The following is a 117,089-nucleotide window of genomic DNA, read 5'->3' on the forward strand; positions in this document are numbered from 1 at the left end:
ATATTGAATTTCTTTGAGCTCATTGTCCGTCAACAGAATATCATCAACATAGATTAGAACTGCAGTGAAAGAAGTACCTCTACTCTTAGTAAATAAAGAGTAATCTGCTTTGGAATGAGTGTAGTCTGCATTTTGTATAGTGATAGAAAATATGGAGAACCAATTGCGAGAAGCCTGTTTTAATCCATAAAGAGATTTATGGAGCCGACATACTATATTCTCCCCCTGTCGGTGAAGACCTGGTGGTAAAGACATATAGACTTCCTCGTCTAGATTACCATGGGGAAAGACATTTTGAACATCCAACTGATGGGTGAACCATTTTCGAGCAGCAGCAATAGTGAGTAAGCAACGAAGTGTAGTAAGTGTCGCTGTAGGAGAAAATGTCTCTGTGTAATCAATACCTTCAACCTGAATGTATCCCTTTGCTACCAGTCGAGCTTTATAACGTTCAACAGAACCATCAGAGTTGTATTTAATTTTGTTTACCCAACGACAACTAATAGCTTTATGACCAGGTGGTAGAGGAATGAGAGACCAAGTATGATTACATTCCAAAGCTACAATTTCATCATTCATAGCCTCCTGGCATAACGGGTCACCAACTGCCTCGTCATAGGTTTTAGGTTCTGTCCGGGATGTAATAAGAGCTAGAAAATCACGTTGAGTAGGAGAAAAACGAGAGAATGAAAGGTAATGATGAAGCGGGTACCTGGTGCCAGTACTGGGACTTGAGCTAGAGGTTAAATGATTGGCTCCAGAGGACATCTCATAATCCTTATACCAAGCTGGAGGTTGTTTAATACGAGTAGAACGTCAGAGTGGCGCTGATATATCAAGTGGGATATGATTAGAATTAGTGGGTGAATCTGGAGAAGGAACAGAAGGTGGAGGAGACGACGAAGTAGTAGGTGAAGGAGGAATAGGATCATGAAGTGGTACAATAGGAGTCGAAGGAGCTAATGTCAAAGTTTGTGAAGCTGATGAAAAAGGAAAATCATCTTCACAAAATTTAACATCACGGCTGATAAAGAGTTTGTGAGATTGCATGTCATACAACTTGTAACATTTATGACCACAAGGATATCCTACGAAAACACAAGGAATTGCCCGAGGTTCAAATTTTTGCTTAGGATGTACTATAGTTGCATAACATTTACAACCAAAAACTTTAAGATGATGAAATGTAGGTGGTCATTTGTAGAGTGCTTCAAAGAGTGTCTTGTTAGATAACAATGGTCATGTCGTTCTATTTATAAGATAAATAGCAGTTAAAATGCACTCTCCCCAAAAATTAAGTGGAACTTGTGACTGAAAGAAAAGAGCCCTAGCTATATTTAGGATATGAAGATGCTTACGTTCTACGACTCTATTTTGTTGTAGAGTATAAACACAAGAGCGCTGAAATTCAATGCCACAAGAAGTAAAAAATGGTTGCAAAGATAGGAACTCAGTCCCATTGTCTGATCGAACTATTTTGATAGTAGTATGAAATTGAGTTTGAACAAATTTAACAAAGTTCATTAACAAATGATGTACTTCTGACTTATGTTGCATTAGAAATACCCAAGTACATCGAGTAAAATTATCAACAATAGTGAGAAAAACGCAAACCAGAATGGGTAGAAATTTTATGTGGTCCCCAAACATCACAATGTATCAGATCAAAGGCAGAATGGGTTGTTATTGAACTTCTTGGGAAAGACAACCTAGTTTGTTTTGCTAACGGGCAGATACTACAGTTATGAGAATAACTAGCATTATTAAGATGCAATTGATCAGCTAGAAATTTAAAACGAGAAAAAGAAGGATGACCTAGGCGTAAATGCCACAAATCAGATGATTGAGATAATGTAGATACTGGAAACAAACCTACAACATTGACGTGATTGTCAGAATTACCACAAGGGTGATGATTGATTGCAGATAAGGCTTGTGCTATCTGTTGTAATTGCTCAGAAGAAAATTTTGGAATGGAATTAGGTGACTGTTCTTCTGTATTCAACTGAAAAACATCGACCATATTTGCAGATGATCGATATCCACAATTGTGGAGTTGATTGACTTGTCTTGCCCTTCCATAATTATTTTTTTGTCGACACCGATCTTCTGTATGTTCCCTTCTATCACAAAATTTACAGTGAAACTTAAGGATTCGACACTCATTAATTGTATGACCACTTTTATTGCAGTGTTCACATGACTTGTCCTTGGCGAATTTTGAATATGTTGTTTTCTTCTGCACTGCTGATGCAATCGAGAAATTCTCAGTAGGTTCAGAAGTTACCTGACGCTGCATCTCTTCTTGTACAAGTAATGGAGTCAGAAGTTCACATTAGGTAATGGAGTCATCATCAATATGTTAGATCTCACTGTTTTATAAGACTCATTGAGCCCCATGAGCAATTGCATTAACTTGTCTTCTTCGCGTTGATCAACATGTATTTGACGTTGATTACAGGTAAATGGTATGCGGTATGCTTCCAGTTCATCCCAGAGTGCATTGAGCTTGGTGAAATATGCTGACATGGTTCCTTGTGACATCATTGCTATCGACTTTTGTATCTGAAAAATTGCTGGGGCATTCTTTTGTGAGAATTGATCGTGAAGATCAACCCACACTTGATGAGCTGTCTTTGTGTGAATAATGCCTTTAGAGATATCTGCTTCAACGGAATGAGTTAACCAAGATATTATCATACTGTTGCACTGATTCCAGAGTTCAAATTCGGTTGAATTTGCATCTTGAGACGGTTCTTCAATTGTGCCATCAATGAAGCCAATTTTCTTCTTGGCAATAAGAGCATGCATAACTGATTTACTCCAGGATTGGTAATTTGCTTCATTTAATTTGATTGGAACAAGTGAATATCCTGGCTGATCAGAGTGATAAATATAATAAGGATGTGTTAAATCAACATCTGAAATTTTGAAGCTGGATTTGGCTGATTCCGCCATAAAGAAAATTTTGATATTTAAGAACACCAAGATCGGTGCTCTGATACCATGTTAAGAATAAGAAATAGAAATAGAATTGGAATCGAAAGTATGATCTTCATTAATGTTTACCACGTTTAAATAGGATAAAAACTATCAACTAATACCTAAAAATCAGGAAAAATATATAATTAACTAAATCTTGTAAATAAGATAAAATATATTGTTAATCTAAGATAAAATATACTACTAACAACTTCCAAAGTACCTCAGATATAGTCTCTAACTAATTATTAAAATATATCTCCAAATATCATATCTTAATAGAGCAGCAGAGAGCAAATTCAATTTTTGTACCGTGTGTAATAGAGAAAGGCATTTGAGAATTCTCTATCTTCTTGTCTTTCCCCTCTCGACGCCCCCTTTAAATTTTTGTGAGAGTTATCTAAACGAGTTAGATTCAGAGCGAGCATTTTTTTTCTCTCACAAGTTGGTATCGGAGCCGCTTTCAATTTCTACAAATTGGTATCAGAGCAATTTATTTTCTACAAATTGGTATCAGAGCCGATGACGAACATGATGGGACAAATGCCGCTACCACACTGATGAAGACGAACTACGAGAATTGGAGCATCCAAATGAAAGCTCTTCTCAGTTCGCAAGACGCATGGGAGGTGGTCGAAGACGATTTTGAAGAACCGATTGATACCACGGGTTATACAGTGGCGCAAAACAAGGCGCTAAAGGAATTACGGCCAAAGGATAAAGCAGCATTATACATGCTCTTCCAGGCTGTTGACAAGTCGGGCTTTGAGAAGATTGCAAGGGCAACTACTTCAAAAGAAGCGTGGGACACTCTAGAAAATGTGTTCAAAGGAACCGACCGAGTCAAGCAGGTGCATCTCGAGACTCTACGTGGCAAGTTTGAGAGCATGAAGATGAAGGAGTCAGAAAATGTATCTGACTACATTACACGTGTACAGATCGTGGTGAATCAGCTAAATCGGAATGGAGAAATGTTACCCGAGACGCGGGTTGTGGAGAAAATCCTAAGGTCGTTAACAGACAACTTTGAGAATGTCGTGTGTGCCAGAGAAGAGTCGAAGGACCTAGCGAAGTTCACAGCCGATGAGCTTGCCGATTCTCTCGAGGCACACGAGCAACGCAAGAAAAAGAAGGAGTCACTCGATCAAGCGCTTCAGACGAAGGCAACAATAAAGGATGGAAAAGTACTCTACTCTCAAAATTTTCGAGGTAGAGATCGTGGAAGCCGCGGGAATGGTCGAGGTGGTCAAGGCAACAGTTACAAAGAAAACTACATGAGAAGAGACTATCGAGCCAAACAAATTGGCGTGGAAGAGGATGCAATCAAGAGCGCGGTCAAGGATACAATTCCAACATCCAGTGCTTTAAATGTCAGAAATATGGCCATCATGCAGGACGCAATCAAGAGCACAGTCAAGGATACAATTCCAACATCCAGTGCTTTAAATGTCAGAAATATGGCCATTATGCAAATAATTGCAACTTCGACAGATGTTACAATTGTGGCAGAATTTGTCACTATGCGAGAGACTGTTGAGCCAAAGAGAAGGTGGAAGAAACCATCAACCTAGCCTTGGATGACGCAACAAGTGGAGGCATCCTCTTGATGGCCCAAAATGAAGAGCCGAACACAAAAGGAGACGACAGTGTCAAAGACGATGGCGATAGTCGTGAGGTAGTAGAAGTTGTTGGAAATGAGATGATACGCAGCGGATTTGGCGAAATCGCGGTATCGGAGACGAGAAAATCGAAGAAGGATGAACAACCAAAGAACAGAGAGCCCGAACTCGAAGAGAGAGAGCTCAAATGGCCGGAAAAGCAATTCGAGGAAGAAAGAAGAAAGATGATAAAAATTGAAGAAGAAAAGAAAGAACTGGAAACAAAAGTTCAACGGTTAGAGAAGGAAGTGACTGAGCTGAGTAAGAGTTCCTTTTATCTAAAACAGGAGAAGGAAAAGAATGAGAAGACAATGTCCGATCTTACGAAGAAAGTTGAAGAAGGTGCGGAGAAAGAGAAAAGCTTATTCATGGAGATTGAGGGTTTAGTGGACGAGCTAGTAAGGGAGAAAAAAGATATAGAGATACTGACTCAACAGAGAAACTCACTCGATATGAACTTGAATCAAGTCCAACAGGAGGCAGTGAATTTACGACACACGATTAAGACACTCACTCGTGATAAAACCAAGATGGAGGAAACAAGAATGCTAGCGATAAAGGTCGCTGTGGACTTATGAAGGGAATTGAATAAACTGAACGAAGCCATGAAGTCTGAGTCAAGCATAGCTGAGAACTGGAAAAATGAAGAGGTGATATCACAGATGGGATGTTCTCGAGAAGATCCAAATGAAGTCTCATCAGAGAAGGATAATCTCATTTTTTCGCTCGAGGAAAAGAAGAGAAAATTGAAGAAACCACGACTGAGATCGAAAAAATGAAAACGACCCAGGAAGAATCATTGAGTAGGAGCATCTAAGTTTATGGGGGAGTTTTGTTGGAAAATAAACTTAGATGAATTTTATTTTTTTAATTGAGTCAAAAGGGCATAATTATATCAGGAAAGGAGAGCTAATGGGTGAGAAAATTAGAAAGAGAGCAAATGGATGAGAAAATTATGGCTAGTTAAAGGCCAATTTTTGCGTTAGGAAAGCTTATAAAAGGGCTTCACTTACGATGTAATAGCTGAGGAAAAAAGGGGAAAAGGGGGAAAGAGAGAAATTAGAGAGAGCAGGAGAGAGCAAATTCAATTTTTGTACCGTGTGTAATAGAGAAAGGCATTTGAGAATTCTCTGTCTTCTTGTCTCTCCCGACACCCTATTTAAAGTTTCATGAGAGTTATCTAAACAAGTTAGATTTAAAGTGAGCGTTTTCTTCTCTCACAAGTTGGTATTAGAGTGGCTTGCAATTTCTTAGTATCAGAGCAATTTATTTTCTACAAATTGGTATCAGAGCAATTATTTTCTACAAAATGTAGGCTGCCTAGACAGGACAAGTCAACTACATGTTGTGATCAACTTACGACAGAGAGTAGAGCCGCCATAATCTCTGTCGAAGAAAATGATAGTGAGATATAATATAATGATACCAAGGATGACGACGAGATTGAAGCATTAGTTTGCTTGGAGGAGAAGGCAATAGAGGCGTTTCAGCAAAACCAAGAGTTTTTCTCATTTTGTGAACTCAAAAACTAGCAGCTGAAGGCAATGTCTTTAGCAATGGTGTATTTGTTAAGTCATAATAATAATTCTCATCGTCATTGTAAACCCACGTGGTTGGTTTTAAGAAAAGGAAGTGGATCGCTAATGTTCTTAACATAGTGATGTGAGTATCGGGTATCACATTTAAGATTGAACACCAACCTAGAATTTTATTTGGAATATATGAACTTTAAGTCAAGAACATCTCTGGAACTCAATTATAAAACCAATCACGTCGGTTCATGTGTAACATTAATATTGTTATGTCTGTATAAAAGTTTGTATAAGAGGAACTTTGTAAGAGAGAATTTATAGTGTGAGAGTGTGGGAGATACACTTTTAAACATTTTAACCATTGTTTTCCAGTGTTCATGAATAGGAAAGGATGGTAATTTGCAAAACGTAAGCATTCATATAAGTTAAGCTCAGGAACACAGATCCAACACGAGCATAAGCTACAACACGTCACTTCCAGAAAAAGCAAAATACATAGAAGTGTTGGTATAAGCAAGACATCACATTGTGCAACATTTATTTCATTCTTTCATAGCATGCAATTGAACATGAACTCACCTGCTACTTGGATACCCAAAAGTGTCATCAACTGAGAGATGAATTGAGGGTGGCTAGGCCAAGCTGCCCCAGTAATGGAGTTTTCGTCTGTGAAGAAGAAAATACTTGGAATGGAGATAGAGCGAGATCGAAAAAAAGGTACAGTTTGGCTGACTCAGTCTCAATATCTACGCAAGGTGTTGACAAGATTTGGTTTGATAATTCAACCAAACCTGTTGGTACCCTACTTGCTCCTCATTTCAAGTTTAGTGCTTCCATGTGTCCAAGTTCTGACGATGATAAAAGGTATATGAAGAATACTCCTTATACAAATGCGGTTGGTGCTTTGATGTATGCTATGGTGTGTACTTGACCTGATCTTTCACACGTGGTAAGCATAGTGAGGCGTTATATGCATAATCCTAACAAAGAGCATTGACAGACTGTCAAATGGATTCTTAGGTACATTCTTGGTACTATTGATATTGGTATTAAGTTTAAAAAAACAACAAGAGATGTTTAATCTGGGCAATCTTGTACTTGATTATGTGGATTCTGATTATACTGGTGATTTGGATAAGCGACGATCTATTACGGGTTATTTGTTCACTATGGCTGGTGGACCTGTTTGTTGGCGTTCAACATTGTAGTCTACTGTTGCAGTGTCTACCACTGAAGCAGAGTATATGACAGTAACGGAAGCTTTTAAAGAAGCTATGTGGATGCATGGTTTGATTAATGACTTTGGTATTTTGCAGGAACATATAGATGTGTTTTGTGATAGCCAAAGTGCTATTTGTTTGTCAAAGAACCAAGTCCATCATGCTCGTAATAAACATATTGATGTCCGATTTCACTTTATTCGAGAAATTATTCGTGAAGGGGACATTCATTTATTAAAAATTGGAACTACTGATAACCTAGCTGATATGTTGACGAAGGTGATCGCTCGTGAAAAGTTCTGGCATTGTTTGAATTTCATCAGCATCAAAAGGAATGAGTAGTTTGTTGATGTGGATTAAACCATATTAGTTATCAACTTGGAGATCTTATGACAAGGTGGAGAATGTTGTAAATTGTTATAAGTTTTTTATTTAATTTAGTTATTAACTCCATCAATTTATAATCGTGGATTAAATAAGAATATTATTAATTTGGTTATTAATTTTGTAACTATTTTAATATTAATCTTATTTAATTCCATAACTTTTGATGATTCAAACAATTGTCCCGATATAATGGAGGTTGTTGATATCAGAATTTGATATCAAAGTTTGATTGAGTCTTCTGTGTCACATTGTATTCTTGAGTGACATTTTGGTGAGAGTGTTTGTAGTGTGACAGTGAAGTATTCACTTGTAACACTTTGATTATTAGTGATTGGTTGCTACCCGTGGATGTAGGGGAACTTTTTCTCTCCGAATCACGTAAATATCTTGGTGTCTCTTTGTGTAATTTCGTTCATTGGTATTGTGAGTACATTCGTTCCACTTCCGGTGCACAACATGAGCACTTTCTTCCCCGAACAAACAGCATCCACCGATTTGGAGTTCGATTCAGCCATATCTTCATCAAAACTCCAAACTCGCTTTTAGCGTTCTTCTTCCCAAACAAAAGAGGAGACCGATACTGGTGCTCACTACCCAACTTTTTTTTTCCTTTATTTTAATCTAATTTTTAAATTAAATGGGAGCTAATTCGATATTAAAAAATTATGATGATCCACAAAAAAAACTTAATCTAATTATGGGTTTGTTATAAATTTATTTCGATAGAGTTCAAATAATTGGATTGGATTTAAAAATGTCTCATCCCACTCCACGAACACCCCTGTTAGAGCCAACACATTCGGCTTTTAGTAACATTATTTTCAAGAAATGTCAATAATTATCAAACACTCTTTCAATAATAATTAACGAAATAATAATCAGAACTCAAAAAACTGTTAGGATCGATACCAGTTGTTAGCTCTGATACCAATGGTTAAGATTGCTCAACAACGCACACACTCGATCAAGATGAATACAAAGAACAGGAGAGAGAAAATACACTCGATCAAGATGAACACAAAGAATAAGAGAGAGAAAATACAAGGAGGAATATTGACTACAAGTTTTATTATTGATGACTTTAGATATATACAACGAGATAGAATATAGAGAATGAAAGAAAAGTACATTGTCTAATGGGTATATATATGGTTTCAATTTACTATATATAGCTTTCAAAGATTTAGAGCTACCCCATATAATCTAACAAATATATCTCTATCAAATCTTTACCAAATATCTATCATATATATCTCTATCACATCTTTACGACATATCTTCAAAATATATCTCTACCAGATCATATCTCAACAATCTCCCACTTGGAGACTAATCCAGTCAACCCCCGACAATCTCCCAATTAGAGACTGATCCAATCAACCTCAACAATCTCCCGCTTGGAGACTAATCCAATCAACCAAGAATTTCATTCTCGATCTGTACGATACCACTTCAGGCTTTGCACAACCTCAATGTTCCAACATCAACACAAAATGTTTGCTGGATTCCTTGCCCCTTTATCTTCTCCAAACACATCACCATCTTCCACTAATCTCTCTATTGGAGACTGATCCAGTCAACCCCAACAATCTCCCAATTAGAGACTGGTCCAGTCAACCCCAACAATCTCCCACTTGGAAACTAATCCAGTCAACCAAGAATTTCATTCTCAATCTGTACGATACCACTTCAGGCTTTGCACAACCTCAATGTTCCAACATCAACACAAAATGTTTGCTCGATTCCTTGCCCCCTCTATCTTCTCCAAACACATCATCATCTTCCACTAACCTCCGAGTGAAATTGTATCGCCTTCTGTGTTTTGTCTTTAAATGATAGACCGGGTTCCTCGCCAACTGCATGACACTCTAACTATCTACCTGAAGAATCTTCTCGCGCTGCTTCTTGCCTAATTCTTCTAGATAGTCTGTCATCCATATCATCTTCTTTCCAACTTCATTCATTGCCACGTACTCAGCCTCAGCAGATGAAAGAGCAACGCATTTCTGAAGCCTAGACATCCCATCATTCGTAGCTTGCTCCAACTTAGTTGTATCTTCCAACTATAGGGCCTCTTCAAGCGGCTCTAGATAATCTTTTCAACACCTGCTCACGTGTCACTTGCTCTGCTTCTAGTTCCTCAGCAACAGTCTCAGGAGTTTCTTGAGTATCTGCTACAACATCACTATATGAATCTTTCAGCAACTCAACCTCAACTCCCACTTGCTTCACCTCTGGTTCCTCAGCAACAGTCTCAGGAGTTTCTTGAGTATCCGCTACAACATCACTAGGTGAATCTTTCAGCAACTCAACCTCAACTCCCACTTGCTTCACCTCTAGTTCCTCAACAATAGTCTCAGGAGTTTTTTGTGAGTATTTGTTACAACATCACTCTGTGAATTGTTCTGCAACTCAACCTCAACTCCCACTTGCTTCGTTGTCCCGATACTTTTCTTCTTCTCTAACAGTCTTTGTGAAGCTAACTCGTTTCTGTTTGCTCACAACGCAGTTCTCACAAGGACTCATATCAACAGATTTCAAACGTTCCAAAACTCCTTCCAGCATCTTCATTCCTTTAACGCTCATATGCCCAAGTCAATTATGCCATAGGCTTGAATTTGAAGCACTCTCAGCAACATCAACCATGTCCATACACCCTGCAGTGGTGTACAAAGTTCCGATTTTGTGCCACGTGCTACCACCATAGCACCCTTCACAATCTTCTACGAACTCTTACCAAATTTTGTTGCATAACCTGTGACTAACCAATAGAGATCAGGTTCTTCTTGAGACTATGAATATATCTGACATCCTTTAATGTTCACTGATTTCTTGCCAAAGTTTTTATGCAGACATCCCCTTTTCTTTCGATCCCCAAATCTTTGTTGTCGGCAAGATACACCTTCTTGAAATTTCTAAACAACTCTTTATTTGGAGACGAATGAAAAGATGCACCTGAATCCAAAATCCAAGATTCAATCGGACTATCCACGCTGAGGATTAGAGCATCCCCAATATCTTCTGTCGAATGTATCGAATCATCGTCATTCTCTGATTTGTGATTCTGCTTCCTCTTTGTACAATCTGCCCGAAAGTGACCTTTTTCTCCACAACTCCAACACTTCACGTTTGGTTTGTTTGGAGATTTTCCTCGGTTCCTTGATTTTTGATCACCCATTGCTTGGACCCTTTGATTTACTTCTTCCCCTTCGATCAACACTGAGAGCATTGCCTGATGAATCTCCAATTTCCCGTTTGCGATTACTTTCGCTAAGAACTACATCTCGAATTTCATCAAACTTCAGTTTATCAGATCCTCGTGAACTGCTGAACGCGGCAACAATAGTATCCCACGACTCGGGTAAAGATGACATCAAAATCAATGCCTTAATTTCATCTTTGAAATTAATATCCACCGAACTCAGTTGACTTATAATCATATTCAATTCATTTATATGACCAGCAACAGATCCACCTTCAGACATTTGTAGATTAAACAACCTTCACATCAAATACACCTTGTTCATAGCCGACAGTTTCTCGTACATATTCGACAACGCCTTCAACAAATCTGACGTTGTCTTTTCCTTGATAATATTGAACATCACGTTTTTGGACAGTGTCAACCGATCAACCTTAAGGCCTGACGATCCTTTAGCTTCCATTGCTCTGTGGTCATAGTATCCGGCTTCACCCCCAACAGGGGTTCGTGAAGACTTTTCTGGTACAGACAGTCTTCAATCTGCATCTTCGAGAAACTAAAATCGGATCCATCAAACTTTTCAATTCCAATCTTTGAAATTTCGATCTTCACAGATTGTGGTGAATTTCGTCTCGCTCTGATACCAACTTTTATGATCGATACTAGTTGTTAGCTCTGATACCAATTGTTAGGATAACTCAACAACGCACACACTCGATCAAGATGAACACAAAGAATAAGAGAGAGAACATTCAAGGAGAAATATTGGCTAAAGGTTTTATTATTGATAACTTCAGGTATGTACAACAAAATAGAATACAGAGAAGAGAATGAAGAGAAGTACATTTTAAGAGGATTGCCTGAACGAAGAGAAGTACATTTTGAGAGGAATGACTAATGAGGTATATATATAGTTTCAATTTACTATAGCCTTCAAACATATCTCTGTCAAATCTTTACTAAATATCTTCCAAATATATCTCTATCCCAACAACAGTATCATTCAACCTAACACAACTCTCTACTGGCAAAACTTTGGGTTCAAAACTCATCAAAGCTCATCAAAGCTCGAACATACTCAAGTAAACTTTTCTAGAATCACTTTGTTCATTGTGAGTCTCAATCTATCAACTACTTATGAGCAATCATAATGACTAGCACGAACCTGAGGTTTTATTGATAATTCAATTTTTATCATTTTGTCTATGATCTTTGTACCTATGCCTGAGGATTTAAATTTCGATGTCTACAAAAATATTGAAAGCATCCATTTTTAGGAAGGAAGAATCATTGTATTAGACCATCAATCAACCAAAAAATAAGCCCTCGAAAATGAAAACCAATATTAATTGGAGAGAAAATGACATTATAGAAGTTCGAACACAAGAATTCAAACTCTAAGTCGTCAAATACTATAAAGCGTGATATCGTCTTTATTGCTAGTTGTCACAGTCATTGATAAGATAAGGAATCACTACAAGGGGAATAAGATTCGGATTACCTTGTTGATCGAATATCTCAAGGCAAGAACATTGTTTGAGATTCGAATCACTCCATAAGCAAGATCGATCATGTCTAGCTTCAATGATTCTTGTTGATCAAATATCTCAAGACAAGAACACTTGATTGAGATTCGAATCACTCCACAAGCAAGATTGATCATGTCGAGCTTGAATGATTCTACATGCAACCTAAACTACATAGAATTGCAAAGAAACTAAGTCATTGGCTAAAAAAGAGCACAAATGCTTCTTTAATAATATTTTCCAAGTCTACTTACAAATACAACATACATGGCTTTATATAGCCTCAAAATGAAACTACTAAAGACATTCCAAAAGTGGTAACATTCATACTTATAATGGCCATAATTAACCTTTATGTAATTGTAACCTAAAGTAAATTAAAAGTCTTAAAATACAATAATGAAATACAATAACTCTAAATTGTAACCCACCCAAGATTTATAACAACATGAATTGCTTGATAATTTTGACAACATTTTCTTCACATCTTCATTGAAGCATATTGTATGATTGATGTCTCTTGGTTCATATCAGTCATGCTTGTCAAAGACATGTTACTTGTGGTCGTGTGTCGGATGACTCAATCATACTTTATTAAGGATTGATATGTTGATTAGAGGTGTCCAAGGCAAACTCGTCAAATGCTATAAAGTTGATGCCTATTTGATATGTTGATTAAGGATAACAAATCTACAAAAGCTTATAAAAGTTGTATTGAAATTGGGAAGGTGGAAGAAGACGATTTCTTTACATAAATAGTTTACAAACTTTTTTGAGTAACTACAAAACTTATAAAAGTTGTATTGAAATATAATTAAAATATTAAATTAGTTTAGTTTATTTCAAAATTAATAATAAATTTTTAAAAGTTTCAATAGTATTTTTAAACTTTAAAAATATATATATATATAAAATATTCTTTTAACTTTTAAGATATATATATATATATAAACGTTAATATTTGTTTCATAAATATTCTCGAATTATCAAAAATACTCTTTTAATTTTCAAAAGTTTTCAAAAGTGTAATTAATATTCTTAAATTATTTAAAAATAAAAATAAAAATACATTTACCGCTAATACTATATTTTAAAAATATTTATGAATTTTTCAAGAATAATATTAAAAAATTTAGAGATAATTACGTAGCGTGTTAATACAGCTTTTAAAATTTAAGAGTATTCTTTAATACACAAACCATGAATCGAACCAGTAAAAGTTGAATTGAAAAGCTCTAATACACAATCAGAATGCAAAAAGTAAAGCTACAGAAATAGCATAGTGCAGCTAAGTGCTTAACTTTTTAAGTTTACATATATATAATCAGTTGTTTTTGAAGCTCAAAACAACAATGATAATAGCATTATGCAGCTTACTTACTCAATGGCAACATCCAGCTCCTTAAGAATGTCTACAATAACTCACTTTTCTTCATTAATAATCACCCCTGTTTGCCTGCCAAATAAAATGTCCCCAAATATAAATCTATCTGAATTTTCAATAAATTATCATCGGAGTCCGCTCATATTTATCAGAAATTTAGTCGATCAACTTCAAAACTTTTTGAAATTCACAAATCTATTATACACAAAATTAAAAATTCGAACTTCAATCTTAGAACAATGAACTTCAATCTTAGAACGATGAACTTCAATCTTAAAAATTCGAACTTCAATCTTCGATTATATATTCTTTCTTTTTTTTTTCTCTGCGCAGAAAAAATTTGTGTAAAATGCATTTGATTTTAAAATTAGTTCTGAATTTTTATTGGTTCTAAAAGACCATTTGGCATTTGGTTTTAAACTTGTTTTTGAATTTTTGAGATCTCACATGAGTAAGATGAAGCATATTTTATAAGAGTGGAAACCTCTCCTTAGTAAACTCGTTTTAAAATTTTTGAGAGAAAGTCTGAAATAGAAAGTCCAAAGAGAACAATATTCACTAGCGGTGGGCTTAGGTCGTAATAATAAATGGTATCAAGGCCAGATAACGGGCAATGTGCCAGTGAAGAGGCTGAGCTCCGAAGGGGGTGGATACGAGGCGGTGTGCCAACAAGGATGTTGGACAACGAAGGGAGTGGATTGGAGGGTCCCACATCGATGGGAGAAGGGAACGAGTGCCAACAAGGATGCTGGGCTTCAAAGGAGGATGGATTGTGAGATCTCACGTCGATTAGGGAGGAGATAGAAAAAAAAAATTTTAGGGTGTGTGAGCTTGGGTATCAGTTTGTGGGTTTAAGACTGAAAACTCATGTTGTAATTTTGGAGTGAGGATAGAAATTTTGAGGAGAAATTTTTGGTATCAATTTCCTAGCAATAGAACTAGAATGATCGTTCAACCTAAAAAATTACTAACAAATGAGTAAAATTTGTGAAGAATAACACGTTGCTCATTGAAAAAAGATCTTCAGTCATATGAATTTATCCAAGCAAACACAATGAGTTGAAGTGGATTACGGTGATTTTACCAGATCATTAGTGGCCGGAATCCAGTCGTTGGTCGCCGGATTACCCCTGCAAGAGCCATGGCAGCAGGCAGCAGAATCTACTTCGAGTCTGAAACTTTTGCAATCTCCATTCTCCGTTCTTATGAATCCTGTTCCTGTCTGAAAGCAAAATTCATCTTCTTCGTTAACACACACACACACATACAGACAAAGATCGTAATCGATGATCGATGGACTAGAGAATACCGTGTGGTGCTGTTTGTCTACGCAATTGAGATCATCATAATACTTCGTCTCCACAAATTCATCAGGGATGTTGCCGTTACGGCCATCATAAGCAAGTCTCTGCTCAAATTTCAAAACAATGGAGGATTCGACAGAATCAAAACGTTCATGTTAGTCACAGTTAATTCAATTTCTCCACAAATTAACGCAATATACGCATCAACATTCGATTCCATTCCTTTTCCTAATTGTAACTACAACGTAGAACCGCCGATTCAGCTTCAAATTCGAAAAACACAAACAGTATACTGCATTTCATCGAGTTGGAGGATCGAATACATGATCCACTAACGGAAAGCTTAATCAAGAAAATCGATCCGAAAACTAACCTCGAGAGGATCGGATTCGAGGCGCTGAAACTCAGCGAGTTCAGGAATGTAATCGTCCCTGCCATTTACTTTGTCGACGTAATGAGCAGAGAACTCGCTGCGCTGAGGCTTGGTGTGGCGCTTCGGTGCGACGCCATTGAAGTAGTCTCGAGTTTTGGCCTCCATCTCTCTTTCCTCCTCCATTGATAGACGACCGTCGCTCCTTCCAGGCTTTCTGCCGTTCTCCATTGCCGTTGATTCTCCGAATCTGCTTTTTCGATCGTATTTCAACGAAGGACGAATCGGTTTTTATCTGGATGGAATCAATCGGAGAAAGGAAATGGCAGATATTTTTGGCTCCGCCATTATTAGTTTGGTGAAATGGTACAGAGATTTTGATGCAACCAGAAAAAATATCTTCAGATCCTTATCCGTCTACCCTATGGATGATTTGGACTTCCCAGCCTTTTACTTGGTCCACCACCTCGTCGCTTACACCAACGCTTTTTCATGCTCGTGAATTGCTTTCTTCAATTCAAAATTCCAATGGTTTGTCACGGTCATGCTTGTCTAAAGCTGCCTCTTGTCAACCTCTTTAGTATCAACCTCCTAATGGGTACGTCCCTCTTTAGAATCTACCTCTAAAAACGTAGTAGATCGATAGAAAGAGGTTTTGGGGTCGGGATGGAGGCTGCTTATTATCACGGTCATGCTTGTCTAAGGCGTATTGTCTACGGCTGCATGTCAAATGTCCCGATCATGCTTATCCAGGACGTCTTGTTTATGGGCGCATGCCCATTCCAAATCCATTTTATATGCTTTCATATTAGATAGATTTAACATTGCTTTCTTCAATTCTTTCAAATCGTTTTTGAATGTATTTCCTTCCTCATGTTTTTTAAAACATTTCTTGCAAACGTGACTCGAGGCTCGATCATATGCCGATATTGTCGTTCGAATTTCTCACGACTGACTTGTTCGTTGGAGTTAGAACAAGTGCCGCACAATTCTTGTCCCGCTACCACAAGAGTGCGATTGTGATACTTGCGACCTAGATCGCACATGATAGCAGCCAAAGGTGTTGTCTTCTTGACCTTATGCAATTGCATCATCAACCTCTTGACGAGGGTAAGATCAACGGTGTTCCTTGAGAAGGTTGTCTTCCATTTATGTCATAGGAAAGTTAGTGATGTGGTCCATTTTTGGCATGAAGGCTCATAGCCTTGTGAAACCAAAATATCTCAAACTAATGAAGATATTTGTTTTCCTCAAATATTATAGTAGACGCCCGAGTAACTGTAAAAGCCCAAGTCGAAGAGGAGTGGAAAGTGAGATCTCACGTTAGTTGGAGAGAGTAACGAAACATTCTTTACAAAGGTGTGAATCTCTTCCCAGTAAACGTGTTTTAAAATCGTGAGGCTAACAATACATAACGGGCTAAAGTAGATAATATTTGTTAGCAGTCGGCTTGGACCATTACAAATGGTATCAAAGCTAAATAACGAGCGGTGTGTCAGCGAGGACGCTGGAACCCCACGGGAGATGGAAACCTCTCCCTAGTAAATGCATTTTAAAATCATGAAGATGACGGTGATACGTAACGGGCTAAAGCAAACAATATCTACTAATCTACACGATTCCAACAGAAAAATGAGCCAAATTTATTGAACTAAAAACAAGGCATACAAACTCCCCCACGGGAAAGTCTGATGGCATGCTTTATAACTATCAGCACAATTTCCTGTGGAATATATTCAGTTCATGACTGAACTCATATGATCACTCATGAGATTTCTCCTTACCATGTGTTAACCCAAAGCCAAAAGGGAATAATGAATCTTGCAAATTATTCTCAGCATGGACTGGGAGTTGCTCGATCGTTCTAAACCACGTAACTGGTAATCGACCCGTGAAATCGTAATCGCCAAAGATAACGTCGGTGATACCGCTTCCTTCACTTCCAGGAAGCCAAGCAGCAATGAGAGCTTCAACATTCTCCATGATTGTTGGCTCTAAAACAAGAGGTCTACCAGATATTAGAATTACCAGTGTGGGGATTTTGCTAGCAACTGCTTTTACAATGTCATTTCCGTCGAACGGTATAATGAGCTTCGAGTCGTCGCCGGTGAATTCGGCGTATGGACTTTCACCAATAACCACAATAGCAAAAGATATGTCTCGATCATTCAAGGTGTCTGTTGATGGATATTCCTCATATATTACCTCTGTTTCGTCTCCAACCGTTTCTTTGATTGCATCTAAGACGGTGGTACCTAAGAACGATAAGTTCAATAACTTGAACATAGCTCAACTAGTGTAACAATCCAAGCCCACCATTAGCAGATATTGTTCTCTTTGGATTTTCCCTTTCGAGCTTCCTCTCAAGGTTTTTAAAACGTGCTTGTTAGGGTGAGGTTTCCACACTCTTATAAAGAATGCTTCGTTCTTCTCTCCAACAACGTGGGATCTCACAATTCACCCCATTTCGAAGCCCAGTGTCTAGGGAGAGGTTTCCACACCCTTATAAAGAATGTTTTGTTCCCCTCTCCAATCGAGGTGCGATCTCACAATCCACCCTCTTCGGGGCCTAGGTCTAAGGAGAGGTTTCCACTCCCTTATAAAAAAATGGTATGCTCCTCTCTCCAACCGATGTGGGATCTCACAATCCACCCCCTTTAAGGTCCACGTCTAGAGAGAGGTTTCCACCCCCTTATAAAGAATGCTCCGTTCCCCATCCAACTGACGTGGGATCTCACAATCCACCCCCTTCGGGGACCAGCGTATAGGGAGAGGTCTCCACACCCTTATAAAGAATGATTCGTTCCCCTCCCCAACCAATGTGGGATTGCACAATCCACCCCCTTCGAAGCCCAACGTCCTCACTGGCACTCGTTTCCCTCTTCAATCGATGTGGGATCTCACAATCCACCCCCTTCGAGCGGTCAAGGATGCTAAACTCGAGGGGGGGGGGGTGGATTGTGAGATCCCACGTTGGTTGGAGAGAGGAACAAAGCATTCTTTATTAGGGAGGGAAAATCTCTCCCTAAAAAACGCGTTTTAAAAACCTTGAGGAGAAACCCGAAAGGAAAAGCCCAAAGAGGACAATATCTGCTAGCAGTGGGCTTTGAGCTAGCTATTACAACTAGTTTATACATACACCTTCGACCGGTTAGAGGATCGAGCCCACATAATGCTACATATTATTAAACAAAACTAGAAAATAACTCTAGATTGAGAATAGATGCAGCAAGGTATATACCAATCGTGATTCTGCCACACATCCCATCCCATGACATTGTCCACCCTCCACACTGATATCCAAGATCATCACCATGTGAACCAGCCACAAGAATCTTCTTGGCTTTCCTGTCTAAGGGAAGAAAGGGTTTCATTGGGTCTTTACCATTTCTCAACAGAACCAATGACTTGCGAACAGCTTCTCTAGCTAGATCTCGGTGAAGCTGAAACGAAGCATCATGAATGTTAAAAATGGTTTGAGAAGAACAAACTTTTAAAGCTCAGAAACTTGCCTTGCAGCCAACAACGTCTAGCAATGATCTATCACTGAAAGGATGTTCAAAAACACCAGCAACGAACTTCACTCTCAATATCCGTTCAACAGCATCATCAATTCTAGCCATTGGAATCTCCCCAGATTCTACCAGAAACAGCAATTCCTTGATGAACAGATCATATTGAAGCGGCACCATTACCTGCATATCGATTTCGTTCTTTAAACTTGAAACTTAAAACTCAAGTAACCAATAAATGATGAATTTGTAGTTTAGGCCTTAAATCTACCATGTCTATTCCAGCATTAACTGCGGCTGAGATGCAAAATCGATAGTTCGAGCCTCTTGGTCGGGTAAGACGATCAATTCCTTCCCAGTCGGATATAACAAAACCCTGCATCGAGTAATACCAAAACAATGTAGCAGTCATTTAGAAAGCTATGTTAGGAACCACAAATCTCTACAATGGTATGATATTGCCCATTTTGAGTATAAGCTCTCGTGGCTTTGCTTTTGGTTTTCCCAAAAGGCCTCGTACCAATGGAGATGTACTACTTACTTATAAACTCACGATCAACCCCTTAATTAGTAGATGTGGGACTCCTCTCCCAACAATCTTCAACAATCTTCGACAATCCTCCCCTCGAACCAAGTACACTATAGAGCCTCCCCTGAGGTCTATGGAGCCTTCGAACAGCCTCTCCCCTTAATCGAGGCTTGACTCCTTCTCTGGAGCCCTCGAACAAAGTACACCCTTTGTTCGACACTTGAGTCACTTTTGAGGATTGTTTGTTCGACATTAGAGGATTCTATTGACATGGCTAAGTTAAGGACATGCCTCTGGTACCATGTCAGAAATCACGACTCTCCACAATGGTATGATATTGTCCACTTTGAGTATAAGCTCTCATGGCTTTGGTTTTAGTTTCCCCGAAAGGCCTCATACCAATGAAGATATGTTCCTTACTTATAAACTTATGATCAACCCCTTAATTAGATGATGTGGGACTCATCTCCCAACAATCCCCCTCTCGAACGAAATACACCATAGAGCCTCTCCTGAAGCCTATGGAGCCCTCAAATAGCCTTTCTTTAATCGAGGGTCGACTCCTTTGGAGCTCTTGAACAAAGTACACCCTTTGTTCAATACTTAAGTCACTTTTGAGGATTCTTTGTTCGATACTTGAACATTCTATTGACATGGCTAAGTTAAGGGCATGACTCTAGTACCATGTTAGAAATCACAACTCTCCACAATGGTATATGATATTGTCCACTTTGAGCTTGAGCTCTCATAGCTTTACTTTTGGTTTTCTCAAAAGGCCTCATACCAATGGAGATGTATTTCTACTTATAAACTGATGATCAACCCCTTAATTAACTAACACTCTAAGCAGAAAATATGACCGCGTGACGGACGATAAGAAGCAAATTTGGGTCTAACAAATACAAACACAATAAATAAGTAGCAGAAAAGATCAATGTCCAATGTACCTTAAACCCAAGCTTGTTTTTTAAAACTTCTGTCAGCAGAAAACGGTCGGCATGAAGCGGGCGTCCGTTCCAGCTCGAATAAGATGCCATAACAGTTGAAACTCCTTGAGCTATACAGTCCAGGTAAGGAGCCATATGGATCCTTTCCAAGTCATCATAAGATGTAATGGTATTTCCTTCATTCAAACCTTTATCAGTTCCCCCATCTCCAACAAAATGTTTAGCACATGCTATAACATTATTTCTGGGGTAAGTAGAAATAAACAATTAGAACATGAAGAGCAAACAGGAAATATGGACAAATTTTTCTGTATACCTTCCGGCTACAAATGGATAGCTCTTTGGGTACCCTTCAGGCGGCTTCCCCTGCAACCCTTCAACTAAGGAAGTCATTTTTCTAACAACTTCAGTATCTTCACTGTAACTCTCATAGCACCTTCCCCATCTTGGATCTCTGGTTACCTGACATAATCATTTAAAGTGAATACACTTTTCACTCTGATAGAACATACAAGGGGAAGAATACAGCACATTATAATAAATGAAAACTTCTTAGCAGACCATTCGTGAAACGGATGCTTCCAGTAGAGACGGAAAACGGTTGGGAATCACGGATCTCCACAATGGTATGATATTGTCCACTTTGAACATAAACTCTCGTGATTTTGTATTTTGTTTTCGCAGAAGGCCTTATACCAATGGAAATGTATTTATTACTTATTGTAATAGTCCAAACTCATCACTAGTAAATATTGTCTGCTTTGGCCCGCTGTCAGTCTCACGGTTTGGTAGGGAGAGGTTTCCACACCCTTATAAGGAATGCTTTGTTACCCTCTCCAACCGATGTGGGATCTCACACTTATAAACCCATGATCATCCCCTTAATTAATTAGCTGATGCGGGACTCCCTCCCAACAATCCTCTCCTCGAACAAAATACACTATAGAGCCTCCTCTGAGGTCTATGAAGCCGTCGAACATCCTCTCCTTAATCGAGACTTGACTCCTTCTCTGGAGCCCTCGAACAAAGTACACCATTTATTCGACACTTGAGTCGCTTTTGACTACACCTTCGAGGCTCACAACTTTTATATTTGATATTTGAGGATTCTATTGACTGAGCTAAGTTAAGAGCATGACTCTGGTACCATGTTAGAAATTACGAACCTCTACAATGGTATGCTATTGTCCACTTTGAGCATAAGCTCTCATGGCTTTGCTTTTAGTTTCCCCAAGAGGCCTCGTACCTAGCCCAAAAGGTCTCACACCAATGGAGTTAGTATTCCTCACTTATAAACCCATGATCATTCCCTAAATTAGCCGATGCAATAGGAATGTATTGCTTACTTATAAACTTATGATCATCCCAACAATCTCAGCTCGACAAAAGCTAGGTTAATAGAGGACATACCCTATGAAAGGGGAAAAACTATATATAACACACAGACATAATATACAGTTATACATGACTACTTACAGCAACACAAGGTGCAAATGCATAGTGAACACCACTCGCCCTAACTTCAAGAGCTGTTGCCGTCCCGATTCTTCTAACCAAATCAGCATCTCTATCATCCATTTAAATCATACTGAGATTCTTTTATATTTCTTTAGAAAATAAAATTGATAAAAATAAAATTGAAACGGATGGGCATTTTTTTTTATAGAAAAAGTACGAAGTTGAAGAATAATTTATTATAATAATTAAGTAATTATTGTCGGTTAATTTATTTTTTTAAATCAAATTATTAAAATAATTATAACCAACCAAATTTTAATTAATTTTCATTAGTTAATAAACAATTATAAAGCATCAAAATTAATCAAATAAACTTCCAACAGTTAATTAACGTCACTTAATTTTATTTAATTAATAAATATCAGCTAATTTAATTTTCTTAAGTCAAATTATTAAATAATTAGATTTTAATTTAATTTTCATTCGTTAATAAATTTATTATAAATAACCAGCCAAATTAATAAAAATACACCTGAACTTACCTTAAACTTTAAAAAAAAAAAAACACATTAAAAAACCATGAAATTTTAAAATAAACTTAACCCTCTTTTACCTTTATAAAAATCAGTTACAAAAGTTTTTACCGCGATTATCTTCAAACTTTTTAATATTACTTTTAAAAAATAATTAGTATTTTAAAACGTGTTACCAACGATAAAGATATTTTTTAATTTTTCTAAAAAGATATAAAAATATTAATGAAATTTTTGAAAACTTAAATATTTCTAAAGAGCTTTTCGAAAAAACTTTTCGAAAGTTTGATATTTTTGAAACCTTTTTAAAAGTTTAAGGGTATATTCTTAAACAAAGTATTAATTGTTACACAAAACAACTAACCGTAATATATATATTTTTTTTTTGTATTAATGAAACTTTAGCATAAATAAAATATCTTATATTTCAGATTATTTATTAAAATTATATAATTTTTTATTCCCAATTACTTAGTACGATAATAAATATGCTATATTGCTAAAATCGGAGACAGAATAATTATGAAAAATAGAGATAAATAACCAAAAAAAAATACCAAAAAAAGAAGAAGAAAAAGAAGAGAGAGAGAGAGAGAGAGAGAGAGAGAGAGAGAAAACGAACAGAATCAGCTGTTAGCCGATTCACCAGTTCATCCCCCACACAGTTCATCGTGAATTTCAAAGTTCAACAGAAAATTCAAGAATTCGATGAATATGAACGGTAAAGAGAGTACAAATTCCAGTTCATCCCCAAACACATCATCGTGATTTTCAAAGTTCAACACAAAAATCAATAATAAAGAAGAATTTACTAACCTGGTGGCTCCAAGGCCAACATTGTGAGGAAAGATAGTCGCACCATAAACATTGTTATTCCCATGGACAGCATCGCTCCCATATATGATCGGAATTCCAAGCCGCGACTGAAGCGCCGAATGTTGAAACCGGTCAATCATCTCCGCCCAATCCAACGACACCGCTTGATGAAAAGGCGCGCTACCGCCGGCACTGAGAACGCTCCCTACAAATCAAACAGCCACAGTACAAATCAGAGCAATCAGGCAATGGAATTGAAGAACACAAGCAACGAATTACCGAAATGGATCGGCAATCGAGGGAATTACCGATCGCGAAATCCCTAAGGGCAGAGGGAGTGGCCACAGTGCGCTCGATTTGAGTCATCTGACCAATTTTTTCCGCCAAAGTCATCCGCGAGAGAAGATCTTTGATCCGATCTTCTACGGATGCGTTAGGATTCCTGTAGATGTAATTGGTAGGCTCCATTTCTTGTTTCCTCCTCTGAGCTCGAGCTATGCGGAATGAAGAAGTAGAGTGTATGTAGATTGCAGAGAGAAGATTACAGACGCAGCTTGACTAATATAGCCATTAATTTAGTATCTAAACAAGGCATCTTGTTTTGGTTGCTTTTTCAACTTTTAACAAAGACTCAAAATTTTCAATTCAATTTTCAACTCAAAATTTTTTGGTATATTTTGAATTTTTCCCATATTCAAAATGTGAATATCACAAAAAAAAAAAAAAAATTATCAATTAAATGTTAAAAGTTATTTAATTTAAATTTAAATTGTCAAAAGTTATATATATACTCTTAAAAGTTATCAATTAAATGTTAAAACTCATTTTTCCCATATATATACTCTTAAAATATCACAAAAAAATTGTTAAAAGTTATTTAAATGAATGGATAAACATTTTACCATTTCCAACTCAATTTAAATTTAAATTTTATTTTTTTACCTGTTTAAGAAATTTTATGACAATGAATCTATAAATTCTTCATTTTTGACCTAATTACATTTTTTTTTTTTTTTTGAAATCCATTTTAACATATATCAATTATCAATTAATTTTTTTTATGTGAACACATAATTAAAAATTTAAAAATCTATTAGCCACATAATTTAGATACCTATTAAAAGTAAAATTGAAAGAGGAGAGGTTATAAATTTTCCTAAACTTATGATCAGACGCTTTAATTGTATTGTTTATTAGAGTCTACCCTTTTAAATAAATAACATCAGTTCCGTAATTGACTAAAAACATTATTTGTCGTAGAGATTAGAGATTTGAGCTCGCACACAAGTTGTTTGAGTTAACATTTCAATTAGGTTGTTGTATCTTGAAAAGAATAGATAAGATAAGACTGTTTGCACCCGTGGTAAATAAACACACCCTAGACGACATGAATCCTCTTAAGAAGAGCGAGATATCACCACCCAACCTAGTCGTTTCGAAATCATCATCAATTGGAGATTTAATAATAATTATCGGACTATTAATTACACTTGATTTTAGTTACAACTAATCAATAACTTCAGTCATAAATGACAACATCAAAATAACAAGCCACCATTCAGGGACCCTGAATCTGCAGACAATGAAGAATCTACTGGGCTTTCATGGGCCTATCATGTGGGCTTTTGCAGGCCCATTACATTTGCTCTTAGATTGCAGGGGTTGCCATTCAAATCTTTGGAGCAACTTTCCATGTCATCATCCTCAACATCAGATTCTTGTTTTTTTTTTTTTTTTTTTTTTTTCCTTTTTTTTATTTATTTATGAAATTTACAATATATTACCTCCAACAGCTTCCATGTTTTTGTTGGTAATGGGTGTTGGTTCAGTTTCAACTTCAACTTCTTTGGCTGTGGTTTCTGCTAGAGGGTTAGCTGCTGCTGCTACCTATCGACATATATTGTGACATTTACAAATATTTATGATATATCAAGAAAATAATAATCGTTATCTTCTACATGATATATACTAATACATATATCAAATATTTATGATATACCAAGAAATAATTATCATTAGATGAACAATTTATCGAATATAAATACTAATAAGCTTATAGATATCACTTCTATCCACTGATTTTTTTTATCTACCTTTTATGAACGTTTTTGAAATTCAAGTTTCGAAAAATAAAAAAAAAATAGCTTTGGGCTAAGAATTCAAATGATTTTTTTAAAGAAAAATAAAAATCATTGTAAAAAGATTGTCAAATAGCATATCTAATTTTCGAAAACCAAATGGTTATCAATCCAGACATATATTCTATTTTAGTTTATATCTTTTAAAACGGGTTTGTTTTAGTATTCATGAAAATTTCTTCACAGAATTGAGGTCTCGGTTTTATTTTCTGCATTGATATTTAGATTTGAAATTTGAAAGATAATAATATCTGGAGACAAAAGGAAGAATTACCTCTTCTTGTACAGTGATTTCTGCGATTTTCATATCAACATTGAGCTCTGAGTATGGTGTGCTCAAATTCTGATTTGTTTTTTCAAGTTCATGCTTGGCATCCAAGTTGGATTTTTCACCCTTTTGTTCTGAAAGGTCTTTGATGAACTCGTTTTCGACTTCGATGGAATCAGCAGGCTTATTATCATCCTTCGCCATGGTTTTTGGGTTATTCTCGTGGAACACGATGGGATCCTGTTAAAATGCATTTAAAGTCAAAGAAATTGGAGTCAAAATAGCAATTGCATTCCCATTTTACCTTGAATGTGCACTTGAAAAAGAAACATACAAAGAACAATGCAAGTGATTTGTGTTATGTCAAGTCATGGGTGAGTTTGGAGTGGTTAACAGTAATTTGGAAATGACTTTTACGAGAGACTCATTAAAAATATATTAAGAAATTTTCATATTGGAATAATTCAAGCTCGTCACTAGCAATTTGGAATAATTCAAGCTCGTCACTAGCAGGTATTGTCATTTTTGGGCTTTCCTTTCCATGCTTCCCACCAAAGTTTTAAAACGCGTCCACTAGAGAGAGGTTTCCGGACCCTTATAAGAAATGCTTCATTCACCTCTCCAACCGACGTGGGATCTCACAATCCACCTCCCTTGGGGGGCCAGCGTCTTCGCTGAAACACCGCCCGATGCCTGGCTCTGATGCCATTTGTAACAGCTCAAGTCCACCGCTAGTAGATATTGTCCTCTTTAGGTTTTTCCTTCTGGGCTTCCCCTCAAAGTTTTAAAACGCATCCACTGGAGAGAGGTTTCCAAACCCTTATAAGAAATGCTTTATTCCTCCTTAAAGCTTTAAAATGCATCCACTAGGGAGAGGTTTCCACGCGCTTATAAGGAATGCTTCTTTCCCCTCTCCAACTGACGTGGGATCTCACACATATTGTTTAGATGTCACAAGTGACTTTGCAAATTTTAAGCACCTGTTCGATGAACATTTCAAGTGCTTACAAAATGTTTTTTATTTACAAAAATAAGGTTCTTAAGCACTTACAAAGCTAATCCTTGGGATTACCTCTAGGACTTTTAGGAGAAGTATGTCACTGATGCTTCCTCTAAAAGTGCTTATTTCACTGAGAAACTCTAGTTTCAAAGCCCAACTTAAATTCATCTCGAGCATGCCATTATGCATACCAACACGAGCATAGCAACCTACCCTTTAGGTTAAAGGTTCAAATCCAGGCCCCACCTTTTCTATTTCTAGAACCACATTTATTTAGTTTGGTATTTCTTTGTTCTCCCGTCAACTTTCAGATATACTTTTAAAATTTTGGGAAACATTTCAAAAAGTATTTCTAAAAATGAAAAGTAATTTTATAAGCAGAAGAGTAGTAATCATAAAACTAAAATCTAGAAATTCAGAGCAACAAAGAAATTTATTATGTTCGAAACCGAACCTGCGATAAGGAGACCTTGTCCATATGGCCTTGTTTTTCCATTGAAGACTCTGGAGATAATCCTGCTGTGGTATCAAGAAGTTCTCTTTCAGTGACCGAGTCTTGCTCCACTGTTGATTTCATGACATCGTTAGGCTTCTGAAATTCACTTTGCACAGCATTTACTTGATTCTGTGACGCATCAGAGACTATTTCAAGAGGCACTCCTCCATCATTAACCAAGTCGTCCTCCATAGTTGATTTCAAGGTATCTTTAGAACTCTGGAATTCAACTTCCACAACATTTAGTTGATTCTTATTGTCTTGTTTCAACTCCAATGGTATTTCAATCTTTCTTGGATCTACAAAAGCTTCATTAGACTTCTGAAATTCACTTTGTACATCACTTACTTGATTTTCTGAAGCGCTAGAACAAATTATGTCGTTGAAAGCAAGAGGCACTCCTCCATAAGTGACCGAGTCGTCCTCTACAGGCAATTTCAAGGAATTTTTAGAACTCTTTAATTCAGCTTCCACGGCATTTGGTTGATTCTTGTTGTCTTGAATGAATTCCAATTGTTCTTCAACCTTTCTTGGCTCTACAAGATCTTCAATAGACTTCTGAAATTCACTTTGTTGATTTTCGGAAGTGTTTATGTCATTGAAAGCAAGAGGCAGTCCTCCATAAGTGACCGATTCGTTCTCGACAGGCAATTTCAAGGAATTTTTAGAACTCTGTAATTCAGCTTCCACGACATTCGGTTGATTCTTATTGTCGTGAATAAACTCAAATTGTTCTTCAACCTTTCTTGGCTCTACAACATCTCCAATGCCAGTAATTTGATCTGTGTTTTTACTTCCTTCTTCTGAATGTTTATGAGCCCGGCCAAGATCTCCACTGCCAGTAATTTGATCCTTGCTTTTGATTTCTTCTTCTAGATGTTTATGAGCACAGCCTAGATCTCCATTCCCAGTAATTTGGTCCATATTTTTGTTTCCTTCTTCTGAATGTACATGGTGCAAGTGGGCTTGACATCCAGAAGAATCCTCCGAACCAACATTAAAAGAGTTGCTAGAATTTCGGTCAGTCTCCTCCAAAGATCCTGTTCTATTTCCATCGTCCTCTTGTTTGACCAATATCTCCAATCCATCGTCTACATCTTCACTGGTTTTTGCCACGTTTTCCAAGTTCACTAAAGCTTCTGGATTTATTTGGTCAACAACGCAACTTATCGCTTCTTCATCATCATCTGTGGGAAAAGACAACTCCTGCAACAAAGTGAATCAGCAGTATGTTGTAATCATGAACGGAGACCAAGGAGCATATGCTTTATAAGTTTGTAATTTCTTTCAGAACGTATGTAAAGTAAACACACATTGCAGTTACAATTCAAACAATTTCAATGAAATATCTGCATAAAATCCATTTGTTCCTTTTGGTTACTTTTGTTGGGTATGTCAAATTCATGGTTAGCAGACCTCAAATCAATCAAAATTGCATGAAGATAGAGACTGACCTCAGGCATTTGAGGGACAACTTGAGAAGGATGATCCACCAGCTCCTCGGCCATTGGACTTTTAATAGTTTTAGGGGACGATGCTTCTTTGACACTCAATGCCTTTACTTTTTCCTCCTGTACACCCGAAACAATCTCATTAAACCGCACCTCCATCAACTGACCCAAGTCATCTTGTTCACCTCCAAAACTTGCCTCCTTTTCAATCTCCCAGTCAGGGTTCAACGATTCTCCATCAGTATTGTTCCCATCCACAGTCGGAGGGGAGCCAATTTCAGAGACCTCTACTTGCATGTCAGAAGCAATGGAGTAAGTTGGAGTGTGACACACCACTTTATCTGGATAGGGAAAACGCTCCTCCATTTTGTTCTTATCAAATGCCATGGGGCTAAACTCAGAGAGCGTCTCCTTTATTAATTTGCTCTTTAATACTCTGCAGTTCAAGTTTTTGTTCACTGCACTGCTCAATGTTGACTCAGTGCTTTTTGAAACTACTCTGACATCATCGCAGATCAAATCCTCGGGTTTGTCCAATGAAGATGAATGACTTGATTGGCTATTACCGTCTTGCATCAGCTCTGGTTCCATTTCAAGTTCACTCTCGGAATCTGGCGGAATCTCCTTCTCTTGATCGCTTTCAAGCTCCATTGAATTAGCATCTCTGGTTTGTGTTGAATCTTCAGTTTGAATGCTTCTGGTTTCTATATCAATAGGCTCTTTTTCACGGCGGGGGACTTGATCGCTTTTAAATAATAGCTGTTCAATTAGCCAATCGTGCTCGCCTTTATCTGCAATCGAAACTAAAACAAAGACACCATAGTTTTTAAAGTCAGTTCAGTGATGCCTTCATCCTTTTCTTGTCAGCTTGAAATTGAAAGGGTGGGGGCTTCTAAAAACTTGAACAATATTCGAAAGAAACTATTCATAAGTTTATACCCAACAGGAAATGTACAAAAACCAAAATAGAACAATTCAGAGACCAAAATGAAATAACAAAAAAAAAAAAAAAAAATCATAGAACCAAATTGAAATGAGGCCCATGTCACAGGAATCAGAATACAATTTAACTTATATTTTCTTTTCGTACAATACAACAAAACATTAAAAAAAAAAAAAAAAATCATTCGTTAATACTTATAGTTCGTAAACAGTTAGTAAAGAAATAAGAAGATGCAGAAAAAACAAAAAGTGAAAGGAGAATTAATTATATTACTTGAAGGTCTTCGATATCGGGGGTGGTATCCCAGTCCCCCAATTTCTTCTGGGTAAGCGAGTCCAAAGCAAAAGCTCTCGTGTCTGCAGAATGCTAATTCCTTTTGGTGGGCTGCTGTGAATTCCTGTTGAAAACTATCCGCCATAAGATTTGGCTTCTCTTCATGTGGATCATATGGAAGATCGAAAGGATTTCTGGTTGGCAACAAAATAGAAGGAGCAGAACCAGGCCATGACACGCCTTCCATCTCTCTACAACCATCTACCAAATTGAGCAGACCATTCCTTGTAGCGATAATTTTGGGAATTTGACCTGGAGGAAAAATGTCGACTGTTAGAGCAGTTTCTTCATTTTTTCGTCTGTACAACTTTCTGGCTCTTCTCCTCGCAATAAGGCTCTCCAATCTTCTGTTCCTTTCAATCTCTGAAAGCCCAAGATCCATCAAATTCTTCTGATCATCTTCTGTCCACTCCACAGCTTTATTCCTATCCTCTCGTGCCTCCTCTTCATCCTCATCCTCTGGATCTTCCGAGCTTTCATTCTTCGTCTCATCGCCACCGCTATCAGATTTATTAGCCTGGGAGCTTAAGCCATCACAAGCTACGACATCAGGTTTTACTGCTAACTCCGAGCCTAAAATCGGTTCTTCTTTATTGGAAACTTCAATATCTTCCTCAACTGACGTACAATGACCAGATTTATTATTTACAGAGTCAATAGATTGTGTTTCTTTCACCTCGATCAATGATTTCGAGTTATCGGATTCAACCGACAGATCCGTGCTTCCTCCGGAAGCATTGATTGTAGCTTCTGGTCTCCGTGCTTCACTCTTTTCTTTGAATCGTTGTCGCCGACTGGTTGCATTTCGTAAGTAGGCGCTACGATTTCTAGTAATTGTGGTCGTCGACAGTTTGGAGATCTCTATTTTTTTATCTTCTACTTTCTCAACTCGAATTGTGGACTTTCTAGAAGTCCGAAAGGCCAGGAGAATTCCAATTAAGCCAATAAATGGCAAACTGTAAAACATCAAACTAAGAACAGACGGCAGAAAAATGTACAAGATGAAGAGACACAACAATGAACCGGCCATATAAGGACGCTTCTGTACAAATCTATGACTAACCCTAAGGGACAGATGAACAATTCTACAAACGCATAATTTGATATCTTCTGCATCGATTCCCATTTCTCTTCAATACGATAAGATCTGATCTAAGCTAAATCACAAGAGAGACCAAAGAATCTGAATAATTGATCAGAAAAGATAAGAGTCCTCGAGACAACGGAGGTCAATGACGATGCAGAAAAATGGGCGAAACTGAAAATTGGAATGATCTTCTTCGTCAAGAGAACTTACGATAAAATTACGAGTTGGAAGATTGATAGAAGCATTTCCGAATCGCTGCATCTTCATTCTTCGTTCTTCATTTTTAGAAAATGTTTCGATTGGCGATGAGCAGAGAAGAGAGATCCTCAATTTCAGGGCCCTATCTTTTGAATGTTGTAAGACAAAATAGCAAACAGGTAGCCGAAGGAAGGAAGGAAGGCGCGCATTTTGATATCCTGTTTTTTCTCTTTATCCACCTTCCAATGATTAGTTTAAAATTCAGTTAAATTGTAAATTTATTCCCATAATTTATATAAATATTTTTTTTATTTAATTTTATAATTTTATGTTCAATTCTTTTTTTTTTTTTTTATCTATTTTATCTTTAAATTAAAAAAAAAAAAACTTTATTATGTCTTTAAATCTTAAAAAATATTAACATATCTTCTAATAAAAAGTAATTAGGCATAAATTTTAAATTTAAAGTCTTTTTAGACATAAATTTTAAATTTAAATTTAATATAATACTTTGTTTTTTAATATATGATATATTTTTAAAGTTCGAAATCTGAAGTTTAAAAATATATTTCTAAGGTCTATTTTACTTTATATTTTGGTTAAATCTTATAAATAATTTTATTAACTGAAGTTATGAATGGAGTGTATTAAGAATTTACTATACTGTAAAAATTGAAGAATTAATTATCGATCTTTGAAACGGTGATTGACGTCTTGTTTTGATATTCAATTTTGACTAAAATTTTACATTATAGTCAATTCTTAACACGCTCGTTAATATAATGTGATTAAACCTCTTTAATGATGTATTTTTTTTACTTATACTTGGAGAAATACACGTATTTTCTCCTAGTTTTTCACCCATTATACTGTAACACAACATATCTTTCAAAATAATAATAATAATAATAAATTCATAAATTTAGGGATTGGTCTCTAAACTTTTTTTCATTAAATTTAATTTATAATTTTTTATATTTTAAATTTTATAATAATTAAGAATATAAATTTTAATAAGTAACAATTTAATCCTATAATTTAAAATTTATGATGAATTATTTTTTATCGTGTTAAATCAATAATTGTTTGAGACACGTGTATTTATAAAATCACAACAATTGACACAATATATAATTTGATAATTTTGATAGATTTTTTCGGATAAGAATTAATAATTAAATTACTAATATTAAATTTATAGGCAAAATTATTATATATTAATTGTCACAAAAAAAAAAAAAAAAACTTTTCATAGGTTAATTTATTACGACCATAAAAGAACTTTTATTACTTGAATAAAAGAAGTGCTCACTATTTGACGAGGGAGAAACGACATAATTTGACAATAATATCTTCTCCCTTGATATACACGTGTCGTGCTACCATAAGTCAGAATACAATACTTCCCATGAAACGCATAGCAGAGGATAGAAACAAAACTTTATTTTTAATATATATATATTTTTTTTGTTTTTATATATTTACAAGAAGCCCCATAAAGGCGGGGCCACGGATAAGGCTACCAAGTTGAAGGCGTAAAAATGAAGCCAACGGCCTATTATCCCTACCCAACTTCATCCGACAGTCCAGATTGTAAGTTGAATTTTTCCTTCACATTTCCCCGCCTTTTCCCTCTCTTCTCTCTCTCTCTAGAGCAGCAATTTTCATACTCGAAATTTTTGTTCCAGGTGCACTGCTCACATCCATAGATTTTTTTTTTGGATTTTTGGTTTTTGTTTGTGTAGATGATAATGGGAAAGATACTTAGTTCGATTTGGAGATTTTGATTTTGATTTCGGTTTCTGGAGCTTCGAAATGACATCGGTAGAGTCTTTAAGTCCGGTAATTCGAACCAGGTTTCATCTCGATTCGAATTGTAATCTTCGTTGTTGGAATGGATTGGGGGTTCTTCATTATAAATCTAGGGTGTATCACCAGAATTCAAACCGTTTTGTTCCGAATGCGGTGCCCTTGCCCTATGTAAAGTTATATAGATTAGGGCCTTCAAAAAATTCGGATAGATTTAACATTTGGGGAGGTTTCGCGGGAAAATTCGGATCTAGGAATATCAAGATATGTGCAAATGATAGGGATAGTGATTCCACAGGTGGTTCAGGGGAGAAAAGTGAAGCTAAACCAAGCGAAACTCAGGGGGTGAGTAAGAACACAACGGATTCTGGTTCTTCGTCAAACCGGAGGAAGGAGAAGCACAGAAAAGGAGGAGGTTGGTGGTGGTCTAAAGGTGGAAAATGGCGGTGGCAGCCTATAGTCCAGGCCCAAGAGATTGGAGTTTTGCTTCTACAGCTTGGAATTTTAGTTTTCGTTATGCGGTTGGTTCGCCCCGGGATTCCATTACCAGGCTCTGAGCCTAGGACAACGACGACATTCGTAAGCGTTCCATACAGTGACTTCTTAAGCAAGATCAACAGTAATAATGTGCAGAAGGTGGAAGTGGATGGTGTGAACATCATGTTTAAGTTGAAGTCTGAACCAGGGACTCAGGAAAGTGAAATCATTAGTGGAAGCAAGCTGCAGGAATCAGACTCATTGATAAGAAGTGTTAATCCGACTAAAAGAATCGTTTATACGACTACCAGGCCAAGTGATATTAAAACTCCTTATGATAAGATGTTTGAAAATGCAGTGGAATTTGGGTCACCGGATAAGCGGTCGAATGGATTCTTGAACTCTGCTCTGGTGAGCTTCAATTATTGTGTTACTATATCTTTCTATTACTATTTGGGCATTTATTATTGAGGATTGTTGGGAGGGAATCCCACATTGGCTAATTTAAAGGATGATCATGAGTTTATAAGCAAGGAATACATCTCCATTGGTATGAGGTCTTTTGGGGAATCCCAAAGCAAAGCCATGAGAGCTTATGCTCAAAGTGGACAATATCATACCATTGCAGAGAGTCATGATTCCTAACATGGTATCAGAGCCATGCCCTTAATTTAGCCATGTCAATAGAATCCTCAAGTGTCGAACAAAGAAATTGATAGCCTCGAAGGTTTAGTCAAGAGTGACTTGTGTGTCGAACAAAGGGTGTACTTTGTTCGAGAGCTCCAGAGAAAGGAGTCAAACCTCGATTAAGGGGAGGCTGTTCGAGGGCTACATAGACCTCAGGGTAGGCTCTATGGTGTACTTTGTTCGAAGGGAGGATTGTTGTGGATTGTTGGGAGGGACTCCCACATTAGCTAATTTAGAGGATGCTCATGGGTTTATAAGCAAGGAATACATCTCCATTGGTATGAAGCCTTTTGGGGAAGCCCAAAGCAAAGCCATAAGAGCTTATGCTCAAAGTGGACAATATCATACAATTGTGAAAAGTCATGATTCCTAACATTTATTTCATGTTCAATGCATATGATATTGTTTAAAAAAACAATGTCCAAATTCTAGTTCTAGCTTGATGAGAGCGGAGTGATTATTATTTCGCTAGGAGGACGAACAAATGGATTCAATGGCTTTTAAATGTCTGTTGGAGCTCTTGTTGTGTTTGTTTTAAACTTACATGTAACTAATAACTTTCATGAACGATCTATATATCTTCATAATTATACAAAAGCATGTTCTTACCATGTCATAATTAAAGAAAGGAATAGGAACATTGAAGAGCGAGAATTCGATTTTAACTTTATTCTTTTACTTCTGCTATGTTCTTGAACTATACCATTTATTTCAAAGTTTTAAAGTTGCAAAACATATACTTGTTTTGTGATTTCCAGATAGCTTTGTTCTATGTTGTAGTGCTTGCTGGGCTTCTCCATCGGTTTCCAGTAAACTTTTCACAGGTATGAGATGGCAAGCTTCTTTTTGTTGCATCTTCAGAAACGTACTCTCTTTTTTCTGATCAGGTGCCTGCTTGTATTTAGCATACAGCTGGTCAAATTAGGAACCGTAAGTCTCGGGGTTCTGGTGGGTCAAAAGTCTCTGAACAAGTTGAATCAATAACTTTTGCTGATGTAGCTGGTGTTGATGAGGCTAAAGAGGAGCTTGAAGAAATCGTGGTATGTTAGACATAGATTTAGTTCTTTTCGTGTCGCAATTATGTCATTAGTACCATTGATAGTCTTTTGAAGATTTCTCATTTATTTCACTTTTGAAGATTTCTCATTTATTTGGGAAATAGTGTTTATATGGTAATAATGTAATATAAATATGCTTCACAGGAATTTTTAAGGAGTCCAGATAGGTATATTCGACTTGGTGCTCGGCCTCCTAGAGGTGTCCTTCTGGTGAGTTTTAATGGAAGAATAATCAGGACTATCAAGGGTCCAACTGGAAGAACTGTGTGTATGCGTAATCCATTTTTACATTAAAATTTCAGAGTTTTTACCTTTTCTTTTCAATGAAAGTTATTATATTATAAGTTATACCCATTGTTGGTTGGTCCAATGGTCTAAAATGCAACTATAAATCCATTTCTTTTAGGTATGGGTTCAAACTATGGAAGCAGCCTAAATTTCTTACAAGTTGTTTATTTGGGAGTTGTATATTTAGGTGGTTATCTCTTGAGATTGTTCAATATGCATGTAAGCTAGGTTAGCTAGTATAGGCCTTTAAAATTATAAAATAAAAGAATAAATCAAGTTGTTTGGTTAATGTGCAAATTGAATATTGCAGTTTCTCTTGCAAGTTTGATAATAAAACTCGTAACGTAGAAGTTTTCGTGGAGTTTTTTTGTCGACATTTGAAGTGATTTTTGAGTTGCCCATAGGTCGTGCGATTCATATTTCTACTCTAGAATTTTATGAAGGTTTGACTTTGACATTTATACTCATTTTTTCTTTTACAAATTGGACCAAAGAAGTCAACTTATAGTTAGCACTCTATACACTTCTATAACATTATGCATTGTTGATGTTTCATATGCCCTCATTGTTGATGTTTGTTACCCAAATTAAACAGAAATTCTTCTTCTGTTTGAAAAAGGTTGACGCTTTTTAGAAGTTCATATATGTTTTATCTAAATATCCATTTCATGGTTGGGGTCCAAGTCCATGTATTTGTAACACTATCTACACACTTGCATGTACTTATTTATGGCATTCATAATATCCCTTAGCTTTTAAACCCAATAAGGTGAAATTTGGTGGGAAGTATTTGACTAATCAAAATCCCTGTTGAGCTCTTCTACACAGAACTATCGACCTGTTCAATTTTCATTCCCCTACTGGGCTTCTTCTCCTATCGATATGTCAGTCGTATTAGAGTAGAATGATTTGCTAGTTGGGCTAGGTGTCTATTCGTCTGTATATGAGTATATTACAGCTTAATTCATGTTTATTGGTATATTTGGAAACGATTATATGGGCTAGATGTTGCATACTGGTAAACACCATCCCTGCTGGTGGATTGCTTCCCTACATTCCGCTGCGAATTTAAAGGGGTTCTGGTATATGAAATTTAATTTTTTTTTTATTGTACAGGTGGGTCTTCCGGGGACAGGTAAGACTCTTTTAGCGAAGGCAGTCGCTGGGGAAGCTGAAGTACCCTTTATAAGTTGTTCTGCTAGTGAATTTGTAGAACTATATGTTGGCATGGGTGCCTCTCGTGTGAGAGATCTCTTTGCACGAGCGAAGAAAGAGGCACCATCAATCATCTTTATTGATGAGGTTAGAACACATTGATAATAACTATTGAAAAGCTAGTACAATCTTTAAAATTCTTAATGTCGAACCCCCACCTTGTAGATCGATGCTGTAGCAAAAAGTCGTGATGGTAAATTCCGTATTGTCAGTAATGACGAGAGGGAGCAGACCTTGAATCAGTTGCTTACTGTAGGTTTCCATGCGTGAGTCTTCAGCTTCTAAAATATATTATGTTAGCTAATTAGCAATAAGTCCAATGATTTTTAAATTGCTTCGCAGGAGATGGATGGGTTTGACAGCAACGCTGCTGTAATTGTTCTTGGTGCTACCAATCGATCAGATATTTTAGACCCTGCTCTTCGCCGACCTGGAAGATTTGATCGTGTTGTCATGGTTTGTGACCTGTATTACGGTTCTGCTACTTGCCCAAGTTGAATGATGATAAAGTTAATCTCAGCTTTGTCTTTTTTTTTTTTTTTTTTTTTTTTGTCCTCTCTATTTGTTTATTATTCTAGGTGGAAACACCCGACAGAACTGGAAGGGAAGCAATTTTGAAAGTACATGTTACCAAGAAAGATCTCCCCCTTGCGGATGATGTCAACCTCATTGATATTGCTTCTATGACCACAGGCTTTACAGGGTATTTTGTATTCTGTTTCCATCATTTTATGAGACGTTTTTCTAGTTCTTGAATCTTAGTTCTTTGTGGTCTGATGGGATGATTTAAATTGGACTGGGATTTATACTTATTGCAGGGCAGATCTTGCAAACCTGGTTAATGAAGCTGCTCTTTTGGCTGGAAGACAAAGCAAAAATGTTGTGGAAAAAGAAGATTTTATTCAAGCAGTGGAGAGATCGATAGCTGTAAATCTCTCTTCCTCTCACATACACGCCATACAAACACACACTCACAGGCACCTGCCCCAAAAGAAAAACAAGGAAAGGAATCTCTTAAAGAAGGGCAATGGTAGCAATCTCGGAGATAATCAACTTTTTTAAGACAATAATTGTAGAGCTAGTTAGCTGATTTTTTTGCAAATTTGCCATTCTGCGCAGCATCTTTTCTGAAGGGACTGAGTCGCTGACTAAAAAGGGACTGAGCCTTTGGATCCTACCTTTTATTGGTCTCACTCTATTTTCATTACGAAGACATATCACGTCATGTTCCATACATCTAACCAAAAAATCCTTTCTTCTTCCAACTTTTTGATCTTCCCATTCATTACCTGCGGGTCTCCTTCCTTTTCCTTTTAGGGCCTACCCGAAAGAGAATTTCAGTGTTTCTTGGTATCCAGTTTATTCCGAACATCTCATTTTTTCAGTAAATTCTCTATTTTATAGATGGATGGAGTAATAATATCAGTCTGATGAGTTGATATGATTGACTAAAAGAGAATTCGGGGAAGGATCCTCTTGATTGAAGGACGCAGTGCCTTGTTTGCATTTGGATGGAATTTTTAATTTGGATATTTTAAAAGAAACTGAAGGAAATTGTTTGTTGCAGGGCATAGAGAAGAAGACTGCCAAATTGCAAGGAAGTGAGAAGACTGTAGTTGCACGACATGAGGCTGGTCATGCAGTTGTAGGCACAGCTGTTGCAAATCTTATACCTGGTCAGCCACGTGTGGAGGTAAAAATAGAAATATTCTGGTGCAGATTAACCTTGAATTTGTCTATCTTACTACTGAAGATTCTTTTAAGATGTTGTCTTTCCTGAGTGTTTTTTTGCCATCAAATTCAAGATATATTTGATCATTAGTGCTAATTTCGGATTGTCTTGCTAGTAGGAAAACTTGGCTCTAGACCAAGCAATTCCTGCTATTTTGACTAATTGATTTGACTTGTTCCTTATGTGGAAGTGGTGTTATTGATTTGTTTGGTACTAACGCTCTACTCTCACTTTAGTAGTTTATGAGGTTGATTATATTGTGAATGTTGTGCGAGCATGAAAGATTAAATCATTTCGTGGATTTTTTAAATCAGAAATTGAGCATACTACCAAGGTCAGGCGGGGCACTCGGGTTTACCTATATTCCTCCAACAAATGAAGATAGATATTTGCTCTTCATTGATGAGTTGCGTGGCCGTTTGGTTACGCTTTTGGGAGGACGTGCAGCAGAAGAAGTAGCCTTTTCTGGTCGTATTTCAACGGGCGCACTCGACGATATCAAACGAGCAACTGACATGGCATACAAAGCAGTGGCTGAGTATGGTCTGAACCAAACAATAGGCCCTGTGTCCATGGCAACGCTTGCTGGTGGTGGGATAGATGAGTCTGGAGGAGCTGCTCCTTGGGGAAGGGACCAGGTTCTTATTTTTATACAATTTCTTTCTTTTATTTAATTCATTGTATATGTTTCTATGTTGTCCATATTAATTATAATACATGTAGCAGGGACATCTTGTTGATCTTGTTCAAAGAGAGGTTAAAGCATTGCTACAATCTGCTCTCGAGATCGCGCTTTCAGTCGTGCGTGCAAACCCAGCTGTCTTGGAAGGGCTTGGTGCCCATTTAGAAGGTTATCTATCCTCTATCCTTGGAATGAGAATATTGCCCAAGTGTCCTGATTTCTTTTTTTGTTTCGGTTTTTCGTGAATTTTGATAGAGCTAGAAACAAAAGGATGGTCTAGGTAGCAACATGAACTAGAAGCAAAGATGATCATTTGTCGTCCCTGGTTCGATATAAAAAGATAGTCAAAGAAATCCTTATCTATCTCGAAACTAGAGATGAAGATTTCTTATTCGTTTCTGATTCATGTTTTGTCTTCTAGAAAAAGAAAAAGTAGAAGGTGAAGAACTGCAAGAGTGGTTGAGAATGGTTGTTGCACCAAAGGAACTGACAATCTTCGTAAGAGGCAATCAAGAATCTCTTCTCCCAGTACAGTCGGTGAACTCAGCCCCAGCTTCGTAGCCCCACCAAAGGAATTGACAATTTTGGCGCATTCTTTATAAGAAAGATAGCTGCTGGTTGGATACACAACGACGGCTGCTACTGCCAAAGGCACCTCATTTTGATATCAACTTTGAATGTTCTCAATCAGGTATGCATTGGCCACAGTTTTAAGAGTATCCAGCTTCATATTTGTAATTTATTACCCAGCTGAACACACACACTATTAGTGTACTGTAAATATATAGCGTTTCCAGAAGTTAACAAGTGTATGAAGTCATCTGGGTCATTTTACTTCCACACTGAAAGGCTATCAGCCATTCATCGTTCAATAAGCGTTTCTGCATGTTCTATATTCATAGCTTAGCGAAGGTAGAACTGCATGAAGTCTTGTAGTCATGTTACTTCAACTCCCATACTACTAGCCATTGATATTTGTGCATTTTCAAAATTGACTTCTTTTGATCATAAACTGTCTTTAGTTCTCTTTTTTCTGCTCTGTTTCAATAATACTCTTAAATTTTTAAAAGGTTTCATTAGTATCCTTAAAACGACTGTAAATAATCTATAAGAGGTTGATAGACGATTTTCATCCGTATATTGATGGTAATAGAGTACTAACGTAAATTTATTTTTGAATTTAAAAAAACTGTTTAGAGTTGAATAGTATTTTTAAAATACTATTAAAAGTTTTATGGGTATTTTTTAAATAAGATAAGAACCGCTTTCATCTATCTGTAAAGATATTTAAAAAAATTTTTGTTGTAAAAATCAAGGGTATTATTGAAACTGTTAGAAGTTTATGGGTATTTTTTCGGAGCCAATTAAAGTTAGGAATGCATGAAATATATGGGTCATTATAATGGCATCATTCAACAGGTATTTTCTAGACTTCTGTTGATCATGACCTGCAGCTATCTCTTCTCCATCTGAGCCTTTTCTTCTGTGTGAATTTCATCCACATAAATGTGAGGGTGGTGATATTATGGAAGCTTAGCTAATATCAATGCTGCTGTCTCGGAAAAGGTAAACAGCTTTTGAGGGACCATAATGCAAAAATTCACCATCAATTGATTCAAAATTTCAAGGGAGATTCAAACGTTGGTTCTTTATACGACTAATCAATTGTTTCGTTCCATTTGCATGGCTGGAAGAAATGTCTACTACGTTAGGTTTCTTAAGCCTCATTTAACAATGTGAGATCCAACATCAGTTGTAGAAGAGAATGAAGAATTCCTTATAAGTGTGTGAAAACCTCTCCTTGACGAACACATTTTAAAATCGTGAGGCTAACGACGATACATAACGAGCTAAGCAAACAATATCTACTAGCAGTGGACTTGAACTGTTACAAATGATATTAGAGCCAGACACCGAGATGAATGTTAGCGAGGACGCTGATCCCCAAAGAAAATCAAATATTAAATTATCGTAGTCTAAAGAAAAAAATATAAAAAATTAATTTTATCAATATTCAAATAGTGAAATTAATATAATCTCGAAATTAAGTTAAAAAAAAGTTGTTCATTAACTAAGAAATATAAAATTCCAAATTCCAAATTCCAAATAAAATAATAATATAAAATATTAGTTTTATTTATTTATTTAAATTTATGTCTAATAAATTTCAAATATATTAAACGTTTTTAATAATTAATGAATTTGGTAGATACAAATTAAATTAAATTTATTTTTACTTAGAATAGGACCAAAAATTGTTATTATGTATATATTATAATTTTTTTAAAAAAAAAATTAACAGAGAATACAAAATTATAATTTCAAAGATTTATTAGTCAATCTATTTATGATTTTAGTGAATTTATTAAACAATAAGAGTTATAAAAAAAAAAAAAAAAAAAAAAAAAAAAAAAAAAAAAAAAAAGATATTTGTGGCATTATTATTATTATTATTTTAGATTTTTTCTGATAGAGGTGTTTGGGATATTAAAGTAAAAAAAGAATGAGATATTTCGATTGTCAGAGTGTCAGAAATATCTAAACCCGGAGCTTATGCCACGTCGGCATCACTTTCATTACCTTTTCTGGAGTACGAATTGAACGCTCATCCTTCCCTCTGCTCCCGTATATATAATCCCAACTCTCTCCCAGTCTCTGTATTATCTTCAGTCTCTGCTTAAAGCCGCGTGTTTAACAGATAAGACTCAACTCTCAAGCTTTCCTCGGTAGGTTCATCCAAAAACCCTACATCTTTTCCATTTCGCCTTCTTAATTTTCATATTTCTGTGGCTTAATTCATTGAAAGTACTTTGTATGCACCGCCTTGTGTTTCGAATCGATTTTCTGTTATCATTCTTGAGTTTTCTTCGATCAGATTGCTTTGTTATTGTCTTTGAACTGCTGTTTTCGTTTGATGATTTTATTTCCGCTCGAGTTTTCGTTGTTCCGTCTTAATGATGGAGTTGCGTTTTTGATCGGCGATTGAACTGAATGTTCTGTATCATTTAAAGATTTTGTTATTTTCTGAGCCTTTCGTGTAGTAGTATCTGCTTTGATCGGCGGTGCCTTTTCTTCCACCTGTTACTTGAATGTTAGATTGACCTGTTCATTGAACTGGATTCTCGTGATGCTTTTTGTTTTTCTCATTTCGTTGCTTCTTGTAGCTTAAGATTTTCTATGATTGATCAGCTGGATTCTACTGGAAATCTTAGATTGAAACGTTCATTGAGCTGTATGTAGATGATGCTTTTTATACTTTCGTAGCTCGTTCTGCTTCATGGAGTCTGATTTTGAACGATATATTAAGATATTTAAGATGTTTTGTTTTTTCTTTCTTGTTTTGGTCTGATGGAGCCTGATTTTGAACAACATATTATGATATTTATGAAGCTCTTTGTGTCAAATTCTGACAATCATTTTTAAAGATCAAGAAACTTTTTTCTTTTCCTTCAACCTAGATCAAAGATGGCGTCAGTTCATGCTACCATAACACCAGCTGTTGGTAAGAGTGGGAACCATTCTTACCCTACGAAATCACTAAATACTGCCTTCTTGCCTGGGTTTGACGTGGTTGGACGTGTTTCTGGTGCATGCAAGGACTCATACCCTTCATCTATTACCTTAACTCCTAGAGCCACTTTAACCTCTGAACCCATGGAAACCAGTACAGTGAAAGCCAAAAACAATAAACATACAGTTGATCCTTCATCTCCTGACTTTCTGCCGCTTCCTTCATTTGAACAATGTTTCCCAAAAAGCGCAAAAGAACACAAGTGAGTGAATTCATAGGAGTATCATAGTTTTTGTAATTGTTGCAAAACTAAATAGATGATGATCTTACATTTGCAATTATTGATGCATAATTTGTTATGCAGGGAAGTTGTTCACGAAGAAACTGGGCATGTGCTCAAAGTACCCTTTCGTCGGGTTCATCTATCTGGTGATGAACCAAACTTTGACAATTATGACACTAGTGGTCCTCAAAACATCAGCCCCCGTACTGGTAAGATGATCAGCATTTGACAGTTCCTTGAAAAGACTCATTTTTGCTATTTTGTGTTGTAGCACATGTTGGGTTTGTTTGTCATTTCTTAATTCTTCTTGAGCGTATATTTTTTACTCGAAATATAAATTTTGTGTAAACTTTTTGGAGTCGGACTTTGTAGTGAACGGAGTTCTTCTATTTGGATAGACATGTCTGTTATTTTAAGTCTGTTGCATAAGAGTTCTATTTTTTCCCTAAACATCAGATGCCAACTAGTGCTATCTGGCTCCATAGAGACATAAATGGTGGCAAGTACTATTGCCTTCTATGAGGGAAACTAAGTCCTTCGATATTTCGTTACTTTTTTTTGTAATCCAATTTCTATACATGTTGCTTTCTGATTTTTTTTTTTTTTTTTTTTTTTTTTTTTTTTTTTTTTTTTTTTTTTTTGGCTATGCTGGTGTACTTGTTACCTATGTCTTCCAATTTACATTGTTTCTGACAATCAGTAATGTTATATAGGATTGCCTAAACTTCGGAAGGACTGGGTTGATAGGAGGGACAAATTAGGTGCACCAAGATACACACAGATGTATTATGCCAAGCAAGGAATCATTACTGAGGAAATGCTGTTTTGTGCCACTCGTGAGAAGCTGGATCCGGAGTTTGTGAGGTCAGAGGTTGCTCGCGGGCGGGCAATCATCCCTTCCAACAAGAAACATTTGGAGTTGGAGCCCATGATTGTGGGTAGAAAATTCTTGGTGAAAGTAAATGCAAATATTGGAAACTCTGCTGTTGCAAGTTCTATTGAAGAAGAAGTTTATAAAGTCCAATGGGCGACCATGTGGGGAGCTGATACTGTCATGGACCTCTCTACCGGTCGTCACATACATGAAACTCGTGAGTGGATATTGCGTAACTCAGCCGTACCAGTAGGAACCGTTCCCATATATCAGGCACTTGAAAAAGTGAATGGAATAGCTGAAAACCTCACGTGGGAGATTTTCAGGGAAACACTGATTGAACAAGCTGAGCAGGGTGTAGACTATTTTACTATTCATGCCGGGGTCTTACTTCGATACATCCCTCTAACAGCAAAAAGAATGACAGGAATTGTTTCACGTGGTGGATCTATTCATGCAAAGTGGTGTTTGGCCCATCATAAAGAAAACTTTGCTTACGAACACTGGGACGACATACTTGACATCTGTAATCAGTACGATATATCTCTATCGATTGGTGACGGGCTGAGACCTGGTTCAATTTATGATGCCAACGACACTGCTCAATTTGCAGAGCTCTTAACTCAGGGCGAACTGACTCGTAGAGCATGGGAAAAAGATGTGCAGGTTGTGAATAATCTTCTCTCTTGCTTACATACATACATATGCTCACAATCACACCTATGTTATTCTTATGCATTAAAGAGGAAACCTATTTACTCCTAGTTATATGCATTTGAAAGAACATCTCGTAGTTATAACTTTTGTTTAGAACCACGCAAGGCTGCATGTTCAAACATTTGGTGCTAATTGTCATGAATTTAGGAAACTCTGAAAAGCAATTATTTTGTTGAGGATTATTGAAAGGAGGAGTCCCACGCCGGATGCAAAGCCATGAGAGCTTATGCTCAAAGTGGACAATATTATACCTTTGTAGAGGGTCGTGATTCTTAACATGGTGTCAGAGCTAGCCCTTAACTTAGTCATATCAATAAAATCCTCAAATGTCGAACAAAGAAGTTGGGACCCTCGAAAGTGTGGTCAAAAGTGACTCAAGTGTCGAATAAAGGGTGTACCTTGTTCGAGGGCTTCATAGAAAGGAGTTGAGCCTCAATTAAGGGGAAGCTGTTCGAGGGCTACATAGGCCTCAAAGGAGGCTCTATGGTGTACTTTGTTCGAGGGGGGTTGTTGAGGATTATGGAAAGGAGGAGTCCCACATCGACTAATTAAGAGGTTGATCATGGGTTTATAATTAAATAATACATCTCCATTGGTATGAGGCCTTTTAGTGAAGCCAAAAGAAAAGCAATGAGAGGTTATGCTCAAAGTGGACAATATCATACCACTGTGGAGGGTCGTGATTCCTGACATTATTATCTGCTATTTTCATTTTAGGTACTAGGAAATGTTATATCTTCCGTGTTACTAACTAGTGGTTGCATATTTGAGTTTCAGGTAATGAATGAAGGACCTGGACACGTTCCGATGCATAAGATCCCTGAAAACATGCAAAAACAGCTCGAGTGGTGTAATGAAGCTCCGTTCTACACTCTTGGTCCTTTAACTACGGATGTAGCTCCTGGCTATGACCATATTACCTCTGCCATTGGTGCTGCCAATATTGGGGCTCTTGGCACGGCTCTTCTCTGTTATGTTACACCGAAAGAGCACCTAGGATTGCCAAATCGTGATGACGTGAAGGCTGGAGTAATAGCATATAAGATAGCTGCTCATGCAGCTGATCTAGCCAAAGGTCACCCACATGCTCAATCATGGGATGATGCACTGAGCAAGGCGAGATTCGAGTTCCGATGGATGGATCAATTTGCTTTGTCATTGGACCCTATGACTGCTATGTCCTTCCATGATGAAACCTTGCCATCAGAAGGTGCCAAGGTGGCTCACTTCTGTTCCATGTGTGGACCTAAGTTCTGCTCCATGAAGATAACCGAGGATGTGCGGAAGTATGCTGAAGAACATGGGTACGGGAGCGCAGAGGAAGCTCTGAAGCAAGGGATGGATGCTATGAGTGCTGAGTTCTTGGCTGCAAAGAAAACCGTTAGTGGTGAACAACATGGTGAAACTGGTGGAGAAATCTACTTGCCTGCAAGCTACATGGACTCCCTGAAGAGGTGAAGGTTAGTAATCACTAAACTTTTGGCCTTTTGATTTTTCTCCTTGGTTTTCTTAAGCATAGAACGACAATTTTAATAACTGAATTTCAGTTATAGTCTTCAAATTCTAAACTTGAAAGGATTTGGTACGACGCGTTTCATATTGGTTCTCTAAGAGTGAGCTTTCACATCGGTTGAAGAGGGGAACGAAACATTCCTTATAAGGGTGTGGAAACCTATTCGTATCCAACATGTTTTAAAACCATGAGGCTTACAGCAATACACAATAGGCCATAGCAGACAATATATTCTAGCAGTGGGTTTGGACGGTTATAAATGGTATCAAAGCCAATCACTAGGCGATGTGCCAGCGAGGACGCTGGCTCCCAAGGGGGGTGGATTGTGAGATCTTACATTAGTTGGAGTGGGGGATGAATTGTGAGATCTTACATTAGTTGGAGTGGGGGATGAAGCATTCCTTATAAGGGTGTGGAAGCCTCTTCCCAGCAGACACGTTTCAAATCCGTGAGGCTGACGATGATACGTAACGGGTCAAAGCAGACTAGCGGTGGGTGGGGTTGAGCTGTTACAAAGAGACTCATATATACGAATATGAGTTAATTCCTTTTGTTGGTTCTTACAGTATACCAATATGCAGGACCGCTCACGAAGAAGAGGGTTGGAAGTGCAGGAGACTCGTCGTCGATGATTGGATGACCAAAACCGAAATTAAACACTCGCTCGAGTCTCCAGCTTCAGGCCATGGAAGAGTACAAAGTTTAGCTTGTCCATTCCCTTTCACTGGCTGTATTTAAGTTCGTCTGCTTTGTTTCTCTATCTATTGGAACTAAGAAAAAGTTGTTACTTTGCTTGATGTTTTGACCTTGTCCTTCTCATCATATTAACTTAAGAAACGCACCGGGGGTGCCTCGACCAAGTGTAGCTCCTCGTCCGGGGCTAACTGGTCAGGCTGAGATAGTCCCTTTGAACCTGAACAGGATAATGCCTGCGTAGGGAGCGTGCTTTTCTGTTTTTTGTTTGTGTTTGCATACAGGAACAACGCCTCTACGCTGCTCGTGACTATTGTTTTGGTCGACGATCCATCGAGCATACATTCATATTGGCCTTCACTTAACCTGATCAAAACCGTAATTAATTTTTATATACCAATGATAGAAAATTATTGTTACTATTTATTTTGTCTCAAAGTATATCATTAAAACCGTAATTAATTTTTATACACCAATTATATGATCACTTAAATAATATCATGTCACATTTGTATTTCGGTTTTTACATATTAGTTGTCGTATGATTTCCATCTCTAAGAAATGAAACATCTAAGATTAATATTTAACATTTCATTATTTTAAAAAATGGTTCCATTTAAAAATTCATCCAATATTTTAACAAGGTTTCTAAATTGAACCAATAAAGACAGAAATGATGTCTTTTTTAAGAAGTTTCCCAATTTAGCTAGAACTTTTGTTGAGTCAAATCAATTGGTAGAGTCCATTTTTGTCTTCTTTATGTAATTTCTATTTTATAGTTTTATCTCTTTTTTTTTTTTTTTTTTTTTTTTTTTTTTTTTTTTACAGTTTACTGTTTTTATTATGTTGTTTTTGGGCAAATGCATTGGAAGAGGAAACCCTAATTTCCCATGGCAGTTAGACCAAATCTAACCACCAAAAACCCTCTTTCTTTGTAATTAACCTTAAGCTTTTCTAGGTGTATCCATTGCCTTTTTTAGTAGGTGGAAGAAAATTTTGTTCACTTCTTCTGAAGAAAACCTTACATCATTGCCCTACTTCATAAATTACTCGTGCTTATTTATAAATTTAACGGGCCCATGTCGTTGCTCCATGTTCTACTAGCGGTAAGGGCAATTTCGAATGTGTACATATATATATACACATAGTTTCGTACAAAACACTAAAATAGCCTATAATAAGACTTTCTCATAGGAATATACATACTTTCTAATAATTATAGGATATAAATTCAAGATACTTTTACAGTTTCTCTTTCATACATCTAACAGTATAAAAATATTTGTCACATTATAAACCGTTTTTTTAAATAATTTCTAATATGTCATATACTTATTTATGTTTGAACCGTGTAAACGCTAAACCCGACCCCAAATATTCTTGAACTAAAAGGAAATTTAAAAAAAAAAAAAAAAAAAAAAAAAATTCTTGAACTAAAAGGAAATTAAAAAAAAAAAAGAAAAAAGAAAAAAAAAGAACGCTTATGAATACTAATGGAAAAAATAATAATGGAAGAGTTTTCGTGTGCATGTCAATATTATTACCAATTCCAAAACCTTTCCTTTTTCAATTTTCTCAACAACTCTTCCTAAACTTTTTTCCCCAATTTTTTTTTTTCACTTTATAAATCCACTATTTTTCCCTCTTCCCTCACTAATTCCTTGCTCCTTCGCATCAATGGCCAACGACGTCGTTTTTCCCTTCCCCACTTTTTTTCTCACTCTCTCTCTCACCTATTTGATTTGGTTTTATTTCCTCGCCCGTAAGCTCACCGGTCCAAGAGTATGGCCGGTCATCGGCAGTCTACCGGCTCTTTTCTCGAACCGGCAGAGACTCCATGACTGGATGGCCGGAAACCTCCGCGACACAGGCGCCGCTGCCACGTACCAAACCTGCACGGTGGCGGTTCCATTCATAGCTAAAAAGCAAGGATTTTACACTGTCACGTGCCACCCGAGAAACATCGAGCACGTGCTTCGAACCCGGTTCGAAAATTACCCTAAAGGACCGGACTGGCAGGCGGCTTTTCACGATTTACTGGGACAGGGGATTTTCAACAGCGACGGCGAAATTTGGCTGATTCAGCGGAAGACGGCGGCGCTGGAGTTCACGACGAGGACGCTCCGGCAGGCGATGGATCGGTGGGTTAATCGGACGATAAGAACGCGACTGTGGTGCATTTTGGACAAGGCGGCGGAGTATAAGACGGCGGTGGATTTGCAGGATTTGCTGCTCCGGTTGACTTTTGATAATATTTGTGGGCTGACTTTTGGTAAAGATCCTGAAACTCTGTCGCCGGAATTGCCTACAAACTCCTTCGCTTTGGCCTTTGACACCGCCACTGAGGCCACTCTCCAGCGCCTTCTTTACCCTGGTCTTATATGGAGGTTCGAGAAGCTTCTAGGGATTGGAATGGAAAGAAGGTTGAAGACGTGTCTGAAAGTGGTAGAAGAATACATAAACGACGCCGTTGCAGCCCGTAAAGAATCTCCCTCAGACGACTTATTATCACGCTTCATGAAGAAGCGCGACGACGACCGCTTCTCCGCCACCGTGCTCCACCGCATCGCATTAAACTTCGTCCTCGCCGGTCGGGACACCTCCTCCGTCGCCCTCACCTGGTTCTTTTGGCTCGTAATGAACCACCCACACGTAGAGGAAAAAATCCTCACCGAAATCTCAACGGTCCTCCGTCAAACACGTGGCGATGATACCCGCCGTTGGATCGAAGAGCCGTTGGTGTTCGACGAGGCCGACAAATTGGTGTACTTAAAAGCCGCGTTGGCTGAAACGCTTCGTTTATACCCGTCCGTACCACAGGATTTCAAATATGTCGTGGCTGATGACGTGTTGCCAGATGGCACTTTTGTGCCCGCCGGTTCGACTGTGACGTATTCAATTTATTCGGTCGGGAGAATGAAGAGCATTTGGGGGGAGGATTGTGAGGAATTTAAACCGGACCGGTGGTTATCGCCGGCCGGAGACCGGTTCGAGGGGCAGAAGGATGTGTATAAGTTTGTGGCGTTTAATGCTGGACCGAGGACTTGTTTGGGGAAGGATTTGGCTTATTTGCAGATGAAGTCCGTCGCCTCTGCCGTACTCCTCCGGTACCGGCTGGCGCCAGTTCCCGGTCACCGGGTGGAACAAAAGATGTCTCTCACTCTATTTATGAAGAATGGGCTTCGTGTTTATTTGCATCCCCGCCGGCTCGGCTAGGAGAGGGGTGTTTTCGTCATTTCGTTATTTGAATTTGTCTGTTTTTCTGAATTATATTTGCTTTTGACAGTGCACGGTAAAAAAAAATCGGTTCAGTTTTTTTAATACTGCACAGGGTAAATTCGTCATTTCCTTCGTCATCATGAGGATATAATTGTCCATGTGTACGTCTTTCTTTCTTTTTCTTTTTTTATATACGTGAATTGTTGGTGGTTAAATTGGGGAGTGGAAGTGTTTGAAATTGTTGGATCTCTCATACATAAATTATATTATGTGGACGAAAATCTAATGTATTTTTATTTTATGTACTTCTAAATTAATTATTTGTGTAGTATATTATGCTTTGAATTTTATGTACTGTAATTTTAAATTAATTGGTTAAAGAAATGAATGAAAAATTTAAGGCTAAATTGATAAAAATATCCTCAAATTTTACCTATCTCAAAAACGTTTCAAAGTTTTAATAATACCCTTAACTTAAAAAAATATCAATATCATTATAATACAGTTAGAACTATTTTAAAAAATACTTTTGTTGGTAGTATCATGTTTCAAAAATACTCATAAACTTTCAAAAATAATATTATGAAGTTTAAATATAATATTTGAAAGGTGTCAATAGACAATTTTCGTCTATATATTGATGGTAAAAAAATTAATTTTTTTTACAATTATAAATTATAATAAGTGTTAATGCTATTTTTTAAATATAGGGGTATTTTTGAACTTTTTAACAAAGTAAAAGGGTATTAATGAATTTTTTTTAAGTTCAAGAATGTTTGAGCAAATTATCATTAAATCTCATTCAAAACTAAGTTTTTTTTTTTTTTAGACTTTTTAACAAAATATTATTGAAACTTTTCAAAATTTAGGGTATAAAGGTGTCTCAAAGTCTTTTTTTTTTATTAATTCAGTAAGAAAAAAATAATTATTTAAATTACCAGTTTATTTATTTTAATTTAATTTGACCATCCAATAATAGTAAGTCGACTACTCAAAGAAACTAACACCCTAGCACTTGCTACAATAATAAACTCTTTTCGATAATTCTTGTTACATTAATAATCTACCATATTAGGACATCAAATTGATCCAAACAATATTTAAGTCTAAAAGAACATTAAGCTCAAAATAGTTCCTCGCAATCAAATATGAAATAGAAATATCACTTCCAAAAATAAAATAAAATAAAATATGGACTGCACAAATGATTCATTTATAAATATCTACTCAAATCACCTAACACATTGAAAGCTCTGTTTTCCAAGAACCAAAAGCTAAACACTGCCCAAGGGAATCTACTATACAGTGGGCTGTGCTTTCTTGCAAGATGTTTTCAAAGAATTGGTTTGGAAATGAGGGGTTTGTGTAGAGAAAAAGGGTGAAGGGGTTTCGTGTACACTAGAAGGTTTGTCAGTCCAATATTTTCTCACCGGTTGAGAAGAGATTCCAAACCACTGTCCCAACCAAGTATAGCCCAACTGATACCTTGAATACATCATCCCATGAACCTGACAAGTTTTTCACATCATTTTCCTACCAGGGTTTCTCATACAATGGTGTGATTTAATAATTTGCATATCAATATAATTTCTTGTATATTCTTGATAAACTAGCATATCAATATAATTTCTTGTATATTCTTGATAAACTAAGTTAAATTTGGATGACGTTCAAACTTCAAAGTTAAACAAATGTTAAGTGCAAGAGTAGAAATGATAAAGCTCTTAAGAGTTTATTAGTATTGAAAGACGTAGAACTAACCGTGTTGCAAGATGTAACCTGTAGCCGCTGTCCCAAAAACACCTGCTAGAACTCCAGCTGTGTTTGATAGACCAAGTAACACTCCCTAAACAGATCATTGCATCAATTACAGCCTTTTTCCAACCAAAAATCAATGCCAAGTAATCAAACTAAACGAACTTTCGAATGACTCTAAGTCGAAAACTCACAGAATATCGGGGTGCAATATCTTGATGGTTCGAATATAGACCAGATTGAGAGAATGCATCAGTTCCCTATTCAAGTCAGCATATCAAATTAAATGTATGTTTTTCAATAAGAACAGGAAGCTATGGAAATGACATTTTAAAATGCAAACCAACCTGGCTGCAGGCCATGCACAAAACTGCCATCGCCGGAGAATCAACATGACTCAACTGGGTCAAGAAGAATGCAGGACCAAGAAATCCAATACTTTGCATAATCTGAAAAGTAAGAGTTTAAGAAACTGTTCTACCAACGAGCCATAAGAGATTCTATGAATGTACATAGTTATGGGTTAGGAATCACACATCTCCGTAATGATATGATATTGTCCACTTTGACATAAGCTCACGTGGTTTTACTTTTAGTTTTCCCAAAAGGCCTCATACCAATAGAGATGTGTTCCTTGCTTATAAACCCACAATCATTCCAATTAGCCAATATGGACTCCCTCCCAACAATTCTCAACAATCCTTCCGTCGAACAAAGTATACCATAGAGCCTCCCCTGAGGCTTATGGAGCCCTCGAACAGTCTCCCCTTAATTTAGGCTCGACTCTTTTCTCTAGAGCCTTCGAACAAAATACACCATTTATTCGACACTTGAGTCACTTTTGACTACACTTTTGAGGGTCACTTTTGAGGGTCCCAACTTCTTTGTTCGACATTTGAGGATTCCATTGACATGATTAAGTTAAGGGTATGGCTCAGATACCATGTTAGGAATCACAGATCTCCACAATGGCATGATATTGTCCACTTTGAGCCTAGGCTCTCATGGTTTTACTTTTGATTTCTCCAAAAGACCTCGTACCAATAGAGGTGTGTTCCTTACTTATAAACCCATGATCATTCCTTTATTTAGCCAATATGGGACTCGCTCCCAACAATTCTCAACCTTATTGCACAATGGTATATAAGAGTTGAATGCCTTATAGCAAGTGAAGGTGGAAGGTAGAAGGTAGAAAGTTGTCATGAAACAATTCGGCCAGTAGATTGGGTTAAGACTATTTACAAAAGATTAAGTACCCTGAAATTGTGGAAGTGTCATTTTCTTCTTAGCAAATATGGATAGTCATTAGTTTGATGTCAAGCTAATTTCGAACCCACAAGTGAGACGAGTGTTACGAATATGCATTGAAAATTAAAAGTACCGTACGACATAAGTTTTTCGGTTTAGAACATAAAGAAATATGGATGGTAGAAATATTCCTTGTTACCTTTCGAACTGTAGTCACGGAGTGGCCTCTGCTCACAAGTGTGTCGGCGATCCAGCCTCCAAGGTTTGCAGAAATTGCCATTGTTAGCCAGGGAAGAACACAAAGAAGACCAGATTCTGTGAGATTGAACTTCAGCACCTAAGTGATATTTAAAGATTCCAAATCAAGATTTACATATTGCCGAAAGAGCTGACATCGAATGACCAAACCAAATTTTTTTCCTACATTGTACTTTTTTCAAGATTTTATGTGTTATGCTCTATAACCCATCAATCATTCTGTCCCTATCCTATTTACCTGAGCATGAAGATGCGTAGAACTTAAAAAGTTATCAATATTTTTATATTCTGTAATTGCAAAAAACTTGAATATTGATTCAATTAGCTAAAGATTGCACTAACAAAGAGAGTAAATATGACAGGCTAGTGAAAGATCTGTCCAAATAAATTTTTACCGTGAAGTAACAAAAAGACTTACCTGGTGATAGTATGTTGGCATCCATGTCAAAAGAATAAATGTCCCCCAATTGTGACAAAAATGAGAAACTATAAGAGCCCATACTGGTGCTTTGGACAAGATCAGTCCCCAGGGTATACTTTTAACAGGCTCCTTCGAAACACTATTTGCAAAGATCAACTTCTTTTCTTGTGGTCTCAGTTGAGGATCCTCAAGTGGCGAACTGTGTGCCTATAGCCATGACTCAAAATCAATCACGTGTCGACAAGTTCCAAGAGAATTTTATGAATCAAGACGGAGCTTATACAGCTTACACAAGAATCAACACAAGGATTTAGACCGAATATTTTGTTGGTAGCAGAGTTAGTTACCTTGTTAAGCCAGACAGCAAACCAAACTGCACCAAGTGAGCCAAAGGAGAAAAAAACTGATGGCCATCCATATTGATGTATTAAAAATGGTGAGAAGGCAAGGCCTGTTACAGAACCAAGGTACATCCCACTGTAAACAAGTGCTAGTGATCTGCTTCTTTCAGCTACCGGAACCCATTTGGAGAGTATATTGTTCATGGCAGGCATTGCAACCCCCTGAAAACAATTGAACAATCTGAGCTAATGTCTATGGAGGATAATAAGAGAAGGAAATCAAATTTCTTTCCAGAACCCTCATACTATAGATCTTTCTATGTAATAAGCATGGAGAAAAACTGGTTTTCCATAAGGATTAAAATTTATATGAAAGAATAATACACTTTGATCTTTAACTTATGCTTTTAGGTCTAGGTCTAGTGGTAGTTTAACAAGGTATCAGACTAGATGTTAGATCCCACGTCGGTTAGAGAGTGGAACAAAACATTTCTTATAAGGGTGTGGAAATCTCTCTTTACTAGACATGTTTTAAAACCGTGAGGCTGACAGCGATGTAACGGGCCAAAACAAACAATATCTACTACCAGTAGATTTTAACTATTACAAATGGTATCAGAGCCAGTCACCGGACGGTGCGAGATACTGGTCGGAGTAGGATTAAACCCTCTCCATAGTAGACGCATTTTAAACTGTGTGGTCGACGGCAATACGTAACGGGTCAAAGCGTTGATAAGTAACCTTTTCAGTATCATTTCCTTCCCAATTGATATTAATAGTTCATGTATTGGATTTCGAGTGTCAGAATGTTAGGTATATATTTAGAAGATTGAACATACCCTGGCTTATTGATTTAAATTTTTGGGTCTAGTGATGTATGTAATGAGACAAACCTCACCGATCCCCATGAAAGCACGAACAACAAGCAAGAAGGGCAGACCAATTTTAGCTGCTACAGGTGTGAGAACTGTGGCAACTGACCACCATATCACACCAAATCCCAAAACCAGCTTTCCCCCAACTGTATCTGCCCATATCCCACCAGCAATCTGTCATAAGCCATAGCTACAAGTTAGAAATGGAGGAAGAAATAAAACAATGGTTTCTCCTTTTCTGAATGATAACAAATAGACGTGGCCTCTTATGTTGTGTTTGGATCAATTGATTTTTCTTATTCATATTATCAAGGCAAAAGGTTGTTTCAATCCATATCATTGGTTAGCTAGAAGAGGCTCTTGGCCAGTAATTCAAAGCATTAGAGCAATATAAAGCTGTGAAGTTTGTGTTTACCTGAGTGAGGAGATATCCCCAGAAAAATGATGATTGTATCAAACCAACAGTTTGTGGATTCCAGTTATACTCCGCTGACATTGGAAGTATAGCGATACTCATATTTACCTATATAGATCAAACAAACAGATTATTTTTAAAAAAAGCAATAATGCCCCATACGGTAACGCTTCTATATGAGTTAAAACTTAATAATTTTTCACCTTCCAGTTTCCGCTCTAAAAACGATTGAATTACAAGTCAAAGTTCTAAAACAACAGCAAATTGGTAGATTGCAAAACAAAGAAATAAACAAGTTTTTTTTAAGAACATAATGATAACGACTCTCTTAAAATGCTAAAAGCTCTGAAAATTAGAAGAAAATACATTATTTTCCTCGAATCATGAAAACACAGTCAAAATATGAAATTAGACTAAGTTTTGTTAATGAATAGGTTAACTTTTTCCTTTTTTCTTCTTCTCTTGCAAAATGTTTAAATCTTATTTTGTTTCCTAATCCGTCTCACTTATTTCATTTTAATATTCTCTTTTAGATCCCAAACTTTCATCAATACCCATTTGGTCTTTGTTAATTAGTTCATAAAGGTAAGACTACATGATAAAATATGAAATTCATATATTGCAATAAGAAAACTAAGTAGGCAAGTATCAAATCAGTAGCAATTAGGCACAAATTATAATCTCAAAGGAGGATAGTTCCATACTCCACCCTGCAATTATTGAATGAATTTACATGTGTGTGTGTGCCCTCGCGCAACTCTTTAGACCATTTGACTTAAACCTAAGGAACAGTGCACAAAACTCATTGAAACTAAAACGTAAGCTATGTGCATTAATTAACAACAATCAATTCAACTCTACAATACAAACCTAACCTAACATTTTATAGAAACGGTCAATTATGTTCAATTCGCGCCATTAAAAAATTCGACTAATTCAGAGCTCACTCACTCTGTCCATATTGCAGAGAAGGAAGGCGGAGAAACACAAGGTGACGATGAGCCATCGTTTGGGGAACTGTTTCCACCATGGAAGTTCATCACTGAGCTCCTCTTCATCGTCGAGCACCGTTTTGTCGATCGAGCTCTTAAACTTCACCGAATTCGCATCTTTGTTCGACACGTCGTAGGGCTTCGACTTGACATCGGTCCAAAGCCTCCAGTTCCCTCTTCCGCCGGAATGTCGTCGGGCGGAAATCTGGAAAACGAAGCATCGATCCTCTGGAAGAACTGTCAGATGAAAACGTGAGGGAAATTTGGGCCTCCGTTCCGAAAGGGAGAAGTTCTTGAAGCAATCGGATGGATTTGGAGGCGTTGGCGAGAAAGAGTAGAGAAGAGCTCCGGCGCTCATGGCGAACCGGATTTTCAACTGTTCACCACTTTGCAAGCAGTAACAGAACGAACTTAAGAAATGGTTTTAGAGAGCGATAGAGAGATATTAATGGTCACTGGTACACGGCCTGACACGTGGCATTTTACAGAGAACAGATTGGGTTGTGTCCCTAAATATCATGGAATTAACGGAAAAGTTTCTTTTTTTAAATAATATTTTATTAAAAAATTTCTTTTTTGTTCATTTTATAATATTTTATTAAAAACTTTTAATTACGGTATCTGTATTTCAAGTGGGGACGGCCACGTGGCGAAATCTTTTCCCATTTAATTTTGGAGGCATATTCTCCCTCCGTCCTCTAATCCTTAATATTTTTTTAAGCAAAATTACCGTCAAAACTCACTACTAGTAAATATTTCTGTTTTAACACATTATGTCTCCAACCAACATGTGACCTCATAATTCACTTCCTTTGAGAGTCACCATTCTTATTGACACACTGCTCGGTAATTGGCTCTGATACTATTTGTTACAGCTTAAGTTCACTACTAACTGATATTGTTTGTTCTAGCTCATTACATGTCACCGTCTGCCTCACGGTTTTAAAATACGTTTTTTAGGGAGAGACTTCCACACCTTTGAAATGAATGTTTCGTTTCTCTATCAAACTAACGTGAGGTCTAGTAATTTCTAAATTAATTTTTTTTAATTTAATACAAAAAAAATGTATATTCTCCCTCCGTCCCCCGATCTTTAATATTTTTAAGGAAAAATTAATTATTATTATTGGTTCATAATTTTTAGTGACAATCTAGGTTTTAAAATGACATTTTTATGTCGAAAATTTCAAAAAATAAATTATAAATAGTCTCGTAACCATTTAAACTCACTGCTAGCAGATATTTCTGTTTTAGGCCATTATCTATCGAACCTTTTCTAATCGATGTGCGATCTCATAATTCATCTCATTTGAAAGTCAGCATCCTTATTGGCACACCGCTCGGTAACTAGCTCTGACACCATTTGTAACAGCTCAATTCCACTGCTAGCTAATATTGTTCGTTCTAGCTCATTACATGTCGCCGTCAGCCTCACAATTTTAAAATGCATTTGTTAGGGAGAGGCTTCCACACCCTAAAAAATGTTTCGTTTTTTCTCTCCAAACAATGTAAGATCTCACCATCTAAATGAAATTTTATTTAAATTTAATAAAAAAGATGTATTTTATCCATTATTAAATATTTTAACGGGGATAAGTGCAGTTAATTTTTTTTCATGGAGAATGCCAAACGCTATCTCGAGATGCATGAAAAAAACGAGAACGATAGTGAAAAACATCCCTAATATCACCATGACAGTTGTTATTCCGTATGAGATTAAATACTATAAAAATATTTAAATTTATTAGAGTTACAATATATATATATATTTATTTATATTTATATTTATATTTATTTATTTATTTATATATATTATACTTATTCTACTATTAAAAAACTCGTTGCCAACCCGATCCGATAAGGCCCAACTTAACGGCCCATCTCCCTCAAGTTCCGCGCTAAAGCGAGGGAATTCAAAAATAATTCCGTCACGAAGAAGCAAGATCTTTGCTGCTAGTTGCGGCAATCCTCTCATCCATCAATGGCCGTCTCTCAATTTGCTTGGTTTCTTCGCCTCTTCTTCAGAGATTCGCGCTCGCCGCTCATGGATGACGATGGAGCAATTTGACTTTCGAAGAAGAAAGAAAGAAGGTGAAGCCTCTTTCCAAATCCCCAAGTATCCTTCTCTCATGCCACAGACGGCCCTTTTCCCTTTTCTTCCCTGGAATCCCGCTTCTTCTTTGATCCACCATGTTCTCCCCTTTTTCGTGCTCTTCACGAATTTTGCTTTCACATCACTTTCCAGAACTTTTCAGTTTCTGTTCGTATATTGGACGTATATCGTATGTTCGTCATTCACGCGTTTGATTTCTTTTCTGCTTTTAAATTCGATTTTCTTTCTTCTGCGATAATTATCATTTTTTGTGGTTTCGATTTACTAAGGATTGACAATTTATTCAAATTGGAGGATACTAAAACATTATTATTTCTCCGAAGACTGTGATTCTTGACTCGGTAGGACTCAGAATCATTACTCATTCTTTTAGTTTTTTGTGGTTATTTCTGGTTCTTGCTTGAATCTCTGTATGCATACTGACTATGCTTTTGAATTTGAGCCGTTTTTTTCAATTGATGATGGATTTGTTAGCGAATTCAGACGGCTCTCAATTGTTCAAAACCTGCTTCTCAGAGATTATGTAGGAGATGCATTTTTTTGTTCTTCGTATAAAGTTGTTTTTATTATTTTTTGATGTAGATGTCATCAGATTTCAAGTTGGAAATAGGCGGCGAGGAACCACTAGTGAGCACTAGAAACGGAAACGTTGAGCAGAATGAAAGAGCTGGTACAGTACACAAAATTCTCAGCGGTATTCGAAATCAAGGAAGCAAGTCGATTAGCAATTTTTTAACGAATGCACAGCGCAGGACCTTGGGGGATAGGTACTCATGGATAGCTTGTCCTATAAATTATTTGAGCTGTTTATGAAATAGATTTTAAAATTTTGTATTTCAAATATGTAGCCTACTTCAATTAACAAGTAGAAAGATTTTGAAATGCCACATTGTGGAAAACTTATTGGATGAGGCTGCTACAATCTGGTTGCGGCTATTAACAGTTGATATATATCTGAAAACTTGCATACTTCTTAATAACAATCGAATATAGATTAGAAATATTATATCTTAATTTCTCTCTTACACATCAAGGGCCTCTCTCTCTCTGATTCTTTTGAAATTTTTGTTAATGATCCATTATTCTGTGGTTAACCCACCATCAATTCTTCTACCTTAGGTTTTTCAGAGGGAATCGAATTGTCAAGAACGGCAGTTTCAGTGGTTTGTTTGATGGTGATGAGACACGTGAACATGGATTAGGAAGGAAAACGGGTCCTCTTTTATCCGGGACTGCGTATTGCATTTCTTCTTGCAGCATGATTATTCTGAATAAAGTTGTTCTCTCCGGTTACAATTTTAATGCAGGAATATCGTTGATGTTTTATCAAGTACGCCACTCGTTTCTTTCTCATTTCCGTTAAAAATGAAAAATACCAGACTTCGTGACATTGCTTAATAGTGAGTCAAGGCAGTCACTTGAACCAAAGAAAATTTTTGCTCAATCTTGTCAGTTTTTACTTTATCAGTTTGTTTCTCTTTTAAATTTATACTTTTATCACATTTTCTAGCATATCCAATTTTGATTTATTCCGGTAATTTTCTGCAGAATTTGATTAGTTCTATAGTTATTGTTCTATTGGGCCTCTGCAGAACAGTTTCAATCGAAAAGCTTAATTGGAAGCTGATTAGGCTGTGGATTCCAGTCAACTTAATCTTTATCGGTATGCTGGTGTCTGGCATGTACAGGTGCGTTCAGTTTCTAAGATTCTTAGTAGCCTCTCTTGTTTTGCTCTTTGGCACCCATGACAGAAATTTGAGGTTCTTCTTGGTTTCAGTTTGAAATACATAAATATAGCAATGGTGACCATTTTGAAGAATGTGACGAACATAATGACTGCAATTGGAGAACTCTATATTTTCCGGAAACGACAGAACCAAAAAGTCTGGACTGCTATGTTCTTAATGGTAAACATTTGTATTTACTTCCCAATTTACATGCAAATATCATACCGAAGATTCATCGCTAGATTTTATTGTGATTAATAATTAATAGATTCTTAAAATTTAGAATTTCTCCAATAAATCTTTAAATTTTCCAATCTAATTTTATCTCATAGTCCTTATATTTAAAGTGTCGAAAATCTATCGACTTTGTGTCTAGTTTACCATTTATCAATCTCTGAGAAATATGGGACAATCATAGAGAAAGAACTGCTCTCTGATGACAGTTGATAAAAATGAAATGCTGCTCTTTATCAAGCACTTTGCTGGTTATGTTGATTATGTCCTTTAAGGAATCATAGTTTTGTTAGTTTCTTTCATCAAAATCACTCTTCTTTTGTCCACGCAGATCATCTCCGCCATCAGCGGTGGTATAACCGATCTTACATTTGATACATTAGGCTATGGATGGCAGGTCACGAACTGTGTTCTTACAGCAAGCTATTCAGTAAGTAGTTTTAGCTTTAAAACCCCATTTTGTGGGGGGTTTTTTTGTCCCCTTCAACAGCTTAAGTAGCTAAATGTTTACTCGGGACTCTTCTGAATGACCCGTGAATAACATGTATTCGTAATAATTCAATATGAATTTTGCTGTGTCACAGCTTACCCTGAGACGTATCATGGACGAAGCAAAGAAGCTAACAAGATCTGGATCACTTAATGAAGCTTCCATGGTGTTGCTAAATAACTTATTGTCTTTACCATTTGGTGCCGTTTTGATATTCCTATTTGGTGAATGGGCTTATGTAGTGAATGCGTAAGTAGACTCTTTTTCCTTCTTCATTCTATGTTCTCTTAGTTTCGTCAGCTAAACAGTTTTCTCCCACCACCTCCCATTTCAACTTACAGGGATGTCATAAAATTGCCAATGTTTTGGGTTGTCGCAACTGCTAGCGGATTACTTGGACTCGCTATTAGTTTCACCTCTATGTGGTTCTTACATCAAACGGGCCCCACCACCTACAGGTATTTCCATTTTATTACCAACCACCTTGTACCCGTGTTGAGAATGGTTGAGAATTGTTGGGAGACGAATCATACATCGACTAATTAAGGGGTTGATCATAGATTTATAAGTAGGAAACACATCTCGATACGAAGTTTTTTTGGAGAAACCAAAAACAAACTATGAGAGCTTATACTCAAAATCAACATTATCATACCATTGTGGAGAGCCGTGATTTCTAACCGAGTGCAAACAATTCCACTCCACTTATCTCTTAGAATTTTCTAAGTCAAAATTTTGACAACAAAATAATTATTTTAAAATAATTATTTATTTAGTTTTTAAAACTTAGCTCTATTTCATTTTTAAAAAATATATATATGCAATAGTTGTGAACTTCAATTAGGTGCAAAATATAGATTCGTCAACTTACAATGGTTTTCTTTTTCTACAGCCTGGTAGGTTCCTTGAACAAGATTCCCTTATCAATTGCTGGCATCTTTTTGTTTAAAGTTCCTCTGAGTCCACCAAACCTCTTCAGCATATTATTTGGTAATGAACACAATTTTTACTCTGAAAAGATATAAACATGGCCACTTTTTCATTGTTATTGGCTCATTTGGCTTATGAAGTGGTTGCATTTTGCAGGCTTATTTGCTGGGGTGTTCTTCGCCAGGGCCAAAATGTCATGACTTTTCTTCAAATTATATATACAGACAGACATAAAGATATGTTTTTCCTTCAAGTCTTGGAAAATTTTGGAAAAAGGGAGCATTATAGATAATACCAGGCTCGTAATTTCCTGTTAATTAAAGTTTGTTAGAGTCGTTGAAACTAAGCATGCAAAAGAGTAAGAGTTTTCCGTTTGGAAGTAATTATTATTATTGCTAAAAAGGACATAAATTTCAGTGAATTGTTTGTTTGTATTATTTATTCATTTTTTAAAATTATAAAGTATTTTTAAAATGAGATACTAATTTGTGTCCATATATTAACATATAAAGGTATTGAAAAAATAAAAGGTGCTAATGATTGTTATACAAAACTAACCATAAATATTTTTTGCTTTTTATTTATTTATTTATTTATGTCACTATTCAAAAGCATTGATGACTAAAATCGGTTACCTTTGACCTTTAATTTTTGTAACTCCTTTTTTTATCCACGAAACTGCTAAATTAATAGCTTCATCCACAAAGCAATAATATGCTTTAAGAGGTCCTTTGTCTTCCAATTTCTACTGACAGACTGGCTGGACTAACAAAATTATGTGCTGAATAAGAGATTTTTAGGTTTCTTGTATTAAGATTTTATCAAAATTATCGATTAATTTAGGAAAATTGTTGCCATTTGGCCATGGATATTTGTTTTTTTTTTTTTTTGTTTCCTGCCCATGAGTTTGTTATGCCCCGAAAGAGGTGGATTGTGAGGTACTATATCAGTTGGAGAGGAGAACGAAGAATCCCTCATAAAGATATGAAAACCTCTGCCTAGCGTTTTAAAATTTTTAGAGAAAGTCAAAAGAGAACAATATCTGTTAGTAATGTACTTAAGTTATTACAAATAGTATCAGAGCCAAACATGAAACCGTGCACTAGAGAGGACGTTGGCCCCAAGAGGGGTGAGATGTGTGAGATCTTCATCGGTTAGGGAGGAGAACAAAACATTTTTTATACGGATGTAGAAAACTCTCCACTAGTAGACGCGTTTTAAAACCTTGAGGGGAAGCCCGGAAGGTTGAGTCTCCAAGGATGGTGGATTGTGTGAGATTCCACGTCGAGTGGAGAAAGATATAGAAAACTATCCCTAGTATAAAGCTCAAAGAGGATAAATCTATTGGTGAACTTGGACTCGACACTTGTTCTTAATCCAAATCAGGTAGAATACATGTTAAGAGCTTTTCATATCAATCAATAAATCAAAACATTTGCTCGATCGGGTTAGACTTGGCTCAACCAATCACATTTGGTCGATCGGGTTAGAATTGACTAGCTAAATTACTCCCTAAAACTAAATTGCCTTTCTTTTATTATATCCTTTTTATTCCCTTAAATTTCGTTTATTTTAATGAATTATCAAATAATAGTAATTAATAATAATAATAAGTAAAATTTTAAAACACAAATCTTGAAGAACGAGGAGAGTTCAAACGAAAAGCTTTATTTTCTCTCAATTCAACTCAAGAATAACAATGGAAAGACATCATTTCCATCAAATCCATTTCTCTCTTCCCTTCTTCTGAATTCTCCCATTGCCCTTCTCCGGCCGCCACTTGCACCTCCGCCATCTCCACCGTCTTCTGAATCTCCCCATCGCCGCTGCCGGAGTTCATCGTCCCATTCAAAAGATACGACATATACATATCGGAATACAAGTGACTACTCTTCACCATGTTGCTCCCATTGACCATCTTCCCCTTCTCCGCTTTCGGTTCCGAGTCGACACACCCGAACTCCGCCACAGATTGATTACGTACGACCATAGATGCACCATCATCAACAGACGGCAACAAGCCACCGGAGTTCGAGAAGAAGTTTTGCATGAAGAGAAGCTCATCGTCATACATCGGCGACGAGATGATTGCCGAAGAGAGGTTAGAGGTGGAATCCGACGACTCGGAGAAAAAATGGTTGAAATGAGACGAAGGGTCGTTCGAGACAGCCGACGTGACGGTGGAGGTGGCCGGGACAGCGGTGGGGTTGTATTTGGTTTTAATGTAATCTTGAAGAATAGAAGAGTGAGGCTTGCCATTTTGGGAGTTAGGGCGTTTGTTCTTTCTCCTTGAATTCTGCCTTCTTTTTGTAGCATTCCAATGGTTTTTTATGGCGTTTTCTGTTCTTCCGGGAATGCTTTTTGCTATCTCAGCCCAACGATTACCAACCCTTGCATGAGTTTCCACGAGTATCATCTCCTCCTCTTCACTCCAACTCTCTTTCTAAAAAAACGAGTAAATTATTCAACGTAACTGTCACCATTATAGTTCAAAACACTTTAAAACGATCACAAAAAACACAACCCTGACCGATTAACTCTATACTCTTAGAAAATATCTCGACCCAAAAAATATATATATATATATTATCGAGAAAATTACATAAGAAAAAATTAGGTCTAAATTAAAATTTTAATTTTAAATATTTCATTAAAAAAAAATTGCATGAATAAGTGGTGCAATATATAAATGGTAAATTGTTAGAAGAAAAACTTTGAAAATGTTGAAACCACAAAAAGATATTTAATTTTGTGAAGATTTTCTTGACTAAATTAATTATGGATCTCACAAAATATTACGAACAAATATATATACATATATATATATATATATATATATATATAATATTTAAATACAAAAAATAATAAATAAATTTAAAAAAAAAAAAAAAAAAAAAAAAAGGGAAAAAACCTTAATATCAGGACGCAAATGATTGTGCCATCTCTCACGGCATTGTTTTCCAGCTCTGCCCTCCAATTTCTCAGCTATCTGTGCCCATTTCCTCACTCCATATTGCTTCACCAGCCTTATCAATTTCCTTCATTTTCTCAAACCCATTACCAAAAAAAAAAAAAAAAAACTATTATTATTTCCTCTATATATATATATATATATAAATTAATAAAAATAATCCAATCTATTTGAAAATACCATATAAACTTATATATATATATATATAAACATTATCGAAATTTTAATGAAAATATTAATATGATCAAAGCTTGTTTGTTCGATCTCTATCTATAATATATAAACTAAAAAAAATAAAAATAAAAAACATTACGAACTTTCAAAAACATTAAAATTTCGAGAACATTATTGAAATTTTAATGAAAATACTAATATGACCAAAGCTGGTTGGTTCCATTCCTACCTCTAATACATATAAATTACAATATATGTATATATAATATTTTTATTATTATTAATATGTAGGTAATACTAGAAAGAAATGGTAAGGAAGATCACCTGTCTTCTTCTTCAGTCCATTGTCCTTTAATGAGAATTGCAGAAGAAGGGTTCTTTGATTTCTTGAGTTTGGAACAAATTTTGCCTTCATGATTTGGTGTAATCATCGCCTTTCCTTCGTTTCTTCTTCCCCATCCGTACATTTCTGAATCTTCCAATTCTTCTTCTTCTTCTAATTCTTCTATTTCTTCTAATTCTAATTCTAATTCTAATCGCAATGCTTCCTCCACGGGCAGCCTCCCGTCCATTTCAAACCACTCGCCGCCGCAACTTTCCGGCGACAACCCTCCTCCCATCAACCCATTCTCAAAGCAATTTCCGTTCACATTGTGGCTGTAGAGAAATCGATCTATGGCGGCTAGTGGCGGACCCGACGGCGGCGCGTTGCTCTGCATGTTTCTCTGTCCTCTGATTTTGTGTTTCGCCTGAAATATGTTTATGGGGAGAGAGAGAGAGAGAGAGAGAGAGAGAGAGAGAGAGAAAGGAATGAAGATGGCGAGACAATGGAGAAGAGAGTGGAGGGGTTTTTGTCATGAGACATGCAGCTTTACAGCCGTTGATCTTGTGGATGATCCAACGGCTGAGATTGATAGTTAGTGTAACTCCTGAGCTTCCTCTTTTTTGGCCAACAAAAAATTAAGAGTTAAGGGAGAGGGATTAGTGGGCTGGTTATAATCATAACCCATTAATTATTATTACTTAATTTTACTATTATTTGTCCTAATTTTGCTTTATAAAAATGACCATTTTTTTCTTCCCGCTATGAATGGGAGACGAATTTGGCGCCAAATTATAGTGAATTGACTGTTTTGTCCTTGTGTGGATTTACTTTTTGCAGCGAACTGGCAGGGGTAATCTTGGGTTTTCCTTCTATCAATATGAAATTTGAGGAAATTACTCAGAGAAAATTAAAGTAGGGAAAATAAAAGAGGAAATGATGGGGGGTTTTAAGTTATTGAAAATATTAATTATATATTTAATATAGGGAGAAAATTTTGGAGAACATGAAGGAAATTAATTATATATGCCCCCTAAATGCCCCTCCCACTAATATACTCTTCTTTAGCTTAGTGAATGTATATAATTTTTTAACAAACAAATTAAAAATTAAATGAAATATGTCTTTATTTTACCCACGGTCCGAATAATTAGGTATAGTCTAAACTATCACGATACTCGATTTAATAAAATCTAGCCTATGAATGCCATTGGTCGTACCAAGGACGAGATTGAAAATCTTTTTTTTTTTTTTTATATATTAGATGTAAGAGTTCTTCGTAATGATTTTTTAGGTATTATTTATAAGATAATTAAATTAATTTTTTAAAAAAATATATTTTAATAAAATTAGAAAGAAGCATATATAATTATAATGGTTGGAAATTAAATGAATTCCGTTGTTTGTCACTACAAGAAAGTTTATACGTAAAAAAAATCAAACTAAAATTGCTAGATTTTGTATGTTTCTAGAATTTAGAGGTAAAATACTTAATTTATCATTTTAATTTTCAATTAACACATCATAATTAAAGGCCAAATTTGAGTTAAAGCCCAGCCCATAATGTACGGTTGCGTCCCATATCAAAGGTGCTGATAGGGCAGAATTTCAGCTACATGAAACTGGATACGGCCCAGAATAGAGTTGAAGCCCATGTAGGCCCACGGTGGAAACCCAGGTGGGCCCACAGTGGAAGCCCAGGTCCATCCACAGTCAGCCCAGGTCGGCCCACAGTGGAAGCCCATGTCGCCCACAGTGAGCCCAAGTCGGCCCACATGGGAAGACCATGTAGGCCCACAGTGGAAGCCCAGGTCGGCCCAGAGTGGAAGCCCATGTCGCCCACACTAGAAGCCCATGTCGGCCCACACTAGAAGCCCATGTAGGCCCACAGTGGAAACCCATGTGGGCCCACAGTCAGCCCATGTCGGCCCAGAGTGGAAGCCCATGTCGCCCACAATGAGCCTTCACGTCCGGTTCGGAGGGCGGGGCCGACCCTACTATTTATTATCATTATGCCTTTTCTCAATCTGACTTGGTTTCACTCTATTTGTGACCTTACCTTTTCTTCCCCCTTTTTCATTTCGCCGTTGAAGCTATCCCCTTGTCTTTTCCGTGATGTCAGGAGCTACACTTCTTGCGATCTTTCTTTTCTCATTTTCTGTTTGCATTCGTCTGTAATTGGGGTTCCCGGGCTGTTGAGAGTTCCAATTTGAGCATTATTATCTGGAATCTTCCGATATTCTAAATTAGCATGAGTTTCATCCAAATTCACCTGGAAAGATGGGCGGGAAAGCTGCCTACCTGCGAAAGCCGAATAGATCCGATTGTCAGGCTCCCTATTCAAATCAGCATTCTCCATCCTCCAAGGTTGAACACAACTCCGTATGGGCTTGAGGCTGGTGCTCACGCAGAGCTTCTAGAACAGTCTCTACGTCAGATACTCCTCCCAGGTCTTGCTATAAACCAAGACCCCTACCAACGTGTGCTTTTTTTCTTCTCCTATTTTTGGACTATAGTCACATCCTCGGTAAAGAATTCTATGATCTCGGCTAATTTCCAGTCAGTAGTGAAAGATTCAGTATTCAATCTATCCCCTTCTGGAGTTCAGGACTGATTAAGCTCTTCCTTAATTAAACTTCAGCCCTCTTTAAGCTCTATTCTAGGGAGGGAATGCTTGGTCTAGTAACAAGTCGCGATAAGCTGTCGCAATCAGGCAATTCGTTAAAAGAGATATCTGATCGATGATCCGTCTTTTAATCCTGACTCTTTTCCTCTTTCTGATCTGTATTGCCTTTCAGTCTGTCTTTTAATACTGAATCTTTCTTTTCCTCTTTTCTTCTTTCTGATCTGTATTGCCTTGAAGAAAGACAAAGAGATATTTGACTGATCACCCCCTATTAAGAACTTTGTGTCCTATCAAGCTTCCTGACTTTCAAGCTCAGCGATAAGATACCCTCCTGAAAGAAGCCCTCAATCATCCTCAGTGGAAGCAAGCTATGATAGAGGAAATGGAGGCTCTAAAGAAAGAAGAACGACACTTGGGAACTGATCACCTTACCAAGAGGCAAACAAACGTACGGTTGGCTGTGGGCATATACCCTGAAACACAAAGTTGATGGCTCTATCGAGAGGGCTCGTCTTGTGGCGAAAGGTTTCACACAAACCTATGGCATCGATTATCTCGAGACGTTTTCTCCTGCAAACTCACAAAAATTCCATACGAGGCATTCTGTCAGTTGCAGCTAACGGATCTTGCTTGGTCACTACCACTAACTCGGCGGAAATAGCACACAGTGGATTGTGGCCGACTTGCAGTGATCCATTTTTGTCTCGGGTGAGATGGACCAAAGTCTCAGAGGTCGGGAGTTGTAATAAGGGTGCCCAGACATAGTATCCTTTCTGGTTATGTATAATGATGAGGTATCTTTTTGAGTGTGTTCTAGTGGGTTTTTGTGTGTGTTTTTATGTGTTTTGACCTAAGGAGAGTGTTTTTGTATATGAGTGTGTTTATTGGTGTTTGTGAGTGTAGTGTGTTTTGAGTGTGTAAGTGGTTGTTTGTGTAAGTGTGTACATGTGTGTTATTTAGTGTTTGTGAATATCAATGTGTATGGGCTTATTTATCAGTGTATATCTTTAGAAGTGGGTCTTGTTGATTTTTTGGGCTCGTGAGGGTTGTTTGAGGAGGTTCCTTTCCCTAAAGGGGCACATTTGGCATGGAGTACTTTTTACCCCATGTCCGCCCACAGTGGAAGCCCAGGTCGGCCCACAGTCAGCCCATTTCGGCTCACAGTGGAAGCCCAATTCGGCCCACAGTGGAAGCCCAGGTCCGCCCACAGTCAGCCCAGGTCGGCCTTAGTGGAAGCCCATGTCGCCCAAAGTGAGCCTATTTAGGCCCACAGTAGAAGCTTAAGTCGGCCTACTGTGGAAGCCCATGTCGGCCCACTGTGGAACCCCAGGTCGGCCCACAGTGGAACCCCAGGTCGGCCCACAGTCAACCCTATTTCGGTCCACAGTGGAAGCCCAGGTTGGCCCACAGTGGAAGCCCATGTCGGCCCCATTTTTGAGTTAAATAAAACTCTTTGTTTTTTCTTTTCCATCTGGACGGTAGATTTTTATAATTAGACTAATATATATAAATTGAAATTCACCGCCTATAATCAATAATCAACATGGTGCAGGGCTTTTAGTGGCTAAATTATAGGAACACAGTGATGTTTTAGTTGGATTAATTTGGACACAAAATACGCTGAAAAGACTCTTGTTGATTTGTAGGATAGTTTTCACTCTTTAGAATGTTTGGGCCATGGGACGTTACAAAATCCTATCATAATAGTACCTCTCTCGGTAGGATGAGATTCGGAGACTAACCAAGACAGAAACGGGTAGGCATGTGACACTGGAGCAAAGTAACCATGTCTTAAACCGGAAATGAGACAAAAGGCATTGAATTCATATGTCGAGGCATACCCATTTAAAGCAATTTGTTAAAAGCCACATCTGGTGGGGTGCCATGCTCTTAAAACCAAGCTTCAGCTTCACTTAAATGGAAGGACCAATGAGGCAAAAAATGGCAGAAGTTTGCAGTACATCGGATTTGGCCGCCAACCGAAATAAGATCGCCACCGTTGGATTGGGGTCCGAACAGCGTTGTTTAATTATCGGTGTTATTAACTCAGAAGAGAAGACAAAGTGAAGCTGCAACAGTTCTTCGGACAACCACTTTGTTTGAACTTTAAAGAATATGTGAAAAAAAATGTAGTTAAAATTTTGTTACGGGACATCGGAATTCACGTCACATTACAAAAAAATCTAAGTTTCATTTATCTTTGGATGGTTACAAATTCTAAAAATCTAAGTTTCATTTATCTTTGGATGGTTACAAATTCTAAATGGATAATAATATAGAGTTATGTGTTTATATTTCTAAGACTTTTATTTATTTTAATATTACAACTATTGAAATGACTGCTGTTTTCATTTTGAACCTTATTAGCTGTGAAGTTGATTTTTTGTCGAATAAAATGGTTAATGTTTTTTTTAAAATAAAAATATTGTAATCTCTTAAACACAAAATTGAAAGATTAATGACCGCGCCGAACCGAGTACTCATAGCCGAACCGATTTTAGAATCTAATCGAACCGAGTATTCATATGTTCTCCAAGGTTCTTTGTACCAAAGTAATGAACAAATGAAATGTTTGGATATTGACAAATAAAGTGAGAAGAGAGAAACCATAGCACTTGGCTCAAATTCATATATAAATGACAAGTAGTTTTAAAGAATATGAACCAAGTGTTCCATGAATTGTGCATTCATTACCTAAGCTTGGCCTCATCTCTACCACTAATAAAGAGATTGTTCTAGAAAATATCACTAATTACTTTATCATTTAATTGTCCCTATAAATATATATTACCTTAGTTATTAAAAGAAAATATCATTTCATATAGTTTATTATCCATAATTTGTAAATATTTTGTCACATACCGTATCTAATAAGCTTTAATCAAAAGCAAAAAGAATAATAGTTTAGATTCAAATTTTTTTATTTCATGCATGTTATAAGATTTTTGGGGCATTCTTTTTCATTTTTTAATACATGTCCAGATCTTATTAAATTTACAAAAGTTATTTTGGTTCTTATTTAAATAACACAAATTTATTATTGTACTAAAAATATCACTAAAAAATTGTAAATATTTAACATTTTCTCAATTCAATCACTTTTGAATCTTTGAAAGGATAATCGATTTCATATAGACTATCAAATTTCAAATCTCCTCTACAATTTTATTTCATTTTTTTTATTACCATCAGCAAAAAAAAAAAAAAAGAAAAAAAAAAAGGTTATGTATTAACAAAGACCAAGAACGAAAAATTAAATATACATTGTAACATACCATAGCCACGTGAAGATGCATGCTACCAGCCAATAAAGAACTCAAGATTTCTACTCTTTCAATGCCGACCGCCCAAATCCACCGCCCATCCCACTAATTCCTTCCATAACAACGTGGCCGTTGTCCACCACCGCCGCCGCCGTTGCCGTCGGAGACTGATAGGCGAAGGAATTCTCATCAGGCTTCTGGGGAGTCGAGGGGGAAACACGTGTCGTCACCGCCGGTGTTCCATAGAAAATGGGCGTAGTTGGCAGCGTAGTAAGAGTTGCCTGGATCGGCGGACATGGCCTCCAAGAAAGTCTCCTCGGCTGCCCACAAGTCGTTCCTCACCTGCCACAAGAAAGCGGCGTATTTGTCGAACGCTTCCGCCTCCGGTGGCTCCACCGCCACCGCCCGCTTGAAGTACTCCTCGGCTCTGCAAATTAAAAACATCATTCAATAAGCGACAATGTATTGCATTGAATCTTTATTGTTTTATGTAATTTCAATTCCCACAAAATTGAATCCTAAATATATTTCGTAAAGTGGACCCCCAGAGAATCTCTGATTTTTCTTTTGTTTCTTATTTCGTAAAGGGAAGCGCGTGCAGTCGGGAGAAAAAGATCGTGGCAAGAGCGAGCGATTTTTGTTATCTAGAACTTGAACCACCGCCACATATGTTGCAATCGGGAAGTTTTTTTTTTTTTTTTTTTTTTTTTTTTTTTTTTTCATGAAAACGATGATTCGGAATTTCGTTTTGAAGATTCTTATTCAGATTAAACTCTCGCGATTCTAAACTATCTTGAAATTAATTTTTATTTTTTAAAATTTGATCAAGAAATCAAATACTTTCATAATCAACATGAAAACTGTAGTTGAAAGGCAAATACAATTCTTTAAATCCAAAAATAGAAAAGAAGCTTGAACAAATTTAACCAGATTTGTTTCGACCGGAGAAGCAATTAGATTGAAGGAAAATAGAACGCAAAGGGAAGGGGGAAGAGAAATTGGACCTGTCATAATCATGGGCGACGAGGTTCAGAAACTGGGCGTAGTTCGTAAGGAGGAGAGGATTGTTAGGATCTTGAAGAAGACTGGTTTGATAAAGAAGCTCTGTTCTTAAATACTCTGTGTAATCATCCGTTTCTGTATTCGCCTTCACCGGCGACATCAGATTCCGCATCGCATCTCGATCCAGAACTTCGTCTCGCCATTGGCGCATCTTCGAAGCTTCTTCAACTACCGAATTCCACAAACTAGCCTCCTCCTCATCTTCAATGTTCGAGACCGACTCTGCCTCCTTCGCCGTTCCAAATGAAGAAACCTGAGAGGCGTTGTCCGGGAGGATTGTTCGGTATTGATCGGACTGATCGAACTGTCCGTCATCGTCGACTCCGCCGGCGGTCGGCCGTACTTTCCCTCCTCCGCCATTGTTTCCGCCGATCGATGTTGTTTTTCCACTGGATGAGGACACAGAGAATGTACTGATGGTGGATGAATCGAACTTGGAGTGGTGTTGGTCGTGTGATTCAACGACGGAAACCATGGCGGTTGGAGGCGGCGAAGTATACGCAAAAGCTTCGTTGTTCCCTATGGAGTAGACGGTGAAATTGGCCAAAAGGATCATAATGGAGACCATTAATGCTGGAGTTTGAGAGAAAACTTGCTGAAATAGCCAAACGAACGAAGCGTGAGTCTCTTTCTGGACACGAACGAGAATGCTCTGTAGATCTTCAAAGTATAGAATCTCCCGCAGGCGCAGAGTGTAGCAATGAAGTTCGCGAATCATGAATACAACGGAGGAGAAGGCCTTTTTGACGGAGCATTGAGAAGATCCCGCCGATTCTCTGATTTCCTCTCGCCATTGTAACTTCTTCTTTAACATTCTGAGCGAAACCGGAAGATCGAAGTTATTCGCCCTTCGTTCAATCATCGCCGGGAAAAGCTCGTCGTGCCCCGGCCAATCCGGCCGTTCGTGACCGGTTTCCGGCCACGACGGCTCCACAAATTCCAATACTGAATCTGACTCCGCACAGGAGGCGCTATTGCTACCGCCAGTTTCATTCTCGTCAGCTGAACATTGGAATCTGAGCGTTAGTTCCTGAATCTTCTTGGAAAATTCCTCGTCCGAGAACGCATCCAAACTCGCGCTGCAAGTTCTCTTCATACTGCGGCTCTTCGGCTTCGAAATCTCGCAAGACCGCGACCGATGGAGCTTCGTCGATGAAGAACCGAACAGATTCGATTGCTCCAACCTTTGAACACACCGCCCGACGAGAGATCCTCCGTCGACATAGTTCCGGCGTTTGGAGGACGACGGAGATAGTACAGTGGAGGCTAGCGTCTGCGGAGAAGAAGGACAATGAGGAATAAACGGCTGCGACCAATGGAAACAAGTCGTAGCCTCCATAATCTTCCAGAAAAGGCAGCGAGATAAACAAGCCAAACAGAGGATTCAGAAACAGATAGAAGACGAAATTTGAAGCTTAACCGCAAAGACTTGAAGAATCGTAAGAGAATCAAAGCTTGAAATATCTGCGAATTTTCACCTCCACGAATCGGCAAAATTTCTACTCAGATCCAGATTAAAAAGATAATCCAAAAGGCCTCCTCCCTTTCGATTCATTCAAACCTGCAAAAAGGAAAGAAAATTCAAATCAAACGAACAAAAAGCAGTAAACACCAGTAAGTCAAAACGAATCCAAAACGAAACTTCATTGGAAGACAGAAAAACAATCATTTCAACAAATTTCCAGGAAAATCGAATCACTAAAAGCACACAAAAGTCGATGGAAAAATTGGATCCAACGCAAGAACTCGGAAAACTCATCCATTCTCATCAAATTCCTCTGAGAAATACAAAACTTACTTGAATTTGTCGGTTCATCGGAAAACGTTCCGATTAAACAAAAACAAAATCTCTCCAAATTAAGAGAGAAACAAGAAATGAAGAAAAAAAAAGAAAAAGAAAAAGAAAAAAAGAATCTGGACGCGATTTAGAGAACCAGAAGCTCCGTGCTTCACTTTATCAGCAAAGAAACGCGGGATCGGAGTCGTCGTTATATATGCCAGTAATTATTTAGACGGTTGAAAATTAAAAAATAATAATAATAACAATTAATTAAAATCTCAGAACGTCAAATTCTAAAATATCAAGGCCGTACATAAAGTGGGAACTGGAATAGGCGGTAAACGGTCACTTTACAATGAGTAATAAAACGAGTTGGGTTAATTAATAATGAACTACTAATACTTTAATTGTGGGTCCAGTCCCAATGACGTCGTTAACCGTTATCAGTAGCAGAAAGAAATGGACTCCTTTTGTAGACTAACTAACGCCGCCTAATTAACGGCAACCCTTAATAAACATTTTGAAAGAGTTTAAACTAAAAAATTATAAAATTATAAAATTATAAATTAAATTATAACAGCTAAGATAACCATAAATAATAATAATAATAATATATTTTTATACTAATTACATGATTTGGAATTTTATAAAATTAAGAGAAAAATCTAATTTTCACTCTTATTTTAATATATATCATTAATAAGAGAGTTACCATACAACTAATTTCCTTTTTTTATTCTTTGCTTAAATTATATTTAATTCTATTTTACATAACTGGGTGAATAACGATTAATGACGTGGCGTGTAATTATTATTTTTAAGGAAGAAAAACCAAAATTTTCAAATATATTATTTACTCTTAATATAAACTTCAATTAATTTCCCCTGTTTGTATTTTTCTGATGAATTTAAATGTCCATAATAAATATGAATCTACCATTCATGTCACCATTATTTGTTTTGTTAATTAAAAAAAAAAATATATATATATATATATATATATATATATATATATATATATATATATATTTAATAATACCAAAAATACCAAAAATATTTTAAGAATGTACCATCATATTTTCATGATCATTGTCTATGGTCTCGGTTCATGCATATGATTCTCATTTATTCGGGTGTCACATTCCTGTAAAGAAATGTGAGATTTATTAGTAGTGGGCTTGTGGGCTATTACAAATAGTATCAGAGTCAGAAAACGTTGGGCTCTAGGAGAGTGAGATTCCACATCGTTTGAAAAAGGGAACAAAACATTCGTTACGAGGGTGTGAAAACCTCTCTCTAACATATGAGTTATAAAACTTTAGGCTAACGGCTATCCGTAATGGGTCAAAGCAAACAAAAATTTGGTAGCGGTGGACTAACAGACGGTTATAAAATTGTGAGTCCAACAACGATACGTAACATGCCAAAACAGATAACCATTTGTTAACGGTGATATGTAACAGACTAAAGTGGACACGTTATTTTAATTTTTTATACGAAAAAGTTATAATATATGGAGAGATTATGCATTGTCTACAGGTAGGGAATGAAGTTGAGAATAAAATCTTTTTAAAAAATAATAATAATAATAATACGAAAAGTGGGTCCCCTTGCAATAAATAAAGCGCGAAATACAACATGTGCGACACATTTAAATGTAAAATGTAGTCTATATTTAAAAAAAGGGGTATATTTTCTTGGGCGTGTTGGCCATGTCCAATAACTCTAAGTTCTATTGTTAAATTATTTTTTTATAAATAAAAAAAATTGACTTTTATTTATTTTATTTTTCCACTAGATATTAATTATAAAATCAAATAGTGGGATTTATTTATTTTAGAGAACTATAAATCTAATCCTAACAAATATATATATATATATATATATATATATAATATATATAGATAGATTGATTCTATATAATGTTATCTTTCATTAAAAATTATAGAAAAATATGTTTAAAATAGCCTTCAATTTATTTTCGGGAAAAATTCATCATTAATATGACCCGTGTTGACGAACACAACAAGAAATTCTGACACGCTTCCTCTTTGCAATCCTCTCGAGCTATGTATATTCAACTTACCAGCTCAATACCACTTGGTGCAACGACCCAACTTACCGTATAAGTAGCGGTCAGGGTACCCCTTTAAAATTAAAAAAAAAAAAAAAAACAAAATGTCACCAAAAGCCATTTAAAATAAGGAGAAATTTAAAATCAAAAGGAAGTCTTGATGCGACCACCTAGTTCCCACAAACTAGGCATCCACAATATAGTTTAAATTAATAACAAAAATGCAGAAACGTCTCTCCCACAAAAAAAAATTCCTTGAATGGCCCCGCGACTGACTTTGGCATCCTACTCGTCACCTCCGTGGCGACTGACTTTGGCATCCTACTCGTCACCTCCGTGACACAGCTTCGCCTGAAAAATTATTTAAAAAAAAAAAAAAACACAGGGTGAGTATAAAAATACTCAGTAAGGAACTCGATCCTACTCGTCACCTCCGTGCCACAGCTTCGCCTGAAAAATTATTTAAAAAAAAAAAAAAAAAAACACAGGATGAGTATTTTCAGGGGTCAACATATGAATCGTCATAAGGCAATCAACCAAACACAGGTTGCAGGTGATTATTGCCACCACAACCTCAACGCCACTTTCAATCCTAAGTGGTTATTCCTAGTTGGTTACCCGAAACACATGTAACGACCCAGGCCCACCTCTAGTAGATATTGTCCTTTTTGAGCTTTCCCTTTCGGGCTCCCCTCAAGGCTTTAAAACGCGTCTTATAGTAGATATTGTCCTTTTTGAGCTTTCCCTTTCGGGCTCCCCTCAAGGCTTTAAAACGCGTCTTATAGGGGAAGGTTTTCACACCCTTATGAATGGTAATTTGTTCTCCTTCCCACCCAAGGTGGGACATCACAATAATAGCACTTGGAATCTAACACTAACACGAGCCTCAAAGTGTAGGTAACCAAGTATTACACTGGTTCGAGATTTTGTGGTAAGTCAAGCTCCATTCACATCTCGATTTAATCCTGATTCACGTCATAAATAAAGATTATAATAGTTAATTATGTTTATGAATAATAATCTCAAAATCAACCCCAACAAAATCAAAATCAAAATCGAAGTATTAGATTTGGTTTGTTTAGATGTATTTAATTAACGTAAAATATATTTTTAAAAAATAAAATTAAAAAAAGAGGGAAAAAAGAAACTAACGGTGCAAAATTAAAGAGGGGAAGAAGTCAAGAAGAAGCAAGTTGGGCAAGGCGGTTCCTGTCAGCGTAGCAGTCTCTGTGACACTGACAACTGATTTGAAATATAAGCAAATCAACGGCTCATATTCTCTTGCTTAATTTTCGCCTTGTCTGCGTTTTTTATTTTAACAGGTGGCAAAAATAGTATGTAAATAAATATTTGGTTTCTTTTTCTGACATTTTTGCATGTCCAAACTATATGCTAAATTAATAATATATATATATATATAACAAGAAAAATACGTTAATACCTTATTTTTTAAAAAATACACTTTAATTTTTAAAATGATTTTAAAATATAGTTTTTAAATTTGAAATTTTTTATTAATACTTTCCTATTCTTAAAAAAAAAAAAAACTTCAAAAATATATTTAATTTGTTTAAAAATCTAGAAAATGTCATTTTTTTAATTAAAAAAAATACTCAATGTAATATTAAATTTTTTTGAGAAATTTAAATATTTGGAAAGGTTTATCAAATATATATTTTTATAAATTAATACGAGAAATTATATATTTATCAATTGACGTAATTCTACCTAACTTATTAAATATATTATATTTTTCGGTGTTTTATGATCGTTAATTTTTTGTTGTTAGGTAAGGAAACTACGATATAACTTTAGATAAGATCGTACTTATTTTAATATAAAATATGTTATATTTTAAATCAAGTAGTTTATGTAAAGTGACAAATAAATGGTAAAGAATATTTGGTAAGAAGAAAGAAGAAATTAAAGAAATGGGTTTTGATTTAATGCTTCGTTATATCTCAATAACTACGACAAAGTACACTAAGAATGTGACATTTTAGGTGGCCAAATGTCCAGATTGTCCCTAAAAAAAAAAAGATCCGTTTATTATTATTTTTTTAAATATTTGATCTCACATCGGTTAAAGAGGAGAACGAAGCATTATTTACAATATTTTACCATTAAAAAAATTTCAAACATAGTTTTTAATTTAAATATTATAGTTAAAATTTAAAAATAAATAAATAAGATGTGGGCGGGGAAAATGAAGATCCCAGCTCGGGAGGTATGAGGGGTAAAATGGACATATCTAATTATTATGATTATAGCTAAATATTGAGGTTGACTTTTTACATGCTTTTTCACCGAACCCACTTTTTTTATGGTAAGAGCCGACAAATGTAGAACCTAGGAAGATAATTTAATAAATGATTTTAATATTATTTATTAATTTTAAAATAATGGAATTATGAGAAATTAAATTATGAAAACTAAGCATATAAATTTATAATTAAAAAAATAAATCAATAACTTTGAATTAAATTTGTATTTAATCAATAAATAAATAAACTAAAAAAATAATAATCTAGATTTAGAGATATAATATGGGAAATGAGTTGAAATTAGAAATATTGTAATTAAGAAAATTATTATTATTGAGTCGAAATTATGTTGTATTTAAATTGATGTGTCGGTGATTTCCTAATAAAAGGAAACAAGAATGTGGTAAAAGGAAAATGTGATTTATATGAAGAAATGGTGAAGGTAGAGAGGAGGAGGAAGAAGTGGGGAACAAAAAGGAAAAATAGACAATATCAATTATTCATCACATGCTTCAATAAATCCTCTTTTCTTTTTATCTTTTATTATTATTATTATTATTATTATTATTATTATGTTTTTCTTTTTAAAATGAAAAACAATATTTACTCACTTTCTTAAAAAGGAATTTCCTTTCCTTCATCTTGTACCAACACCTACTACATCTTTCCTTTTTCCTTTTTCCGCTTCAAATATTTTTTATTTATTTTATTATCATTATTATTATTATTATTATTTTTTTTTTTGTAGGGATTAGAGAAGAATTTCATTAGAAAATCATATTCCCTATAAAACAAATTAATTCAAAAATTCATAAAATCAATTATAAAACAAATTAATTCAAAAATTCATAAAATCAATTATATAACAAATTTGAAAGGCGAGAGTTTAGAAAATTAATGAGATCTGATTCTCTGTAAGAAATTTTTAAGGCGAGGAATTCACTATAAAATTTTATGGGATTAGATTCTCGTAAAAAAAAGAAATTTAAGGCAAAAATTTCACAAGAAAATTTAAGATGAATTTTCTAAGACACTAGAAAATAGAATTTCACTAAGAATTTTTTAACAGTATCACGGTAAGAAATTTTTTAATGTTTTATATAATAAATTCACATGATCAAATTCTCGGCAAATGAATTTTTTCCTAGTATATGTATGTGTGTGTATATATATTTTTATATATATATATAAGAGCTTGCATAAACTATTTTTGTGGTCGTAAAGACTTGGACAGGGTTGAGCACAACACGTTTTAAAAATGGACAAGTTGAGTAGAGCAAATAAAGTAAAGTACTAACGTTAAAAAGGAGCAACCACTCAACAACCAATCATGACAAAATGTGTGGTTCAAGCTCAAGATGAACAAATAAAAACCACCAAATCCTCACCACAAATTTCACAAACCAACTGAAAATGTCTCCGAGCATATAAAATCAAAAAACATAAAACTAGATGGGTTAAAACAATTTTCTTAACTGTTCATGGGTCCGTCGATTGTGAATGCACTCAATCAAACAGGCCCATGATCATATCCCCGTCGGACTCCTCCTCTGGTTCTGCCGCCTTTTCTTCCTCAGCGGGGGCAGCAGCTGCTGAAGCGCCTCCAGACTCGTCGCCTGCAGCAGGAGCTGCTGCAGCTGCAAACTTGCTTGGATCCTACCATTTTTCCACCACCATACCAAATAAGTCATATACCATTTTATTTCTAGTTCATTTCTACTGCATCTAATGAATAAAGGAATCCTGCTAAAATGCCTAAGGTAAGTGGATCCCACTAAAAAAAATATGCCATTTGAAAAGGTTAGTAGGAACGTATAATGTCTAATATAGAAGGTAATTAAAAGATCAAAATAAAACTTTATCAAACCAAAACTGATCTAAATAGAACTATATCTAAGCATTTAGGTATTTGATATATTGAGGAGTTTAAGAAAGCTGAAGGCTTACGAACCTTCAAGAATTCTTTGACTTCATCAGCCTGGGGGAATGAATATTCAGTGGCGACAGCAACAGCGAGAAGATTCTTATATGCATTGATGAGCATGTGGGGAGCAGCTGCAAGAGTTGGGAAAGACACAGCGAGAGACAAAGAGGCAACCATGGAAACCCCAGAAAGGAATTTCTCAAGAAGATCTTCCTCTGTAAGATCAAGCACCTCTGGGTCGAAAACAGAGCCATTGTCATAGACAGAGACAACAATTAGACCGTAAGAGAAGGGTCTAATCCCAAGCTTAGAGAGGAGCGCAGCCTCGGATGAACCGACTTTGTCCCCTTTTTTTATTAGCTCCACAGGAGTGATAATTTCCACTGTGCCTTTGTTAATCTTTGTTGGGATGTTCAGCACCTGAGATCATTCAACTTTTATGTTTAGACCCTTTTCCAAATTGAACGGTTTAAAATTGGAGGTACTAGTTCATAAGAAACCTGAAAGAAAGATGTCTGGGAAGGATCGAGTCCAGTGTTTCCTGGAGGAACAATCACGTCAATCGGTGCAATAAGGCCAACACGGGCTGGGGCTCCCACCTGTTTCCATAAATGCATACCATATATAAAACTTGTACAAATATGGCAATTACGCGGAGAAATAATTGAAGGTTGCCGCCACATTGGGGCTCTAAAGAACAAATTTGATAGAACAAACTGCTTGCAAACATTCCAACACAACCAAACTTAGCAGAACCGTGGACTGAAGGCATATTACATTTGATATGCAATTTCATTAGACCTTCAGAACGGATGGGCTATGCAATTTCATTAGACTATTATACAGTTTCATCCTAGTCTTCTGCATTTCTCAATGATCAATTCAGTTCTATAAAAAGAACCATTATAAAGTTACCATCGCGAACTAATTACCAATACATTCTATTTATATCGATAACTCTCTATGAGAACAATAAAAGCTCAGAATAGGGCACATAACTTTTAAGGAAACTACAAATCTAGCATTAGGCAATGTATGGTTAAAAGCCGGCATGGAAATCACAGCACAGAGCAGAAAGTGGAAATGAAATAAAATAAAATCCAAACACAATACCTTGTACTTGGCGACCTCTTCCTTCACTTCCTTCAAATCGCCTTTAGTGAAGATCAAACCCACGTTTCCCTAAACATCGATCGAAGAAAGCTCGTTCAAATCAACAAGAGACAAAATCAAAATCAAAATCAAAATCGAGTTAGGGAGATTGGAATCCGTACCACAAGTTGGGGGAGGAGGTTCATGACGGCGGAATTACCAGTCTTTTCAGAATGGATTCTGATGGAGCGTTTCATCATAGTGTTCTTACCCATGAGAATAATGGAATCGCCTCGAAGACCCTTGCGAATACTCTGAAGCTGATTGGAGCCAACATTGTCGGCGCCGACGATGAGGACATGTGAGTACTCTTCCAGGAGGCGGCAGAGTTTCTTGTCGTACTGCGTCTTCTTTTGAGCTCTGGTGGGCTTGACAACCATGGCGGCAGACGGGGGAGAGATTCTCAGAGAGGATTCTTACGATTTCGCCGGAAAAGGAAACCCTAATGGGAGATGCAATGACGGAGAAGGGATCGTTGCATGAATATATATGGGACTGTGGTTTCGCGGGCTTAGTTAAGGGCCCACTTATTTATTATTTATTATATATATATATTTTTTTTTTATTTGTTTGGATCCCGAGAATACCATGATGCCTAGAGAATCGTTCTTTCTCCATTTAACGTGAGATTAAATGCCAATTTTCTGTTTATTATATCTTTAATATAACATTTAAATTTAATTTTTTTAATATGTCAAATAATTATTGATATAAAATTTAAATTTTAATAATTTATTAAATACTAAAAAATATTATAATACAAATCTATAAATTTCCGAACTAAACTTATAAAATAAATGTGAGTGAATATATATATATATATATATATATATATATATATATATATATATAATATTAAATAATAATTAATACAACTAAGTAATTCCATTAAAAAACCATATAAAATTATGAAAAACTTATAACATGCATTCCAAAATTAAATAGAAAAGAATTAGAAGACATAACAATGTAGTTTTACAGTGGTTCAATTAAAGATATATTTCACTCAACAAACGTCATTTGATAATTTGAATAAAAAAATTTATTGACACTTTTCTTAGATCAGAGTACAACCGCTACACCGTTCTTTTTATGAGTTAAAGAGTAAATTCAATCATTTACACGATACAAGATTAAATCGTTATAAGTATTGAAATTTTCAAATAACACACTACAACTCTATAAAAGAGTAGATTTACAAGTTGAGTACTCACAAATATTTTCTCACAATATAATAAAAATAATAAGATGAAGAAAAAATAAAATTAGAAGCTTACAGAGAGCAATAAGATGAACATAAATAAACTTGGAAGCTTGGAAAGAGCAGAGTAAAAGTTGAACACTCACAACTATTTAATAATAATAAAATAAAATAAAAATAAAAGTAGAGATAAAAGTAGTAATAAGTATATAGTTTTTTAATATAACAATATAATAAAAAAAAATAGGTATGTTATTGTTAATAATTAAAAGTAGTGTTATTAATTAAAATTAATTAATTTGAGCATTAAAAAAAAAAAAAAAAAAACCTAATATGTCTTGCTACACTTTATTATTAAAATTAAATAATACATTATCGGGTTGTTTATTAATGTTCTATGTTTCTGGAGAATTATAAACGACTAGAGAGAAAAAGCGGCTCATTGGTTTCGTTAATGGGCTATGGAAGCTCTAAGCGCTCCACTGGTTTCTCTCCCGAATCGCTCAATCGCAAACAACAATCTTCATTTCAGAAGCCACCAAATTCTCTCGACAATCGATCAATGTTCAAGTGGCAAGCAATTGAAGCAAGTTCATGCTCAGATGCTTCGTACCGGCCTCTTCTTCGACCCCTTCTCCGCCAGCAAGCTCATCGCAGCCTCTGCTCTTAAGTCCTCCTCCACTCTTGAGTATGCCCGTGATGTGTTCGACCAAATTCCCCATCCAAATCTCTACACTTGGAACACCCTCATTCGAGCTTACGCTTCCAGCCCCGACCCTTTTCAAAGTTTCGTGATATTTCTGGCTTTGCTCGATGAATGTGACGATTTGCCCAACAATTTCACTTTCCCATTTGTCATCAAGGCCGCTTCGGAGCTAAAAGCGTCGCGGGTCGGCAGAGCTGCTCATGGAATGGCGATTAAGTTGTCGCTTGGTATGGATCAGTATATTCTTAATTCGCTTGTGCGATTCTATGGGGCGTGTGGGGATTTGAATATGGCTGAGCGATTGTTTGAGGGTATTTCTTGCAAAGACGTGGTGTCTTGGAATTCGATGATCTCGGCTTTTGCTCAGGGGAATTGTCCAGAAGATGCATTGGAGTTGTTCTTGAAAATGGAGGGGGCGAATGTGATGCCCAACTCTGTAACAATGGTGGGTGTTTTATCTGCTTGTGCGAAGAAGTTGGATTTGGAGTTTGGGAGGTGGGTTTGTTCGTACATTGAAAGGAAAGAAATTAGTGTGGATTTAACTCTGTGTAACGCCATGCTCGACATGTATACTAAATGTGGAAGCATTGGCGATGCAGAGAAGCTGTTCGACGAAATGCCTGAAAGAGATGTCTTCTCTTGGACTACCATGCTTGATGGGTATGCGAAAATGGGCGATTTCAATGCTGCTAGGAAGGTGTTTGATGAAATGCCTGTGAAAGAAATTGCTGCTTGGAATGCTCTCATATCTGCTTATGAACGAAATGGTAAGCCTAAGGAGGCTTTGGCCACTTTTAATGAGCTGCAGCTTAGTAAGATTGCCAAGCCCGATGAAGTCACTTTGGTCAGTTCTCTGTCAGCCTGTGCTCAACTGGGGGCAATTGATTTGGGTGGGTGGATTCATGTGTACATAAAGAGGGAGGGGATAAATCTAAACGGTCATTTAATTACTTCTCTTATAGACATGTATGCTAAATGTGGTGCTTTGGAGAAAGCTCTTGAGGTGTTCTATGCAGTGGAGGAGAAAGATGTGTATGTTTGGAGTGCCATGATTGCTGGCTTGGGAATGCACGGCCGTGGGAAGGCGGCGACCGAACTGTTCTTCAAAATGCAGGAAGCTAAGGTGAAGCCAAACGATGTGACATTTACGAATCTACTGTGTGCCTGCAGCCATGCTGGATTAGTCGACGAGGGACGAGCACTTTTCCATGAAATGGAGCCAGTTTATGGGGTTGTGCCGGGAACGAAACACTACGCTTGTATGGTTGATATTCTCGGTCGTGCTGGGTTTCTTGAAGAAGCTATGGAGTTGATCAATGAAATGCCTACAACTCCAAGCGCCTCGGTTTGGGGTGCTTTGCTTGGTGCCTGCAGCCTCCATATGAATGTTGAGCTTGCAGAGTTAGCTAGTGACCAATTGCTCAAGTTGGAGCCTAGGAATCATGGTGCTATTGTACTTTTATCAAACGTATATGCCAAAACAGGTAGATGGGATAAGGTTTCTGAGTTGAGGAAACTAATGAGAGATTCTGAACTGAAAAAGGAACCAGGTTGTAGCTCGGTAGAAGTCAACGGCATTGTCCACGAGTTTCTAGTTGGCGATAATTCCCACCCGTTATCCCGGGACATCTACTCGAAGCTGGACGAGATTGCAGCGAAACTAAAATCAGTTGGGTACGAACCAAACAAATCCCATCTTCTCCAGCTGATCGAAGAGGACGATGTCAAGGAACATGCCTTGAGCCTTCACAGCGAGAAGTTAGCCATTGCGTTCGGGCTTATTAGTTTGGCTCCATCTCAACCAATTCGAGTTGTGAAAAATCTTCGGATTTGTGGAGACTGTCATGAAGTCGCCAAGCTCATATCTAGAGTTTACAACCGAGATATATTAGTGCAAGATCGATATCGATTCCATCATTTTCGAGACGGTCATTGCTCGTGTATGGATTATTGGTAAAAGCAGCAAAAGAATGGATTTGTTGTAAACTGAGTATTCACAACTAACTAGGAAGGTATGATCTCTTAAATGAGTAGTAATTTGGAAACCTTTCTTATTCAATTATATTGTAGGTTCACTGTCCCGACTCCTCTTTTCATTCTCTTTGCATAGAATTTCCTTGAGCACGCTTTATGTGAGATCTCACATAGATTGGAAAAGAGAACAAAACATTCTTTATAAAGGTGTAGAAATCGTGAGGTTAACGGTGATACGTAACGAGCCAAAACGGACAATATCTATTAGCGGTTTCCTTGGGTAAATAGTATCAAAGCCCGACACCGAGCGGTAAGCTAGAGAGGGTGTTGCCTCCAAGGGGGTGATTTGTAAGATCCCACACCAGATGAAAAGAGGAACAAAACATTAGCATTCGTTACAAGGGTTTGAAAACTTGTGTGTACATGCGTTTTAAAATCGTGAGATTCTAATATAATTAAAATGTTTTAACTATATTTTGTAAAAAATAAAAATTAAATTTTAATATTACAACACATATTTTTCAATTTTAAATATTACAAAATCATAATTTCAAATACACACTTACTCAAGGTAAGTAAACAATAAAGAAGCCAATAAAAAGCCCTAGTCCTGTCCAGTGACCTTTCCCCCACCTCTTCACTGTCCTCCATTTTTCTCCCTTCCAGGCCACCGTAGCGAACCATAAGCATCTTCACCGGCCCACCCGACTCATCTTCTCCATCTCTGCTGCAAGTATTCTTTCGTCGAGGTCCACACTTAAATCACTCGTTGTTTGTTGAGTTTTCTCCTAACAATTTTATCCGGTAAGATCTTAGGGTTTAATGACCTTAGGGTTAGGGTTTTGTTGTCTTTGTTTAAATCTGTTTCTCATTGTTCATTGGCTCTGCATATATTCCATTTCGATTTCGTTTAATTGACTGAGTAGTGTACTTCATTCTACAGCTAGGTCTCAGTTTTCATCATTTCCATGGCGGTAAGTTATTTCCTAGAGACTACATTTTGATCTTACTTTTCATTTCTCATTGAGTATGTTATCGTTTTTTTTCTGGTTACATGAATTTTGAAATTTTTAGGTCGATAAACTTCTGAAAGATGAAGCGAGCGAAGAGAAGGGAGAGCGTGCTAGAATGGTAAGTTTTTCAAATTTTGTTTTATAAACCCTTTTCCCGTTCTGATGTTTAATTTCTTTTGATCATTTTTTATAGGCATCATTCATTGGCGCTATGGCGATTGCTGATTTGGTTAAGACAACATTAGGACCAAAGGGGATGGTAAGTTCCACTCCTTTACTTTGAGTAGAGATTGAGAAACCACAAAATAAATCCACCCCTAATCGTTCAGTCCTACAGGTGAAGAAATATAAACTGACATCAACGTGACAATTTGTGGTCTTTATTTCTTATCTTTAGACTATTCCATGACTGTGCATATAATACCTTCCAGGATAAAATTCTCCAATCTACTGGCAGAGGACGGCAAGTCACTGTCACCAATGATGGTGCCACCATTTTAAAATCCCTCCATATCGATAACCCGGCTGCCAAAGTTCTTGTCGGTATCCTTTTTTTAGTGTTTAACGTGTTTATACTCGAAGAAATTTCTTCACTACTATAGTTGCACAAGGTCGTATAATTCTATTATGGATGCTTCATTTATTTTACTCGAAGTTGTGCCCTTTTTATGGCTTTAAATGGAGAATCTTTAACTACAAGGTTAAGATATTTCAAAAGTTCAAGATGATGAAGTGGGTGACGGCACAACCTCAGTTGTTGTTTTGGCTGGAGAACTTTTAAAGGAAGCAGAAAAGTTGGTTGCTTCAAAGATTCACCCAATGACAATTATAGAAGGTTTGTTTCTTACTATTTTAATATTTACATTACTATATAGACATTCAAGTATGAGTTGTATGCCGTGGCCGTGTTTTGCAAGGTGATAACATGTTATTTTGTTTTTCTAGTATAGGTAGGGATCCCGGTAGGATGGTAATTGGTGCCTTTATCTTTCAATAGCAATTCTAGTTTTGGATGCATGAAAAGACATAAATATTAAGCTTAAAGCCTGGACCATTGTTCTCCTTTTTTCTTCTCCTCGTTGCATGAGTTGACCCACTCTTTCTGTTTTTCTCTGTTCCATGATCAATCCCAATTAAATCTTCCCTGGGGACTTGCAGAAATAGGGTATTCCCGACCCTAATGGCAAAAGTAGGGTGGTTTTGCCGTCCACATTTTTATTTCTATTTTATGAAGTTTGAATTTGGAACTCCTTCCCTTTTGAAGATTGAATATTGTGTTGTATGCCCGTGTTATGCTATTGTACAAAAATCTCAGCATCATGTTGTCTTAATGGAATATCTCTCTAATGATTATGTCTCGTCTCTATGTGTGTGTGTATGCATGCAGGACATCACCTCCTTTCTCTTTCTCCCCTTTTTCGTTCTGTGGAAAGTAGATTGATTATTTTGTTTTTTTTTTCCTGGTACTTTCTACCTTTTTGATGTGTATAAGTTGATAAAGCTTGTCATGGTTCATTTGAAACTTTCAGGTTACAGAATGGCTGCAGAATGTGCTCGTAATGCTTTACTAGGGAAAGTGGTGGATAATAAAGCAGATTTAGGTAATATGCCCATTTCTTCCTATCATTTTAACCTCTCCTTATCTTGCATGAGACTGTTAAATATAATTTTTTACACAGAGACTATAAGTTTCAGATCTTTTATGATACTAAGACTGTGTAATCGGAAGTTGTGGTTGCCCTTTTTCAGAGAAATTTAAATCAGACTTGATGAAGATCGCAATGACTACTCTTTGTTCCAAAATTCTATCACAAGACAAAGAACATTTTGCTCAATTGGCAGTAGATGCTGTAATGAGGCTAAAGGTGAATGCTCACTCTTATCTATATGTTGGGCTTTGGGTTAAATTATGTATGAACAAGTTTGATTGCAAGTTGAAATATCATGATGTTTATTGCTGCTATTTGATGGGTACTGTTCCTCATCGTAATAAATTCTATGTTTATGTGTGTGTCCGAGAGAGAGGGAAGGACATTTTAAATAATGTGTATCTGTCTCCATGTTGTGTTGGTGTGTCTAATATTCCACACCTTTGGATGTGTGTTCTATTTGATTTTTACCTTGTTAAAATTGCAGGGGAGCACAAACTTAGAGTCGATTCAAATTATCAAGAAACCTGGAGGATCATTGAAGGATTCCTTTTTAGATGAAGGGTAGGTTTTTGTTTTTTGTATCATAACAAGTTTGAAGCTAATGCATATTTGTTGCATCTTGTGTTACAAATTCTTAAGAAACCTGGAGGATCATTCGAAAACTATTTCATTAAGTAATCTAATTTTTTAAATCGACACAATTCAGGAATGTTTTTTCTGAAAAAATGCTCTTGTTATACAAGCATACTTGCTACATTTAGAAATATTTTTTGTCCTCTTTGGAAAGTTATTGATGTTTAAAATACGAGATTGTATTTTCTGAGCAGGTTTATTCTTGACAAGAAAATTGGTATTGGCCAACCGAAACGCATAGAGAATGCCAAAATTTTAGTGGCAAATACTGCTATGGACACTGACAAAGTTAAGATTTATGGTGCTCGAGTTCGTGTTGATTCAATGTCAAGAGTTGCTGAGATCGAGGGTGCTGAAAAGGAAAAAATGCGAGAGAAGGTAAAGAAGATAATTGGTCATGGAATCAACTGCTTTGTTAATAGGCAGTTGATCTACAATTTCCCAGAGGAACTATTTGCAGATGCTGGAATACTCGCCATTGAGCATGCTGATTTTGATGGCATAGAGCGTCTGGCTTTAGTAACTGGTGGTGAAATTGCTTCAACTTTTGACAATCCCGAATCTGTGAAACTTGGATATTGCAAGTTGATTGAGGAGATTATGATTGGCGAGGACAAACTGATCCATTTTTCAGGTGTGGGAATGGGTCAGGCTTGTACAATTGTGCTGAGGGGTGCAAGGTATTTTGAAAAAACCGATAGATTTTATTTCTCATTTTAGGGTGATTATTAGTGGTCATATTTACATTTACGTTCTTGTCTTGAAGCTGTTTCATTTGCAATGTTATATGTTTTGATGGTGCTATGTCGTGTTTTTGTTCTTTGCCAGCCATCACGTCCTTGATGAGGCTGAAAGGTCTCTGCACGATGCCTTGTGTGTATTGTCTCAGACGGTCAATGACAGCAGGGTCCTTCTTGGAGGCGGATGGCCCGAGATGATTATGTCAAAGAAAGTGGATGAGTTAGCTAGGAAGACCCCTGGGAAGAAATCGCATGCTATTGAAGCGTTTTCACGGGCTTTACAGGCTATTCCAACAATCATTGCTGATAATGCTGGGTTGGATAGTGCCGACTTGGTTGCACAGCTCCGGGCTGAGCATCACAAGGAAGATTGCAATGCAGGGATCGATGTCATATCTGGATCAGTAAGTTTTCAGGAAGATATTATTAAAGTTAGGAATAATAATAAATCAATTGCTATAAAGTAACTGTTGCAGTAAGTACACATCGTATTCAGGAAGATGCAGTCCTTCATGATTTTCTTATTCCTCTCGCTTGTTCTGTTATTTTATTGATCGTTGGTAACACAAATTTTGAGATCTCACATTGGTTGGGGAGGAGAATGAAACATTCTTTATAAGGGTGTGGAAACCTCTCCCTAGCAGACGCGTTTTAAAAAAACCTTGAGGGGAAGCCCAAAAAAGACTATATCTACTAGCGGTGGGCTTGTGCCGTTACAAATGGTATCAGAGCCAGGTACCGGGCGATGTGCCAATGAGGAGACTAAGCCCCAAAAGGGGTGGACATGAGGCGGTGTGCCAGCAAGGACACTGGGCCCTGAAGGGGGAGAGTGGGTTGGAGGGTCCCATATTGATTGGAGAAGGGAACAAATGTCAGCGAGAACGCTGGGTTCTGAAGGGTAGTGGATTGTGAGATCTCACATCGGTTGGGGAGGAGAACAAAACATTCTTTAAAAGGGTGGGGAAACCCAAAAATGACAATATCTGCTAGCTGTGGGTTTGGGCCATTACAATATGGCGGCTTACTGAAAATTTATCAATAGATTGTCGTCATTACCTCTGATTTTGTCTCATATTATCGACAATTCTCTCTCTAACCCTTACTGTGATTATCATATATGACAGGTTGGAGATATGGCAGAACTTGGCATTTCAGAATCATTCAAAGTCAAGCAAGCCATATTGCTTTCTGCAACGGAGGCAGCTGAGATGATTCTTAGAGTGGATGAAATCATCACCTGTGCCCCTCGGAGGAGAGAAGATAGAATGTAAAACAGTGTATGGTTGTGGGTGGCAATGACATCTTCTGTAAGCACCATCTTATCTCATGCCATATTTACTATTATTGCCATCACTGCTCTGTTGTGAATGTTATATGTAAGGTTGGATTTTGTAGGGGGAGGTTTCATTTTCTAGCAAGAACTTTGGATTTTTCGTTTACTGCCGAGTTTTTCGATCAGTCGGTGTATTTCCATTCACTCATCAGCTAACAAGAGGGGATGCTGCAAAGTTCAGTTCATGAGACTGCGGCGGAGTGGAGCACTCTGCCACAAAATGAATTGCCTTACCTTTGTTGGATCTTGCTGGTGCCACCCGAACGTGTTATATTTTGGGTTTGGCTAACTTATCCTTGAGTTCTTACCGCTCTATGTTCTTCGTCGATGCATGTTTATGCTGGTGTTCAAGAATTATCTCGGATTCTGAATTTTTTTTGAAAAAAAGGGTAAAAAGGTGCAGCAGCAAGTTCTTATTTATTCTGAACTTCAGGAATCTGAACATTGATGGTTTAGTTCATTGTGTTCGGGTGGTTAAGCCTGACCATATTGTTAAGCTTGAATTTGTGGATTTGTTGAGTTGTGTTTGAAGTCTAATTTGTTAATTATAAAATTTGGACTTAGTAATGCGATAGATAATTCATATATCAATTATTAGTTGTGCTTGAAAAAAGTGCCAAATTAATCTTAAAATATTCGACTTTTATGTCTAATTAATCCACCCGTTTCAATTGTAAAAGATTCCATATTTCATAGATTTATTTTTATCTAATTTTCTTCCATATTAGCATCTAGGATCAATTACACGTATTAATCTTCAATTCAATAGAATTAAAAATTTTAGACTAAATTAAATTAAAACATTTTAAAATTTTCAATTGGTTGACCCAAACTTTGGATTGATATCATATCACATCAATAGCCATAAGCTTTTTGATAGTCAAATTTGTTTGCTTCCTTCATTTAATGTACAAATAATTCTGAATTCCTAAATATCTCCTCCTTATTTGAGAAAAAAAAAAAATCAATTTATGTCCCACCACACTAAATTTTCATAAATAAATTGATTTAAACCATTTATTAGTGATCTATATCTATTTAAAATCAACTAAAATTATTTAGTAAAATTATTTTTTCTCCAAATTTCTAGCAAGTAGCAAAAAAAAAAAAAAAAAAAAAAAAAAAAAAAAAAAAAATCACTATTAGTAGCATTAGGAATTTCAGAACTATTACAGACAAAATTAAAAATTTAGAGTTCTTTTGAACATAAAATTTAAATTAATATCGAATTCATCACTACATTTCTACAATGATCCTTTCTAAAAGTTCCTGAACCAAATAGGCACCTAGTGGCTGCCGATGTACCAAAATATCTAGACAAGCCTAAAATATCCTAACAAATAGCATCAAGATCCACCTAAGCATAAGATTACAAAACAAGTCTGTCCTTATCCACAGCTATATAAACATATATGTATATCTTGATCAATAATTTGATTTTCTGATATTTGAATAAAGATTTGCATGGGTTAATGGGAGGGTGAAATGAGACTATTGGGTGAACCAAAAACATTCACATTGATAAGCTAAAAAACTGAAAATTAGCAACATCCTTTCCTAACATCAGGCAGAGAAACCTTTTTACATTTCCAAACTGATCTTCACCAAGCTATAATTATATATACAGAAAGTTCATCTAATACTCACAGATTGAAACGGGTGTCCCTCATTCTCTCACCTAATATGAGAATCAAGAGGAAGAAACACTGGATCAGGAACAACCAATGGCAGCTTCTCAATGTATGCAAATAGTCTCTTGCGGTTGTCCTGCAAAATCGAAGTTAGATCAATCATTTCACTCTTATCTGTGAAGATCCAGAGGTCGCCGGAGTTGACTCTCTTGAGGCTATCCCGACAGAACGGACACGACTGAGAACGATTGCGCCTGGAGGATGAAACAGACAGACAAGATTCTAGTCATTCACAGAAAGATTGAAGGGTCTTGAGAATGCTAGCAATAAATGCGAACTAAAGACATCAGGATGGGTAAGAAGATTTTTCAGATCCAACAGAGAATTCAATTTTACCCAAATGATTCATTTTATCTAGAACACTTAACGACAGATGTCTTTTTGTATGTTGAAAAAGATATTGCTGGTCCTAAAAGTGGATAACTTTTGGCACGTCTGAAGAATAAACTTATCTACTCTCTTTAAAGCACTTACGAACTCTGCCAAAGAAACTATCAAACATGACAGAATCACAGACAAATTCTTACCAGTCTCGATAACACATCAAGCACAAAGAATGGTTGCAGTTGGGCAAGACAACCATGGTGTTAATCTCCATGCAAATTCCACACTCCTTTTCTCTTTCTATGTCGATTTCTGAAAGTTTCCCCCTTCCAAATTCATCCCTTCTTTTGTATCTGGCATTGCAGACCTCTTTTTGTTTTCTATCTTCCAATTCTGTGATGCCCCTTTGAAGTTGCAGAAGAGAAGGGAAGATTACCACTGTGAATGAGAAAGGCCAATCCATTAAAACCCCCACCAGAAAACAACAAGAAGTTGAGAATTCAAAACTTATTCATTAAGGCTGCACTCTGAAAATTTCACTCACCATAAAATTCTCTAATGCTAGCTTTACGCTCATAAATGGCCATGGTGGTCTTTCCATCTGGATAAGTCTGCATCATAGCATGGTTGCACAAGTAAAGATAAGGGACTTCAATGGAAAAGGAATATCAAGACAACATAAACACACAAAACTAAGACCAATACCCAACTGGTAATTATTGCCAAACAGAACCAAAATGAAAAGGCATACATACCACATAGATAAGGATTCTTAACAGTCCCAATGCACCAGCAAGGTAACAATCAGTCCATTGAACAAGAAAAAGAAAAAAGGGAGCAGCAGGGCTGTATGATAATCTCATTTGAACACAAGCCCCATCACTCTCTCTTGGACAGTCTAAAGCACTGCAAACAAAACGAATAAACAATCACCAAAACGAAGCTACTATCAATCTGACACTCCCTACTGCTCAACTTTTACACAGCCGACAGAAAGAGCAATCAACGATTAAATTTCTTTCCTATCACTGAAACTAAGCACCACTAAAGCAATAAAGATCTTTCTTAATTTGATTCGGCAATTCACTGAAGGATATTTATATTGCTTGTTCAAATTCTACAATGTAGACAGTTTCAAGAAGTAAACAGTTCCTTGTACAGTCAACAGTAGAATATGTATCTTCTAGAGAAAATCAGAGCGAGAAAACAACAGTTAACAAGGAAAATCAAGCAATAAACATGGAGGACTCAATTTCTTAATTCTCAGCTTATTTAAAGGGGGATTTGTCGGCAAAAAGGCTACTGAAACAATAAAAAATCCATACAAAACAAAAATTATGGTTCGCAGAGAGAAAGGAGAAGAAGACTTACAGAGTATTGGCATACTGAACATCGGCTTCAAGCGCTTTAAGCGAATCCTTGAACGAAAGCTTTCCCATGGCGTCGAATTTTCCCGGGAAAACAAAAACACAGTTTCAATCCAAAGCAAACAAACGATCAGTGAATCAAGTAGAATCAAAATCTCGAGGCGAAACCCTACAGATTATCCTCATAATCAAACAGAAAAAGGAAGAAAGGAAAATCCCGTAATGGAAAAATCCGCAAAAGATATTATGAGCAGAAATTCTCTCTAAGCAAACGCCGGTTTCTCTCAGCTCCGTTTCAAAGCCGCTCTCTTTCATAAAATATCATCACAATTTACTGAAATTACAATCTTACCCTCATTTCACGAACTAATTACGATTCGACATTTTTTATTTTTTTAATTGTATATTGGGCTGCAATCGCGTACGGTCAAAAGCACACTACTGAATGGCAATTTAGCCAATGACTTGTCGCCAGCAATTCATTTTGGGCCCACAAGAAATAAAGATTTATGAGTATTTAAATGAGGTGGCGAGTTTTTATTGGTTAATAGCAATACCAGGCTACGCCCAATGTTTTTAAATATGGCGGCTAATATTAAATTACGTCCCAATTCCCATTCACTAGAATTAAAAGAATTTTATTTTTTCTCCAAAAAGGTTTTAAATTATTTCAACGAATTTAAATGGTTATTAACCTTACAAATTTTTAATTATGAGACTAATCACTGTGTTTATCAAATTTTAAAATTAAAAAAAAACTTAATAAAAATATATTTTTATCTAAAAAAAATATATTCGATTTATTTAACTTTGAATAAAGTTAATAATTTATTTCAAAAACTTTTAAATATTTTTAAAAAAATTATCTAAAAAATATTCTTAAAATTTTTTAAAAAAATTTCGAAAATTACCTTTTCGATGAAATTTATTAATATTTTATTTAAAAAATACCTTTAAACTTTTAAATTAAAAAAAATATATCATTTAAATTTTAAAAAGTTTAACTAATATTCTACACATTTTTAAATTTTTTTAAAAATATTCTTACTATTGGTACTATATTTAAAAAATACCAATGAATATATGGATGAAAAAAAAAATGTTAATTTTTTTTTTTACCATAGATGAAAATCTTCTATCACGTCATGAATTATGTCCAAATTTTTTTTAATGTTTACGGTTCTTTGGTGCTATAGAAAAAAGGAGACGCGTCACCGAACTTGCTGAACATATACCCTTTAAAGAGCGGGAGCTTCGTTCTTTCAATACTCGAACAATACCTCTCAGTCAACTATTCAAAAATAAAATCACAGAAAACTATCTGGATAGATCACGTTAGTTGCAGCAACTGTTTTGGATTTACGTATTTCTTTTATAATAGCTAGAGATAAGTATAGATACAACTTAAAAAATGGGGCTCGATATCGAGAGGAGGATAGATAGGAGGTCCGCTAGTTACAATCTAGCACTATGCTATAATAACGAGTCATAAATAACGGTTAAAATATGTTTCACCTAATTATTTAAATTAGTCGGGGTTACTAAAATATTAATTTTAGAGGAGAAAGCTTAAATAAAAATTGATTTATAAAATTTTAATTGCCCAATTTATTTTTTAAAAATAATTAATTAGTCAAAATCATAGTGTTAATGATATAATTGACTGTATTTCTGGTCAAAAGAATTTGGAGTTTTTTTTTATAAAATTAAAGTATTAAACATAATTATTTAAATTAAACTATGGATAAGATTAGGTTTATTTGACATATTTGTCACTCTCTTTAAGCAATAAAATATTTCAATTGGGAATATATTTTTTAAAATTTATTATTATTTTTTAAAATCCTTTATGCATAATATTTTATAATTACAATAAAAGTATAATGATTTGCAATTTTATAAATGATATTTATAATTAATTAATTAAACACTTTAATTGCTCTAAATTATTTTATTAAAAACTTTAAATTGTATTTTGGTCAATTGTTTTGGATGTTTATGTGCACGTATGATCTTTTAGGGAGTTTCACGGTCAAACGCCTATTTTATAATTTTAGTCAATAATTGGCGTTCACGGTATACACAATTTAGGTCGTGTTAGGTTGAGAAAATCATTTGGACTTACTCGAGATTGGTTGGTGACCACAGTAGCCATAATGGATTTTACCATCTAATCTGATCCAAACCTCGTATATTTTTAATCTTCACAGTAATCTTAACAATATGGTTAGGTTGGGCTGAGTTGTAACTCTATTTTCGGGTTTATTGAGTTAATCTGACCATAAAAATATCAACTTGCGAACCGACCCGAATTTTCGATTTTCAAAAAATTCAATCCAACCCAAACTGAAAAAAAAGTTAAACATGAACACCGGTATGTTCTACCATACATTAAATCTAGGTTGGGTAGTTTGGATTGGTCGGGTTCTTAGGTCAGACGAACACCCCTATGTTCTACCATACATTAAATCTGGGTTGAGTAGTTTGGGTTGGTCAGGTTCTTAGGTCATACAAACACCTCTATAAGTTCTACCATATATTAAATATAAGTTGGATAGTACGAATTGGTCGAGTTCTTGAGTCATATGAACACTCGTATATTGTACCGAACGTCCAAATCTCACTCGTAAACATATATATATATATATTGATATACATTTACAAATCGTTAACAGTTTGGTATTAGTTTATAAATATTGTCGTTTATTTTAAGCATAAGGATAAACATTATTATTATTATTATTTTGTGTATAATAATTTTTTTAAAAATAGTGAATATTAAAATTTTCAAACCTCTCTTAGCTCTTTCCATTATTTATTTTCAACAACTTTAATATCTCTTACAGCTATTTAAATTATAATATATATTTTAAAATTTAGTTGAATTTCAAGAACTAAAAAAATAATTTTTTTATTTGCCAGCAATTAAAAATATTTTATAATAAATATATTAAAAAAAATGTAAAATAAATTATCAATAAATAAGCCTAATATTTACATGTGACAAAAAACCAAACATTTTAAAATATTTCATTGAAACAAGACAATAATATGGTTTCTAGAATATCATTTTATATATATAAGAGAATCAAAGTCAAAGTAGTTGATGTTATGTAAATTAAGTCTTAGTGCTCTAAAAAAAAAGTCAAACCCTGTCTGCAATGTCAGCTCTTAAAATGATAACTTTTTTAAATAATAATAATAATAATAATTCTTAGAATTGTTCAGTTTAAGATTTGATATTATAAAGTATCAAATTTTCGAATAAAAACGTAATATTTTTGTGATTAATTTAAATAATTTTATGTAATTATAAAATTATTAAATTAATCTAAATTAACTTTTAATAAGTTAACTTATTTGTATTTTATAAATTTATTTAAGTGAATTTAAACAATTAGATTTTTAATTTAATTTAATTTAAGTTAACCAATGGGCTTTCTTTCTAATGGGCTAAATATTGGGTTATCATCATTTCTAAGACGAACATGGGGTGAGAGTGGGTTTAAGGGGGCTTGCCGTTTGTCCAAAGGAGAAGGCACCGGAGGTAGGAGACTGAAACCCAACCCACGCTCGTCGGAGAAACTTAAGCTTTAGATCCACGGGTGTTCGGCGGTCGACTTCGGATGGATACAAACCGAGGAGGGAAGTCGAACCGGGGTCCAGTCGACCCGACCCGACTTAATTGGGTCGGTTTGGCCCTCTTGATTTAACTCACCGGCTATAACTCCGATCTTGGCATCGTTTTCATGGTATTCACCATTTTTGCAACAATGTAGGAATTATCTGAGGAGTTTGGCAAATTTTGTACTAAAGACGCAAATCCGAATAAAAAGTGTCATGCTTTTAAGTGGTACCTCGGAACCTTGGATTTAGCTATGCTCTTAGTATGCATGAAATTATGGTATAAAAAGTAAGTTTTAGAAGTTTGAGCATAGAATGAGTTGAGATGATACATGTTGAATGTGATTATGCACGTTCGCTGAAATTTTACTGAAACACGTATGCAACCACCTTATGAATGGAGATTCATGACTAGCTCTCCATGAGTAGGTGATTAAGTTATGCCTCCGTCACGCATGTTACAGTATTAGTGGTTACCCGGGGACGATTAGGGGTTCGCCAACTAACCTCTAATCGTAAACCTGACTCGATCGTCAGGAGTCCGCGTAACTATAGAAGTGGCCATCTTATTGTTGATGGTACCTTGTAGGGACTTACAGGGAGTTTGCCGGTTAGTGTGTAACCTAGGAAAAAGCCTATGCAGGAGAATGAATTCCGGTGGGAGAATAAGATACCGAACGTGGGAACAAGATTAATAAGACTTAATAACGAAATATGAACTACCAGCAAGCTCCTTACTGAGTATATTTTATATACTCATCCCTGCTACTCCAACTTTCTTTTCAGGTGGAAATTGATGTAGCGGTCGAGGCGGAGGCACAAGACAACTATTAACTCGGTTCTTTATATATAATAATAATAATTTATTATGGTAAAGAACAAGACAACTATTAACTCGGTTCTTTATATATAAATAAATACATACACACACATATATATATATATATTATAATATAAAAAAGATATATCTTAGTCGTGTCTGGCGCTTCCTTTAATTAATTATAATGCAATCCGTCGGTCAACGGCTACATGTGGAGCATCACAATCTCCGCCGCTATTCCCAACTATATATATATAAATAAATAAATAAATAAATAAATAAATAAATAATAATAATAAATCAAGGTCCAACTTTATAAAAAAAATTATTTTAAAACTAAAAGAAAAATAATATAAATTAAAGGCGATTGTTTTATAGAAAATTTATTCATAATTAGAAATAATATTATATTTTTAAAAACTAAATAACAATATTTTTTATAATTTAAAAGAAAAAAAAAACCGTAATATTATTAAGGAGACGGAATCAATTTGTCGTGTCTCATGACATCAATCCAATACAAGATGGAGTCCAACATCTTGTATTTTACAGTGAACCCTAACCGGTCGGACTTGGCTCGACTCGCCACCATTTTTTCCGGCAGCCTAAACAAGCTGTCCAAGAATCCCCAATTCGCCAGCTCCCCCATTTCCGTCGCAACCAGCCCTTCCTCCTCCACTATCTCCGCCCACACCGTCCCTTTCTCCGCCATAGCTGCCGTATAACGAAACTCCGGCGAAAACATCCTCTCGTCCTCCGCCCCCGCCGTCACGCCAAGCTTCTCCGCCACCGCCCCCCATATCTCCTTCCACGTGAAGCTCCACCCGTTGCACACGTTGAATGCTTCCCCGTCTGGGATGACGGTATTTTTACACGTTAACAGATATTAAATTTATATTTATATTTATCAATCATGAATGAAATTGTCTCTTATAAAAAAAAAAAATTATATTTATATTTATGACACGTACCATTTATTTCAACGGCTTTTGTTGCGGCCCACACATGCTGCTCCGCCGTGAGCCGAGCATCGGAGCCGTCGATATAAACCTCCTCCCAGCACGCCGCCGTGCCGCCGAATACAAATGGCATCTTCAACTTCTTGCAAATGGCGCCATAAACACACAAACTCCCCATAAAATTAAAGAAAGTCCGGTTCGAACAACCCAGTATCAAACCCGGTCGGAGAATACTCCACGCCACCACTCTCAGGTAGCCGGACAGCCGCTCGCGGAGGAGATCCTCCAACACATAGTAAAAATTATTCCCGGACTCCGCTCTCGGGCTGTCCTCACTATAAACCACCTCCCCACCGCCGCTGCCGGTGGAGCTCGTGAAAGAAGCGTAATGCTTGACCCCGGTCTGCAGAGAGACGTGGCGGAGGGCCGGCGCCGACGGGAGAATAGCATCGAGGGCGTTCGCCAACATGGCCTTGTTCTGGTCGGAGCAATCCTGGGAGTCGAACCGGAGCTGGGCGGCCCAAGTGATCCAGAACATGTGGGTGACGTGGCGAAGGGGTGAGAGGTTCAGGTGAGCCGAACGGCGGTCGAGCAAATCGCAAGAGATGAAGTGGAAGTTGGGATCGGAGATGGGGCTGATATTATCCGGCCGCCGTGCGACGCCGTAGACTTTCCAGCCAGCGGTTGAGAGAAGCAATTTGGCCAACTCTTTTCCGACCAACCCGGTGACTCCGAAAATGACAGCTACCAGTTCGCCATTGGCGTCTAAATTTGTGTTCATTGATTCGTCCGCCATTGATGGAATAATTCGAAAGCTTAAAAGCCTTTTCTCTTTAAGACCATGATTCGTTTAAGCGCATATATATATATATATATATATATATATATATATATATATATATATATATATATATGTATATATATGTATATGTTTTTATGTTTTGAAGATTTGGAGAATATTTCTAGAATCTAAACTACTCAATAATGTTGCTTCAAATTGGAATATCTTATATTGACAAATTTTATTAATTTACTGTTTTTAGTTGTATTAATGGGTGTTTTTTTTTAATTAAAAATTGTTATTATTGTCGTTGATAATCAAGAAAGACATGTGTCTATATATATATATGAGTTAATAATAAAAATAGGGTAAAGTTTTTATTTTAAATTATTATATTTTAAAATGTAATTAAAAATGTGGTATTTTTTTTAATTGAATTAAAAATGTAATTTATCCTATTTTTTTTATTATAAAATAAATGGTGTTATTTATTTAAATCAAATCTGATGCTTAAACAAAATTTTTAAATATACATAAAATAATGTAACTTAAAATCTCAATTTTTGAATGAATTTGGAACAAATCTTTATTTTGAAAAAAAATGGTCCCAATGTCATTTTAATTAATTAATTATATATATATAGCCTCATGGTTTTAAAATGGGTCTGACAGGAAGAGGTTTCCACATTCTTATAAGAAATGTTTTGTTCTGCTCTTCAACCAATATGGGATCTCACATCCTCATTGGCATACCGCCCACAAATCATTCCTTATAAGGGTGTGGAAACCTCCGCTTAATAGACACGTTTTAAAACCGTGAGACTGATAGCGATAAGTAACAGGTTAAATAAAACAATATTTGCTAACAGTGGACTTGAGAAATTTTAAATGGTATTAGAGCCCGACATCGAATGGTGTACAACAAGAATGTTGGCCCTTTAAAGGGGGTGGATTGTGAGATCTCACGTCGGTTTGAGAGAAGAACGAAACATTTCTTATAAGCGTGTAGAAACGTCTCTCTATTAGACGTGTTTTTAAAATGGTTAGGCTAACTATAATACAGTCCAAACACTCTGTAAGTAACGCAATACTGATATCAACGAATTATTAACGTACGTCTTAATTGGATAATTTTTTTAATTTAATTGAAATGGGATAATAATAAGTTTACATTAGGGGTGAATTTATAATTTAATTTAAATAATTTAATTAAAAAAGAAAAGCAAACAAGCCTATGATGTAGTTTGTCTTTTGAAGTTTCCAAGAGAAAGATTTACTCCGGAAATGAAGGGGAAAGTATTGCTTAGTTTATGGGGAACTTCTTTTTATACCATTTTCTCAACATGTCACCTAAGTAAGAAGAAATTTCTCTCAAATAATTAAATTAAATCGGGAACTGATATTATATTCCCTCGTCCCTACCTTTACTTGGTACAAAACTAATTTATTATATATATATATTTATTAATTTACAGACTACGTTATAATATTTAAATTTGATTATTTAGAAATAATATCGTAAAAATATACAAAATATTATTGAATTTATTAAAATGTTATATATATATAAAAATTATATTAGAAAATGAAAGCAATATTTTAAAAAATATATAGAAAATAATGTTTTAAATATTTTTCCCAATGCAAAATAAAAATAATGTTTAAAATATATTTTTACGAACAATATATATATTTTTTTTGGGAAAAACCCATTTTGAAAATAGTTTCAAATAATTTCTCCGAAGGGGTCAAAATGCAAATATGTAAAAGTTTGGGGACCGGTTCAGGAACAAAATTCTAATGCATTCACCAGAAGCTTCGCTAGACCGGAACTTCTCGTTGGAGAGAAAAGAAGGCACAGGGAAAAGAAAAGCTTCTGTGAAATTCGCGGGAAAGGGGAGAAGCAAACCCTAAGAAATGGCGGAGAAATTGGCTCCAGAAAAGCGCCATAGCTTCCTCCACAACGGTTTTCTCTCTACTCTTATCAATTGGATCTTCTGATTTTTCAATTTGAACGAATGAATTCAATGTTGTATGAGTCTTTTGATCTCTGTGCTCGCTTGGTTGTGGTTTTTCAGGTCAGAAAGTGTTTGAATGGGATCAGACTCTGGAGGAGGTTAACATTTATATTAATTTGCCTCCAAATGTTCATTCGAAGCAATTCTACTGCAAGATTCAGTCTACGCATGTTGAGGTTGGCATCAAGGGGAATCCTCCTTATCTCAATGTCGGTATCGTTGCATCTTTAAGGATTTAATTTTGAAATTTTGATCTATTGCTTCGTTTATGATCGTACCAATTGCTTTCAATCATTGATTTGCAGCACCATCTTACTTGCCCTGTGAAGACGGATTCTTCTTTCTGGACCTTAGGTGATTGCAAATGCTCACTTGAATGACTAAATGGAATCTTGATTGTTATACTTATACACCAAATAAATTTCATGGGACTGAGTTTTGGTGTCTCCTTTTTATCTTCCCCTTTTAATTGCTCCACTTTTGTCTATTTTGTAATGTAATTGTTTTGGTTATTTTGGGTGGCAGAGGATGACATAATGCACATTACACTGCAGAAGAGGGACAAGGGTCAGACATGGGCTTCTCCTATACAGGGTCAGGGTCAGCTTGATCCATACACCACTGATCTTGAGCAGAAGCGCCTTATGCTCCAGAGGTTTCAAGAGGAGGTCTATTTTTTTTACTCTAGACTTTTGATGTATTCTAGATAATATGCTTATGCTTTTGTGTTTTCCATGTTTGTTTTGATTTATGTACTTTTTGTTTCCCTTCTTGAGCATGTTTAGTGTTTTTATTCGAAGATCGATTGTTTCAATTATCCAAATAGATTTTTCATCCTACGAGGCTAGGTTTTAGTTGTTGGTGCTCATGGTTAGGAGGTTTATTTTAATGAGTAAATAGTTCGTGAGATGTTCTGATAACTTCTCGATGTTGATTTCTGGGACGAAGCTAATGTGCCTTGTCATAATTATGAGACAGATGGAGAGGCTAACCTGTCTGGAAAATCATATTCACGTTGTTGGCCTGATAAGAAGAATTGGAAAGCTTTCCATAAAATGTTAATGATTTGACAGTTTTGCAGTATAGGCTTGGTGGACTGAGTTGCTGTGTGTGAGCTGCAGTTCCAGAGGTCGTTAACAATGTAGCACAACTTATGAGAATCCCTGCGTCCTCCTCCTCCTATCCTTCAGAAAAACTTCTTCTCTGAACTCAAACATGAGATCTCCAACTTTTATCTTAACTAATGTAGAGTAGCTGAAACATTCTTCCAAAGTTTGCTTCCGATAAGAGAGGGCCTGGTCTAATCTATACATCACTAAGGACCATTGAGAGCATACTCTGCAGGTGTTCTTTTGTTTTTTTTGCTTTCTTTTTTGCAAGCCCATATCATTTGAGACATCTCTAAAAACTTATTCAGGGGTACTGCACCCAACAATTGTGAGAAAAAACTCCCAACTCAATAGACTAACTTTATGTTCGAGTGATACATTATCTCCTTTCCTTTAGATAGAGGTCTTCCTTCAAGGCACTCACGGGATGACTTGAACCTTTGACGTGCTCTTGTACCAACTGATGTAGGATAGATGACCTGGTTTTTCCACTGTAGAAGCTGATATGAGAGAGGTCAATTATGTCTTTACCTCATCCACGACCCAGCTCAAGAGTTCACCCTGTAAGGCTACTGCATTTGAGCCTATCTTTGGAGACAACCTATAGAACCCAATCGAGTGGAAAGAAAGACTCCCATAACTCTATCCTGAGTTTAAGGGATGGCTTGCATCACTCGTATTTTTAAGCTTTTAGTTTTATTTTGGATGGAATAGGAATAACTATTGGGTTGCATTCAACCTTTGCATATGACGTTTCTTGTCTGATTCTGGTTTAGTAACTACAAACGTTGTCTACTTTGAATATCAAGTCAACACACATGGTGAAAGGTAGTTAATTAATTATGGATGAGAGAGTTGTTGGATTATTGTTAATTACTAAAATTTTATTAGGTGCTGGTTTTATATATCCCCAATCGGCAGTGTTGTTATGTCTTTGTATGGCCTGCTATTGTAAAGTTATGATATCTTATAAATACACAAACGCATTTCTTTTCCTACAAGATGTCAGAAGTCCTGAATCAAGTGTCAGTTATATTGTGAAATCTTGAAACTTAATCTGCATTACTTATTTCTCTGCAGAACCCTGGATTCGACTTCTCACAAGCTCAATTTTCCGGCAACTGTCCTGATCCAAGGAGCTTCATGGGGGGAATTCGCTTAGGTTGACGAAGATAGTTTTGCATTTATAACTTGCATGGGCGTGACATTTTGCTAATGCTCGGTAAATAATGTGTAGATTTTCTACTGGTCTTGATTTATGCAATCCCTGTAATGACTGCTATTGTGAAAATGATGTGTACTGGGTTTTCATGTAATCGCTGCAATGAACTGAAAATATTTATGTGATATAAATTTAACTTCCAAATATTTTGTATTATAGTTTAACCTTCTATTTGGTTTGATATAAACAAGAGTTCCAAATTTGATCGCAGATGCAAGTTCATGGTAAAAATAGCGAACCTGGTACCATCATTCTCTATATATTTGTTTATCCAAATCCTATTCAGTAAAATATGTTGAAAAGGGACCTTGTTAATTTAAGTTCCCCCCTGACCAACCAAAATTTGTTCCAAGTATGATGAGATCCTGTTTAGAGTCCTAGTTCATGCATAACAGCTCATGTTGAATGCCCAAAGTGAGTGGATGATAACATTTTTCTGCTGTGGACTATCTTCTTGGTGTTGGCTGCCAGAACCTTTAGTAAAATGAAGGGTACTCTTTTTCCGGTTGCCTCTTCTTACGGTTCCTCCAATTCTTTAAGCAATAATTTAAAAAGCATGGGAATTAGAAAAGGGAAATGCTGCGGCGACGGTTGTGAATGCAGTTGTTGGAATCCCTCAAAAGTGCTGATTTAAATTTAAGGTGGTATCAGATTCCTAACCCAACCATTCTATCGGAGACGTTCATTGATGTTTTGCCTTTTTTGCTTTGTGCTTTCAGTTTCCTAACCTAACCATTCTGTTAGTGCCATTCATTGATATTTTGTCTTTTTTGCCTTGTGCTTTCAGATTCCCACCTCTCAAAGGACGGACAACTACTCCACCAGGTATGCAATTTCTGATCCTTTTCTCTCTAGTATTCTAAACTCTAAAGCAGAAGAAAGCCACTTTACTGGTCGAAGATTTCAATTCGTGTGGCTCTGTGCATATCTTCTTACTTTTGAGAGTTCTGGTAATATTTTAAAGTTTTTTTTGTAACCGCCCAAGCCCATCGCTAGCAGATATTGTCCTCTTTAGACTTTTCATTTTAGGTTTTCTCTCAAGGTTTTTAAAACGCGTCTGCTAGGGAGAGGTTTCCACATCCTTGTAAAGAATATTTCTTTCTCCTCCCCAACTGATGTGAGATCTCACAATCCACCCCTTTCGGGGCCCAACATCCTTGCTGGCACACTGCCTCGTGTCCACCCCCCTTTCGGGGCTCAGCCTCCTCGCCGGCGTATTGCCCTGAACTTGGCTATGATACTATTTGTAACAGCTCAAGCCCACCGCTAGCAGATATTGTCCTCTTTGGACTTTCTGTTTTGATTTTTCCCTTAAGGTTTTTTAAACGCCTCTATACCATTATAAAGAATGTTTTGTTCTCCTCTCCAACTGATGTGGGATCTCATGTTTTTGGACTGTTGAGCTTGTTCACGGGGTGAATTGTATTTTTTACCTAAACAAAATTTTGATTGAAGATATGAAAAGAGACTAATGTGAGAGATACAGACTCCATTGGTAGAAGGTGAAGGAAGCAAGATACATAAAAACAGTAATTAACTACTAAAACATTACAAAGATATACAATAACGTTCCAATTAAGACAAATATCTTGAAGGGAAAACCCATCAAAAGCCTTGGAGTGAGAACACCCAGAAACGAGTTGACTTAATTCTGTTCAATCATACTCGGGTGCGTGGTATCTGCAGATGGCTTCACTTAAGTACCATAAACTGATTAGCAGTACATTTTGTTTCCTATATTGATTCTCCCTATATCATTTCCTTTTCCCCTTAGACCATTTTGGTATCTTTTTTTTGGACTTGCAGTTTGTCCAAAGCCAAATCGCCTCTGCCAACAATGTTGGAAGTTAGTGAAAAATACGACAAAGGGTGTCTGAATTGGGTTGAGATAAAGACTATATGTCTGAATTGAGATTTTAAATGATTTTAGATGGTCCTCGGGGAATTGCACTAAACGCTAAGGCATTAGACAGAGAGCAAATACCCAAGTAGGTGTCTCCTTTAAATCATTTTATGGATTTTTTTAATTGTTGTTCTAATTTTATAAGTTTGATAATGTATTAAATACTTTGGTAAGAAGGTTAGTGGTCTATTAGATATCTTTTTTTTACTACAATAAGTAGAAATGTGGCTTTAAATTACGATCTTAAAAGGGAGATATATGTTAACTACCGATGAGTTGAGGTTTACTTTGGCATTTATTGGACTTAATCTTGATAATTTAGGACTAAACTCTTCATTTAAAATTTTCATTTTCATATTTGTGTGTTGACTACGTGGAACTATTTTCAAAAGTTTAAAATTTAGGGACTATAGATCCAATCTTTTTAGTTTTAGCATATTTTGGGTGAAGGTAATTGACAATTTAGTTTAATCTTCATGCACTTTGGATCATTGAGTTGGATGAAGTCGAGTTTTTTTGTTGACTCAACTCTGTGTCGAGTTTTTAACCGTTGATTTATTTGCTTGACAGAGTGAACCTTAACAAGATCGAGCTCCACCAACTTCAACAATGTTCACTATTTAAATTTCAAAAGCTTTTAATATTTAAGATTGCAAGTTTATCAAGTAACTCTTCTTTCTCTCTCTTTCTTCATTTTCCTCTCTTTCATGTTAATAATAAATATATAAAAAGTATTATTAAGACAATATGGTACGCTTTCACCTCAAAGTGAGCTATAGTACTTAATTCTTTTTTTGTTTGCTTTAATGTCGGTTGGTATTCCCAAAAGTCCCTTTTCGAAGTTCTGGAGATGAAGATGCGTCGTGGGTTGACCTATAGTGCGACTTGTCAGATATATTGGGTCATATGGTATTTCCCCGTTCTCTCCCTCAATTGAGGTATCCACTCTTTGGGCCAAGACGGATTGATTTAATTATAAAAAATTTGGAGTGAGAAGTGGAATTAGATTTATTTTTTGGAGTATCGAGACTATTGTTAATTATAAGTATTAAGTATTGTGACCTATTTAAAAAAATGTAAAATATTTGTTTATTAATATATTACTTGATTTGTTTACTTCTGCAAGTAGTGGCTTGAAATGTTACCAATGCGAGTATGCTGTGTTCTCAATGAATAGATTGTGAGATCATACCTAGGTTAAATTAGACGCAAGTTACTAATATTAGTTAAATTAGACAATAAATTGAAGTAAAGTAAATGTGCACCTAACTTCACATTTCAAATAAAATAAAATGATAAATAAAAAAGGAAAATAGTAATATTGATTTTCCCCCTTTTAACTAAAAAGCTTGAAATCAATAATAATCAATCAATAAATAAATAAAAAATATTAAATCACAAATTTAACGTCCCCCAACACTCAATTTTGTAACTAATATATCCACAAGTTCTTCAATTTTTTTTTAAAAATAATTAGTTTATTAGTAAAAATTGAAAATTAATATATAAAATTAATTCAAACTTTAACGACTAAACTTGTAATTTAATAGAAAATTAAATAAATTTTGTATTAAACTAAGGATTAATTTTTTTTTTTGGAAATTTTATTAATTTTAGGTAGGTGAGAATATTTTTATAAATGATTTTTAAAACGAAAGTGGTAAAAAAAGAAATTGAAAAACAAATAATGCTTTAAATTGAATAATTCCATGAAAACCAATTTTATTTTAAAAAAAACCTTCGGAATCCAAATCTCTCCACCGGCGCGCGTCGCCCTCTCTCCCGCCACCATTCTCTCCGTCTTACACGACTCCTTATTTTTCTGTCCTTAAATTCGTACTTTCATTCATCCATTCCCATTTCAAATCTCTTCTTCTCTTCCGCTTCTTCCGATCCTCCTCCCATGGCGGCTTAGCCCATTTTCCTTCCTCTTTCCACCCATGATCCCAACACCCACCGATACATTCCCCAAATGGTGACCGATTCCAAAGACCCACTCCCCAATTTCCCTCCTCGTGCCCTGATTGTCGGCAATTTCTGCCATGATTTCCTCATTCGCGATGCCCGTGTTGTCGCCGAGTCTCTCGGCGGCGCCGCCTCGTTTATTTCCACGGTCTTTGACGGTTTATCTGTTCCCTATCTCACTGTTTCGAAGGTGGGGGCTGATTTCGCCTATTCGACAAACCAGACCCCAATCGTTGTGGCTGATTCGAAGACGACTACGTTTCGTGCGTTTTTCGGTTCTTCAATCGCCGGCGATGGCCATGGAGATCGGATTCTGAAAAGGATCGCGGCCTGTGCTCCGATTTTGCCTTCGGATCTTCCTGATTTTAGATTTGATTTTGGAATGGCGGTGGGCGTTGGTGGAGAGATTCTCCCCGAGACGCTTACGCGGATGCTTGAGATTTGTGATGCTGTGTTTGTTGATATTCAGTCTTTGATTCGAGTTTTTGATGAAATTGATGGAACTGTGGAGCATGTGAACCTGAAGGAGAGTGGATTCTTCCATTTATTGCCTCGAATTGGGTTTCTGAAGGCTTCTGCTGAAGAAGCGCCGTTTATGGATGTTGAAGAGGTGCGGAAGCTTTGCCCTGTTCTTGTGACGAACGGGAAAGAAGGGTGTACGGTGTATTCGAACGGCGGCCAGTTGCAGATTGCGCCGTTCACGGCGGCTGAGCTCGATCCTACTGGAGCCGGTGACTGCTTCTTGGGTGGGTTTGCGGCGGGTTTCACGGCGGGATTGGCTGTATCGGATGCTGCATTGCTTGGGAATTTGTTTGGATCTTTGACAGTCTCTCAAATGGGTCTGCCCCAGTTCGAATCCAGAATCTTGCAGGTTTGTTTTTGAATTTTGAACTCTGGATGAACACTTGATAATCTTAGAAGTCAATAATTTGTTCTGAATGTATGGAACTTTGATTTTTACTGGTTGTTCGTATCATAATGCGTCTGTGTTGTGCTGTATTTGTTAGCCATGAGAAGAACATCATCTTGGTTTGTTCACGGTCTAGCGATTAGTTATTTCGATAGTCGGGTTGTTAGCGTATGCCTAGTTTCTCGAGCGGGTAAGCCGATGCAAAACTGAGGTAGGTCGATCATCGTTCATCCCTTGTGTTCTCTACTGTGAAGTGATTAATCCGGGTATGCAATCCCTATGGAAAAGAAAGTCTTCCGATCCCTCTTATTGATGATCCATTCTGCCCCTTCCGTATAGCCAGAATGGTATTCAATCTTATGGATGACTTTGAGTAGTTTTTCTGGCCTCTCTTGTTCGACCTATCCCTTCACTCTCTAGGAATTTCGTGCAGCTAGACAACCACGGTTCATCACTCGCCTCTTGTTCTACCTATCCTTTCACTCTCTAGGAATTTCGTGCACATCGCTCGCTTCTTGTTCTACCTATCCCTTCACTCCATAGGAATTTCGTGTGGCTAGACAACCACGGCTCATCGCTCCCCTCTTGTTCGACCTATCCGTTCACTCCCTAGGAATTTCGTGCAGATAGACAACCATGGTTCATCACTCGCCTCTTGTTCTACCTATTCCTACACGCTCTAGGAATTTCGTGCACATCGCTCACTTCTTGTTCTACCTATCGCTTCACTCTCTAGGAATTTCGTGCACATCGCTCACTTCTTGTTCTACCTATCCCTTCACTCTCTAGGAATTTCGTGCACATCGCTCACTTCTTGTTCTACCTATCCCTTCACTCTCTAGGAATTTCGTGCACATCGCTCGCTTCTTGTTCTACCTATCCCTTCACTCTCTAGGAATTTCGTGCACATCGCTCGCTTCTTGTTCTACCTATCCCTTCACTCTCTAGGAATTTCGTGCACATCGCTCGCTTCTTGTTCTACCTATCCCTTCACTCCATAGGAATTTCGTGCAGCTAGACAACCATGGTTCATTGCTCCCCTCTTGTTCAACCTATCCCTTCACTCCCTAGGAATTTCGTGCAGCTAGACAACCACGGTTCATCGCTCCCCTCTTGTTTGACCTATCCCTTCACTCCCTAGGAATTTCGTGCAGCTAGACAACTACGTTTCATCGCTCAGAGTTCAACCATCGAAATGGTGCGGTGAAATCCCCCCATGTTGGGGGGACGCTTATTTACTTTTAGATCTTTAAATCCCTTTAATACAGAGTGTTTGTTCTAGTGAACTCATTGCTTCCAATTGTCTTGCAGAGAATTAAGGACAAGGTAGAGACGAGAAAACTGCAGCACATCGACTCGTGCGACCCGGGAGAGAGAAAGTCGATCCATCAGATGCCAGAAGGACACGAACAGTTTAAAAAATCGCTCGTGACGGTGAGGTCGGAATGCCAACTGAATGTGCCAGCTTCTCCCAGAACAGTGGAGCAAGTGAATGGGCAACATAAGTTACTATGAGGAGCAAATAGGAAGCAGCTGAAATTTTCCCATCAGAATCTCACAAAACAAATAGAGATCCATAGCTTTTGTTGGAACTTTTATAAGTCAATCTGAAATCATTCAATTCTGCACAGAAAGGCTTGGATAAGTTCTGGTTTTTGATGCTTCATTTAGGAAGGGCATTTTGGGAACTGAAATTTCAGAACCCGTTTTTCATTTCACTCCCAAAATTTAGTTAGGAGTGTACACGGGTTGGATTAAGCTAGATTGAAGGTTGAAAAAATATTTAAGACCTTTGAGTTGGTGATTCGAGTAACCTGAATACAACTTGCAATTCAACCTAACCTAACCTTCTATTTTTGGTGGGTTGAGTTGTCGGGGTTGTTTTTTTACATTAATAATTAAATTTCATAAAGTTTAAATATAAAACATTTACAAGTCACAATGCATTAATTTCGGTTACAAATAGATTTAAAACTAGGGTAAGGTAAGGTTGAGTTGAATTATAATTCTATTTTCGAGTTGATTAGGTTGACCCGACCAAAAAAGGTCAACCTGAAATTTGAACCGAAATTTTTTTAGTTTTTCAAAAATTCAATCTGACCTAACAAAATTTAATCCAATCCAATCTTTATGATTTGAGTTTGGTAGTCTAAGTTATCGAGTCATATTCTTACCGTCAATATATGGACATAAATCGCTTATCGACATTTCATAAATTATCTCCAAATTTTTTAATTTTTTTTTAAACTTCAGGAATATTTTCATAAATTATCTCTAAATTTTTTAATTTTTTTTTTTAAATTCAGGAATATTTTTGAAACCGTGTATCAAAAGTATTTTAAAGTTTTTAAAAAAATTTAAAGGTGTTTCCTTTTTTTTAATTAATTAAGAGTATTAATAAAACTTTTCAAAAAATTTAAAATTGTATTTTTATTAATTTAGCCCAAATTTAAATATTTTTTTATAATTGCAATAATAATAAATCATTACAATTCTTAATTGATTAATTAAATGTAATTAATGATTGGTTGATGATTAATTAAAAGAACAAAAGTAGATTATTAATTAATTATCAGTGATTAATGAAAATGACAAAAGACATTTATTACTCCCATTTAAGTTATGTCGAGTTATATTTATAATTATTCTAAAAATTATTATAGCTTTATTATAATTTTTTTTAAAGTATAGTACTGTAGAAAAGTTCTCCCCACGAAAAAAAATACCATTTATATATATTTTTTCTCTCCCCTCTTTCTCCTTTTTTAGTTTAATATTTAAAAATATAAAAAAAAATAGTTTTCTTCATAATAATAGCTGCTGTCACGTCGTGCTTGTCCAAGGCGTATTGTCTCTGATCGCATGTCGGATGTCTCAGTCATGTTTGTACAGAATGTGTTGTCCAAGGTCGCATGCCCGTTCCAAACCAGCTCCAAAATGCACTGTAGGGGTTAGGGGAATATGAATAGTTGGGGACAATATCTGCTGCCAGTAGTGTAGCTGCTAGGCTAAGCTTACGCTAGTAATGAGTTTGGGTTACAATATCGGCTAGTAATGGTTTGGACCATTGCAAATGGTATGTCTAGCTGAGATCCCACCTCGGTTGCAAATATTTTTTTTTTTGAATACCGGCCAAAACTAACCTTATATACATGTCATACATACTTTAGGTTAGAAATTTGAATCTTACCTGTCCACTGAAAAGACGGAGTAACCATAATGTGAGCCTCTAAAATTGAGTTTCCAAATAAGGCATTTTCCAATTCCCATTCCATTACCTTATCACACAATGCAGATCCTCACATCTCTGCCATGGCTCCGCTACATAGACCTCCCACATCCCGCGCTCCCTCCTCCCGCACTCCCTCCAACATTCTCCCCTCCGTCGTCGCCCTCTCCTTCCTTGCCCTTACTTTCCTCATCTGCTACAAGGTCTGCCACTCCATTTGTTTCATTGCAGCATTTCGTCGAACACCTTGTGTGCTGATTCCATTTCTGATTTCTTTGCTGTGTTTCAGGTGGATGACTTTGCTGCTCAAACCAAGACTGTTGCTGGCCACAACTTGGATCCAACCCCATGGCATTTGTTCCCTCCAAAAATCTTCAGCCAAGATACTCGCCATGCCAGAACTGTCAAGATCATCCACTGCTCTTACCTCGCTTGCCGCTACGCCAACAACACTGCTACTCCATTACCTTTGCATTCCGCTGTTTCCACTCACCAATGCCCTGAACTCTTCCGCTGGATTCATCACGATCTGGATCCGTGGGCTCGAAGCCTAATCTCGATGAAACACTTGGATGAATCTAAGAAATTTGCGGCGTTTCGTGTTGTGATCGTGGAGGGTAGGCTTTATGTGGATATGTACTATGCTTGTGTGCAGAGCAGGGCGATTTTCACGATCTGGGGTTTTGTTCAATTGCTGAGAAGGTTCCCTGGAATGGTGCCGGATGTGGACATGATGTTTGATTGTATGGACAGGCCGACTATCAATCGGACTGAGAACAAAGACATGCCGCTGCCTCTGTTTCGGTATTGCACGACCGACGCTCACTTTGACATTCCATTTCCCGACTGGTCTTTCTGGGGATGGTACGTTATACGTATGACTTAATATCCTTTCACTGCTTTGGTCATTTGATTTGTCTCATGCTTCAATTTTAACTTTTAGTCTTAAAACTTTTGAACCATAAAAAATACTAACTCTGCCTTTTATTTAAAAAATATTCATTCTTCTCTTGAAAGTTGTAGCGTGATTCTTGATCTTTCATAAACTTTTCAAAACTACTTTTGAAATAGATCTAAAAAAAAATAGTGGATGAAAAATCAACATGAACGCATTCGTCCAACATTCTAACGATTTTTCTACTTCAATAGTAGTTTTGGAATCTTTACTAAGGATCAAAGGTTAAAAAATACACCAAATAGCATGCTACATAGAGTTAATATGAATTGTTAAACATAAAAGTTGAAAGTTTATAAACTTATTTGAAACTTTATAAGATATAAAGACTAGATAGACTCGAATTTATTATAAACTTTTTAAAATATAAGATTTATTAGATGGACCAAACTTGTAACTTGATTTTATTGAAGCAATTTGATCATATTACTTTTAGAATTCTTGTCTTGGTTGGTGTTTTTCTCAAACAATTCTATGTTATGTGATGGGGAAACTTATGCTATATTTCATCAATGGATGTGGGAATCTGATGCAGGCCAGAAGTGAACATAAGATCATGGGGGGAAGAGTTTAAAGATATCAAGAAAAGTTCGAAAAGCTCGAATTGGTCGAGCAAGTTACCTCGAGCTTATTGGAAGGGAAATCCAGATGTTGCTTCCCCTGTTCGTACCGAGTTGCTGACTTGCAATCACTCAATAAAGTGGGGTGCTCAGATCATGCGTCAGGTTCAAACTGGAACCCTCAATTTCTGTTGCTGCATTTTTGTATTATAAGTGAACAATTAATTGTTGAGAAGTGAGATAACCATTCTGTTGATGGCAGGACTGGGATCAAGAAGCAAGAGATGGTTTTGAGCAGTCCAAGCTATCTAACCAATGCAACCACCGGTGAAGATTCTTTTGAATAGTTAACCAAATTCAGCTATTAGGAGACGTAGACATGTCAGTTTTGTTGTCTTAGCTGAGCCCACCATGTGTTTGTCTGCTTCTGCAGGTATAAAATCTATGCTGAAGGGTTCGCTTGGTCTGTGAGCTTGAAGTACATTCTTTCATGTGGTTCAATGTCTTTGATTATTTCACCCCTATATCAAGATTTCTTCAGCCGTGGTCTTGATCCTTTGAAGAACTACTGGCCCATCCCCTTCGATAATATGTGCGAGTCTATTAAGCATGCTGTTGACTGGGGAAATGATCATTTATCTGAGGTATTCATTATCTTCTTTTCTTGGTTCTTGGTTCTTGGTTATCACTATATCTTTCTTCTTCCCGCAATTGTACTATATAGAGAAGTATTGGCTTGGTTTTATCTGTGAATTTGAAACTTTAAGAAGCTAGACTAACCATTGATACAAATTTGAGGTAGATTTGTAGTTTTAAGTCAACCTCTCCCTATACGACGCGTTTTAAAAATTAAGGAGAAGTTTGAAAGGAAAAGCCCAAAGAGGACAATATCTACTAGCGGTGGGCTTGGACTGTTACAAATGGTATCAGAGCCGACACCTGGCGGTGTGCTAACAAGGACGTTGAGCACCGAAAGGGAGTGGACACCTGGCGGTGTGTCAGTAAGGATGTTGGGCCTTGAAAGGGGGTGGACACTGGACGGTGTGCCAGCAAGGACATTGGGTCCCGAAGGGGGTGGAATGTGAGATCTCACATCAATTGGAGAGAGGAACGAGTGACAGTGAGGACATTGAGCCTCAAAGGCGAGTGGATTGTAAGATTCCATATCCGTTGGAGAGGGAATCGGAGCATTTTTTATAAGAGGGTAGGAACCTCTCCCTAGCCGACACGTTTTTAAAACTTTGAGGGAAAGCTCAAAGAGGACAATATCGGCTAGTAGTGGGCAGCTTCCCAATGCCACGTTAACAAACTTATTCGAATTAGAATCATGAACCGCTTAGAATATGTTATTTTTTCTGTATCATATGTTCAAAAGAATCTCCACTCGTTTTAATCAGCAAGTATGGAGTGTATTGAGCGAAATGAAACTATGTTTAAGAATGATACGTATAAAATGTATGTCCAAAACAGGCCGAGGCCATAGGACAACAGGGACAGAATTTCATGGAGAGCTTGAGCATGGACACCGTCTATGCTTACATGTTTCAGCTAATCACAGAGTACTCAAAGCTTCTGGACTTCAAGCCGACCCCGCCCCCATCAGCTTTAGAAGTGTGTTCTGAGTCCTTGCTTTGCATTGCTGATGAGAAACAGAGGCAGTTCCTCGAGAAGTCAGCCACCTCGGCTTCTTTGGTCCCTCCGTGCTCGCTCAACCGTGCCGGTAGCGATAGCGTTTACAGTTGGTTGCAGCAAGAAGAGACGAGGAAGGCGATGTAGGTGGAAGAAATGGGTGCAGGGAAAGCCTCAGAGTTGAAGTTTGTATGTTTTTTCTTCCATTTTAGAGTAATGTTTATATTATAGTGCTTTATAGAGGATTTATTGTGAGCTTGTGTAAAAGATGTATCTGAGACTCTGATCTCAGTCTATTCAAAGAGCCTGATTTGGCTTGTACCTGCCTTGCTTGATACTGATTCTATTATTTAGGTATACAATGCAAGCGCACTACGCTCGTTCAACAAACGAGAGTTTTTTTTGGTGATCTTCGCCCCTTTTGTAGAACCCGCACGAAAAGAACGATTAGTACATAGTGTATCAATCAGATCCGCCTATCTAATTCACTTGGAAAAAAACAAACCAAGCAAACAGTTGAGTTAGGTTTGGTTAGACATGTTTTTGAACTTGAAAATTTGAAAATTTGAGTTAGTTGATCGGTGGGCAACCAACGTCATAACTTTTGTTTGGATCGGGTTAAGTCATTTGGGTTTTCAAAGATTTAGAAGTTGGATGAACTAAAGAGTACTTTTGTTTGAGTCGGGTTAAGTCATTTGGGTTTTCAAAGATTAAGATGTTGGTAACTAAAGAGTGCGACCAAAAAAGAACAAAATAAAAGATGACGGGTGATGGGCGATTACTTAACACGAAAATATTATTTATATATACAACAATTTTTTTTAAATGCTGCCAAAACTTTTTGTAAACAAAAAGAAAAATGTATATATATATATATATTTTATTTGCTGTGTAAAAAATAATTTATAAAAATAGTATGGTCAACAATATTATTACATGCATTAATACTATAAAAAAAAAAATCAAAATTTATAAATAAATAAAAAAGAAATAATTAGATATAAAAAAAAAATATAATTTCACTAAAATCAAATATGATCTCCCATTAGTTTCTTTTCACAAAATATTCCCCAGTTTGATTTAGATTCTCTCTTTTCAATTTTATTTTGATTTAATCTCAAACCCACTTTTCATTTACATATTTTTATTTAAAAACACGTGACATGAATAAATAACTACAAAGTTGAGGGAAAGGGCAGCAAGGGAATTTCCCTTCAAAACGTGTTGGACCATTTATTTTTTTTATTTATTTTAGTACCCTTTAAGCGGTTTAAATTTTTTCCCCATAAATAATTGTAATGCATTAATTAAAAAATATATATATTGAG

General features: G+C 36.4%; 18 protein-coding genes across 28 annotated transcripts; 9 read left to right on the forward strand and 9 right to left on the reverse strand.

Moving 5' to 3' along the window:
- Nucleotides 1-13,708: 13,708 nt before the first annotated feature.
- On the reverse strand, nucleotides 13,709-15,942 carry LOC111782513 (uncharacterized). Its single transcript, XM_023663276.2, has 4 exons — nucleotides 15,569-15,942; nucleotides 15,201-15,299; nucleotides 14,976-15,113; nucleotides 13,709-13,963 (listed from the first exon to the last, which is right to left on the reverse strand). The coding sequence occupies exons 1-4, from the start codon at nucleotides 15,794-15,796 to the stop codon at nucleotides 13,943-13,945; spliced, it is 486 nt and encodes a 161-aa protein (XP_023519044.1). The 5' UTR covers nucleotides 15,797-15,942; the 3' UTR covers nucleotides 13,709-13,942.
- Nucleotides 15,943-17,184: 1,242 nt separating this feature from the next.
- LOC111783079 (uncharacterized) lies at nucleotides 17,185-23,928 on the reverse strand. The gene is made up of 9 exons (XM_023663959.2): nucleotides 23,669-23,928; nucleotides 23,361-23,565; nucleotides 22,030-22,120; nucleotides 20,870-21,015; nucleotides 20,554-20,797; nucleotides 19,349-19,453; nucleotides 19,078-19,260; nucleotides 18,807-19,008; nucleotides 17,185-17,820 (listed from the first exon to the last, which is right to left on the reverse strand). Exons 1-9 carry the CDS (start codon nucleotides 23,826-23,828, stop codon nucleotides 17,327-17,329), a joined length of 1,830 nt encoding a protein of 609 aa, XP_023519727.2. The 5' UTR covers nucleotides 23,829-23,928; the 3' UTR covers nucleotides 17,185-17,326.
- Nucleotides 23,929-24,818: 890 nt separating this feature from the next.
- LOC111783077 (uncharacterized) lies at nucleotides 24,819-31,460 on the reverse strand. 2 transcript variants are annotated; one of them, XM_087120457.1, is made up of 6 exons: nucleotides 29,930-31,460; nucleotides 28,717-29,516; nucleotides 27,611-28,468; nucleotides 27,221-27,481; nucleotides 25,773-26,006; nucleotides 24,819-25,247 (listed from the first exon to the last, which is right to left on the reverse strand). In XM_087120457.1, the coding sequence occupies exons 1-6, from the start codon at nucleotides 31,113-31,115 to the stop codon at nucleotides 25,131-25,133; spliced, it is 3,456 nt and encodes a 1,151-aa protein (XP_086976583.1). In that variant the 5' UTR covers nucleotides 31,116-31,460; the 3' UTR covers nucleotides 24,819-25,130. The 2 variants fall into 2 exon arrangements, with proteins under 2 accessions (XP_086976583.1, XP_023519724.2); XM_023663956.2 differs by having other exon boundaries at nucleotides 27,221-28,468.
- A 1,308-nt stretch (nucleotides 31,461-32,768) lies between these two features.
- On the forward strand, nucleotides 32,769-40,234 carry LOC111783078 (ATP-dependent zinc metalloprotease FTSH 9, chloroplastic). Of its 3 annotated transcripts, XM_087120459.1 has the most exons (14): nucleotides 32,769-32,867; nucleotides 33,020-33,971; nucleotides 35,006-35,071; nucleotides 35,153-35,287; nucleotides 35,450-35,515; nucleotides 36,710-36,895; nucleotides 36,974-37,060; nucleotides 37,151-37,264; nucleotides 37,387-37,511; nucleotides 37,627-37,735; nucleotides 38,376-38,501; nucleotides 38,855-39,178; nucleotides 39,264-39,390; nucleotides 39,644-40,234. In XM_087120459.1, the coding sequence occupies exons 2-14, from the start codon at nucleotides 33,090-33,092 to the stop codon at nucleotides 39,781-39,783; spliced, it is 2,487 nt and encodes an 828-aa protein (XP_086976585.1). In that variant the 5' UTR covers nucleotides 32,769-32,867; nucleotides 33,020-33,089; the 3' UTR covers nucleotides 39,784-40,234. The 3 variants fall into 3 exon arrangements, with proteins under 3 accessions (XP_086976585.1, XP_086976584.1, XP_023519725.2); XM_087120458.1 differs by lacking the exon at nucleotides 32,769-32,867 and having other exon boundaries at nucleotides 32,874-33,971; XM_023663957.2 differs by lacking the exon at nucleotides 32,769-32,867 and having other exon boundaries at nucleotides 32,874-33,971; nucleotides 39,267-39,390.
- A 1,555-nt stretch (nucleotides 40,235-41,789) lies between these two features.
- Nucleotides 41,790-47,339, forward strand: LOC147786550 (phosphomethylpyrimidine synthase, chloroplastic). 3 transcript variants are annotated; one of them, XR_015414667.1, is made up of 7 exons: nucleotides 41,790-41,948; nucleotides 42,681-42,995; nucleotides 43,098-43,225; nucleotides 43,730-44,556; nucleotides 45,385-46,067; nucleotides 46,702-46,858; nucleotides 46,987-47,339. XR_015414667.1 is itself a non-coding variant. In XM_087120460.1 (6 exons), the coding sequence occupies exons 2-5, from the start codon at nucleotides 42,688-42,690 to the stop codon at nucleotides 46,063-46,065; spliced, it is 1,944 nt and encodes a 647-aa protein (XP_086976586.1). In that variant the 5' UTR covers nucleotides 41,790-41,948; nucleotides 42,681-42,687; the 3' UTR covers nucleotides 46,066-46,067; nucleotides 46,702-47,339. The 3 variants fall into 3 exon arrangements, 1 of the variants encoding a protein (XP_086976586.1); XR_015414668.1 differs by having other exon boundaries at nucleotides 46,702-46,820; XM_087120460.1 differs by having other exon boundaries at nucleotides 46,702-47,339.
- Nucleotides 47,340-48,300: 961 nt separating this feature from the next.
- LOC111783196 (cytochrome P450 86A1) lies at nucleotides 48,301-50,363 on the forward strand. The gene has a single exon (XM_087120461.1). The coding sequence runs from the start codon at nucleotides 48,491-48,493 to the stop codon at nucleotides 50,027-50,029; it is 1,539 nt and encodes a 512-aa protein (XP_086976587.1). The 5' UTR covers nucleotides 48,301-48,490; the 3' UTR covers nucleotides 50,030-50,363.
- An 818-nt stretch (nucleotides 50,364-51,181) lies between these two features.
- Nucleotides 51,182-56,756, reverse strand: LOC111783195 (sodium-dependent phosphate transport protein 1, chloroplastic). Its single transcript, XM_023664092.2, has 10 exons — nucleotides 56,297-56,756; nucleotides 55,346-55,453; nucleotides 54,949-55,104; nucleotides 54,062-54,277; nucleotides 53,712-53,921; nucleotides 53,235-53,372; nucleotides 52,135-52,236; nucleotides 51,982-52,047; nucleotides 51,794-51,878; nucleotides 51,182-51,540 (listed from the first exon to the last, which is right to left on the reverse strand). The coding sequence occupies exons 1-10, from the start codon at nucleotides 56,693-56,695 to the stop codon at nucleotides 51,443-51,445; spliced, it is 1,578 nt and encodes a 525-aa protein (XP_023519860.2). The 5' UTR covers nucleotides 56,696-56,756; the 3' UTR covers nucleotides 51,182-51,442.
- A 1,525-nt stretch (nucleotides 56,757-58,281) lies between these two features.
- On the forward strand, nucleotides 58,282-62,242 carry LOC111783197 (GDP-mannose transporter GONST2). 2 transcript variants are annotated; one of them, XM_023664096.2, is made up of 11 exons: nucleotides 58,282-58,428; nucleotides 58,719-58,791; nucleotides 59,033-59,217; nucleotides 59,570-59,780; nucleotides 59,999-60,138; nucleotides 60,228-60,357; nucleotides 60,743-60,841; nucleotides 60,996-61,150; nucleotides 61,243-61,359; nucleotides 61,794-61,891; nucleotides 61,988-62,242. In XM_023664096.2, the coding sequence occupies exons 3-11, from the start codon at nucleotides 59,033-59,035 to the stop codon at nucleotides 62,029-62,031; spliced, it is 1,179 nt and encodes a 392-aa protein (XP_023519864.2). In that variant the 5' UTR covers nucleotides 58,282-58,428; nucleotides 58,719-58,791; the 3' UTR covers nucleotides 62,032-62,242. The 2 variants fall into 2 exon arrangements, with proteins under 2 accessions (XP_023519864.2, XP_023519863.2); XM_023664095.2 differs by lacking the exon at nucleotides 58,719-58,791.
- A 1,246-nt stretch (nucleotides 62,243-63,488) lies between these two features.
- On the reverse strand, nucleotides 63,489-65,755 carry LOC111783665 (transcription factor MYB64). The gene is made up of 3 exons (XM_023664581.2): nucleotides 65,301-65,755; nucleotides 64,743-64,869; nucleotides 63,489-64,274 (listed from the first exon to the last, which is right to left on the reverse strand). The coding sequence occupies exons 1-3, from the start codon at nucleotides 65,693-65,695 to the stop codon at nucleotides 63,519-63,521; spliced, it is 1,278 nt and encodes a 425-aa protein (XP_023520349.2). The 5' UTR covers nucleotides 65,696-65,755; the 3' UTR covers nucleotides 63,489-63,518.
- A 5,313-nt stretch (nucleotides 65,756-71,068) lies between these two features.
- On the reverse strand, nucleotides 71,069-74,217 carry LOC111783056 (uncharacterized). 2 transcript variants are annotated; one of them, XM_023663932.2, is made up of 4 exons: nucleotides 74,048-74,216; nucleotides 73,728-73,810; nucleotides 72,192-73,522; nucleotides 71,069-71,614 (listed from the first exon to the last, which is right to left on the reverse strand). In XM_023663932.2, exons 3-4 carry the CDS (start codon nucleotides 73,343-73,345, stop codon nucleotides 71,377-71,379), a joined length of 1,392 nt encoding a protein of 463 aa, XP_023519700.2. In that variant the 5' UTR covers nucleotides 73,346-73,522; nucleotides 73,728-73,810; nucleotides 74,048-74,216; the 3' UTR covers nucleotides 71,069-71,376. The 2 variants fall into 2 exon arrangements, with proteins under 2 accessions (XP_023519700.2, XP_023519699.2); XM_023663931.2 differs by having other exon boundaries at nucleotides 72,192-73,810; nucleotides 74,048-74,217.
- A 5,422-nt stretch (nucleotides 74,218-79,639) lies between these two features.
- On the reverse strand, nucleotides 79,640-81,913 carry LOC111783364 (large ribosomal subunit protein uL10z). Its single transcript, XM_023664292.2, has 5 exons — nucleotides 81,566-81,913; nucleotides 81,405-81,473; nucleotides 80,792-80,890; nucleotides 80,319-80,711; nucleotides 79,640-80,023 (listed from the first exon to the last, which is right to left on the reverse strand). Exons 1-5 carry the CDS (start codon nucleotides 81,821-81,823, stop codon nucleotides 79,874-79,876), a joined length of 969 nt encoding a protein of 322 aa, XP_023520060.1. The 5' UTR covers nucleotides 81,824-81,913; the 3' UTR covers nucleotides 79,640-79,873.
- A 1,159-nt stretch (nucleotides 81,914-83,072) lies between these two features.
- OTP81 (Tetratricopeptide repeat (TPR)-like superfamily protein) lies at nucleotides 83,073-85,430 on the forward strand. Its single transcript, XM_023663416.2, has one exon. The coding sequence runs from the start codon at nucleotides 83,106-83,108 to the stop codon at nucleotides 85,305-85,307; it is 2,202 nt and encodes a 733-aa protein (XP_023519184.2). The 5' UTR covers nucleotides 83,073-83,105; the 3' UTR covers nucleotides 85,308-85,430.
- Nucleotides 85,431-85,910: 480 nt separating this feature from the next.
- On the forward strand, nucleotides 85,911-91,208 carry LOC111783082 (T-complex protein 1 subunit beta). 4 transcript variants are annotated; one of them, XM_087120813.1, is made up of 13 exons: nucleotides 85,913-86,128; nucleotides 86,268-86,298; nucleotides 86,399-86,455; nucleotides 86,531-86,596; nucleotides 86,769-86,880; nucleotides 87,044-87,172; nucleotides 87,867-87,938; nucleotides 88,087-88,202; nucleotides 88,474-88,550; nucleotides 88,817-89,302; nucleotides 89,451-89,766; nucleotides 90,487-90,654; nucleotides 90,758-91,208. In XM_087120813.1, the coding sequence occupies exons 2-12, from the start codon at nucleotides 86,293-86,295 to the stop codon at nucleotides 90,631-90,633; spliced, it is 1,584 nt and encodes a 527-aa protein (XP_086976939.1). In that variant the 5' UTR covers nucleotides 85,913-86,128; nucleotides 86,268-86,292; the 3' UTR covers nucleotides 90,634-90,654; nucleotides 90,758-91,208. The 4 variants fall into 4 exon arrangements, with proteins under 4 accessions (XP_086976940.1, XP_086976939.1, XP_023519729.1 ...); XM_023663961.2 differs by having other exon boundaries at nucleotides 85,914-86,128; nucleotides 90,487-90,669; XM_023663962.2 differs by having other exon boundaries at nucleotides 85,914-86,073; nucleotides 90,487-90,669.
- Nucleotides 91,209-92,194: 986 nt separating this feature from the next.
- On the reverse strand, nucleotides 92,195-94,374 carry LOC111782456 (E3 ubiquitin-protein ligase AIRP2). The gene is made up of 5 exons (XM_023663206.2): nucleotides 94,082-94,374; nucleotides 93,466-93,616; nucleotides 93,255-93,321; nucleotides 92,914-93,148; nucleotides 92,195-92,580 (listed from the first exon to the last, which is right to left on the reverse strand). The coding sequence occupies exons 1-5, from the start codon at nucleotides 94,147-94,149 to the stop codon at nucleotides 92,370-92,372; spliced, it is 732 nt and encodes a 243-aa protein (XP_023518974.2). The 5' UTR covers nucleotides 94,150-94,374; the 3' UTR covers nucleotides 92,195-92,369.
- Nucleotides 94,375-98,989: 4,615 nt separating this feature from the next.
- On the reverse strand, nucleotides 98,990-100,304 carry LOC111782542 ((S)-8-oxocitronellyl enol synthase CYC2-like). Its single transcript, XM_087120832.1, has 2 exons — nucleotides 99,487-100,304; nucleotides 98,990-99,376 (listed from the first exon to the last, which is right to left on the reverse strand). The coding sequence occupies exons 1-2, from the start codon at nucleotides 100,274-100,276 to the stop codon at nucleotides 98,994-98,996; spliced, it is 1,173 nt and encodes a 390-aa protein (XP_086976958.1). The 5' UTR covers nucleotides 100,277-100,304; the 3' UTR covers nucleotides 98,990-98,993.
- Nucleotides 100,305-102,068: 1,764 nt separating this feature from the next.
- Nucleotides 102,069-104,756, forward strand: LOC111782460 (uncharacterized). Its single transcript, XM_023663209.2, has 5 exons — nucleotides 102,069-102,227; nucleotides 102,340-102,488; nucleotides 102,585-102,633; nucleotides 102,805-102,947; nucleotides 104,469-104,756. Exons 1-5 carry the CDS (start codon nucleotides 102,179-102,181, stop codon nucleotides 104,553-104,555), a joined length of 477 nt encoding a protein of 158 aa, XP_023518977.1. The 5' UTR covers nucleotides 102,069-102,178; the 3' UTR covers nucleotides 104,556-104,756.
- A 3,491-nt stretch (nucleotides 104,757-108,247) lies between these two features.
- On the forward strand, nucleotides 108,248-111,229 carry LOC111782468 (inositol 3-kinase). The gene is made up of 2 exons (XM_023663221.2): nucleotides 108,248-109,349; nucleotides 110,700-111,229. The coding sequence occupies exons 1-2, from the start codon at nucleotides 108,486-108,488 to the stop codon at nucleotides 110,901-110,903; spliced, it is 1,068 nt and encodes a 355-aa protein (XP_023518989.2). The 5' UTR covers nucleotides 108,248-108,485; the 3' UTR covers nucleotides 110,904-111,229.
- A 1,343-nt stretch (nucleotides 111,230-112,572) lies between these two features.
- LOC111782541 (O-glucosyltransferase rumi-like protein (DUF821)) lies at nucleotides 112,573-116,168 on the forward strand. Its single transcript, XM_023663306.2, has 6 exons — nucleotides 112,573-112,820; nucleotides 112,907-113,481; nucleotides 114,108-114,297; nucleotides 114,395-114,459; nucleotides 114,566-114,776; nucleotides 115,603-116,168. The coding sequence occupies exons 1-6, from the start codon at nucleotides 112,701-112,703 to the stop codon at nucleotides 115,906-115,908; spliced, it is 1,467 nt and encodes a 488-aa protein (XP_023519074.2). The 5' UTR covers nucleotides 112,573-112,700; the 3' UTR covers nucleotides 115,909-116,168.
- Nucleotides 116,169-117,089: the final 921 nt, after the last annotated feature.

This window comes from Cucurbita pepo, chromosome 20, assembly GCF_057944985.1.
Source record: "Cucurbita pepo subsp. pepo isolate OVF chromosome 20, ASM5794498v1, whole genome shotgun sequence".
Lineage (NCBI taxonomy): Eukaryota > Viridiplantae > Streptophyta > Magnoliopsida > Cucurbitales > Cucurbitaceae > Cucurbita > Cucurbita pepo.

Bases quoted from the DNA above. Each gene is read 5' to 3' on its own strand.
- LOC111783079 (XM_023663959.2), bottom strand. From the start codon at position 23,828: ATGGAGCCTACCAATTACATCTACAGGAATCCTAACGCATCCGTAGAA. The intron at 22,121-23,360 runs GTTAGTAAATTC...AATGGATGATAG, and splicing joins GTTGGCCTTGGAGCCACCAG to AGATGCTGATTTGGTTAGAA. The intron at 19,454-20,553 runs GTACATTGGACA...TACTCGATGCAG, and splicing joins AAAACAAGCTTGGGTTTAAG to GGTTTTGTTATATCCGACTG.
- LOC111782460 (XM_023663209.2), top strand. From the start codon at position 102,179: ATGGCGGAGAAATTGGCTCCAGAAAAGCGCCATAGCTTCCTCCACAAC. The intron at 102,228-102,339 runs GTTTTCTCTCTA...GTGGTTTTTCAG, and splicing joins CCATAGCTTCCTCCACAACG to GTCAGAAAGTGTTTGAATGG. The intron at 102,948-104,468 runs GTCTATTTTTTT...ATTTCTCTGCAG, and splicing joins TCCAGAGGTTTCAAGAGGAG to AACCCTGGATTCGACTTCTC.
- LOC147786550 (XM_087120460.1), top strand. From the start codon at position 42,688: ATGGCGTCAGTTCATGCTACCATAACACCAGCTGTTGGTAAGAGTGGG. The intron at 42,996-43,097 runs GTGAGTGAATTC...TTTGTTATGCAG, and splicing joins AAAAGCGCAAAAGAACACAA to GGAAGTTGTTCACGAAGAAA. The intron at 44,557-45,384 runs GTTGTGAATAAT...TTTGAGTTTCAG, and splicing joins CATGGGAAAAAGATGTGCAG to GTAATGAATGAAGGACCTGG.
- LOC111783364 (XM_023664292.2), bottom strand. From the start codon at position 81,823: ATGGTTGTCAAGCCCACCAGAGCTCAAAAGAAGACGCAGTACGACAAG. The intron at 81,474-81,565 runs GTACGGATTCCA...ATCGATGTTTAG, and splicing joins ACCTCCTCCCCCAACTTGTG to GGAAACGTGGGTTTGATCTT. The intron at 80,891-81,404 runs GTATTGTGTTTG...TTATGGAAACAG, and splicing joins AAGAGGTCGCCAAGTACAAG to GTGGGAGCCCCAGCCCGTGT.
- LOC111782541 (XM_023663306.2), top strand. From the start codon at position 112,701: ATGGCTCCGCTACATAGACCTCCCACATCCCGCGCTCCCTCCTCCCGC. The intron at 113,482-114,107 runs GTACGTTATACG...AATCTGATGCAG, and splicing joins GACTGGTCTTTCTGGGGATG to GCCAGAAGTGAACATAAGAT. The intron at 114,460-114,565 runs GTGAAGATTCTT...CTGCTTCTGCAG, and splicing joins TCTAACCAATGCAACCACCG to GTATAAAATCTATGCTGAAG.
- LOC111783082 (XM_087120813.1), top strand. The intron at 86,456-86,530 runs GTAAGTTTTTCA...CATTTTTTATAG, and splicing joins AGGGAGAGCGTGCTAGAATG to GCATCATTCATTGGCGCTAT. The intron at 89,303-89,450 runs GTATTTTGAAAA...GTTCTTTGCCAG, and splicing joins ATTGTGCTGAGGGGTGCAAG to CCATCACGTCCTTGATGAGG.
- LOC111783195 (XM_023664092.2), bottom strand. From the start codon at position 56,695: ATGAGCGCCGGAGCTCTTCTCTACTCTTTCTCGCCAACGCCTCCAAAT. The intron at 53,922-54,061 runs GTAACTAACTCT...TCATGGCTATAG, and splicing joins TTGCTGTCTGGCTTAACAAG to GCACACAGTTCGCCACTTGA. The intron at 52,237-53,234 runs GTAACAAGGAAT...CTTACTTTTCAG, and splicing joins CCGTGACTACAGTTCGAAAG to ATTATGCAAAGTATTGGATT.
- LOC111782542 (XM_087120832.1), bottom strand. From the start codon at position 100,276: ATGGCGGACGAATCAATGAACACAAATTTAGACGCCAATGGCGAACTG. The intron at 99,377-99,486 runs GTCATAAATATA...ATACCGTCATCC, and splicing joins CGTTGAAATAAATGGTACGT to CAGACGGGGAAGCATTCAAC.
- LOC111783197 (XM_023664096.2), top strand. From the start codon at position 59,033: ATGTCATCAGATTTCAAGTTGGAAATAGGCGGCGAGGAACCACTAGTG. The intron at 60,358-60,742 runs GTAAACATTTGT...TTGTCCACGCAG, and splicing joins GGACTGCTATGTTCTTAATG to ATCATCTCCGCCATCAGCGG. The intron at 61,151-61,242 runs GTAAGTAGACTC...TTCAACTTACAG, and splicing joins TGGGCTTATGTAGTGAATGC to GGATGTCATAAAATTGCCAA.
- LOC111782468 (XM_023663221.2), top strand. From the start codon at position 108,486: ATGGTGACCGATTCCAAAGACCCACTCCCCAATTTCCCTCCTCGTGCC. The intron at 109,350-110,699 runs GTTTGTTTTTGA...ATTGTCTTGCAG, and splicing joins TCGAATCCAGAATCTTGCAG to AGAATTAAGGACAAGGTAGA.
- LOC111783078 (XM_087120459.1), top strand. From the start codon at position 33,090: ATGACATCGGTAGAGTCTTTAAGTCCGGTAATTCGAACCAGGTTTCAT. The intron at 33,972-35,005 runs GTGAGCTTCAAT...TGTGATTTCCAG, and splicing joins GATTCTTGAACTCTGCTCTG to ATAGCTTTGTTCTATGTTGT. The intron at 36,896-36,973 runs GTTAGAACACAT...CCCACCTTGTAG, and splicing joins CAATCATCTTTATTGATGAG to ATCGATGCTGTAGCAAAAAG.
- OTP81 (XM_023663416.2), top strand. From the start codon at position 83,106: ATGGAAGCTCTAAGCGCTCCACTGGTTTCTCTCCCGAATCGCTCAATC.
- LOC111783196 (XM_087120461.1), top strand. From the start codon at position 48,491: ATGGCCAACGACGTCGTTTTTCCCTTCCCCACTTTTTTTCTCACTCTC.
- LOC111782513 (XM_023663276.2), bottom strand. From the start codon at position 15,796: ATGGAGAACGGCAGAAAGCCTGGAAGGAGCGACGGTCGTCTATCAATG. The intron at 15,300-15,568 runs GTTAGTTTTCGG...AAATTTGAGCAG, and splicing joins TCGAATCCGATCCTCTCGAG to AGACTTGCTTATGATGGCCG. The intron at 13,964-14,975 runs GTAAAATCACCG...TTTATTTGGCAG, and splicing joins TTCCGGCCACTAATGATCTG to GCAAACAGGGGTGATTATTA.
- LOC111783665 (XM_023664581.2), bottom strand. From the start codon at position 65,695: ATGCAGAGCAACGCGCCGCCGTCGGGTCCGCCACTAGCCGCCATAGAT. The intron at 64,870-65,300 runs GTGATCTTCCTT...GAGAAAATGAAG, and splicing joins TGGACTGAAGAAGAAGACAG to GAAATTGATAAGGCTGGTGA. The intron at 64,275-64,742 runs GTTTTTTCCCTT...TCGTTTTTTTAG, and splicing joins ATTTGCGTCCTGATATTAAG to AAAGAGAGTTGGAGTGAAGA.
- LOC111783056 (XM_023663931.2), bottom strand. From the start codon at position 73,588: ATGGAGGCTACGACTTGTTTCCATTGGTCGCAGCCGTTTATTCCTCAT. The intron at 71,615-72,191 runs GTCCAATTTCTC...TTTAATTTGCAG, and splicing joins GTCGCCCATGATTATGACAG to AGCCGAGGAGTACTTCAAGC.
- LOC111783077 (XM_023663956.2), bottom strand. From the start codon at position 31,115: ATGGGAATCGATGCAGAAGATATCAAATTATGCGTTTGTAGAATTGTT. The intron at 29,517-29,929 runs GTAATATAATTA...TCTTTGTTTTAG, and splicing joins CCGATATCGAAGACCTTCAA to TTTCGATTGCAGATAAAGGC. The intron at 25,248-25,772 runs GTAATTCTTCCT...ATATGTCGATAG, and splicing joins AAATCACTGTACAAGAAGAG to GTAGCAGCAGCAGCTAACCC.
- LOC111782456 (XM_023663206.2), bottom strand. From the start codon at position 94,149: ATGGGAAAGCTTTCGTTCAAGGATTCGCTTAAAGCGCTTGAAGCCGAT. The intron at 93,322-93,465 runs GTATGTATGCCT...GCTATGATGCAG, and splicing joins TAAGAATCCTTATCTATGTG to ACTTATCCAGATGGAAAGAC. The intron at 93,149-93,254 runs GTGAGTGAAATT...TCTCATTCACAG, and splicing joins TAGCATTAGAGAATTTTATG to TGGTAATCTTCCCTTCTCTT.